At 34.4% G+C, this 144,179-nt stretch overlaps 3 protein-coding genes, 1 long non-coding RNA gene and 4 pseudogenes across 4 annotated transcripts; 2 read left to right on the top strand and 6 right to left on the bottom strand.

Moving 5' to 3' along the window:
- Positions 1–11,877: 11,877 nt before the first annotated feature.
- LOC120130815 (probable pectin methylesterase CGR2) lies at positions 11,878–14,665 on the bottom strand. The gene is made up of 7 exons (XM_039147971.1): positions 14,574–14,665; positions 14,240–14,407; positions 14,097–14,136; positions 13,957–13,992; positions 13,073–13,447; positions 12,476–12,531; positions 11,878–12,207 (listed from the first exon to the last, which is right to left on the bottom strand). Exons 2-7 carry the CDS (start codon positions 14,360–14,362, stop codon positions 12,055–12,057), a joined length of 783 nt encoding a protein of 260 aa, XP_039003902.1. The 5' UTR covers positions 14,363–14,407; positions 14,574–14,665; the 3' UTR covers positions 11,878–12,054.
- A 12,231-nt stretch (positions 14,666–26,896) lies between these two features.
- LOC120130761 lies at positions 26,897–29,167 on the bottom strand. Its single transcript, XR_005516860.1, has 4 exons — positions 29,156–29,167; positions 28,925–29,045; positions 27,034–27,096; positions 26,897–26,948 (listed from the first exon to the last, which is right to left on the bottom strand). It is a non-coding gene; the product is annotated as an uncharacterized LOC120130761 (long non-coding RNA).
- Positions 29,168–32,749: 3,582 nt separating this feature from the next.
- Positions 32,750–35,360, top strand: LOC120131015 (annotated as a pseudogene).
- Positions 35,361–35,590: 230 nt separating this feature from the next.
- Positions 35,591–37,716, bottom strand: LOC120131013 (pentatricopeptide repeat-containing protein At3g49710-like). The gene is made up of 3 exons (XM_039148130.1): positions 36,657–37,716; positions 35,911–35,961; positions 35,591–35,652 (listed from the first exon to the last, which is right to left on the bottom strand). The coding sequence occupies exons 1-3, from the start codon at positions 37,714–37,716 to the stop codon at positions 35,591–35,593; spliced, it is 1,173 nt and encodes a 390-aa protein (XP_039004061.1).
- Positions 37,717–56,714: 18,998 nt separating this feature from the next.
- On the bottom strand, positions 56,715–58,108 carry LOC120130720 (annotated as a pseudogene).
- Positions 58,109–80,397: 22,289 nt separating this feature from the next.
- Positions 80,398–85,564, bottom strand: LOC120130578 (branched-chain amino acid aminotransferase 2, chloroplastic-like). Its single transcript, XM_039147791.1, has 10 exons — positions 85,354–85,564; positions 85,176–85,264; positions 84,411–84,585; positions 83,908–84,081; positions 83,688–83,819; positions 82,971–83,069; positions 82,722–82,838; positions 81,935–82,030; positions 81,210–81,322; positions 80,398–80,703 (listed from the first exon to the last, which is right to left on the bottom strand). Exons 1-10 carry the CDS (start codon positions 85,507–85,509, stop codon positions 80,586–80,588), a joined length of 1,269 nt encoding a protein of 422 aa, XP_039003722.1. The 5' UTR covers positions 85,510–85,564; the 3' UTR covers positions 80,398–80,585.
- Positions 85,565–96,057: 10,493 nt separating this feature from the next.
- LOC120131012 lies at positions 96,058–113,664 on the bottom strand (annotated as a pseudogene).
- A 21,924-nt stretch (positions 113,665–135,588) lies between these two features.
- On the top strand, positions 135,589–136,742 carry LOC120130740 (annotated as a pseudogene).
- Positions 136,743–144,179: the final 7,437 nt, after the last annotated feature.

The following is a 144,179-nucleotide window of genomic DNA, read 5'->3' as shown; positions in this document are numbered from 1 at the left end:
TCGACAATTGTCCCATGATTCAATCTGTGCACTACCCTAAACCAACTCGGTATTTCGTTATAAGATCCATCCCGCTCGCTGTGAAGTTTTTTGATGACATTCTTCTTTACCTTCCATGCTTTTCTGTATGAGACAATGTACCCATATTACGAATGTATAGCTGAAATGAACACCACAATAACTATATGAGAGCTTGCTTTGACCATTGGCATGATGTCTTGGCAGATAATGTTGGAGTCCAAGTTGGGATGATTCTGGTTGATCCCTCCAGCACAGTATGTGTGAGGACCGTTGTATACTGTTATTTCCCATATATTGTTTTTCCTCTTCCTCTTCGATACACAAACCATATAGTTGCATCCGTTATCACGTTGGAAACAGTGACATATATACTTTTCGGTAGTGGAGCGGTCGACTCTGGACTGAACAGAATTATGAATGTTGTAATTCTTAATTTCCATCATCGTTTCTTCTTTGGATGGAAACTCTATTCCTTTATATGACTCACAATCATTAATTGATGAGTTAAATATGTAGTCACCAACATTAGGTATATTCGTAAATTTTGGCTCTTACATTGCACCATAGTCAGCTTCATACATGTGTGTTGGAGGTTCAATGTGTATCGTATTTTATAGGAACTTCATCTACATCCTCATCATCACAGTCCATGTTGAACTGCGATGATTCTGGCTGAACGAATAGTATAGTCTCAGCACTATCCGCACTTAGCTCACAAACAGGTTCTTCTGGTGGTGATGAGGGTTTCTCCACGATGCTGACATTTAGGTTGAACAAGTTGGTAGTTGAATGTCTTCCCCTTGAACTTGAAGGAATCTCGACATTGAGATCGATGAAGCTCGCAGTTGAATGTCTCCCCTTTGAACTTAAAGGCATCGTGTCAAATGGGTATTGAACAAATTGTTGCGTTGAGGACATCTTGATAGGGAAGCGGTGGCAGATTGATGAACGTTGCTATTGTTGAAGAATCAAACCTAGAAAGCTCTAGACTCGATGAAGAACAAAGGGGATGAATAGGGGAAGGTGGCGGCAGTCGCTAGGATTGTTTAGGGTTTCTTTTATGTGCTGGAATCAAGGCAATAAGATTAGAATAAAATAAACAAAAGATAAATAAACGAAAGATGAAATAAGATAATAAGAAATCAAAGATCTCCCTTATGAAGGTGAACGGTAAAGATGATTGATGGTGCGAATGGATTTGTGGATAATAGATGGATAAGTGTCCTATCGAGCCCTCCTAGTCGCAATGAAAAGGCAAACACGATAAATGGCTCTAACCAACCCTCCTAGTCGTAATGAAAAGGCAAATTGGAGTGTGAAGATTAATCTCCCTCACAAGAACTTGAAAGAACTCAAGGAGAAGAAGCTTCGAAGGCACAAGGCAATCAGCACTTGCAAAAACAAACTCTTGTTGTATTATTGATCAAAGAAATCTTGAATTACAAAGTTGAATGAAGCCTCCTTTATATAGGGGCTGAGTTCTAAAGGCCTTAGATAACTAATGAATAAAATAATAATAAACTAAACATGTCTTAACTCTAATTCCTAATAAAATAATAATAACTAAAGATAATATTTTAACCCAACCTTAATTCCTAATAAAATAATAAATCTAATCCTAAAAGATAATTAATCATCCTATATTAAATTATATTACAAATAATCAATATAAATATTGAAAATTCGTAATATTTACAAAATAACGTATTAATCCCGTATAGGATTTCCTGCATGCACCGTCTTCAGTAAAATGACCATATCTTGAGTTCCCGATATCGGATTGATGCGATTCAAGAACCGTTGGAAAGATAAGAGACAGATGGTTGTATCTCCAGAAGACATGTCGACCGGATAACAACTGGATCCCCTTCAAAAAGTTGTTTCAAATCTGATGCTATTAGACCCTTCCGGATGAATGCTTGAACTGCGATTTGAAGCTTGTCTTTAAGAAGTTTGGTCCGGCCTCGTGTGATAGGGCCAAGTGGTATAGTAAATTCATCATCCTTAGCTTTAGGGCATGTGGTGCATGTATCATCTCCCCCTTCCTTAAAAGGATTCGTCCTCGAATCTGAAATATCAAAAGGAGATAAGTCAGAAACATTAAAGGATGCACTCACGTTATACTCACCGGGAAGATCAATGCGGTAGGCGTTGTCATTGATTTGTTCAAGAACTTGGAATGGGCCATCACCTCGTGGGTCTAGCTTGGATTTCCTTTGTGTCGGGAACCTTTCTTTTCTCATGTGAACCCATACCCAATCTCCTGGTTTAAAGGTGACATGTCGTCGGCCCTTGTTAACTCGGTTTGCGATTGCCTCGTAGGTTTTCTCCATCTTGAGTGGCTTTGGCGTGAATGTCTTTGACAAGGGCAGCCTTCTTTTCACCCCTAAACTGGCAACCTGATATAAAGGTAAGGGAATAAGATCCAAAGTAGTTAGTGAGTTAAAACCATAAACTATTTCGAATGGAGAATAACCTATTGTGGAGTGAATGGATCGATTATAAGCAAACTCAACAAAAGGTAAACATTCTTCCCAATTACAGGTATTCTTACCTACCACAGTTCTTAGCAAAGATCCTAGAATCCGATTTATTACTTCGGTTTGTCCATCGGTTTGAGGATGACAAGAAGTGGAATAGAGAAGTTCTGTGCCAATCTTACCCCATAATACCTTCCAAAAGTGGCTTATGAACTTAGTGTTACGATCGGACACAATGGTGCGAGGAATGCCATGAAGGTAGACTATTTCTCGAATAAATTTAGCAATATGTGGCATCGTCCGTTTTATGGCAAGGAATGAAGTGTGCCATCTTTGAGAATCTGTCCACAACCACAAAAATACTATCTCGTCCTTTCTTAGTGCGGGGTAAGCCAAGTATAAAATCCATCGATAAATCGATCCAAGGAGAAGAAGAAATTGGTAAAGGCGTATACAAACCATTAGGATTTACCTTTGACTTTGCTTGTTTGCACGTGATGCATGATGCACAAATCTTTTCCACTGTTTTACGCATGCGGCCAAAAGAAGTGTTCCATGACCATATCAAGTGTTTTGTGAATACCGAAGTGTCCCATAAGTCCTCCGGCATGTGACTCGTGAACCAAGAATTCTCGCAAAGAGCTTTGTGGTATACACAACCTGTTCATGCGAAAAAGAAAGCAATCTACAAGATAAAACTTGTTAAAAACACCTTTTACACATTGTTTATAAATCTCAGAAAAATCTGGATCGTTAGGATAAAGTTCTTTGATATGTGCAAAACCCAGAACAGTAGCATGCATTCGAGTGATAAGTGTGTATCGTCGGGATAATGCATCAGCTACGATGTTATCTTTCCCTTGTTTGTATTTGATGATATAAGGAAAAGATTCAATGAACTCAACCCATCGAGCATGTCGTTTGTTTAACTTACCTTGTCCATTTAACCATTTGAGTGATTCATGGTCCGTGTGAATGACAAACTCTTTAGGGAGAAGATAGTGTTGCCACACTTCGAGTGCTCGGACGAGTGCAAGAAGTTCCTTGTCGTAGGTAGAGTAGTTCAATTGTGCACCTTTTAACTTCTCACTAAAGTAAGCGATAGGTTGTCTTTCTTGCATGAGGAAGGAATCAATGCCTATGCTTGAAGCATCACATTCTAGCTCAAAGGTGTTAGAAAAATTGGGAAGACGAAGAATAGGGGCAGAACATAACTTATCTTTAAGAAGTTCAAAAGCTTTTTGTTGTAGTGGTCCCCATTGAATTCAACTGACTTTTTGATGATCTCGGTTAATGGTGCAGCAATGGTTGAGAAATCTTTGACAAAGCGACGGTAGAAACTTGCCAAACCATGAAAAGATCTTACCTCGGTGATGGAAGTAGGCGTGGGCCATTCTTGAATTGCCTTGACCTTCTCTTTATCTACATGAATACCCTGTACACTAACTATAAAGCCTAAAAACATAAGCTTATCACTGCAAAACACACACTTATCCATGTTAGCATATAAATGTTCTCGTCGAAGAACTTCGAGAACCATTCGAACGTGAATGACATGAGAATCAAAAGAATGAGTATATAAGAATGTCATCAAAGTAAACGACAACAAATTTACCTATAAACTCCTTAAGAACGTGATTCATTAATCTCATGAAGGTGCTTGGAGCATTTGTGAGTCCAAAGGGCATAACAAGCCATTCATACAAGCCGAACTTTGTCTTGAATGTTGTTTTCCATTCGTCACCTTCTTTCATTCGAATTTGATGGTAACCACTCTTCAAGTCAATTTGGTGAAGATACTTGCCATGTAGTTCATCCAACATATCATCTAGGCGTGGAATAGGATGCCTATACTTGATTGTTATCCGATTGATAGGTCAACAATCTACACACATTCGGAATGTGCCATCTTTCTTTGGAACTAGAATGACGGGAACTGCACAAGGACTAAGACTCTCACGGATGTGTCCTTTTTGTAATAATGAATCTATTTGTCGTTCCAATTCCTTCGTTTCCTCAGGATTGCATCGGTAAGCGGGGCGGTTTGGTATGGTTGATCAGGGATGAATTCGATTTGATGTTCGATTCCTCTTGTAGGTGGTAAACCATCCGGTGGGTTGCTTAAGACATCTTGAAACTCCTGTAATAGAGAAGACACACTAGGCATCTGTGATGTTAGTGATAGTTGATAAAATGGAGTCCTTGAAACGGACTAGAATGCACGGCCTATTTTGAAAAAGGGTATCTCTCATGTCTTTTGCACTCGTATAAATGTTTTGAGACACTCTTTATTTTCACATTGAGGTTCACTCACCACCCGTGGGTCATTTGTTGGCTTTTATCGGTTGTGACCTCTTTTGCCTTTTGTTTTCAAATTCCCTGTTTCCTTGAGAATTCGTTGTTGATCTATGAGAATCTCTTTGGGGGTAGGGGGTTAAGTCGGAACAGTTTACCTTTTATTGGAATTGTGTAAATGTTCTTTCGACCATAATATGTGACGTCATTGTCGTATTGCCAAGGTCGTCCTAAGAGAATGTGGGATGCTTGCATCGGAATTACATCACACCATACGTCGTCATAATACTTTCCCATCTTGATATTAACGAGGCATTGCTTAACCACCTTCATCTCGGCACTCTCATTAAGCCATTGTAAGCAATAAGGTTTCGGATGTCGTTGGCAAGGAAGTTTGAGTGATTCAACAATTGGAGCTAATGACGTTGACACAACTACCATTATCAATGATGATGGAGAATGGTTGTTCCTTGATTAGGCAGCGTGTGTGGAAGATGTTGGAACGTTGTTGTCAGACTCGTCGAATGCTTGGATGTTCAATGTATGACGGATCACCAAGATTGTGCCATTGTACTCATCGCTTCCATAGTCATCACTGTCTTCTTTGGCTTCGGCATGTGCTGGAATGTCGGCGAGGTCGTCATCAGAGTCAGAATTGTAAGATCCATCACTAGTATGGTTAAGGTCGTGTTTGGACAATTACGGCTAATATGGCCTCTTCCTAAGCATTTAAAACACTTGATGTCTCTTGCTCGGGTGTCGTCTTTAGGGGCTGGAAGTGTCTCATTCTTCGCTGGTCGTTGTTTTTCTTTGTCGAGTTTGTCATCTCTCGACTTTTTTTGAGAAGATGGAGTAGAAGATGAGGAAGGATTTGAAGTATTACCTTGGTAAGAGAATGAAGTACCTTGGTAATGTTCTCTGAATCAGAATCTCCTTTGTATTTGTGCTTCGATTGTCATTGCTTTCTTTAGTGTATCTTCGAGGTTTTCGTACCCATGGAGATCAAGAAGATCAGTGATGTTTGAGTTTAAGCCAACGACGAATCTTGACATGGTGTCCTCTTCTTCTTCAGTTATGTTAGCCCTATTGAGTAAGGACTGCATCTCCTTGTAGTAATCTTCAACTGAACTTCTACCTTGTCGAAGTCGGTGTAGTCGTTGTTTAACTTCTCGTGTATAATGTGTCGGTAGAAATCGGTTCCTCATGGCATGTTTGAGTTCGTTCCAAGACGTGATTGGTTGAATTTGGTAGTTGTCGATCTTTTTCCTTGTTTGCATCCACCAAGTGTGAGCATATCCTTCGAATTCCAAGGTGATGAGGGAACTTGTTCAGCTTGGGGGCAGTCATGGTATGCGAACAAGAGATCAACTTTTCCTTCCCAATCGATGTACTTGTCTGGGTCGTAGTCTCCTTTAAAAGACGGGATCATGAACTTTGGTTTTGCAAAGAGTTCGGGTGTTTGAAAACGTGGTTGTGCTCGCCTGGGGGCCAAAAGTTCAGCATTGTTTGGCCTTGGATTCTGGTTTGGTTGATCAGTTGTAGTTCTTGACGTTCTCTCAAGGCATGTTAAGTTGATCAATTGAGTTGTGAGTCGTTCAAGTGCGGCTAAGATAGCCGTAAGTGTCTCATTGTTATTGTCGCCCATCCTGCAATTATAACACTCAAAAGAAGATTTTAAAGTAGAATAAAAAATAAATTCAACAAAGCAAGAAACCTCACAAGTCACTCCAAGAAAGTAACACAACGAGAGGCAAGTAAGCCGATCTTGTACTCTTTAAAACTCACTTTACCAAGTAGTCTTTCACAGTTCGTATCGGAGTTTGATTACTAGCAAAGGCGATAAGAAAAACCTAAAAGCTCTAAGAGGCCAAACAAAGGTTAGACTCCAAGAGAACGAGAATGCAAAGAAGGAAGAAGAATGCAAACTCTTTAGTCCTACTACAAAGAAGATAATGTGTTAGATAATGCAAATAACAATAACAAGGAAAAACAAAAGAACCTAAACTAAAGAGTCAAAGAAAAAGGGACCAAACCAGAAACCTAGAAAACGCTGGATCAACTTGAGCAACGTTTTTGAGGGGGTTACCGGTGTCCAAAAATTCTGAAAAATTTCTTGAATGTCTTTCGATGCGTCAAGAAACCACCTGTAAAATTTCAGAACCAAATACCTTCAGTAGTATCCAGTAGACTCTGTTGAACGGTGAGTCCTCAAACAATCTGTTTTTCTTTATCACTTTTTTCGAAGTTGTTCTTGATCTCCAAAAATTCTGATATTTGTGTGAATGATCTCCAATATGAAGTTTCAATCTGGAAATTTTCACCACGAAATTCCTCCTGTAAAATTTTTAAGAAATTCGACAAGATTCTAAACCGAATCTGCCGATGAAACTTGAATGATGTATTTGAAGGCTCCAATGAACTCCGATTGGGGTGAAATTTGGACTGGGGATTACTCTTAGAATGAATATAATATATGGATAAAATCAGCCCTAAATACCTTCGTTTGCAATTTTTTGAAATTTTGGCTTTTTTAGCTTTTTTTTTTGTTTTTTTGCCTTTTTTTTGTTTTTTTGAAAAAAAATAGCAAACTAACAAGAAGGATTTAAATCTAAATTAAAATTAAATAAAAAGAACCTGAAACGCTGAATCGTTTGTGAACTAGCTCCGTTGGAGTACCTTGACGGTTTTGTATGCAAGAACAAGCAAGATTGCTTGTTTCTCTCCAAGAATCAGCCCAAATCTGATACCAATTGATAGGGAAGTGGTGGCGGATTGATGAACGTTGCTCTTGTTGAGGAATCAAACCTAGAAAGCTCTAGACTCGATGAAGAACAAAGGGGATGAATAGGGGAAGGTGGCGACAGTCGCTAGGATTGTTTAGGGTTTCTTTTATGTTCTGGAATCAAGGCAATAAGATTAGAATAAAATAAACAAAAGATAAATAAATGAAAGATGAAATAAGATAATAAAGAAATCAGAAGATCTCCCTTATGAAGGTGAACGGTAAAGATGATTGATGGTGCGAATGGATTTGTGGATAATAGATGGATAAGTGTCCTATCGAGCCCTCCTAGTCGCAATGAAAAGGCAAACACGATAAATGGCTCTAACCAACCCTCCTAGTCGTGATGAAAAGGCAAATTGGAGTGTGAAGATTAATCTCCCTCACAAGAACTTGAAAGAACTCAAGGAGAAGAAGCTTCGAAGGCACAAGACAATCAGCACTTGCAAAAACAAACTCTTGTTGTATTATTGATCAAAGAAATCTTGAATTACAAAGTTGAATGAAGCCTCCTTTATATAGGGGCTGAGTTCTAAAGGCCTTAGATAACTAATGAATAAAATAATAATAAACTAAACATGTCTTAACTCTAATTCCTAATAAAATAATAATAACTAAAGATAATATTTTAACCCAACCTTAATTTCTAATAAAATAATAAATCTAATCCTAAAAGATAATTAATCATCCTATATTAAATTATATTACAAATAATCAATATAAATATTGAAAATTCGTAATATTTACAAAATAACGTATTAATCCCGTATAGGATTTCCTGCATGCACCGTCTTCAGTAAAATGACCATATCTTGAGTTCCCGATATCGGATTGATGCGATTCAAGAACCGTTGGAAAGATAAGAGACAGACGGTTGTATCTCCAGAAGACATGTCGACCGGATAACAACTGGATCCCCTTCAAAAAGTTGTTGCAAATCTGCTGCTATTAGACCCTTCCGGATGAATGCTTGAACTGCGATTTGAAGCTTGTCTTTAAGAAGTTTGGTCCGGCCTCGTGTGATAGGGCCAAGTGGTATAGTAAATTCATCATCCTTAGCTTTAGGGCATGTGGTGCATGTATCACATCTTCATATTTAGGTAAAAGAAATTAGCAGATGAATGTATTCCCCTTGAACTGGAGCGATGTTGCCATACGAATTGTTTGTGATGCCACTTCGGTACAAATCGTAAGAAATTATTGATGAATGTCTCCCCATTAAACTTGATGGAATGACACCATGATGTGGATTTCCCATTAACGAGTTAAAATTATTACATACCATGAACTGCAAACACTTCAACAAATGTCGCATACATATGTGTATCAACGTTTGAATATTGATTCTGAGAATCAACCATCATAGCAACATCGTCATCGTTAGAGAGTTCAAATGTTGTATAAGTTAACGAAAATATTACGGTTGGAAATCTGTACTGAAGTGAGGATAGTCTTCTAGTACTTCCAACATGAATCTTCCTTGAAATTTTAGTAATCAGCTCCTCAAGAGTGATGTTTCTTTTGAAGGATATTCTGACAGAATGATTTGATGAGAAGATGACACCGATTTCATCTTCCCGAATTTCTCCATCATAGTAAACAATAGCTGAAATACATGTCATTTTGAGACTTTGAAAGATCGAGAATCTTATATATGAAATACGCCTAATTAAATAAATAGTATATGAATTAAAATATAAACTAATCCAAAAAAAATCACAATAATTTAAATAACACAATTTCATATTGTTACCGTATCGATAAAATGTCTCGTAGTATGATCCCGCTTTTAAATTTTACAACCTCAAAAAATAATATAAAATAATTAGTACAATAAAATTTGTTCAAATAATTAAATAAAAATAAATATAATATAATCAAAAATAATTTTACCTTAAAATAACAATAACAAAATCTACTTAGTTTGATAAAAGAAATTTATAAAAGTGAGAATAAATAAGTAATTTTGATGCGGTGATGTTTGTATTCAGAGGGGATGTTATTTATAGGGGAGGGGAACATTTAAAAGTCGAGTTTTCAGGCTCGGAAAATAATGGAGTACCAATAATTCCGTACCTTTCGTACTTGTCAGAACCATGCGAAGGTGAGGATGACGATCCGCGCCTAAATCACAAATGATAATCTATGTTTTATTGTCACTGTATCAGAAATGAGGTTAGATTAATAATATTTTTAGAAAATATATATAAAAAAAATTATCACAAGGTTGATATTTCGGTAAAAACGCCCAAATTAGGGTCCTTATATTGCGCCATAAACAGAATACAAAACCAGCGCAAATGAATCAGAAAAGACAAATCATTCTTTTTTTTATGGAACGAAAATTGAATGGACGGCTGTGATGGAAAGTGACGCCGAAAGTAAGAGATGGTCAAAGTAGCATTGCATTGTTCCACTGTGGAAATGACATGCATATCATCATTGATGGACCCACCCCATATAGTTCCATTGATGGAAATGGCATGCATATCATCATGCTGGACCCCACATGTTCCACTGATGGAAATGGAATGCATGCATTTTTTTTCTGTTGTTGCCTTAACCCACAAACAATTCAATAAATAAAGGTTTAAAATTGTATTTATATAAATGTATTAATCCATCTCATTTTAGTCCCACCCGGTCACAAGGTTTGGGATTCTGGTTTCAATGCCAGCTCAACAGCTTTCTTTAATATTTATTTATTACAAATTTGGTTGGTCCACGAAGCCAAAATTCTTCTAATTTCTTGCACCACAATTCATTCATTCAGGCAAATGGACTTTTAACAATTTGAATAGGCATTGTGTGGATTCTATTTTTTTTTACATAATTTTGTAAAGTGAGGATTTGTTGACATTATTTTAAATCTTGAATTTTGCTAGCTGTATTAAATAAACTTATCAATTTTTTCATTTAATATAATATTCATGTACTTTTGGTCCAACACCGATCCAATCCATTTTAGTGATTTTTGCGGCAAAAATGACTTGTCTGCTGGATTACATAACCCGAATCCTATCCGTGAATCACTAGATATCTGTCAGCTGCTAGATATTTGCTTTCAGGCAGATCTTAAAACGGGTTATGACCTTTTATGGAACCGAATCTCATGCACTTCTAATGGTATTCATGTTAGACGTATAGTTGAATGTTGTTGCTTCTGTCTCTCGTTTGACAAAAATCTCTCCCTTTACTATTTTCCACATCTTTTTACAAGGGCAACCGTGGTACTTAAGTTTGTCGATGTGGTGGCTAATTTGTCGACGTGACATTTTATGTGCACACGGGAACAATAAAAAAGTTTATTTGATATACTTTTAAAAAATGAGGGTTAATTTAATATTCAATAAGAATCGTTTTTAGTAAATTATATTTGAAAACTTTTAAAATTTTGAGGGTTTATATTATTTTAAAATTTTTGATACAAGGTTGAAGTGCTTGTTTGTAGGGTTTTAGTTTCATGCCATGTTGATTAAGACCGGCTTTCATCAATATGCTCATGTTGCGAGTGGTTTGTATTCGGAATGATAGATTGGGAGAGAGTTTACGGTTTCGGATCGGATTTGGTTCTCTCAATCTAATGTTGGGGGTAGCCTACTATCTTACCTCCCCCTTACCCCATTACATATGAGAACAATGGACAAAAAAAAACCACTATAATTCCCAGATTTTCATTGAATTACGAACTTTCAAGGGAGGCTCTCGCCCAGATGATTATAGATTTAATTGGTGGATGCTCTAATCTGTCACCCGTTAAATAAATTTTTAGGATAGACACAAAATTTTATGTTAAGAGTAAATTTTAAAATTTTAAGAAAGACAAATTAATAAAATTATATATGATGAAAACAAATTATCAATAAAAAATATAAAGATTATATGAAATATGTAATAATTTTAAATTTTCAGAAGATGATTGTCTCCTCCCGCTCTCTCTCGGTCCATCCCGGGACAAATTCATGCTATGGTAATCATATTTGAAGTTCAAAATGAAATTTCAGGTCGTTAATACCTTTATTGTGTTACTTGAAATGCCTTGATTGCTTGTTATGCACAACATGGGGTTTGGAACAGAGCTGTTAATTATTTTCTAGCGCATGCTGGGACGAAATATTTCCCCAAGTATAACCTTCAACTCTGTTCTCCAGCATTTTCTCATAATCAGAAGTGTTTTTTTAAAACTAAAATGAAAATAATAATAAAAATAAATTGATCATTCTAAACAATAATAAATGCAACAAAAACCACTAAAATAATCGTAAATTTCCCCTCAATAAAATTAATAAAATAATATAAAGTTTGCAATGTTAAGTGCACAACACGAGAGACAGATGCATCTCTTTTACCAAATTTAGTTTTACCCACACAGGTAGGCTATATTTTCATACGAGAGCTGAAGCTAATTTTTTTTACCAGGACACATAATTGAAAACTTGTACCTTAATGAATTGAGGTGATTTTTTTCCTTTTATATCAATGGTATGTATTTAAGTGAAATACTTGACATGCCGGCTGGTATGACTTCTTTGATGCAGCCTGCTCAAACTTCTTAATGGCAGCTTCATTTTCTTCCAAACTAGTCTGGACAAAATACCGAATCCACCAAGTTGAACTCCGCATTTTAGCCTTCAAGAATGAAATAAGTTATGTCAATGATAAGTCAAACTTGACACATTAATTTCAGTGATAAGTTATAATTCAGAAAAACTATTTGTTCCCTGACCAAAAGTCTGTCTGAATAATCAACAAGATATATGAAAATATCCATATCCCAAAAGATTCTCAGAAAAAAAATCATGCGATGGTTTTGATCAAATAGAAGTTAAACTAAAAGAAATACTATAGCGATTTCAACTCCAAATCCCATTGTTAAAAGGAGTAAAAGTAAACTGACCGGCCTCCCAAATTTGGATAACTCTGCCACTTTAGCCCTCTGGTGGCCAGGGTAACCTGAATAACAAAACGAAAGTAGTTAAATTTCAAATTAAACAAAAGCAAAGCTCGAATCTGTGGAGGGGAGAAATGTTGTGATTAATCTTGCAGCTTGCAAAAGAAAATCAAGAGTATACATTACATCCATCTAATAATCACCCATTGCTTCACCTATGGCATCTAGGAAAATGTTCTTAATGGTAATACTGCTCCAGACTGGTAATTAGGATCTAGTGTAGGGAAGAATTGCCTAGCAACTACCTTATACTAATTCATATGCCTTTTGGGCTTGCAGGAGTGAGATGTGTTACTGGTCTGCCAGCAGGTATGACATAAAAAGGAACCAGAGAAAGACTAAAAATACTAACGACTTAACTTTCATCACAAGCACATGGAGGTTGTGGATGCATTTTAGACAGACATGACATAGTTGCGTAGTTAAGTCAGATAACTTTTTGTTTAGGAAGCAATCATCTTCGCCAACAATTATATAAGCACTTTCTCTGCAAGTCTGATTTTAATTTTATAATTTGTGTGCAACTTAAATAGTAGGAATTACCAGCAAAAATAACTAGACCATCAGAGGCCACCCTTGCCAACTCAGGAAGAGTCTTGTTCAGGTATTTTGGAGACAAATAATCAAGGGCATCTGACACGATAACAAGAGAAAATGACTTTGCTCTATAGGGTAGAGGGAACTTGATATCTGCCACACGTACAACCCCTTTGCTTACAAGATTCTTGCAATTTGATTCAGCATCCTCAATGTCATATGGTTCTACACCCCATGCCTCAGTCTCCTCTTCTTTCAAAAGTTTAGAGACAACTGAACAGGTATCAGGGCCTACATGCAAAACCTTGTGCATGCTGTCACCGTATGCCTTCTTTAGAAAAGGTATTGCCCTCTGAACTTCTAATGTGCATGAATAGTCACCTGCAAAACAACAAGGTAAACAATTTTTGGAATTTTACACCAAATAAAAACATACCATTTTGCAAAGTATTGCAGTTCCATTATTACCACAAACTTTCAGTGCCTCACTTGTCACAGGACATTCAAACCATGTCTACCTAATCAAACCTCTATTGATATACATTTTCATTCCTCCAGCCTCTAGGACCAAATTGCTTCCAAAATATTGTTAAGTCTCAATTGAATCTAAAATTCACCGTCTTCATACGCTCTCAAAAACATAGGCATATTGAAAATTAACTACTTCTTTCATAATGTGTGCATCCATACTCGCAATTTAAATGAAAATCCAAATCCAACCTAGCAAACATAGCATTAGGAATCGCTACGCAATTAAGAAGTTCCAGAGAGACAACAAAGCCACATATTAATAGGGATCAAATGAAAACAGTAACTTCACAAGCTAATTTAATTATGAACATCAAATCAACTAAGGACTAAAGTAAAAATTTAGTAAAACAGAGTTTTACCTTCTATCCTACTAACTGCTGCACCTCGAAATCTACCTGTATTCCAAAAAAAACCAAGAGTGTGACCAGTTAAGATTAGCATATTAAACAACAAGGCAATTAAACTTAAATAAGAAATTACAATGAAATGAAGAAAATACCTGAACCACTATAAGCATAACCAATAAGAAGAATAACTCCCTGAAAGTTATTTAAAAAAATGTTACCACCTCAATTAATTTCTTCTTAAAAGGTAAAAAATTAAATGAAAATTCTTCCATTGAAAAAAAAACAGAAGATATACCACAACAACAAGACCGATGGATAAAATGGGAGGAGATCGAGATTTGGAATGTAAGGCAGCGGCAAATGGGATGTTTCCGCTGTCGACTAAACGGCGCGTGGAAGTACCTTGCCTCCTTGACATGGTTGGCTGCAAACCGCTTCTCAAACTTTGTTTTTATTATTAACACTGCGAAACAAAGAAACAACAAGTTTACACCCAAAAAAAATAGCCACTTAATGGAAAGAACAGAAGACATTAAACTTCATTGACGAATGAAAAGTAGATCCAAATCATAAGAAAGCTTTGGATTTGAGATGACAATGGAGATAATGAATGTAAGAAGAGAGAGCACCTTAGATGAAGAAATAGTATATGAGCGTTTGGATTTTGGATCTTAGATCTCTGTGTGCGTGTTTGGCCTTTTGTTTTCGCTTTATTATTTCTCATGATCCACCGTTAAATAATAAAACTAAAATTACTAGTAATAATAGTCAACTGTGGTCTCAAGTCTGAACGCAGCAGTATTTTCACTGTTTATTTGATTTGCCATTAGAGCGTCGGTGATTCGTACGACGTCGTTAATCCTCAACATTTTCTTTAATAGATATCTTGAAGATTTTTTAGTTTTTACCAGCATAATAATCCAACTTGCCCTCAATGCCGGTCACTATTTAAATCGTGTCCCTAAATATTTTTTTTACCATTTAATGTTTTGCTTTTATGAACAAATTCTTTTGAATGTACCCTAATGGATGAGATTGTCATGTTCGATGAATATCGATTAATATCATTAATTTAATTTATAAAAATTTAAAATTTTAAAAGATTTAATATATAGTAATAAATTAGTTAAAAATTTAAAGGTAAAATATTTAAATAAAGGGTAAACCATATTAGTGGCCACCTAATTATTCCCCTTTCATTTTGACCATCATTTTTGAAGTTTTATCAATCATATCATTCAACTATGTAAATGCATTCAATTAAGATATTTTCCATTAATATTTAACGGAGAAGCTAATGTGATAGTGAAAATATTTGGCATAATTACACCTTTGGTCATTTTTACTTATATATTCCATCAATTTGGTTATAATTTTCATAAAAATTTAACCCTTAAATCAAATATTGGCATGTGTCACCCGATTGGACGATTAAATTTATTTTAATTTATTTTTAATTTAATATATTTTTCTCACCAATCAGCCCCTCTAAAGGAAAGAAAATTTTAAATAATGCTTAAATGATACCCAAGGGAATCAAACATGGGGTTCATGGATTAAAGAAACAAGGCTCAACCATTGAGCCAAAGTAGCTAATTGGTTCAAATTTGACTACATATGTTATTTATGTTATATATTAGTGTAAACTTAAATTCTTAATGTTTTGTAGAACTTAACTTAAATTCACATATTAAATTAATTTTACATCTTAACATTAAAAATATATTTTATTCTTATTTTAACTTAAAAATATATTTTAGTCTTTATCTTAACTTAAAAATATATTTTATTCTTTTTTTTAAAAGTAAACATCATGCATTACCTTAAAAAAGAGAATAAAATATATGTAACGCCCCGAATTTTGGCTTAGAAGTTTGAGTTATTTCCGTTTTGGGCTTCGAATATAAAACCATTATTGTAGGAAGCCTTGACCTAAGAATAAGTGAAATTGGGCTTTGATTAAACCCAATAGTGAATAAAAAGGGTATTTTAGTTTGCACTTAAACCTAGAAGGACCAAGGGAGCAATTATACCATTGTTCAAAATTAAAGTTGAAAACCAATTAAGTTTGGGTGATCTCACGTATGTTTTCCCCTCCTTTTCACCACTCCAAAATTTGTCTTCTTCATTTCTTCTCCATTCACCTTCTTCTTCTCCAAATCATATCAAAGGTTAAAGCTTTGAAGATTTCAAGGCTAGTTCAGAATTTCCAAGGTGAGTTTCAGAATCTACTCACCCTAAGCTTCAATCCAAGCTTTCAAACTCAAGATTTGGCCTTAGTTCTCAAAATGTGGGTTTTGTGGGGGGTTTATAAGACTTAAGAGTATTGGTATGTTTTCAGTGATTTCTAACTTTAGGAAGTGTTTTTAAACCTTCCATGATCTCTAGATTCAATTAGTAATATATATGTTTGATTCTTGTTTAGAGAGAGAAATTAGAGAAAGCTCCAAGAACAAGGGAAATGAGAAACTTGCCTTGGGTTGAAACTTGGGCACTTCTAGTAGCTTAGGGATCAAGGTAACTCACTTCAGATTCATCTATACCATATGTAGGTCAATTAATATGTTTAGTAGGTTGCGTGAGCTAAGTGGCATTTTCATGGTAGATTTCAGAATTCAGTGTTTCCAACATGTTTATAACCTCTTTATGATCCATATAATCATACATAAGACATTAATAATAGTTGAGACCCTCAGTAGGATGTTTAAGGTCGAAAGATAGCATTTTCGTGATTGGAACAGGGCAATTCTGAGCACGAGTATCGGTGCCTGAGCTCCAAGATACATAATCCCTTAGCCACACCATGATGTCTGCCACAATATAATAGATCAGTATCCTTATGTTTTTACCTATGACGTCTACTAACGTATTTATTGAATGCATATAGTATAGTACAATTTTTAGTGTGGCAATGAGCTCGTAAGCTCATCATTTGAAATATGTTTCCGTGCACAGGTTAGGAGACCATTCGTGGGGAGTTATCATCATCGGGCTTCCAGTGCAGCATACCAGTGCAACGAAGTATATCAGAGTATGTCTTGAGTCACTTTTAGAGGGCATGTACTATTATGAACCCCTATATTTCTCAGTCATAACATTTAAACTCAGAGATTTGTTATTATATTGATGATTTTGGGATCTCCCCCGTATTTATAAAACTTAAATACTACCCCTTCACTTATTCAATTGAATGAACTTTTGTCAATGGTTATAATCAGACATTCTTTTTAGAGGAAACTTTTTGGGTTAGACCGGATTTTGGTGGTCCCATGTAGCACCATGATCTGGTGATCTTCTGGTCGGACCGGATTAGGGTGTTACAATATATTACATAAATTATATTCTTAACTTAAATTATTAAATATATTCTATTATTACCTTAAATTATTAAATATAATTAATTCTTATTTTAAGTTAAAACATATCTTTTATTCTTATCTTAACTTAGAAATATTTTTTTATTTTAACAACAAAATTATATTTTATTTTTATCTTAACTACACAAAATGTATTATATTTTTATCTTAAATTTAAAATATTATCATAATAAAATATAAATATTTAAGTTAGGATAAGAATAAATTTTATTTTTTAAATTTAATATAAGATTAAAATATATTTAATAAGTTAAGACAAAAAATATTTTTAAATGTTAATTTAATATGTGAATTTAAGTTAAGATATATAAAATAGTAAGAATTTAAGCTTACACTAATATACAACATCTATAATATACGTAGTCAAGTTTAAATCAAATAACTACTTTGGCTCAATGGTTGAGCCTTGTTGTTTTAACCTAAGAACCCCAAGTTCAATTCCTCTTGACATCATTTAAGCGCCCAAAATGTTTTTTCCTCTAAAGGGTGTGTCACCATCTAATTGGTGAGAAAAATAAATTAAAATAAATTTAATTATCAAATCGGATGGTGACACATGACACCATTTAATTTGAGGGTTAAGTTTATTTTAATTTTATTAAAATTGAGACCAAATTGATAGAATATATAAGTAACAATGACTAAATGTGTAATTATACTAAATATTTTAACTGTGACATCAACTTTTCCGTTAAATATTAAGAGCAAGTGGTTTAATTAAATTCATTTAAATAGGTGAGTGACCTGATTGACAAAATTTTAAAAATGGCGGTCAAAAAGAAAAGGGACAATAGTTAGATAGTCACTGATATAGTTTATCCTTTATTTTAAATAATTTACCTTTAAATTTTTAACTAATTTATAATTATACATTGAGCCCTTTTGTAACACCCCCACCCCGTACCCGACCCGGTTACGAGTCTGAGGTGTCACATTGACTTTTCAAACTTTGACTCTTGACCAAAATTCAAAGAAAATTTAAAACTTTCATTAAAATAAAATCGATTTATCTACAAAAATTGACCAAAATAGCCAAAATCGATCAGAGCATATTCAACTCAATCACTTAGTACATGCCAACTATATTCAAATTAACCAAACACATTTAAATCATCTATTTTATGATCTGAAATTTTGTAAGGGAGATATTGACCTGTTTTGCTCTTCTTTGTTTCTCTTCTCGCTTCTGTAACCTACGTGTGAAACAATCACATGCTAAGTCTATGACTTAGTGAGGCAAATAAACATGTAATGTAAACTATAACTTGTAATCATGCATGAACTATTACTGCTATTACTCATACCCTTATTCATGTAACAAATCCCTATAACTCATATGCAATATATAATTACATGTAAGAACATATATACACATATACTCATCATTTCCATCATTAGCCTCATTTCATTATCAATATCATTATTATTTATCTTACTTCGTACATATCCTCTTATACCTAACATTTTAACCAACATTTTACTCATTTAATCATACAATCCACATATCATCATATAAATCATATAATACAATTCATAGCATAAAAGCATACAAGTCACATGTAATATGTTTGTTGTTATTTCTTTATTAGCCCATGTACACATGTGAGAACTATAGATATGTGAGTCTATAGAAGTTGTGCACAAATGCTATCACTACAGCTCGTATAAATGCACCGAAGTGCCACGTAGAATTGCACCGAAGTACCGCGTAGAATTGCACTGAAGTGCCGCGTAGAATTGCACCGAAGTGCCATATAAAATGTCCCTAAGAACCACATAGAAAATTCCTTAAGAATCATATACATATACAAAGGATCAAGTATGTGTCTCAAAAGACATCACACATGTTCCAAGGAATACATATATGTCCTGAAGAACCGCGTAGACCCTCGACTCTTGGCATGCCAACTATACCCCTAGCTCTCATGACACATAACATGGGCATTATTATTTATGTCATTTCATATTCATACATTCATAACACTTATCTCATATCGCATGTCTGATCTCTTTTAATCATGTAATCACATAGCTCGCATCATTTCTTGTGAAATCATACATATCATGTAAGATATATCAGATATATTCACACAAATCACTTCCATATAATTCAGATGATTTATTATCTCGTAGATCATATCACATTTTCATACAATTTCACAAATCCTTTTCATATATGGATATCACATTTGTACTTAATCACATAGATAATGTTATATAGCACTAAAATCCCACAGTTCCTATTTCGTAGCTTATATATTGTTCTTATATCTTTTTATAGACATATAAACACCTAGATCATAATTCCCTAATTTATTGTACATAATCATATCATCATTTATATTCATAGCACCTAGCTCATATTTTGTTCTCTTATGCTTACATAGATCCTATAACATATATTGTAGCATACTAACATATATCACTTATATGAATTCATTTATATATAAATTTCTTATATTCTCTTAATTCAAGTTCACATTACTCTTATAACCTTTTCCTATGACTTCATAGATCTTTACCATGTAATTTCTATATCATAGCTCATCTAAGCACATTAATCTTTCTCATACAGGTTATCTCTCATATGATTATCATTATTTATGTACAGATCTCCTAATTGATATTCTATTTTCATATTGTCCTATAAATTAATGCTAGTTAGTTTGTCTCACTTTTCATTTAATACTATAAGTAAATTATAATAGTTCCCATAAACTTAACTCATGTAATTTATGTTTTGCTATTATATCTTCATCTAAACATATATTTACATATTCATGATCACTTAACTTATTTTCTTTCTATGGTTATCACATACAACATTTACTATTATACATTATTCGTGACCTTATAACTTATTTCACATATAGTTACATATTCCGTTTCTATATAACCCATATCATATAAATTCACACCTCATAACATATAATATGAACAAAGCATATACACATAATACAAACTTAATCATGCTTCTATTCATGCAAAAATAAAATATTGGAAACAAACTTATCACAAGTCTAATTTCCATATATAATATGCACAATCTAATAATATGCACTCACCTTGGCCTCAATAAGTTCCAATCCACTTTTATGATTTCCTCTATTTCGATCGAATCTTAACTTGATAATCGTTCTGGAACTTGTTCATGTTCAATATCTACATAATCATACATTGATACACATCAATATTAATTGATATACTCTAATATATCCTTTTTTATACCAAAAGAAATGTCTATTTCAATTTCCCCTTGAAGTGCATCTATGCATTCAACAGTGTACCGATGCATCCCTTAACATGTGCATCGATGCACTCCTTATTCATCGATTCATTAATTACATTCGATGTTTCCATTTTAAGGGGTGCATCGATGCACTTCCTGTGCATCGATACACACTGAACAATTTCTGGAAATTTACCCTTGATGCATCGGTGCACATTGAATGTGCATTGATGCACAAAGGCCAGAATTCATTTTTAAGCCCGAAAATTCACTCAAATGTTTCATCTTTCATCCCCTTTCTTATTCTTAGCTTACATATTCATATTCAAACTCATTTTTATTCATTAATCACCTCTTTAAAATCCAAATCTTATTCTCCGTATGTAATTCAAGAATTACACTAAAATTTCAACATGTTCCAAATTCTATTCTATTGCTTCTAACTTCTTAATTGGACCCTTGACAAGTCAAATTTGGTCTGGAAATACCATAAATGACTTCCTACTAAGATCTCATTTATTCACTTCCTTTCTTTAACCCTTCATAACTCCTTTATCTTTTGATTTTAAGATAACTTAAGCTTTCCTCAAGCTTAGTTATCATCTAATAATCAAAACTCAATCTTAAATTTAACCAAAAACTCAATAATCAGAAAACTCACCTTTGGCTCTTGGTTTTTACGCGTGAAGGAAGAATAAAAATGAAGAGAATTCTGGAAACCACTTTGTTTCCTCTTCCCTTCCACATGTTAATTATATAATCATATTTAAATATTTTCCTTGCAAATGACCCTTTTGCCCTTTAATTCCCTTAATAATTACTAGCAAATTTCAGGAAATATTTATAGGTAAATCATTGAACTATTTAATTCTTCTACTTTAGTCATCAAGTTTTAAAACTTTATAATTTGGTCCCTAACCTGACATTGAGGATGTTACACCTTTAGAATTTTAAATTTTTATAAATTAGATTAATGGTGTTCATCGTTAGTGATACTCATTAGTATTCATATAGTGTTGTAGAATTTTTTACCCTAACTGTCAATATTTTTGATGATGTAACATAAATAATATTTAAGACAAAATTTAAAAAAACAAATAAATATTAAGAAATTTTTTATTTATAATATTATTATATGGTAATGTACATAGTTGGTCACTAATGTTTGAGGTAGTTTTTGTTTTCCCCACTGATGTTTCATAAGTTACAAATCGGTCACTAACGTTATAGATTGGTAACAAAAATGGTCACTCATTGTTAACAGACGTTAAGAGACATGACGGAAAACATACCTGTCGCATTAAGTGTTGACATGGATTGTAGATCGCCACATTGGAGAACCATTTATCTTTAACGGTCGTCTTCTCTTCTCCTTTAGTATTTAACCCAATCCCAAATTTAAAAATTAGGGGTTTTCATTATAATTTTTCTCCTATTCTCATTTCTTTTAAAATTTATGTCTGAAAATTGTAAGAGAAAACCTGTGAAGACGGAAGACTTCATGGATGTTCCGTTTTGCAACTGTGGATACCCAATTAAAGTGGCCACTTCTTGGACGAATGAAAATTGTGGGAGGAGATTCTTTGGTTGTCAAAACTATGGGAAGAATATGAGCACAAAATGTCATTTTTTGTTTGGATAAATCCTCCCATGGTGACTCAGGCAAGACTTGTGTGCTTAGGGTTGTTGGAAAATTGAGAAAAATGGAAAGGAAAAAAAGAAATGAGATATTTTTTTTTTTGGATTTTTATCTTGTTTTTATGTCTTTTTAAGCTTTGTCTTAGCAATTAAAGAATGATTGGGGTTTTTTATTTATGTTAGTGGAAAGAATGTTTAGCAAATGGATAAATGAAACCTTTTGTAATGACGTTTTGTATGGGTTTTTGTTGAACTTTTAGTTGAATGAGGTTATTTTGTAATGGTGGATGTTATTTTGTAATGGTGGAATTATAAAATGAAAATTTCTTCTGTATTTTACTATAAGAAGGAAAATGTGAAATAGGCTATAGTTTAATATCACAAGGTGATTTGTAACTTGTCAAAATATGATGCAATTCAATAACAGTAAGTTGATACAAGTCAAAATAATAGTTTATTAAACCTGCTCTAGTTCCTAGATAAACTACACAAAATGTAAAGAAAAGAATGGTTATACATCAAAGCCACCATAATCAAAATAATGGTTATCCAACAATGAGCCAAGTAATAGGTATATGGCAAAATAAGTACAATTCCTAGATAAACTACACAAAAAGTTTCATCTTCAATTAGACGTACTTCAATCTTCTGCTGTAGTTTGAAATTCTTGATTTGGATTATTAGAAACACAAGATTCTTGACTGGAAGACATCATCCAACGGACTGTAGTAGGTGAATTACGTGGCCTCCTTAGAGGTAATTTGTGCCTCACTAATTGCCTTGGAGTTGGTTGTTGGGATGGCCGATTAGATGCAAGTTGTTGGATGGTTTGAGCTTGTTGTTGGTGAGTTGGATGTGGTCCATGTTGGTTTAGTCTTTTGTTACCATCAACTTCTCCTCTACAAGTCCTCTTATTGTGGCCAGATGTAACATCTTTAACCCGTATACGTACCCGAATACGAGTTAAAGATGTCACATAGCTTTACATACATTCTAAGGTTGAAAATCTAGTATAATTTTGAACTTTTAAAATTTGTCCAATTTAATCCTTTCAATAAATAATATAATCATGTAAAATTATATTATAGTATTTAAGCCTCTAAATCAATATCATTTTTAGGCAAAAACTAGATAGTTCTATACTGTTCCATATCATACGATAAACTGCCTAATTACTGTCTAATTTATAATATTTCTTTACTCTTTCAAAATATAATTTTCATTTAAAAAACAAAACTTAAATTCATATTTATATCCATAATAACACATCTTAGATTTTTCTTATTCGTATACATGTCATCTAGAAAATTTAAAATAGTAGGATATCATTACTGATACCTAAAACTTTTTCTTTATTGATTGATGCCCACTCATCTCCTTACTTCACTCGCTCTTCTTTACCTACGCGTGAAAATCATCACACGCTATGTATATACTTAGTTAGGCATTATAAACAAACTAAAGTGATATGAATATCAAACAATTTAGCAAAATCTAAACAACGTATTCACTTATATAAAACTTAATATAAAACTTAATAATATCATAACAATTTAAAACATTAACTTAAATTCCAATAAAATCACTAAATATCCAAACAGATTTATTCAAGCCATTTTTCCTCATCAAGGACCTGAAAATCATCATCTCGTGATTTTATCAAAACCATGATAAACAATATCATACATAATAGTCATATTAAAGCCATGATAAACAATATCATACATAATAGTCATATCATATTCTTTTTCATTCATATACAATACAAAACTTTCATATATCATTTTCATCTTTCACTTTCACTTTCACATTTTAATTTTCATAATTCATACTTCCACATTTTAGAACTCATTGTCATATTCAGAACTTGTTTCCGGACTCATAACTTATTTCAAATTCATAGATTATTTTTAAGTTCATAGCTGAATGCATATTTATTAGAATGCAATGTACATGAGTCAGACGAGTGTGTGTAATAAACACTTCAGTGCTATCATCAAAATCAAACTATGCACTCCAAGTGCAATCATATCACTTGCACCAACGGTGCTATACATAATGTACACAAATGTACCAGATCATAATCATAATCACTCCACCTCATGGCATGCCAATTGTACCTATGACTCTCAATGCAACATACAATGAGGTTTTACATTAATTATTATATGTTATAGAATTATCAAAGATATCAATATCTCAACATATCCAACTTTTCATATCATAACATGATGGGTAGCTCATACCCTAAATCATTCATAAAAATTTATAGAAATATCATGGAAATAATCCATAATGAAAATAAAAACATACTTTAAAATAATATGAAGTTAACTTATCACAAGTTGTCCGTGATCAAAATAATTGAATAAAAAACTGCACTTACTTATTATTACTTTCTCTTTTAAACATATAAATACCATATTTCCTTGTATAATAAATATCATAATTTATCATGTCAATGTAATAAAATTGACTCATTTCAAACATGCTAAGATAACATATATCATGAGATTATCATAACATACATAGTTTGCACTACCTTCAAAGAAGTATTATTGTGTATTAATATACACACTTAAAAATTATTATATTTTATACCACTGGAAACTAAACTCGAATACGAATCTAATCATATAAGACACTTCTTCTAGTTCATCTTGTACAATTTATAGTGAATTTTCAAAGTTGACTTACAGAAGCTGATTTGAGCAGAATCTGCTGTCATGTTTTCTAACCTATCATCGATTAAAAATTCATATATTTTTGTATACTTCTTGAAATCAATATTCGTTTGTCTCAACAAAACTAGACTTCTATACAAATTCAACGACATAAAAATCATCCCCTATTCATTTATATAGAATTTATGGTGATTTTCTAAACGTATTATTCATAACACAAATCATAAAATCATAAAACCCTAACATGAACATAAATCCTAAAATTTGGGAACTCAACATCCAAGCAAGATTAGCATCAATAATGGTACCAAATGATAGAGCTCTTTGAATAGAACAATTTTCTATTTCAATGTTCGATCCAAAATCCAAAGGAAATTGCTAAAAAATAAAAAGTAAAATTTCTCTTACCTAGGTTATGAGAAGAACGAAATGGAGGTTGAAGAAAGCCTTATTTTCATGAAATTTATAGTTAATTTCATGCTAATTTATCATTATTAAGCTTAAATGAATTTAAAATTCATTTAATTGAGAAATAACAATTTCACCCTTAATTGAACTTGATAATTACATTCATACCTTAACACATGTTACTTATCATCTTCCAAAGTCAAATATGGACAAATTATTTTACCCTTTACAACTTTTTCCATGCACTGTTCCAAAATTCCAATCTTGCCATTTTTCATCCAATGTTCCAAATTGAACATGAAAATAAATTCTCAAATTCAATGCTCTATATTATTTTCAATCATTTTAAAATGTGAAAATAATATTTATAAGATTAATTTAATATCCTTCAAATTTTCTCAAAATTTTTATTCTATCCGATTTACCAAATTTTTACCGAACTAATACACTTTATAGCTTTTAACATAAATTCCGGATCAAAAATTTGATTTCCACCAGAACATTATTCTTGGGAACTATTTATTTATGGGATTAAAACACCTAAATTTTTAAAATTACACTTTTGGTCCTTAAACTTTTGAAAATTGTCTTTTTGGTCCTTATTTTTTTTCAAACTTTATACTTTGGCCACTAAACTTTCAAAATTTATATTTTGGTTACTAACTAAAATTTGGGGTATTACACTAGGTTTTCCACATTTGGAACAATTACTCACCCCACATTTCTTTCTTAGTTTAAGTCTATTGTTGTTTCCTTTATCAATTTCCTTCATCTCTTTTTTAGTTGGCCTTCAAATTGGTCTTCTCAATTTTGGAGGTAGAATGTGCTCCATGCCAGTGACAGGAGTCTATTGGTTAACACCTAATAATAAAGAAAAAATTAGTTAACAAATTAACATAACATAAAACATTCAAATAAGATAGGAAGGCTTTGTGACAGTAGTTCACCTAATAAAATTGACTTTGATTTTCTAGGGGAATATGATTTGGATTCAAGAAAGGTTTGGTCAAAACAATTATGAAAAAAAGGTTGAATCACTACTAGAAAAAACCCCCCCTTTAATGACGCGCATTGCGCGTCATCTATGGGTGCAGATGACACACAAATGCCTGTCGTTGAAGCCACCGACATAAATATCAAATGACGTGCAATTGTGAGTCATAAATCTATAACGCACATTTATGACACTCATTGCGCGTCATTGAAGCCCCCGTCATAAATGAAGATGACACACATTTGTGTGTCATAAATTTATGACACGCATGTATGACTTACATTACGTGTCATTGAAGGACATGTCATTAAAAAAGATGACACGCATTCTTGTGTCGTGATTGTATTTCGTAAATTATATACATATATATATATATTGAGATTGACAAATAATCAAACTAAATCACATTTAATGCCTCATAATACTAAATATATATATCATATTATATATAAGCAATCCATTTGCATACAATATATTCACATTAAGTTATCAAAAATATTGTAATGGTTCTTAACTTTGGTTGATCAAAGTCAACATTTGAAACCCCCACACGTAAAAAGCCATAAAATGATGATCAACACAACTACAGCTCCTCCTACCATCAGTTTCATTTACAGATTCTTCAGCCACATCTTTCGTCGTTGTTGCCGCCCTTGCCTCTGGAAGCTATCAGCCTACGATATTATTACAAAACCATATATATATTATGATGCTTACCCAGACCCTAAACTAAACCACAAAAGAGAAGATATCACCAACCTGGAATTACAAGTTTTCTGTTTTGTCCACTAGAAGTTCAATCTTCTCCCCACGATCCAAAACCTGATCAGAAACGGAATTAGTGAACCGAGCACTAGCTGTTATGCCATGGGAAAACATTCATTTCAGACATGGTCCCAAAATTTGAAATATTAACTTTTGGAATGAAAATTTTTAGGTCTTGTTAAAGTAAATCCATTAAACTATATCTATGCATAGGCATGTGCACAAATGGCGGCCTCCAGAGCATCTGAAGGCACAAGTAGATATTTGGTTTGGTACTATAATTAGTTTGGACTGTGACCATACTGTACGTTACTAAACTAATACACGGGAAAACTCATTCATATATGTCTGTTGCAGAAGTCAATGCTAGAGCAAGATGGATTTTGCATCTCATATGGCAATAACTATAAAATCACAATGTAAATTTCTTCAGAAACTAGTGATGAAATTTGATGGTAGCCATTTTTCTTCTCTTTTTCAGTAAATAAACAAAATAGAAGATTCAACCTTCAACAATCCACACCATTAGCATTAAAAATAAAGAAAATCTTTAGCTGATGGAAAATTCAACAAAATTTGTCTCTTATTATATTCACTAATAATTTACCTCTTATATAGAAGGCTTACAAATTAAGAAATAAAACTTTATTTTCATAAATTAATAAGGAAAGCAAAATATCAGACAAGTATCCTAATTCATAAGTAAAGTTTATTTAAACCAATAAGGAAATTATAGGAAATAAAAATCAGAATCAAATCCCCTAAAATTGAAGCACCTAGAGCTAAGGAGAAACATTGCATAACCAAAAAGGCATTAATGCACCAAAACAATCTAGAAATATTCTTTATTACATACATAGTCATCACTCAACACAGATGGGTGAAATTTGATGGCTAAGAACATCACCAAGAAAATCTGATCATCAACCAAACACTATTATATTCAAAGACTCGTCACAATTTAGTCAGCTATTCGTAAAAGTTGACCAAGACGTACCACCAGATTTACCATATAAACCAAACTTTATACCTCCAAGTTACTACCTTAACCAGAGACCTACTTCTGCTCCTTTATTGTCACATTGGCAACTACTTTTTTATGGGCTTTTATTTCAGTTAGACGTTAAAAATCTCATGGAGACTTTGAGGATGAATGTCATTAGAAACCAATTAAATCCATTACTCAGGGGGAGTTAGAGCTAGTGTGTTATTTGAAGAAGACTTTACATATGTTAAAACAATCTCCTGGGGCATCGTTTTAGAGGTGCCATGAAGTTATCTATTGGCAAACAAAAGGAGACAGTTTTATTAATTTACACATGGATGATATGGTCATTATTACTGATGATAGAGGAGAGATACAAGTATTGAAATAGCATCTTCAAACTAAATTTCAGACCAAAGTTTTAGGGGATTAAAGATCTAAAATAGGGTTTAAGCAACAAAAGCCGATGACTATTTCCTGATAATCAAGAAGCTCATTATAAAGCCTCAAATCCAGAAATGTTAATGTTACCCTGCAACATAAGACATTTTCTTCCTTTTTTTTCTTATATTGGGGGTTTGTTGTTGATGGGAAGAGGGCTTTCTTCTTCCGATTGTCACCTATAGTTACCACACCTGAAATTTTGAAATTCTCATGATCCGCATGAAATATGGAACCTAATGGTAATTTGAATAGTAATAACAACATTACATGAATGTTGAGAAAACAAACGACATAACAAGTTAAATATTTATAGGCAAGTTCAATGGTAGTAACCAAAGAAATCTGTATACCAGCCACTATAAATTTTTTTTTACAAAATACTTAAATCTCTACATTCAAAAGAACACATCCACTTTTTCCACACTTGTACCACTTCTCAAGAAAATAAATACATACCTTTTCAATGTTATCCATCATAATCCCCTTCACCTCAGTTACTTGAGCTTTTAATTTTGAGAGCTTACTAATTTCTTCTAGATGGTTCATGTAATATTGCATGTGCTCCTTAAGCCTTGGACTGTTGTACATAGAAAGGCGCTACAGGTTAGGATTATACTATCATGTGTATGAACAACACAGGATAACTGGACAAATGTAACAATTTAACCTTGCCAAGCATTTACTTACCCAAATTCTCAGTCAAGATTATATGCAATACTAAATCGATCCTCAAATAAGTCATCATCATCGTCATCATCAGCTAAAGGATGGGGACTCTCATTTCTTACACTCGCACCATATCACTGTAACAAATCCATGAAGATGTTGGAGTCAACAACAAAGATAAAAACATCATGAAAAATTAAGCAGGCAACAACACATAAAAATATGCCCTTTGATGTTAGCAGAAATGATTCTAAAGATGAAAAACTTTAAAGAACTTAAGTGATTGGTGAACGATTCAAAAGGGCCTAATTATACAATTCAAAACTGGATCAAACTTGTAGAAGTTCCAATAGAAAATATAGTTCATGCTCAGGTCCAATCACAGGAGAAGTCTAAACAAGTAAATTATAGTTGGAGAGGCTAGAATCAGTACTAAAATTTACTTCATTCTTCTGTGCGATCTTGAGAATATCTTAACATTTCTCGGTAAATTTCCAGGAGTAGAATTTAGTATTAAAAGGTGAAAAAATTCAATCCAAAAGCATAAGCTATGGTTCATCCTATTAACTTCAAAGAAAATGAAATAAATTCATAGCACTTCTTTGTCCCCATACACCAGAAGAAAAGAATATAAAAAACAGAAACATTGATTAATTAATTATCATCATAACCATTGATCCCAGGAAAAGAGTGTTTCACTAAACATCAAAAATACATATGCATTGGTAAATAAGAGATCCAAATTAAAAGGATACAACTCCAGCATTAAAAGGGAATTAGCCAAAAGATCGAGCCCAGTGAGTCAAATACAAATAACTCAGCACAGTTAAGTCCTCTAAACATTGTTTCAAGTTCTAGTTTATATTGCTAAAGTTATTTCAGCACTCAACAATAACTCTTCTAATCTATACAAGTTAGAAATGGCCAGAAGAATCATATCAGAAGTTTGTTATTCGATAAATTATGTATAACAAAACAACAATCGCATCTTTTTCAGCTTTTCCTACTATTCAATCTAAAATCTCTAGAAGCAAGCATTCAACATTCCATGTTCCCTACCAAAATAATTAACGATCCAAATCTAATCAAATTAACAACACCAATCGATCGCTTAAAATGTTGAATTTCAATTTTTAAGGAATTTTAAATTGACAACGATGAAAGAACTAGATCCAATCGAGCAGTGGAAAGATAAGGCTGAGATCTTGTCCCAAAGAACAAAAGAGAGAGAAAATATGAATTCAGCCTAACAGCTTCGCAAGCTTAAAAGTAAATAAATAAATCAGATTCCATGGCAAGTACTGCAGGATCCAAACAAAAGGCAAACAAATAATTAGAATTTGGATAGAAAAATGAGAAGAAAACCTTATTTTATATGCAATTTAATTTCAGGTTTATGCTTACTCCTGCCGTTGAGCCCTGTAAAACAATTGAATAAATAAATTAAAAGAGGCAGCTGCTTTTAATTTCCTACGAAATCTTCTTCTCTGTATTCTTTTTCCATTTTCCAAATCCAGAGTTGCCCAGCCTTGAATCCTCCTAAACCCTTCGTCTGCGTTATGGTGAATGGCCAAACCAGTGGGAGGTTACAAAGAGAAAAATGGGAAAAGAGAAAAATGGGGGAAGCAAGCGTAAACTTTGTTATCGAGGGGGAAGAAGCGGGAATGAAAATAATGGGGGGGGGAAATTAAAATACGACTTTTACAGATGACACACAATTAAAATTGTACTCCGTGTTTTTGTAAATTTTTTGGATTATGACTATTAAATATGACACACATTATTGTAAGTCATAAATCGTTCAGATTTTAAAAAACGTGACATTTTTTTATGACACACATTTTTTGCAAGTCATAAATTAGCGTGTGTCATTGTTCGTGTGTCATTAAAGGTATATTTTCTTGTAGTGAATGATGGTGGTTCCTCGCCTCTTACTTTGGCCCATATTTTATTCGCCAGTTTAAAGTGTGGAAATGTTTGCAGAATGAAGAAAAAAAGGTGTGGTGAAAAATATGAAGCCATAGCATTCGGGGCCTCTCGACGACAAATGGAGGTAAGTCTCGGCGAGTGGCTAGTAGGGTTTTGATTGAAATAGGGTAACACTCCTATTGATATTGACGGTGACAATCACGACTGATGACATAAATTGAAGATAGGTGTTTGAAGGGTCTTATCGCGATTTGAGATGAACAGTGAACGATGAGTATGAATTGATGGTCGGGGTGTGGTCGGGAGGCGACGCCGGTAACGATGGTGATGGAAGTGTGAGTCACCACTGACCGGAGGAAGTTACTTTTATGTGTGTATGAGAGAGGAAGAAGATGAAGAAAAGGGTTAATGTGAGTTAAGTGTCACGTCAATAAAAATTAGTGAGAGGTAACGATTGCGACTTTACTGAAAATGAATTAAAAGTTCGATAATTGTATTGCATGTTTCAAATGTTAGATGACCAAAATGCAAACGTCCTAAAAGTTTAGGGACTATTTATATACTTTACCTTAAATTTAATTTCATATTAATGTGAGTGGATTCTTCTTATTTTGAATATTTCTATTAATAACATTAATTAAAAAAATTATATTGATAGCATACAAAATTGAAAACACAGCCGCATGTGGCTGGGTATCTGGATCATAAAGATATTGTAGGTGGTAGTCTGGGGAGCTTACCCTGGGAAAAGGTTTTTGCCTTCATTTGTGGGGTTCATGGATGTGTCCTTCAATTCACTCTAGTTCATAACTGTAAAACCCTGCCTCTGAATTATATGTAGTGGCAATGGTAAAACAACTATTTTACATTTAATGTTTATTCTTCGAATGTTCCCCCCACAGGACACAGTTTAATACCAATAATTCAGTGAAGCTCTGCTTACCTCAAGGGTACTACTAAATGTACCAAATTTACTAAATCTACCATTAAACAATCATTTCCTCCGCTATCCATTACCATTAAACAATCATTTCTTCCACTACTCATTAAATAAATTCCTTACTAAAAATCTCACTATATATTAATAATCATCCATTACATGATAAGTGAAAGCAAAAAACGTGAGGTGGGAAGTAGGGGTGTATTTGCAGTTCGGTTAGGTTTTTTACCAAAATTTAATCGAACCGAAATAAACGGGTTTTCAAAATTTAAACCGAAATCAAATGGTTAAAATACCAAAAAATCAAAACCATTTTTTTCGGTTCGGTTTTTTTTGAATGTTCAGTTCGATTTATCGTTTTTCAATAAAAAACACTTGAAACTATAATTTTTTTTAAAAAAAATTACATATTCGGTTCAATATGAAACAAATGGGTTACATATAGAAAACCCGAACCAAACCGAATCAAAAGAATTGAGACTTTAAAATAATTTAATTTTAGTAGGATCTGATTTGTTTAAATTATTTCAATTTCGATTTAATTTTATTTTTTGTTACATATTAATTTTATTTTTATTTGAATTTTTAGATATCACAAATTTTTTTAATCAAACAAATTTATAATAGATCTGAGACTTTTGATCGATTAACTCCCAATCCGGCGCAATTTAATTTAGACTCACCCTAAAGAAACCAAAGGGTATGAGTGTGTAGTGATTTTTCTTTTCTTTTTTTAATGAGAGCAAATGGCTTTGATTTCAAAGATTGCACTTTTTTTTGGTGGGCAATGCCAATGATTATAATTATAATTTCCCAAAGTCACTTGTAATAAAAAAAATAAAAAGGTGGTAAGTTTAGTAATTTTCTTGGTACATTTAGACACACCCCATTGCGAAAGCATGAGAAAGGTTGACAATTCTAATCCGAAAAATAAGAGAAAGGATGACAATTGAGTAATGACGAGTGTTTCTAGCTATTTCTCGAAGGGGCTAACTATCTATCATATCTGAAACTTGTCTAAGCCAACTACGGTTGAAGCTGATCAAACTCAACTCTCGCCTGGCAACTCTTAGTCGCTCAACTCGCTACCAAGATGCCCTCCATCTATTCGACGAAATTCACTGTCTACACCACGATGTTGGACCCGACCATTACACTCTCTCCACCACCCTCAAGGCATGTGCCAATCTCCCCAACCTCCCATTCGGAACGAAACTCCACACCTACTCCATCAAATCCGGCTTCAAAGCCTACTTTCATGTCTCAAACACTCTCCTTTTCCTCTATTCCAACACGCATCATTTAGCTTCCGTTCAGAGGGTTTTTAATGAAATTAAATACCCGGATGTTTATTCTTGGACTACCATGTCGTCTTCATGTACAAAATTGGGAGGAATTTCTTATGCTCTCCATGTGTTTGATAAGATGCCTAAGAAAGAAGTGGCGGTATGGAATGTGATGGTTACTGGGTGTATGGAAAATGGGTATGAAGACCTTGGGTTTGGCTTTTTTAAGCAAATGCACTTTTTGGGTTTTAAGCTTGATAATCATAGCTTTGCTAGTGTGTTGAGCGAGTGTTATAGTGAAAATTTGGGATTTGGGAGGCAAGTTAAAGCTTTGGTAGTTAAAACTGGGTTTTTGTTCCGAGCTTCTGTGGTTAATGCAGCGATTACTACGTATTTTAATTGTGAAGATGTTGTAAATGCATGCCGGGTTTTTGAAGTAGAGAGCTTCGTGTATGATCCCATTACTTTTAATGTAATGATAGATGGTTTAATGAACGTAGGAAGAGTCAAACAGGCATTGTTAATGTTTGGGGAGATGTTACAGGCTTGCTTGAGCCCCTCTGAACTGACTTTTGTGAGTCTACTTAGCTCTTGTTCATGTGGAAGAGTTGGGGATCAAGTATACGCACAAGCTGTAAAGTTGGGTTTTGAACAGTCTACCTCTGTGGGAAATGCAGCGATAACGATGTATTATAGTTGTGGGGATTTAAATACTGTTCGGTGAGTTTTGAGAGATTAGAGCAAAAGGATATTGTGTCATGGAATACTCTGGTATCAACTTATGCTCAAAGAAGCTCTAGTAGCTCGACTTTTCTTATCTACGTGGAAATGCAAAGGTCAGGGATTGAACCGGATGAGTTCACTTTTGGAAGCTTATTGTCATGCTCAGAACTCATAGAAATGGGTGAGATGATTCACGCCCTTGTGTTTAAAAATGGACTTATTTCGAGAGACCAGGTCTCCAACGCATTGGTTTCTTCATACTCTAAGCATGAGAAGATGAATCAAGCCTATCAATTATTTCAAACGTCTACCAAGAACTTGATTTCCTGGAATACTTTTATATCAGAGTTCTTTCTAAATGGGTTCCCAACTCAGGGCCTAGAGCAATTAGCCAAACTGTTCATGTCAAACCTCAGGCCAAATGCATATACACTTAGCATCGCTATTAGTATTTGTGCCAGCATCTCATCCTTACGTAATGGGAAACAGCTTCACGGTTATATCCTCAGGCATGATTTTTCTCCAGAAACATCTTTAGGCAATGCTCTAATCTCAATGTACGCAAAATGTGGAACTTTAAATTGGTCTTTGAGAGTTTTTGATGAGATGATTGAAAAGGACACAATCACTCTCATTTCTTCTTTTGCGCAGCATGGTGAAGGTAAAGAAGCTGTCCTTTGTTTCAAGGCAATGAAAAGTGCAGGTGGGGTTAAACCTGATCAAGCAACATTTACTACTCTTATTTCTGCCTGCAGCCATGCTGGTTTAGTTGATGATGCCACTTGGATATTAAATTCCATGGTAAATGAGTATGGCTTTGTGCCCAGAGAAGATCATCTTTCATGCATGGTTGACCTTCTTGGTCGGGCTGGGTATCTTGATGAAGCTGAAAGGGTAATAAACAGTGAGCATATTGAACCCCAATCTAATATCTGGTGGACCATTTTCAGTGCTTGTGCTGCTCACAGTAATCTATGGCTTGCAAGAATTATTGCTAAGCTTCTCCTTGAAATAGAGCAAAATATTCCATAAGCTTATGTGCTTTTATCAAATACATATGCAGCTGCTGGACAATGGGAAGATGCAGCTAGTATGAGGGAATCGATGAAAAATGTTGGGGTAACGAAGCAACCTGGCTCAAGTTGGATCAGTATATAGATCCCTTCTGATGCACTCTTCTCTCTCCCCTCCAGGGCAAAGTCATTTTCTGTTCTTGTTGTGTCAGATGGCCTTTATTATTTGTCTCCAAAAAACTGAACAGAACTCATCCTGAGTTGGCAAGGGTGTCCTCTGAAGGTCTAATTATTATCACAGGTTATTCCTTACTCTTTTAAGTTGCATGTAAATTATAAAATTTGAGTTACTCTGGCGGAGAAAGTGCTTCTATATTTGCTTATGAATATAGATACCTTGAGATAATCTTCTAGGAAGAAAGCAGACGTCAATTAACAAAAGAAGATGCAAATGCATTATAACCAAAATGGTTTGATCCTTGAAGGCTAAAATCCAGAGCTCAACTTGGTGGATTGGGGATTTGGTTTCTCGTCCAGACAAGTTTAGAAGAAAATGAAGCTGCCACTAAGAAGTTTGATCAGGCTGCATCAAATATGTCATTCCAGCCAGCACGTTAAGTGTTTCACCTAAAACAATACCACTGATATAAGATAAAAATTCAGCTCAATTCGTTAAGGTACAAGTTTTCAATTGATTCTGTTGTGTCATGGTAAAAGATTAATCTTTAGCTCTAAATGAAAATATACCTGTTCGGGTAACTAAGTAGAAGTGATGTGTCAGTCACCAGTCTTGTGCCCTTAACATTGCAAATTTTATATTATTTATTAATTTAATTGATGGGAAATTTGCGCTTATTTTATTTGTTGTCAAACATGTATTCCTACCTTTGTTTTGCTCATCTGGAACTCGTGTAGCTTTTTCTTTACTGATTTTGCCTGCAATTCAATAATATTAAGGGTAAAGTACACAAACATTCTCTCAACTATAGAATATTGCTTTATTGAGTCTATTAACTATTAAAAGTTACAAATGATTCATCGACTATAGGGTTGCTTTGTCGAGTCTCTACTATTAAAAGTTACAAAATGATCACTCAACTATTCATTATGTTCTAAACTCGTCTTTTTCAATTAAAAAATTAACGGTCATCTGAGTTGAATGTTAGCATATTAACTGAGATATGATAGTCGTTTGAGATTATGAGATTGGATTTTATCATATCTCAGTTAACATTTTAACGTTCAACTCAGACTATAGTTAAATTTTCAATGGAAAATGATGAGTTTGAAACATAATAAATAATCGGGAAACCATTTTGTAACTTTTAATAGTTAAGGGACTCAACAAAACAACTTCATATAGCAGGAGGATCATTTTGTAAATTTTAACAGTCGAGAGACTTAATAAATTAATATCCTGTAGTTAGGGGACCATTTATGTATTTTACCCTAATATTAATTGATTACCGCTACATTTGAAGTTGTTGCCAGCATTTTGCATAATTTCGATTGTATACAAATCTCTGAATTGGTTCAACTTTATCCCTGACCATTTATGTAACAGAGTTTGTCAAATTTATAGGTTGGGATATTTGATTTTAAGGTCATCAACAATGAGCCTAAATCAATACCAATAATCTCCACAACAGCATTTGAAGGTTCCAGTTGAAGGAGCTCGTGTGCTGCCTTTGAAGCTAGTTCCATGTTCCCATGTATTTTACAAGCACCAAGCAATGCAGCCCAGCCGATTGAACCAGGGTTGACTGGCATACTCTTTATGAGCTTCTCAGCTTCATGTAGCTTGCCTGCTCGACCCAATAGATCAATCATGCACGAATAGTGCTCCACTTCTGGTTCAATTCCGAACTTATCTTTCATGACGTTGAAATACTTCTGGCCCGCCTCAACTTTTCCAGTATGAGCACAAGCTGAGAGAACGGAGATGAAGGTTATACTTGTAGGGGAAATATTTCGCTCCAGCATGTGCTCAAAAAGAATTAATGCCTCCGTTCCAACCCCATGTTGTGCATAACCAGCAATCATTGAATTCAAAGAGACAGTATTATGTTCTGGCATCCAATCGAAAAACTGTCTTCCGTCCTGGAGATTTCCGCATTTCGAGTACATAGCAATCAAGGCATTATTGACTTGAATTTGATTAGGGACGTTAGATTTGGTTATCAGTGTATGGATCTGTCTTCCCAGAGAAGGTGATGACGAATTGGAGCACGCACTAACTACATTTACAAAGCTACAATCATCAGGGTGATAACCGACACGTTGCATCTCCCGGAAACACTCGAGAGCCTCCTTAGGGAGTTCGTCATTCAAGGAGTACCCCGATATCAAAGTGTTCCAAACAACCAAATCCGGTCTGTAAACCTCTTCAAAAACTTTCCTACAATCGGGCATGTCACCTCCACATTTTGAATACAAATCAATCAAACCACTCGCAGCGTGAGCATTTTGATGGAAGCCAGTCTTGATCAACATAGCATGGAACTGAAATCCTCCAAGCAGATCCTTTAAGCTTGTAAAGGCTGTCAAAACACTGGCCAAAGTAAACATATCAACATCGAGTCCTCTCTTAACTATTTCCTGAAACAATGCCAATGCTTTTGCACCCTCTTTATGTTGCCCGTAGGCCACAATCATGGAATTCCAAGGCACTTCATCTTTCCCCTCCCCCATCTCATTAAACACCCGCTTTGCTTCCTCTAAAAAACCTTCTTTGCTATAATTTGAAAGCAACGCATTGTTGACCGAAGCATAGTGTCGAAACTGTCTTTCGGTTGGACCCGAAATTGGGCTTCGACTTGGATTAAACGAATTGGAGTCGCCACCGATCATTTATTTAAAAATAAATGGGTTGACCGAATACCTTGTAATTTACCTGATCTGCGTCTTACCAAAGATGTGTCGGATTCGGGAGTCGGTTACAATCAAGGAAGGGTTAGCACCCTTGAACTATCCTTTCGGTACTACGTAATTTCCAGTTGTCTTTAGTTAAGAAAAATATAAATTTAAATTAAGAGGTAAAATAGCGATCTCGACTACTTAAAATTGATTGATTTAAAAGTGAACCTTTTAAGAGTCAAAATGTGTATTAGAAAAGGTGATGAAAATAAATTAAAATTGAAAAATAAAGAAAATGAAATGAAGAACAAAATAACAATAAATGATACACCAAAAGTAACATAATCGACATGGAGATATAGAACATGAAGGAAATAAGAATGAAGACAAGTATGACAACATATGATAAGGTAAAAAATGAAAGAATAAAGAAATAAGAAAATAAGACACAATAAAACGAAAAAAGAAAAGAATAAATAAATAAGGAAAGCATAATAAAAGTGAAATAAAGTAATATATGCAAATGTAAAATAATAAGAATTAAATAAAATGTACATATGTATATATAAAAAAATGTAAAATAATAGCGTATAAAGTAAAATAAATAAAATTAATAAAAACATATAATAATATTAATACCATATATATATAATAGCTAAATATGAGAGAGAGGAAAAATATATAATAATAATAGAAAAACTAAATAATGAAAATAAATATAATAATAAAAAAGTAAAGAAATAATAAGATAAAATACAAAATATACATATATATATATATATATATATATATATATATATATATATAATATAGCATATAAGTAAAATAATAATATACTAATAATACATATACGAGAGTGAAATAAAAACTAATAATATATATATAAATATTATAATGTAATATAAAAAGATAATTAAAATTAAAATCCAGAAAAAGGATTAAATTGAAAGAACTACAAGATAGAGGTCGAAAGTCAAAGAAATATTAAGGATTAATTTCAATTTGGGGGTGAAATAACTCTTTAAAAGATACGAGGGACCAAAAGGGTAATTTACCCTATTTTATTTGAAACACGCGGGTCTGATACATATGCTAAAAAAACTAAAAAAACCTTCATTTGATCCATTTCAAAAAACCAGAGCCATCATCTTTTCCCATTTTCTCTGTAGTGTTCTTGAGTTTCCAAGAACAGAGGCCGTGAGTTTCCAGAAACCGGCCATCAGCCGCCGCAAGCTGCCTCGCCGCCGCCGTTGAACGGGCCCGGCCGCCGTTCATCGGCGGCAAAAAATCAAAATTTTTCATTTTTCTTAGAGGTCTTTATACCCTCGTTTAAAAAAAACATACTGCTTTTGTGAAAAGGAGGCCTCGGGAGGGTAGATCTAGAAAAGATCCACTCGAAATACCCCTCCCCGGGTCATCGGCCGTCTGAATGAGGAGACGAAAATAAAGGAAAGGATCTACACTCGTATGCAAAGAAGAACCAAACGAGGTAAAAAAAGATACCTTTATTTCTTTCTCGCTTTCGGATATTACAAGTGCTTTGAGTATTTGCGGTTTGCTGCTGATTTCCCTCGTAATCGTGTACAAAACTTGTGTGTTTGTGTGTATTTCCGTATATATCCCCTGAAAAGCTCTAATTACATGGCTTTATAGTGATAACCTAGGCTATTTTTAGAGTTTTAATCCGAGTAAAACTCGATTTGTTTGTGGTGATAATCCACGACTCTGACTTGGTTGTCTTTGTTGAAACACGTTCGTTGGCGTTTGCTTGATGGCCGAGAGTCTTGCGCTGGAGAACTCGGATTTGTTGGAGATAAGAAACGTGCAGCCATGGGGAGTTGAAGGGGAGAACGGTGCTAGGGTTTCTGGAAACCCTAGCCTACTGGTCACGTGCCTTGGGCTGTTGAGGCGTTGGGTGTAATGTTGGATCTGGGCCACCTGTACTTGGGCCATTTATTATTATTTTATTTGTAAAGGGCCTGTACACAAACATAAAAAATATGTAAGTATGTATATTATGTAATATGGTTAGAAATTATTATACGAAATAACATTATTTAAAACTGATGAAATTTAGTGTCTTCAGCTGCCCCTCTTTGCTCATTGTCGTGTAACGACAATGGAGCAAAGATTAAAAGACACGAATTTCGACCATATTGAATATCCTCTGCAGTTGAGATCTGACGTTGAAACTGGTTTGTCAATCACGAAATGACATCCTCGTCGTGAGGTTGAGTCAAAACTGGAATATTTTGAGCACGAATTCCCTCGTTGTGAGGTTGAAAACGAGCTCAAAGCTTTTGGCAAGTGGTCTCTGAATCCTCTTCTGGCTCAAGGTACTTCGTCGTGAAGGTGAAATTGACTCTGTGTACTTTGGTGTTGTGGTGTCACAGATGACTTTCTCGTCGTGAAGTTGAGTCAATCTGTTTGTGAAGTTGGAATTGTATATGGCTCATTCGTCGTGAATTTGAGCCTGAGAATTGGATATCCTTCGTCGTGAAGTTGAAACCCAATGCAATATGCGTTGTTTCGAGGCCAATATCCTTCGCTGTGAAGTTGAAATTGGCTCTAAAACTGGGAAATTACTTGTTGACAACCAGCGGTCCCTTCGTTGTGAAGTTGAACTTGTGTTGTCTGGAGCCCAATCTCCTTCGTTGTGAAGTTGAAATTGGCTCTAAAATTGGGAAGTTGTTTATTGACAACCAGCGGTCCCTTCGTCGTGAAGTTGAACTTGCGTTGTCTGGAGTCCAATATCCTTCATTGTGAAGTTGAAATTGGGAAATTGTTTATTGACAACCAGCGGTCCCTTCGTCGTGAAGTTGAACTTGCGTTGTCTGGAGTCCAATATCCTTCGTTGTGAAGTTGAAATTGGCTCTGAAATTGTTTATTGACAACCAGCGGTCCCTTCATCGTGAAGTTGAACTTGCGTTGTCTGGAGTCCAATATCCTTCGTTGTGAAGTTGAAATTGGCCCTGAAATTGTTTATTGACAACCAGCGGTCCCTTCGTCGTGAAGTTGAACTTGCGTTGTCTGGAGTCCAATATCCTTCGTTGTGAAGTTGAAATTGGCCCTGAAATTGTTTATTGACAACCAGCGGTCCCTTCGTCGTGAAGTTGAACTTGCGTTGTCTGGAGTCCAATATCCTTCGTTATGAAGTTGAAATTGGCTCTGAAATTGAGAAATGTCTGTTGACAACCAGCGGTCCCTTCGCTGTGAAGTTGAACTTGCGTTGTCTGGAGTCCAATATCATTCGTTGTGAAGTTGAAATTGGCTCTGGGTAAAACCTGCAAAGATATGCATATATGCGATGTTATGGATGTCATGCTCTTAGGTATGCCTAAAATGTATATGCAACATATGTTATTCTGGGCTCTGGAGAGAAATCTCGATCTCCGGTGGCCTGTCGTTGTTGACTCTTGATTTTGAAAGCTTGAAGTTCCGATCTCTTATCTTGAATTCTTCAAATGTTTAAATCTGATGTGCACATTCTGTTTTTTTTTTTGATTTGGGAGATGCTCCTCAACCATCTCAAGCATGTGCATGAGCCTTGATCGGCTTCTGGGTACCTGTACTTTTCAATGAATCTTTGTACAGTAATATGCGATTATCTTTCACAAAAAATAAATAAATCATTAGGTTTAAATCTAATTCAAGATGCTCAGAAGGAATTAGATGAAAGATTGTCTTTATTCATAAGGGAGGAGAAGAACAAATAATACATGGCAAACATTCTAGAAAACGAATACACGATGATGTGTAAATGAATGTCTTAGATCTCAATAATGTGGGCACTTCTGAGCTGAAAAGCCGTTTGGTGACCTTGAATGCAGCCTTTGCCAAAGGATCTTTGAAAATGCGACAACGTTTGGGAGGGTGCAACATTTCTCCGTTTTGTTGAGTTCGTAGAAGATTCATGTGCCAGGATGTTTCCACCGTTAATATCCAAATCGCCCTTTCCGGGTTTTCAACTTGGACCCATCCTTGGTTGCAAGACGCCCTTTGCGGGTTTTCATCTTGAACCCACCTTATTTTCTCTTCTTTTGTTTGTTTTCCTATTTTTTTTTAATTTAGGGCGCCCTTTCGAGTTTTCACCCTAAACGTTTTTTTTTTCAATTTAGGGCGCCCTCTCGGGTTTTCATCCTAAGCGAAATATTTCTTGACTGCGTCTGAGTTGATGGGATGTGACAGTTCAGGTCCGTCCATTTCAGCCAGGACGAGGGCTCCTCCGGAGAAAGCCTTTTTCACGACATAAGGTCCTTCCCAATTTGGCGTCCATTTTCCTCGGAAATCCTTCTGGACTGGCCAAATTCTTTTTAACACTAGATCCCCTTCGCGGAATATTCTCGGGCGCACCTTTTTGTCATGTGCCCGAATCATTCGTTTCTGATAGATTTGACCATGATGAATGGCTTTCATCTTTTTTTCCTCTATCAGATTAAGCTGATCATATCTGGATTGTACCCACTCTGCATCGTCTAGTTTGACTTCTGTCAAGACCCGAAGAGACGGAATCTCGACTTCAATGGGTAGGACTGCTTCCATTCCATAGGCTAGTGAAAACGGAGTTGCCCCAGTCGAAGTTTGTACCGAGGTTCGATAGGCGAACAAAGCAAAAGGCAACTTCTCATGCCAGTCTTTGTAAGTTTCAGTCGTTTTCTCCACTATCTTCTTAATGTTTTTGTTTACTGCTTCTACTGCTCCGTTCATCTTTGGTCTGTAAGCAGTGGAATTGTGATGTTTTATGTTGAACTGTTCGCAAGCAGCACTCATTATCTTGTTGTTCAAGTTTGTTGCGTTATCGGTGATAATCCTTTCAGGTAGACCATACCGACATATAATTTCATTCTTCAGAAACTTGCAAATAGTGGATTGAGTGACACTGGCATATGACGCAGCCTTTACCCATTTCGTGAAATAGTCAATTGCTACGAGAATGAAACGGTGACTATTCGAAGCCTTCGGATGGATTTGCCCGATAACGTCCATGCCCCACACAGAGAAAGGCCATGGTGACGTCATTACATGAAGCGGATGGGGTGGAACATTTATCTTGTCTCCATAAATCTGACATTTATGACATCTCCTAGCATAGTTGATGCAATCGCTTTCCAGCGAGGACCAAAAATATCCGCATCTCATTATTTGTCTTGACATCATATGCCCATTTGCATGTGCTCCACACACTCCATCATGTACTTCTTCCACTATCATTTTTGCCTCTTCAGCATCGACGCACCTTAACAGAACTTGGTTATGGCTTTTCTTGTATAAAACCTCTCCGTCAAGGACGTATCCAGCTGCCAACCTTCTAAGGGTTCTTTTATCGGTTTCGGTGGCTTTTTCTGGATAACTCTGATGCTTGATATACTGCAGAATGTCGTAGTACCAAGGCTTAGTGTATTTCACTTCTTCAATTTGGTAGCAATGAGCTGGGTACTCATACGACTGCATGTTAATTGGCATCATTTCAGACTCCCCACCAGCCCTGAATGCGGCTGCCAATGTAGCTAAAGCATCAGCCATCTGATTTTCTTCTCTAGGCACGTAGTGGAAGGTGACTTCGTCGAACTCTTCGAGTAGATCTAGCACTAGTCTCCGGTATTCTAACAGTTTTATATCCTTAGTTTCCCATTCTCCTCGGAGCTGATAGATTACTAAGGCTAAGTCACCATACACCCGCAAAGTCTTTATATTTTGCCCCAATGCAGCCCGAATTCCCAAGACGCATGCTTCATATTCAGCCATGTTATTGGTGCAATCAAAGTTTAGTCTGCTGGTAAATGGGTAATGACTCCCTTCTGGAGAGATCAGGATTGCCCCGATGCCATGTCCTAATGCATTTGATGCTCAATCGAAATGCATTCTCCAGGAGCTGTCTGTTGAAGTATCTGCTTCTTCTAAAGATATGGCCATCAAGTTTTCATCTGGGAAATCAAAGTCCATCGGCTCATAGCTCTCATCAGTTCTGCTTGCCAAAAAATCGGATATGGCACTGCCTTTTACCGCTTTTTGGCTCACGTATTCGATGTCGAATTCAGACAAAAGCATCTGTCATCGGGCTAACCTTCCGGATAGAGCAGGTACACCCATCATGTATTTTAATGGGTCTAACTTGGAAATCAGCCAAGTGGTGTGATACAACATGTATTGTCGGAGTCTTTTTGTAGCCCAGACCAGAGCACAACAAACCTTCTCCATAGGAGGATATCGGACCTCGCAATCGGTGAACTTCTTGCTTAAGTAATAGATGGCTCTTTCCTTCTTCCCGGACTCGTCATGTTGACCCAGGACACACCCCATGGAGCTCTCGAATATGGAGAGATACAAGAACAGAGGTTTTCCTGGGATAGGGGACATCAAGATAGGAGTGTGGGACATGTACTCTTTTACCTTCTCAAATGCAATCTGACAGTTTTCATCCCATATTCCAGGGCTGTTTTTTCGGAGAAGACGAAAGATTGGATCACACTTGTCAGTTAACTGAGATATAAACCGGGCTATGTAATTCAATCTTCCTAAAAAACCTCGGACCTCCTTTTGTGTTCGTGGAGGAGGTAGACTCTGGATAGCCTTAACCTTATCAGGATCAACCTCAATGCCTTTTCTGCTGACTATAAAGCCTAATAGTTTCCCGGATGTCACCCCGAAGGTACACTTGCTAGGGTTCAGTCGTAACCGGAATTTCCTCAATCTCTGGAAGAGCTTTCTTAGATTCTCGCCATGTTCATTCTCGGTCTGTGCCTTGACAATCATGTCGTCGACATAAACCTCGATCTCTTGGTGCATCATGTCATGGAACAGGGTCACCATAACTCTCTGATATGTTGCCCCAGTATTCTTTAATCCGAAAGGCATCACTTTGTAACAGAAAGTTCCCCACATTGCGACGAAAGTGGTCTTCTCCATGTCTTCGGGATGCATCTTGATCTGATTGTACCCCGAAAATCCATCCATGAATGAAAAGTAGGCGTTCCCGGCCGTATTGTCCACCAGAGTGTCTATGTGTGGCAGAGGAAAGTTGTCCTTGGGACTTGCCTTGTTAAGGTCCCGGTAATCGACACACATGCGTACTTTCTCGTCCTTCTTCGGCACAGGCACTATGTTGGCCACCTACTCCGGGTATTTGGCTACTTGGAGAAAACCGGCATCAAATTGCTTCTTGACTTCTTCCTTGATCTTAAGGAGCATTTCTGGTCGCATTCTTCTCAGTTTTTGCTGCACAGGTTTGAATTCTGGTTTGATTGGCAGTTTGTGAACTACCATATCTGTGTCTAGTCCCGGCATGTCTTGATATGACCAAGCGAACACATCTCCGTACTCCTGAAGTAAGACTATCAGGTTTTTTCTTGCTTCAGTCGAAAGAGTTGTGCCGATTTTAACCTCCTTTCGATCTTCCTCAGTGCTCAAATTTAAGATTTCGATCGCCCCCTCATGTGGCAGTATTTGATTTTCTTCTCTTTCTATCATTCTCAACAATTCGGTAGGCAAGTTGTACTCCTCTTCATTATCGCATTCATCAAATTCCCCAAGACAAATGGTTGATTCAAAATCCACCTCCGGATCAGGATCATCAGTGCCCACATTATCGTTATCTGGGAACCTGAAGGGAGGAAAATGTGGATGTATGAGAGGATAATATCCCACACGGAATGGTCAAGAACTAACTTTGAGAGTAACTGAAAATGAAGTACTAGAATGAAGGAGGTAGATAATGAATTCAAAAATAAAGGAAAAATTTGTTTGCCATGGAAAAGAAAAATGCATCTTTTATTAAACTTAAATAAAATGTTTATTCACCCTTACAAAAGATCACCTATTGCCCCGGGTATAGGAAAATAGGGATAGTTCGAATATTACTCTGAAAGATTCTTGTAAACCACAGGTAGTTCTTTCACCGACCAACTGCTAGGCACGAACCTATGTGGCAGAGGGCATATCCTGGATCTATCTCCGTTGTCAACATCTTCTGTGGTCACGGCATTGATGTTCAGATCTTCCAGAGCTGTTTCTAACTCGGATATGGTGGTCTCAAACACATAACCACCTGACTTGAATGTTCTGAAAAGCGGCGGGAATGTCATAGGCTTCCATTGGAGTTCGTTTCCAGTCAATCTGGCCAATCTTCTCTCCCAGTTCTTTTGGATCTCCTTTCTCTTTTCATGATAACTGGGCTGAAAACCGAGCCCAAATTGGTATAATTTTGAGATAGGAAGGACATGATTGATCATTCCTTGCAAATATTTCCCAAAACCTCTCCCGGTTCTGGCACCTCGGCCCAGGGTTTGCTTGATCTCCATCCTTGTGCATTTGGAGAGTCGAGGTCTTGGGATTCTCTTTCCTTCCGCCATGAATGTGGAATTCACAAACTCCAAGGAGCGGAACGAACATTCTACCGCTTCCTCGTCTACTTCGATGTATGGAGCCTCCGTGGTCACGCTTGCCACGATATCTTCCTCAGCATTGATAATTACTAAGGCCCCGTCAATAACAAATTTAACTTTTTGGTGCAACGTGGAGGGTACTGCACCTGCTTGATGAATCCACGGCCTTCCCAAAAGACAGCTATAGGACGGCATGATATCCATCACAAGGAACTCAACATCATAGGTGACTGGTCCGATGGTCAATGGTACCTCGATCTTTCCGATTACCTCTCTTTTGGTCCCATCAAATGCTCGAACCACATTCTGACAAGCTCTCATATGAGAGGTATCTATTGGTAGCCTCTTCAATGTAATCGAAGGCATCACGTTCAGGGCCGAACCATTATCGATTAAGACACTTGGTAAAGCGTGCCCCTTACAGTAGGTAGTAATGTGTAACGCCTTTGTTCGGCCTCTTCCTCCGGATGGAATCTCATCATCTGAAAACGAGATGAGATTATCAGCTTGAATATTGTTCACCAGTCGATCCATCTTGCTGACTGGTATGTCTTGTGGCACGAACGTTTGATTAAGGACATTCAACAGCGCTTCTCGGTGTACTTCCAAGCTTAAAAATAGTGCTAGCATTGAAGTACGTGTAGGTAAGTTGTGGAGCTGTTCTACAATGTTGTACTCGCTGTGCTTCAAGATCTTGAGGAACTATTTAGCTTCTTCCTCCTTTATAGGTTCATTGATAACTAGCACATCTCCTTTGAACGGCTCAAGTGGTCTTTGCCCCACTTTACTATTACATCCTCCGGAAGTACTCACCTGACATTCGTACTTCCATGGCACTTGCCGATTATCCTTATATTGAAAAGGCCGAGGTGCTGAGATTACCACCTTGGTTGGTGTTGTTACTGTCATGCTTTCCTTAGGGGTAATTATCAAAGGACTACCCCTACCAAATCTTCTGTCCGATGATCCTCCAGTGGCACAAACATCTGCTTCCAAGGACTCTTGAATTTCTTCGTAAAACTCCAGCTCATTCCGATCCATCATGAGCTGGACTAACAATCTGAACTCTGGCAATCTTGCACTTTATGCCCTTCTTTGTTGTGGTAACAAACAATGGTTACCATCTTCATTTTCTGTCGTATCTGGATATGGTGCAAGAAATCCTGCCTTTACTATTTGGCTCCATACCCAAGCCAAAGGAGATTTAATTTTCGAAACACTTGATTTAATTCTCCTGCCCCCTTCAGTAGTAATGGCATTGATTCCTGTCTCCTGATGATTGGGCAAGGGATTCTGGGCGATGTTTGGTGCTCCGGAGTTGAAAGTGATCCAATTCTTGTTCCGCATTCGTTGCACAAGTCTCTTGAATGCGAGACAACTTTCAATCGAATGCCCCTGCACACCGCCATGGTATTCGCAATGAGCGCTCTCGTCATACCATTTCGGGTAAGGGGGACTTATTGGATTCATAGGATAAGGCGATACTGCATGAGTGTCGAAGAGCTGTTGGTATAATTCTTTATATGTCATGGGAATGGGTTCGAACTGCTCCCTTTCCCTTTCCCTTCTTGGTTCTCTATGATTCTGTCTAGAAGTACCGGATGGCACAGCTGCTGTGGAATTTGAGCTTGAGATCGTAACCCCCTTGCTGACGTTGTAGGTGTTTACATTGTTGATCTCTCGCTCTTTGTTTTTCACGGGAGGTTTTTTACTAGAGTCTCCTCCCTCAATCTTTCCTTGTTTAATGGCCAACTCGATCATTTCACCGGCCATGACTAAATCTGAGAAACTTCCCGACGTGATTGCTACCAAGTGCCCGAAGTAAGGTGCTTTCAAGGTCTGTACAAATAACTTTCTAGTTTCCTTTTCATCCAAGGGTGGATGAACTTGCACAGATAAATCCCTCCATCTTTGTGCGTACTGTCAGAAACTCTCATTGTGTTTCTTCTCTAGGCTTTGTAACATGACCCGGTCTGGTCTCATATCGTTGATATGCTTATACTGCTCCAAGAAAGACTTGGCTAAGTCTTTCCACGTCTTGATATGTGTCCGGCTAAGCTGGTTGTACAACCGAGTAGCTGAACCGGATAGGCTCTCCTGAAAGCAATGGATCAGGAGTTGGTCATTTCCCCCGTACCCTGTCATCTTCCGACAGAACATAGTGATATGGGCCGAATGGCAGCTGTTCCCGTCGAACTTCTCAAACTCAGGAACCTTAAATTTTGGTGGAAGCACCAAATCGGGAACCAAGCTTAGTTCCATTGCATCAACACCATAATAATCATGGTCTCCATGGACCATCTTCATTTGGTCTTCTAACATCCTGATCTTTTCTTCCATCTTCCTCGCCTTATCCTCCTCGTCAAAATCCGGGATAGGGCAGTCGTCCAGATGACTGTCAGGCTTTGCCGCAGAAGTCTGTAAATTTGACGCTGATACAGCTTTCCCTCTAGCAGCAGATGAGTCACCTTGCGGTCCGAGTAAGGTCCCGGATGAGGCAACCACTTGTGGGGTCGATGGTATGGTTATCCCCTCAGATGAAGCTTCTCCAGATGCATTTGTCTATTGTTGTAAACCAGATAACTTAGCCACGATCTGGTCTACTAGGGACTCCGTGCTTTTCTTTATGGACTCCATGGTACGTTGATTGTTCTGAGCCATCTTGTCCTCCAATTCCTTTTGAAGTCTTGCCATGTTCTCCTCGAGTTTTTCCATTCTGACATCCATTTGTTTTTTCTTTGCACGAGTGTTGTGAGGGTGATGCGTATCTATTGCTTGCGGTGGTAATCTTGGTGTCTGAGACATGTTCTGTTAGTTAATACGAATGTAAAAACATGGAAAAAAAACTTGAAATATAAAAATGCAAAATATGCAATGTATGATGTATGCAATTTGGAGGCATTAATCCAGAAAAAGTGTTCATTATTATAAACAATCCTTATTCAGACAAAAATGTTTTATCTTTTTAGAGATATAAAAACAAATTAAAGGTACATTCGGACTAAATCCTCTAGACCCCGAACAGCTTCCAGTAGGTTGACAAGTCTTATGTCTTCGTCTGTCACTGGTTGAATGCCTTGTCGAACCACTCCAGCTTCCCTTGCTAGGCCGTGAAGATGACGGGCTGCTTTTTGCACTTGATCCAGGAAATCTCGGATGGTTGCATCTCGGGCCCTCACCCTTCGCTGTGCTTGTTCCCAACGGAAACGCCATTGTAATCCTCCGTCGAAAAGCACCATCTGAAGCTCGTTTTCTTACCTCTTGAACCCATCTACAATAGCTTCTAACTCAACTATCGTCTTGCCATCTTTCTCATGTTGTTTCTCTAAGTCAGCTACCCGAACTCTCAAGCGCTGGTTCTGATATTGACTATCTGCCAAGCGTCTTTGGGCAGTCTTCGTTTGTTCTTTCCAAGCTCTCTCATCAGGCCCCTCGAACTTCCTTTTCAGGCTATGAGCTTCGTCTTTCCAGTATTCAGAGGTTACCTTCAACTTGGAGTTATCCTTGACCTTATCCCGATACCCCTTTCTCAAGTCTTCGAGCTCAAAACGGACTCTTTTTTGCTCTCTTTCCAGTTTATCTGCCCAATCTTTCTGAGAGTCAGCATCAAGCTTCCACTGATAACGTTCAGCTTCAAGTTCCCTTATCCTCTGCTTTAGCTCATTATTCACAGCTTCAAACTCGGTCTTGGCTATCTCGAGTTCAGAAGGGACATGCCTGAGATGTTCCTCCATGGTACGGGTGTCTCATAGTCGGCACCGGAATATTGTCATTTTTCCTTAACCTTCGCCACTCCACATAATCAGGAGTAAGCATGTTTCTGGCAGCTACAACATCCATCCGGAATACTTTCCTCCATGAATCAGCTACTTCTTTGATCATCTTCTTATAGCTGTCACCGTGATACTCAAACTCTGACCTAGCTAGTCCATACGTTGCTGGGACAAACTGACGTGCCCCATACTGTCTAAGTGCTAACAATGGAGCATACCCAACTGCACCCCAAAGTCCAAGTAAGGTCATAGTGTCGGAGTCCCCACATCAGAAAGAACGTCATGAGGAATAACCAGGGGCTCTCCAAAATATCCTGGTCCTGAAGATGCGTAAAAACCTTCATCCATTTTTCCTTTGAGGCGCCTTCATGCCATTTCCTGGTAATGAATTCACCTAGAGGTGAATATGTGGTGCTGAAACGGCGGTAGGCAACCCCGTTAGTCTTCCAGAAGTGGCTGTGAATCCAGACTTGAAGGAGCTGAACCACCCAGTGAACTTCCTCCGCCAGTTTCTACAATGATTGAGAGATCGGAAGGTCTCGGCTAAGATGGTCGGTGCTGGATTGACTCTTCTCGAGAGTTGTTCGAATAGCTCCACTACGGTGGCATCGATATATCCCAAGGTCTTTGGGAATATTATTAGACCATACAGACCTAATGCAAACATGTCTATTGTCTTCCACTCATCGGGATGGTGCTTCATTAGTTGCTTGATATGAAGCCAAGCGATTCCTTCTCACTTTTCATCAACTCCGACAACCTTAGCTAGTGCATTTTTGAAAGGTTGACTTTTAATGTGCTTAAGGTAGGCCCGCTTGAGTTTGATGTTTTCACAATGCAGCAGTGTAGTGTATTCTTCTATGGTGGGCACCATGTCTTCCCGGTTAAAGGTGAAGCAACTGTATCTCGGGTTCCAGAATTGAACCAAGGCTCTGATCAGGGGCTCATCAGTCTTAACATGAAGCAAAAGTGCAACATCACCGTACCGTTGGCTGAACTTCTGTTTCACCTCATTCTTCCAACTGTCCCAGATGTCCCGAAGCTCTTGTACGTCATTCTGCTTTAGGCTGATTAAGGCGTAGCTAACCAGCTCTGACACATAGCTGCCTTGAAGACTGTCTCCCTTTTCCTTCTGAGTCTTCTCGGACCATAGTCATACCTCGGGGTTTTTAATCTCTTGTATTACAACACTTTTATCCATTAATTCAGATTATTTTGTGCGTAAAGTCTTTTTAGGGATCAATGGCCTCTTGTTATGATGCAAATGCTAAAAAACAAACACAAAGGTAAAAAGTTAGTAAAAGTATAAATAAATAAATAAATGAAAAAAGAAGAAAAAAAAAGCAAGGGAAAAAACATAGGGACAAAAACATGGTTAGGTAAACAATGTCCTAGATTTTGGAATGTGGTTTTGGGGTAGGCTCTATTTCTTCAAAAGTCTCCCGGTTTAGGTTCTAAAAACGGTACTCGAGTTCTCCTTGCCGGTGCCCCTTTGGGCTTACCAGACCCTTAGTCCTAAACCTATCACAGGCTTGTGTGGACTAAGTTAAACTCGAGGGGACACATTCCCTTATGTCTATGCGGAGAATAAATTTACACGAAGACATAAGGTATATGAATCTCGAAGGCTACTTGCTAGGCATATGCGGTGAATAAATTCACACGAATGCGTCGCTTTCACCCCCACTTAAAGGGTTCGGAGCTCGGGTATAGAGCCTTTGGATGAAAAAGTTTGGAAAGCTGAAATCATTAGAAAACGGTCAGTCCAACTATTTACTCGAAAAAATATAACCAAAAGTAAGTAATAAGGATTGAAATGTTACCTTAAAGTTCAAACTTACCCTTTTCATTAAAAAGACAACTGGAAATTACCTTAGCCTGACTCACTTACCTGAGTCCCCAGCGGAGTCGCCAAGCTGTCGCAACCGTCTTTCGGTTGGACCCGAAATTGGGCTTCGACTTGGATTAAACGAATTGGAGTCGCCATCGATCATTTATTTAAAAATAAATGGGTTGACCGGATACCTTGTAATTTACCTGATCTGCGTCTTACCAAAGATGTGTCGGATTCGGGAGTCGGTTACAGTCAAGGAAGGGTTAGCACCCTTGAACTATCCTTTCGGTACTACATAATTTCCAGTTGTCTTTAGTTAAGAAAAATGTAAATTTAAATTAAGAGGTAAAATAGCGATCTCGACTACTTAAAATTGATTGATTTGAAAGTGAACCTTTTAAGAGTCAAAATGTGTATTAGAAAAGGTGATGAAAATAAATTAAAATTGAAAAATAAAGAAAATGAAATGAAGAACAAAATAACAATAAATGATACACCAAAAGTAACATAATCGACATGGAGATATAGAACATGAAGGAAATAAGAATGAAGACAAGTATGACAACATATGATAAGGTAAAAAATGAAAGAATAAAGAAATAAGAAAATAAAACACAATAAAACGAAAAAAAGAAAAGAATAAATAAATAAGGAAATCATAATAAAAGTGAAATAAAATAATATATGCAAATGTAAAATAATAAGAATTAAATAAAATGTACATATGTATATATAAAAAAATGTAAAATAATAGCGTATAAAGTAAAATAAATAAAATTAATAAAAACATATAATATTAATACCATATATATATAGCTAAATATGAGAGAGGAAAAAATATAATAATAATAATAGAAAAACTAAATAATGAAAATAAATATAATAATAAAAAAGTAAAGAAATAATAAGATAAAATACAAAATATATACATATATATATATATATATAATATAGCATATAAGTAAAATAATAATACTAATAATACATATATACGAGAGTGAAAAAAAAACTAATAATAATATAAAATATATATAAATATTATAATGTAATATAAAAAGATAATTAAAATTAAAATCCAAAAAAAAGATTAAATTGAAAGAACTACAGGATAGAGGCCGAAAGTCAAAGAAATATTAAGGATTAATTTTAATTTGGGGGGTGAAATAACTCTTTAAAAGATAAGAGGGACCAAAAGGGTAGTTTACCCTATTTTATTTGAAACACGCGGGTCTGATACATATGTTAAAAAAACTAAAAAACCTTCATTTGATCCGTTTCAAAAAACCAGAGCCATCATCTTTTCCCATTTTCTCTGTAGTGTTCTTGAGTTTCCAATAACAGAGGTCGTGAGTTTCCAGAAACCGGCCATCAGCCGCCGCAAGCCGCCTCACCGCCGCCGTTGAACGGGCCCGGCCGCCGTTCATCGGCGGCAAAAAATCAAAATTTTTCATTTTTCCGAGAGGTCTTTGTACCATCGTTTAAAAAAAACATACTGATTTTGTGAAAATGAGGCCTCGGGAGGGTAGATCTAGAAAGCCGCCTCACCGCCGCCGTTGAACGGGCCGGCCGCCGTTCATCGGCGGCAAAAAAAATCAAAATTTTTCATTTTTCCGAGAGGTCTTTGTACCATCGTTTAAAAAAAACATACTGATTTTGTGAAAATGAGGCCTCGGGAGGGTAGATCTAGAAAAGATCCACTCGAAATACCCCTCCCCGGGTCATCGGCCGTCTGAATGAGGAGACGAAAATAAGGAAAAGGATCTACACTCGCATGCAAAGAAGAACCAAAGGAGGGTAAAAAAGGCTCTTTCTCGCTTTCGGATATTACAAGTGCTTTGAGTATTTGCAGTTTGCTGCTGATTTCCCTCGTAATCGTGTACAAAACTTGTGTGTTTGTGTGTATTTCCGTATATATCCCCTGAAAAGCTCTAATTACATGGTTTTATAGTGATAACCTAGGCTTTTTAGAGTTTAATCCGAGTAAAACTCGGTTTGTTTGTGGTGATAATCCACGACTCTGACTTGGTTGTCTTTGTTGAAACACGTTCGTTGGCGTTTGCTTGATGGCCGAAAATCTTGCGTCGGAGAACTCGGATTTGTTGGAGATAAGAAACGTGCAACCATGGGGAGTTGAAGGGGAGAACGGCGCTAGGGTTTCTGGAAACCCTAGCCTACTGGTCACGTGCCTTGGGTTGTTGAGGCGTTGGGTGTAATGTTGGATCTGGGCCACCTGTACTTGGGCCATTTATTATTATTTTATTTGTAAAGGGCCTGTACACAAACATAAAAAATATGTAAGTATATATATTATGTAATGTGGTTAGAAATTATTATACGAAATAACATTATTTAAAACTGATGAAATTTAATGTCTTCACATAGGTATCAAACCCACCCAAAACCACAAAGCAATGTATCTGTCTAATTAAAAACACATCATTTAAACAAGCCGTGATCACCCCGGACAAAGTAGAGCCATCCATTTCAAGACACAGCTGTCTCATTCTTTTAAACAGACCCAATGCGGGTTCAGTCCGACCGCAATCCGCATAAGCGGAGATAAGAGCGTTATAAGAAACAAGGTCCGGGTGAGGAATTTGATCGAACATCTGGTGGGCAACAGAAGGGAGGGATTCCTTGGCGTATGCTGCGATGATGGCGTTGAAAGAGAAGGTGTTGGGGTGTTGGGTATGGTGAAAAGCGTTGTGGGCAGTGGTTAAAAGGCCACATTTGGAGTAGAGAAGGATGAAGTGATTGGAAAGGTAAGTTGAAGAAGGGGCGATAGATTTGATGTAAAGAGTGTGGAGGGATTTGCGGGTTAGGAGGTTTCTGTGGGAAATGCATGTTTTCAAAAGGTGGCGGAAGTTTTGGATGGTCCATGAGATTTGGGTCATTTACAAAATTTGTAAACTGCCCCCTCGGTTTGGCAGTTTATAAGTTGCCACTCGATCAGATTTAAGCAGGCCATTAATCCCAAGTATTGCAGTTTACAAATTGGTCACTGGTTTGGGCCTATTATTAAAATCTCTGTCGCGGTATCACCTTGTTGGTGGAAAAAGAATAAACAGGCAAGTCCATTTTCGCAATAATCTAATTAATAAAAACATGTTTTCAAACTTCGAAGCTTGAATAATTATATTATTTTAGTGTTAGTGAGTTTCCATATCACAAGATATACTATAAAATACGATTGGCTAATTTACTAGAATTTAATCTACAGAAAAAGGGATGTGGGATCGTCGGGAGGCTTTTGTCGTGGCCTGGGTTGGCTGCCTTCAATCAAGGTTTCATTTAGAGAATGGGATTTGACAGAATGTGGCTTCAAAAAACAACCTTGAAATTCTGCTAATTTTGGTTCTACTCTCCCACTTTGTTTCTGTTTTGCTACTTCTTCTCAACGATTATTCCTTTCACTTCACCTGTTTTATTTTGCAATTAGCATGCTATGTAACATCTTGGTTAGGATTTAGTACTCAGTATTTGTCCAGCCCCAAAGATTAATTATAATATTAAAAAAATAAGCTGCAGTCCACTACCTTAGATATAATGATCTACCACTACATTTTGTTTTGTTTTTATGGTTGCAATTCACATGGAAAATGCTTTTCATGCTACCCCTATATCGAGATGGTAAATGATCCGTGTTAAGAGACCTTTGAATCTGTCAGTTTAATTAAGACAAATTTTGACATAAAATTTCTTCCTGAATCTCGCCCTCAAGATTTCACAAAATTAAATACGAGTTTCTGCCAATTATATGCCAACCCATTCTAATTTAAAACAAGATTGGCCTGCAGAACAAAATTCGATAAGTCAAGAATATGCTTCACTAAATAACTTCATCCAATGTGCAACACCTGCGTGTAAAATCCAAGTATCAATTACTCGATTTGGACCTCAAAAGTCAATTTTGACGATGACCTGATTGATTTTAGCGCGTGAACAAAATATTACTAATAAAACCCTTCCTTCATTCTTTACAATGATCTAGATTTAAGATTCTTGTTTTCAGTATCTACAGTGATTTATTTTGTTGTTAGATGGTAGCCTCCATTATGAAAAAATAATGGAAAGTAATACATGATTGACTTACGAAACACTCAAACCTCGAATGCTGCCAAGATTAGAAAAGAAGTAGGTCAATTTAGTTTAGCCTAATGCTACTCTCTTTATCTCTCCTTTTGACTCTAAGATCCATAAACACACATCTATGGTTAATTTCATATGTGCTGCTTTTTCCCTACATTATCCCATATGTTTTAAAATAAATTAAGCTCTTTCGTAATTAAACGCAAACCTTGGTTTATCTTTCTTTGTGCCATCATTTCCCTACCATTATTGGGAAATTCATTTAATGACAAAAGAAATAAGAGAAACAATATCCCATTTTGTCTGGGTTAGTGAACAATGATGCATGTCGATTGAACAAAGTGCATGAAGCTTTAATTAGCCCATCATTAATTCCATTACCAGCCAACAAATGGAAGCAATGGAATTCCTACTGCAACATGAAATTCATTTACTATATTTCTTTTTAAAGCATGATCCGTGTCCTCCATGAATACCGTGGGCAGCATCTCTCACTACGTAATTTGCCATGTTAACTTTATAATCCATTTTTAACTTAGTGGAATCGTCTGTTTTGAAAATAAAATTATCGTTTTAGAACGATATTACTTGAAAGTAATTGACCCTGCTGTACTGTGACTGTGAGTCTCCATTTTTTGTTTTAAATAATGTGCATGATTATTTTTTCAACAAAGCAAACAGCCTGAAAATTGGAAGTTAAAGAAAACCCAGAAGAGAGAAGCTGTTTACACGAATATAAAAGTTAACATCTCTTTCTGCTTTTCTTCTTCTTTTCTGAAATTCTCTGATGATAAACAAACTAATCCCCTAGTTGATACAAATTTACACCACCCATGTGTGCTGTCATTGTGGCCCCAAGTAGCTTGATTCATCACAGGTAGAAATTTGTGGGAATGCTTTGTTGTTGGCAAGCTTCAAATCCAGACACAACTTGAGGATAGGGCAGTGAAATTATGTCTCCCCGGTTTCTACTTTCGACCGAACTAGTCCCAGTACTGCTCCCAGTGACCATGTTGTCTGTTCCATAAAACCCACCAATCCCATCCAATATCTGTTGATTGTTGCTGTAGATCAGTTCACTTAGCTCCGCTTGGAAACTATAAATACCTTGAAACACATCATTAGGACCATCAACATCGTTAACATTAAAATGGGAAATTCTGTCTGTGAGTTGAGAACAAGTACTCTTTAAGGGACTAAGGGAAGAAGTTATGTTCAAGGAATTCTCATATGGCTGGTCTTGAGCAAACGGAACATCGAGAGGGTATCGAAAATTCATGGAATCTTGGGCCGTGCTTGGTAGGGGCATGACTGGTGGTGGCAGCAGCGGCCAGTGTGCGGCCTGGTTCACCGTTCCAGGACCCGTATAATTCTCACTTGCTCTCTTCATTTCTTGGTTAAAGGCAAGGCAGGTAACTCTCCGAGCTTGATGCTCTTTTCTCTGTTTGCCCAGGACCTTCTTTTTAAGCTTTGTGTTCCAGTGGTTCTTAATATCATTGTCGGTTCTCCCAGGCAGTTGTGCTGCAATTATAGACCATCTGCGCATTCAAATAGGAGCATAAGAGGCGTAATTATTAAGAAGAAAAAGACCCCAACTTTAGCGATCATATATATATACCTGCTTCCAATGCTTATGTAAAGGGTACAAAGATGTTATCCTCTTCTTCTGAAAACCCTCCATGCCTGATGTTTGGTCGAAGATAATTCAACCATCTAAGACGACAACTCTTGCCACATCTCTTAAGCCCTGAAATTTGGTATCGTTCAAGAATTAACAACTTATAAGAAAGGAAACTTAGACTACAATGATTTATATAAAGAACAGTAGTATTGCTAACCTATCTTCTGAGGCAATGCAATCCAGTTGCCGCCAGTGCCGTTTTCGTCTATATAAGCCTTGAGCTTGGCGTCTTCCTCCGGCGACCATGGACCTCTCTTCACGTTAGCTTTGTCACAGCAAGGAGCTCTCCCCATGTTTGTTGAGTTGAGAAGGAGAGTTTCAAAGTAATTTTATCTGTTCTATTATGGTCCCTTGCTTGACAACAATGAGAGTGATGATATATATATTTATAATATATATATATTCACACCACGGAAAAAGAAAAGGGGGGGACTATAATGGCTTGAGGAAGACAGGCTTGAAGATTAGAAATGTGTTCGCCAGGATTTCAGAAAAGGAGAATGAGGGGCAAAATTATTAAAAACCAATGAAACTTTATGCATAAAATATTGAAGAAATGAAAAGTGGAAGAACAAGAGTGCAGGATTTTTCTGATTGTCCTGCTACCTCCTGAATCTATGCTAATCTTTATCTAAATAATCATGCAATTATTTTATCATTTAAATTGCTAGTTGCTGCTACACTGATTAGCCATCTCCATAATTTGACCGGATCCCATATCTGTTGATGGAGGTCTGACACATGATCAACGGCTGCTACCGTTGATGATCATCATGCAACTTATGGACCCACCAATGGTTGTGAGAAAGATGAGACGGCATTGGGTAATGTTGAACTTGAATGCTTCTTGTGTTTATACTTATACTACGTGGCTTTCTGGGTAATTCCTACTCCACGAATTTTTAAATTTACTTAAGAGCATAGCTGCTTCCCTAAATTAGCCCCATAATTGTTTTTATAAAAGGAATCCTAATTTCTTATATAATTTTTATGATTTAAATTTTACTTTTGATAAATTCAAAATTTAATCTAAATCCTACCTATACAAGAAAGAAACTAAAGCTAGAGGGAAGAAGTGAAGTGTTCTTAATAAATCTAGAACTCATGACCTATAATTATATGAAAAAATAAAAATAAATAATTTGATCATCATACGTCATAATTGGTTTCCTAACTATCAAGGTCGGTCCTGGGCCGGGGCAGGAGGGGCGCCCGCCCAGGTCTCATAATATTTTCCATAGTAATATCTAAGCTATGCATGTTAATATCACATAAATAGGGGCTCATTTCTTTTATTTTGCCCCGAGCCAAAAAAAAAATACCCGCTGTCCCCTGTTGACTATACAAAAATGAGAAAGATGGTCAAATATAGAGAATAGAAGGGGCGTTACTATTAAGTTAGGTTATTAGGTAACCAATTAAAGAAGAAAAATTTGTCATTGGAAACCTTAGTCCATGCTTTGAAATTACTTCAATTCGACCAATTTAACGAAAGCACCAATAATAGATGGGCATGTTACTATTATTATCATTATACAATGAATTGAATATGCAATACAAGTTTACCAGCGGAAGCTCACTATCGTGTCATTTAAATCGATTGGTAAATGTTGATATAAATTAAATTTAAAAATATTTTATGTGATATTAATTTTACTATATTAAAAATTAATTAGTTGTACCACCACCCACTTGTTTCTCTAAATTGAAAGTTCAAAATTGGAAAATCTTAAATATACTGTTGTCCTCCAATTATTCTGAATAAAAAAGTAATAAATCAAGAGATTACTTTTGGGGCATTAATTTATTAAAGCTATTAATGCAATTACAGAGTGGATTATAATAAGATTTGCTACTTCTTAAAGGGGAGGCCATGCCCAGCATTTTATAAATGCAAAGAAAGAAAAATGTTAGCCCCTCAAAGATGGTTGCCTTGACTAATAATTGAGATCATAGCAAAGAATAAAAGTCAATTGTATGGGATTGCCAATACTATACAGTTTTACTTTTCAAAATTACCCAATTTATTTGTTGACATGGTTTGATTGCTTTAATTAATACCAAACTCATATTAAACGAAATATAATGGATTAGTTGATCATATGAGTAATTATATAAAAAAAGTTTTATTTTTTCTTAAATCTAATCTGATTCGATTTTAAGTTTGTTGGACCAATTTAATTAATTGAATATTTCAATAAAGAATGAAATTTGAATCTTAACAACAATCCACGAAGTGTAGTATTTGAAGATTTATGATGGTTGTTATATAAATAAATGAAAAGCAAAGTGAAAGTATACAAGTTTTAAAAGCGTAAGCCGAAGGGAAATGGTAGGGCACAGCTCAGCTTTGAGATTATTTTCTCCTCATCTGGAAACTGGTTTCTCCATAGCTGCACAGCTTTGAGATTAAAAAAGAACCCTCATTTGACTAGCCAGGTTTCAGTTGTGGGGTTTGAGATTAAAACCCTAATTGACTTTGATGGCATCTTTTCTAATGAAGCTTTTTGTCTATTTTTATTTTATTATATGAATTTCTAGGTAATATAAAAATTTAAAAATGTTTCTTTTGAATACAAAGGTATGTTTCACGTAAAACATTTTCTTAATGTTTTCCTCATTTTTCAATACTTGATTGTAGGAAAATTATTTGGTCAATGTAAAACATTTCCATGGTTAATAAAATTTCATTTGCGTTCTTTCAGAAAATGACTTGCGCTATGATTTTCCGTAACTCATTTTCTGAACTTTTTACTTCAAAAATAAATATTCAAAATAATTTTATTTTATATTAATATAATATTTTAATATCATTTTAATCAAAATATAAATTATCAAAATATTTATAATAATATAATATTATATTTTTTAATATTATAATAAGATACTCAATTATATTATAATAATTTAAGATATTATATTTTTATTTTAATAATATATAATAAATTACTAATAAAATTTATATTATTTTTTAATTTCATAAAAATAATATTATAAAATTATTAATTATAAATAATATTATCTATGTATTTAATATTAATATAATAATCCAATAATATTTAATAAAGATATTTAAAATATATTAATTAATAATTTTTAATATATAATATAATATCCTTACTTTAATAAATAATTAATGTAATTCATAATATTTTCTCAATAGAATATAGTAGTATTAATATTTTATTTAAAAATTATATAAATAATATTTTAACAATAAATAAATAAATTATTTTAATATTTAAAAATTAAAAATTTATGATAAATAATATTATTTATTATATTTAATATTTATAATAAATAGTTGTAAAAATATTCATCAACTAGTTAAAAATGATTTACATGATCTCTATCAAATATAGTAAAATATTTTTAAAATTATAATTTTTAAAATATATATATATAATTTATTTTACAATAAAATATTTTAAATGAAAGAAACCGACTTTAATTATTTAATAAATTTGAAACTTATATCACAACTTCCACGAAAGTTATCGGTAAAAAAGAAAACTATCAAATCAGACAATGCTTCTGAAAATTATGCCTTGCTTCTAGAAACGTGCGACGGACTTCACTATCAAATCTTACAAATATTAAATAAAAAAAGAGAAAATCGCCTCAGTGACCAAAAATACCTTATAATATACGATTTTAATCAACTTTTTTTGGATTTGCCAAAATGACCAATAAAATCGCAACGCGATATCAAAATCGCAACGCGATTTAGAAAATCGCAACGTTAAAAAGAAAATCGCAACGGTCAAAAGAAAATCGCAACGCGAGCTTCCAAGTTCGCAACGCGATTTAGAAGAAAATCGCAATGCGATTGATTGAATCGCAATGCGATTTTTAGAATCGCAATGCGATTGAGAGAGTCGCAACGCGATTTAGAAGAAAATCGCAATGCGACTGAGAGAATCGCAATGCGACTGAGAGAATCGCAATGCGATTGAGAGAATCGCAACGCGATTTAGAAAATCGCAACGTTAAAAAGAAAATCGCAACGGTCAAAAGAATAGTTAAAAAATTTTGTTTCTTAAGAATTTTCTCTAAAAAGATAGTATCCGCGCGGACGTGTCGAAGACACGTATTACCACGACCACGACCACGACCACGGCCACGGCCACGGCCACGGCCACGGCCACGACCCGACCCGAGGCGGCGGCGGCGGCGCGCGAGAGTCCCCTTGTCCTCTTTCACTCAACAAGGAAGTGCAAAATACAAGCCTTAAATATAATTCCCAATAGTGTTTCCAATACTATGTGGGATTGAGCATTACCAACACTTGTTCCCAATATCATTATTCTTCATAAGTTATCATCCATTACAATATGAATTATCGATAAATTAATTCATTTTAACAAGTATTTAAAATTATAACTTGATAAATACATGAAATAATTCTATTATTAAATAAAAATATATTTTTTATATTAAAATTATTGAGATAGATATTTACTATAAAGTAAAAGATTTTTTTTTCACGTACAACCTCTATGTGAATTAGTTTCACAATAAGGTATCGGTTATGCATTGGATTCTTTCGTATTAGATGGTCTTTAATAAGATCATCATCATCATTCTTTTGTTCAACAATACCATATTAATGAGGTATATTGGTTCATTAACACGACTAATTCATATTGTAATGGATGATAACTTATGAAGAATAATGATATTTGGAACAAGTGTTGGTAATGCTCAATCCCACATAGTATTGGAAATACTATTGGGAATGGTATTTAAGGCTTGTATTTTGCACTTCCTTGTTGAGTGAAAGAGGACAAGGGGGACTCTCGAGCGCCGCCGCCGCCGTCTCGTCTCGGGTCGTGGTCGTGGTCGTGGTCGTGGTCGTGGTCGTGGTCGTGGTCGTGGTAATACGTGTCTTCGACACGTCCGCGCGGATACTATCTTTTTAGAGAAAATTCTTAAGAAACAAATTTTTTTTAACTATTCTTTTGACCGTTGCGATTTTCTTTTTAACGTTGCGATTTTCTAAATCGCGTTGCGATTCTCTCAATCGCTTTGCGATTCTCTCAGTCGCATTGCGATTCTCTCAGTCGCATTGCGAATCTCTCAGTCGCATTGCGATTCTCTTCTAAATCGCGTTGCGACTCTCTCAATCGCATTGCGATTGATTGAATCGCATTGCGATTTTCTTCTAAATCGCGTTGCGAACTTGGAAGCTCGCGTTGCGATTTTCTTTTGACCGTTGCGATTTTCTTTTTAACGTTGCGATTTTCTAAATCGCGTTGCGATTTTATTGGTCATTTTGGCAAATTCAAAAAAAATTGGTTAAAATCGTATATTATAAGGTATTTTTGGTCACTGAGGCGATTTTCTCATAAAAAAACTTTTACCGCGTCAAAGGATTTTCTTAGAAATTTCTTTAATTACGAAAATATTATTATAAAATAATATATGTTTTAAGTATTTTCAATCATTTGTTAATGAATATTCAATCATTTTGTTACCGTCACTGGTGCTCGAACCCATGACCTCTAAGAACAACGATTCCTTTAACCACTAAAGTAAGTTGATACTTATATAAAATAAGACGTTAAAACACAAATTTTGATCCATTTTAATACATACACTTTCAATTTTTTCAAAATTATACCTAAAGTTTAATTTTCATTCTAATTTAGTACATCACCATTAAAAATGTAACGCGTTTAGTGCCTAAACTATCAATTTTGGTTCGTTTTAGTATCTAAACTTTTAATTTTTTTTTCAAAACTTTACGTTAAATTTTGAATGAGCGTACTAAAATGAAATAAAAAAACTAAATTTTTTAACGATAATGGTACTAAAATGAAACAAAAATTAAACTTTAGGTATGTTTTTGAAAAAATTGAAAGTTGAAGTTATGAAACGAACTAAAATTGTTAGTTTAGATACTAAACGCATAGTTTATCTTAAAAATATAATAAAAATTATTTTTAAACTGAAATCTTTGTTATAGTAATTTATGAAAGTCGTCAGGATAATACAATAATTTTTAAAAATTATTAGGACTACACAACGATTTTGTAACAAAAGTGAGGCAAAGAAACATAATTTTAAGTAAAAATTATCGTGTAATCATGACCACTTCTAAAATTTGTTGTATACTCGTGACGATTTTCATCGACTATTGTAGTAATGACATTAGTTCATAAAATAAATTCCACTTCATATTTGCAACTTATATGAATCATTTTTTACACCATCATTCAAGTAAAATTATCAGATTTCCTTTATTTATAAAAATTATTATAATTACACATAATTTTTAATATATAATATGATAAAGAAATTTTAATTTTATATTATAGACACCCGTTTTTGTCCGGGTCTTCTTTATTATTATTTTTATCGTTATTATTATTATTATTATTTATTATTATTATTATTATTAATTTACAAATATTACACTTTTGCAGGCTTAGAAGCCCAATTCAGATTACAAAGGCCCAATCCCGGAGCCCAACAATCAACCCATCATATTAGGGTTTCAAACCCTAAATCAGATTAGGGTTTCAAACCCTAAAACAGATTAGGGTTTCAAACCCTAAATGTTCCAGCCGCCTCATTTCTGGCCGTTGGATCTGGACTCATCCAACGGTCCAGATCACGCAGAGCTTAGGGTTTGAAACCCTAAAATATTCAGCTCAGCCGTTTGGCCTTCCAGCTCCAGCCGCCGCTTGACGTTCCAGCCTCTCAGCCGAGTGAGTGCCGCCGACGATCCCAAGCCACCGCCGTTGTCATCCAGCTTCCAAATAGTAACTGAACGTCATCCCCAGTGCCCAAATCAGTCAAAAAAATATATCAAATCTAAAACCCATTAAAATATCATTCTAAATCCCGATTTTTTCGGGATTCAATCGTACCAAATCAGAGAAACAATCCCCATACCCCGTAGGCTTCATGATTTCATTCAAAACCCCTAATAAATCAAGCATGCAACCAGACAAGAGGGGATTCAAGGGTGATAACAAAAAAAAAGAGGAGGCATTCGGTAAAAAAAAAAAAACAGAGGAAAGAAAAGAAAGAAACCAAGAGAAAAATCATCCATCCCATTCAAACAAAAACACGAAAAAACAGAGAGAGGGGAACCCATACCTTGATCGGAGGAACCATCGGAAGTCCAAAGGGGTCGTTGGAGTCTCGGTTTTCCGTGAGGTAGATCCTAAATCTAGGGTTTTCTGTTTGGATTTTGGGGTAGGGGACTTTAGATTTGGGTTGAGAGCTAAGAGAGGAGTTTTGGAGGCTTCTCTCTCTCCGGCCGCCGTGAGTTCCGCCGTGGACTCCGTCGGTGGCGGCCAGAGCCCTCGTCTCCGGCGAGAAGTTGAGAGTTCTCAACTATATCTCTTCTTTGTTTGTTTCTGAAAGAGGAAAATGAGGGAGATGAGAGGTTTAGCCCGTGTATGGGGCTTTTAATTCCCCATCTGAAACGCAGTCGTTTTGCCCCCAATATCATCTGATTTTTTGAGTTACGGGATAACTACTCTTTTGGTCCCTGTTACTTTGTAACCGCACGATTTGGCCATGGAATGAAGTTTATATTATTTCAATTTGAGCCTTTATCTTTTCATTTTTATATTTTAGTCACTAATTTCGTGTGTTGTGTATTTTTGTGGATGTTCGAATTTGGCCATGATATTTATGTTTCTTATATTTTAGCCACTGTTTGGTATTTGGTATAATTACTGTTTGAATCTTTAAGTTTCTGTTTATTCTAAAATTGACCACTGATTTTGTTCTGTTTTATTGTAGCCATTGATTAATCTAGTTTCTTTATTTTATGTTTCTGATATTGTAGTTTCAATTTACACAGTTTAGTCACTTGTCTATAAAGCTTAGTTATTTTATTTTATTTGCGTTATGGTTTGCCATGTTTGCATGTTTACATTTTAACCCATGTTATATTATTGCACTCATATTTTACTTTGGCCACAATGTTTGTATTAGTTTCATTTTAGTCATTGATTTTTGTATGTTGTATATTTTGGCTGATGTTCAAATTTGACTCTAAGATTTGTAAATCTGTTTATTTTAGTCACTAGTTTGCATTCAGTTTAATTACTATTTTAGTCCCTACGTTTCTGTTTTGCTATTTTAGTCTTTTAATTTTCTATTTTTCTGTTTTAGCCCTTTAATTTATTATTACCATGTTAGTCATTGTAATTATTAAATACTTACTTTTTGGCCATTATATTTTGGGTTGTAACATTCTTTTAATCCCCTATGTATGTACATTTTTCATGTTATGTATTTATTTGTACCATATGTAATTAAATATGTTTGATTTTATTTGTTGTAAATATTTATTTCACATATTCTATTTCTATTTATTTCCATTTTTCTTTATTTAAATATTGTCCAAATACTTGTAAGTACACGTATGCGTAGAATGAGCGTGGAAAGTATCACTTGGTCGAAGTGGTGCGATCCGATACGGCATTTTAACGACATAGGAACTTGCAACAAGTCGATTATATTTCACTAATTAATTTGTGCAAATGATGCAATGTGTGTTATATTAAATAGTAATTTATTTTATTTTATGTAAATGTCAATTTCAAATTTTGCATTTGTATTCAATTCACATTTAGTTAATCAATTTATTTTGTTGTATGCAAACATCATTTTATTTATATTCGATTCACATTTTATCAAGAGGGAAATATTCTTTATGGATGAGAAATAGTCGAGTTAGCTTTCCCGATGGAGGATTGCTAATTTCGAGATTTCTTTTCGAGTTAAAGAATTTTCTCTAATTATTTAATTCGAAGCAAATTAATCAACGTTCGATAAATAGATCATATTTTAACTTTATATTTGATTTATAATTTCCACCATTTACAACGATGTGTAAGCGACACAGTACCAATTTTGGGCGTTGTGGGGGGTGTTTACCCTTCCCCGCACGTAACCGACTCCCGAACCCATCAAATCGATTTTCTGGTAAACGTAGACCCCTTTTGTCTTTAAAAATGATTTTTCTTAAAATTATTCTTGAAAGACGTTTTTAGGTATTCGACCTGCTTAATCTAAAGGTCGATGGCGACTCTTTTCAATTTTATTCAAATCAATTCAAAATCACCCATTTTTTCAAAATAAAGTTGTAATCGTTTTTAAAATAATATTTAATTGTTTTACCTAAAAAAAAATGGTTATGACAGCTTGGCGACTCTGCTGGGGAACTTTTTTTTAGAGAGTCAGGCTGTATGTCGTTTACATATTGTCATCTTGGTGGAAATTATGATTTCTAGTTTTAGTTAATTTATGATCCGTTTATTGAAATTTTTAATTGCTTCGTTTTTTTGTCGTACTAACATTTTATTTTTGGCTTTCAGCTTTGTCAGGATTTTATCATTTTTTTCTTGTTTTGTTGTCCTTTTGAGTCGAAGGTAAGTATGTTCCTCCTCACACACATCACTTTCATTGGCATAACATGAGCTCTAGACATGAGCTTCGATCCAAATTAGTTAGGGTGATTGCTTTACTCTCGTAAGAATTTATTCTTCGTATGAGTTTTAGCAAATAACCCATGGGATACATACCTTATACCTTCGTAGGAATTTATTCCTCGTATGGGTATAAGGCAGTGAATCCCCTCGAATTGAACTCGTTCCGTTTGAAACCTGTAATGGGTGAGGATCGAGGGTTTGGCAGCCCAAGGGGGCACCGACATCAAGGACAATTCGAGTCCCTTCTTTCCGTTAGAGCCGAAACCAAGCATATAGTGAACCGTCGAACGATCACCCTAGGTATAGTCATACCGAACCTTTGTCCGTCAGTAGGTACCTAAAATAGGTGTACACAAAGGAGGAACGATTCTAAACCATAACCTTTTAAATTTGTAGAATATATTTTTTTTCCCGAATAAAGCATGCGAACTAGATACCATGCGGTTAGGACCAATTTCTTGAAAATAGATCATTTTGGGTAGATAGCATGTCCGGGTAGGATTGTTATGTTTGGGTAGATATCATGACGAGGTAGGTGTTATATCCATCTCTGAATTACATTTTTATTTGTATCAATTATTTTACATGTACTAACTTATTTTTCTCTTTTGTTTGTGTATACTAACTTATTTTTCTCTTTTGTTTGTGTATACTAACTTATTTCTTCTCTTTTGTTTGTGTCATTTTGTCATTTGCATTGCATTGCATCATCATAATGCAAAAGTGTTGATCCGTAAGGGGATATTCGAGAGAAAATTTTCACAAGAAGAGATAAAAGTTTTCAATCAAGCGATCGCATACACAGACATGCATTGAGGGCTAAAAAGAAGTCCAGAGTACAAGAATGAGACTTGCTCAAAGATCGTGCATCATTCGAGATTGATATGATGATCCATTGAGCCAAAGAGTAATCCAACAGTAGATTCTCATCTACAATTATTTCATCGCTATCCATCAAGGAGCGACGCACTGACTTCAGCACCGCCGGGGCATTAATGGTCAGATTACAGATCATTGAGGGGCATTATTTTCAAGGACGAAGATCTGAGACGAAGCAGCGATCTATTTCAGACTTAGCATCTAAGCGAATGCATGTCTGTAAAGTGGATTGTCTTGTGAGGCGAAGGCTTTTATCTCTGGTGAAAATTGTTCTAAAATATTCATCGTTGGGATCAACATTTCTGCATTTGCATTTGCATCATTGCATTTTGCACAATATCCATTTAAGCATGTTTACATGCATTAATCATACCTTGCTGGAAACTTTGAGGAAGCACTTCTAACGGTGCAACTGCATTCACCAGTACTGAGAATGGATGCAAAATTTGAGGTATTGAAGAAAGAGTTGAACGAGAGTTTGCAAAAGATACAAGCTGAGTGGGAGGTTAAAATGGAGCAGATGCAAAAGACTACCGTGGATTGTATCTTGCAAAATCAAAGTGACCTGGTGGATCAAATGGTAACAAGATTGACTGAGCTTAACCAAGGAAAAGGCAAAGAGAAGATTTCCTTGACCCGTGAAACGGTTAAATGTGTGAAAGCACATGCTAGTTCGCAACCAATTATCTCGTCCAACGGGACTCCTAGTCACCTAGCGACGAGAAGAGCCAAGAACGAGATCCCAGATAATTTGAAACAGTGGTGCAGAGAGACATTCCATGGAATGAGAGGACAAACCTCTCACAACGGGATGGATGCAACAGAACTAGTACTAGTTCTCGACTTGGTGCTCCCGCCCAAATTCAAGATGCCCGAGTTTGAAAAGTACAGGGGAACCAGTTGCCCCAAGGCCCACCTCACGATGTTTATTCGAAGAATGACTGGATACGTTAACAATGATCAGATGTTGATCCACTGCTTTCAAGACAGTTTGATTGGACCCGCTTCAAGGTGGTACCACCAACTGAGTCGTTCTCAAGTCCGCTCCTGGAGGGATTTGGCTAGTGCTTTTCTGGGCCAATACAAGCACATGATTGATATGGCCCCCGATCGAACAATGCTTCAGAATATGAAGATGAAGAATTATGAGAGTTTCCGACAATATGCTCAATGATGGAGGGATGTCGCATCTCAAGTGCATCCACCAATGACTGAAAGAGAGTTCATCACTCTATTCATCGATACATTGAAGTCTCCATATATCGACTACATGATAGGGGTTGCCACTAAGAGTTTTCCTGACATTGTCATGTGTGGAGAAATGATCGAAAGAGCAGTCAATAATGGCCAGATAGGAGGCACTAGTCATTCCGACAATGAGGAAAGAGATGATACTAACATTGAAGGATCTTATCTATCTAATCTGGGGACCAAACTTCATAAGGCATTCTGTCATCAATCCACTCCCAATGACATATGAAGAATTGCTCCCAATGCTAGTTGAGAGGAACCTTGTGACTCCAGTTCAATCCAAACCAAGAGAGACCCCATATCCTGAAGGCCATGATATTAACGGCATATGCAGCTATCATGTTGGGAGCTCGGGGCATACCACTGACAACTGCAAGACACTAAAGCACAAAATCCATAATATGATTTATTCAGGGGTATCCTAATACTAAGCCAGAGAAGTCATTGCATCAACCACTTGCATCCATAGAGATTGTTTTGTTTGAACTCGTTTTTGTTCTTTCTTCAATATTTGCTTAAATATTTTTAATCTTTGATGACTGAAATGATGCTACCTTCTAAGGTTAAATAATTGAACAAATTTTAATCTTTAGTTCTTTGAATATCGAATGAATTACATATTCTTTTAATTCTTCAAGAATTATAGATTTTTGACATATGGCAAGATTAGACCTTTTTTTTATTCTGTCTAAACCCAAAACAAAATCTCGATTTTTTTACTCGAAATAATTCCTGGTCACTACCAAATAACCAATTTTTGACATTCCCTCTCTTTGAGACCTTGAAACATTCTTTCCACCTTGAAACACTGTATTTATTTTTTGAGACACAAAAGTCATACCCGTTATTCTGTCTAAACCCAAAACAAAATCGATTTTTTTACTCGAAATAATTCCTGGTCACTACCAAATAACCAATTTTTGACATTCCCTCTCTTTGAGACCTTGAAACATTCTTTCCACCTTGAAACACTGTATTTATTTTTTGAGACACAAAAGTCATACCCGTACCTTTCTTTGAGCCAATAAAGTCATCATCGTCTTCTTAGACTAAAACAACATTTTTACCAATAAACCTACAGACATTGAGTACAAGATGTTCAATTGAACATAAACCTTCCTACAAAGAAGACACAGTGTGAGGCATCTTGCATCAATTTTCTGAAGACGAGCATGAGCAATTGAGACATGTTGAGAGCAAGAAGCGAAGAAAAAAATAGAATTCATTCAAAATAATTCTATCATGCATTAATTACTATTTTCATTTAAATAAAATTAAATCCTGAAAATCTATCCCCCTAGGGATACCTCTTCTGCAAGGACTTCTGGGTATGAGATGATGAACGGCTTTCTTTCTTTATCCCTTCACAAAAGGAGAAAATATATCCCTTGTGTCCCCTTTGAGCCTGAATGATATTTTCTTTCGATTCAACCCTAACCAAGGATCACCCTCCACACTGGGGGGCAATGTGAGGGAAATCTGAGTGAAGAAAATTGATCCAAATGAGATACCGAAAGGTGAACCAGACGCAGAGTGCAAAGATCAAACCAAAAAAAAAACACAGAGCAAAGAGAAAAATCAAAGCAAAAATCAAAGAAAAGCAAAGAGAAAGAAACAAAGTGAAAAGAAAAAGAAGAGAAAGTGGACAAAGAGCACATACAAAGAGTCTCTCGACTCAAATGGCACATCAAGTTTCAAACTATGAGATTGATCCAGAATTAGTTCACCAGAAGATCATAGAACATCAAGAGAAGACAAAGGACTCATACGAGCATATTCAAATGGAGCAAGACAAGATTGAAGGCATCAGGGTTAATTGATCCTTGGTTCAAATACCCTTAAACACATGTTTGGCCTTTTATCCCTTTCTTTCATAACCCTGAACCATGACTTACATTACGTGCCTTACAGGTCCCTTCTAATCATACATGGATTTCTAAGCGGAAGAGACTATCCTCATATTTTATCCCGCCTATCAGGATTAATATTTTACTTCTAAAGATTTTCTAAAATCTTTAATGCGTGATAGAGAAAAATAACAAAGGGGGGTTAAAGACGTAAAATTCTGAGTAACGTCTTGAAACCAAAGGAGGATTCGAGTTGAAAACCTGAAAGGGCGGCTCGAATATGAAGATTATTACATAGGAGACGATTGCTCAAATCCCTTGATGAGGCATCACACAACATGAATGAGAACATGAGAGTTGGGAGTCAGAGAACACTTCCAATAACTGAGTACAGAAGCTACTCCATCAGATCAGTGAACATCAAATAAAGGAGAATATCATACTTTGACCAAAATTAACCACTTGAGACTTTTATCCTTCCTTACTTAACCATCTCTCAAAGATAACATTGATCTTGACACTTGTCAAATAGCTATAATTTATTGAAGGATTACAATTGTAATTAATTCTTTGATATCCAATGAACTCTTGTTCTATGATTTGTCAATTGTGAAACCTTAAAAAGGGGCAATATTTTCATATCTTTTGATTAAACATTTTTCAAAATTATTTTAATTGATATTTTCATACTTTTGAAAATAAAGAAGAAGAAAAACATTTTCAAACAAGATATCTCTGGAGGCATATCTTAGAATTCAACAAATATCTCACCGAAGCTCAGAATCGAAGCTGGGGCAAGAGAAAGTTAATTTTTGGACAAAATTTGATGGGACAAACAAATGGTCTCAGGTCAAGGTTTGCAAGAGTACACCATGGTGGAAATACGGACAAGTTGAATCAATGATAGACTGCTCTCGCGATCATTCTCCTTCTAGATCGAGAAAAGTATATACATACAACACATACATACATACATACATACATACATCCATGATACATAAAATTTGCATCAAACATTTATCATCATGTGTATTAAAGACATTTTTCTCCTCACTTGAGGACAAATTCAATAAAAGAAGATCAAATAAATTTCATCTTGACATCTATCATAACTTCCAAAATAGTTAGTCAAAATTGCATCATTCTGATCTTTTCAGGAAATTAGAGCTCGGAAATAACCAGGTGTTTTCAACCGGAAAGAACAATGCAATCCACATTTGGCTTCCTGAAGTCAACAATCAGATCTTCTGAAGATGTTTCCTCAACATGCAGAATCAATAGATAAACTTTGAGCTATTGAGATTATTTTCTTTTAAAAAATAAAGTGTCGTCTCACTTGAGATAGTTTCTTAAAAACAATTTTATTTTGTCTCGCTTGAGACAACTTTCTCTTTAAACAAATTTCGTCTCGCTTGAGACACTTTTCCCCAAATTTTGAGAATTTTAAAACAAATTGTGTTTCGCTTGAGACATTTTCCTTTGAGATACAATTTTGAATTTGATTCACTAAAAACAAAATTAATCTCACCTTAGATTGTTTCTTTCAAAACAAATTTTGTCTCGCTTGAGACCTTTTCCCTTTGAGATCCAAATTTCGGATTTGTTTCACATTAAACAAAGTTGATCTCACTTGAGATCGTTTCTCAAAAACAAACTTTGTCTCGCTTGAGACAATTTCTCTAAAAACAAATTTTGTCTCATTTGAGACTATATCTAAAAGCAAATTTCGTCTCGCTTGAGACATCATTTTCTCTCATAATACAAATTTCAAGGTTGTTGTACTTAAAACAAAATTAATATCACTTGAGATTTTCAAAGCTGATTTGTCTCGCACGAGACAGTTTCCCTTTTAACAAATCCTGAAATTGTTTTATTGAAACAAAACAACACTTTTGAAAACACCCTTGAGATTATTTCCATATAAACAAAATTGATAATATTTGAATCTTTTTTTTTGTCTTTCTTGAGACAGTTTCTCTTGAAAAATATCTTTGAGTTTGTTCATTTTGAATAAAATTCTTGGAGTTTGTTCCTTTTGAATAAATATCTTTGAGTTGTTTCTTTTGAAAAATCTTTGAGTCTATTTATTTTGAAACAAAGTTTTGTCTCTCTTGAGACAATTTCGTGAAAAAGCTTTGAGTCTGAAACAAAGTTTTGTCTCTCTTGAGACAATTTTGTGAAAAAAATCTTTGAGATTGTTTCTTTTGAAAAAACTTTAAGTCTATTTATTTTGAAACAAAGTTTTGTCTCTCTTGAGACAATTTCGTGAAAAATATTTGAGTCTGAAACAAAGTTTTGTATCTCTTGAGACAATTTTGCGAAAAAAATCTTGAGTTTGTTTCTTTGGAAACAAAATTCTTTCTCTTAAGATAGTTTCTTTTGAAACAAAAATCTTTGAGTTTGTTTCTTTTGAAACAAATTTGTCTCTCTTAAGATAATTTCTTTTGAAACAAAAATCTTTGAATCTGTTTCTCTTAAATTGAATTTTGTATCTCTTGAGACCGTTTCTCTTGAAGTAAATCTTTGAATATGTTCATTTTGAAAATCTTTGAGTTTGTTCTCTTAACAAATCATCTTTGAGTCTATTTCTTTAAAAACAAATGTTGTCTCTTGAGACAGTTTCTAATTAAAAACTAACTTTTGAGATTGTTTCATTTGAAACAAATTTGGTCTTACTAAGATGTAATCCATCTTTGAGTCTATTTCTTTTGAACAAAATTTTATCTCTTAAAGACAATTTCTTTTGAGAAGAAAATCTTTGAGTTTGTTTCCTTTGAAAAAATTTCTCGAGACAACTTCTTTTGAAAATACCAACCTTTGAGATCGTTTAGACCATTATTTTAAAACTACCCATCTTTGAGATTTTTTATTAAAACAAATGTTGACTCCCTTGAGGCAGTTTCTCTAGAATACAAAATCTTTGAGTTTGTTTCAATTGAATAAAACCATTTTTGAGTCGTTTCACTTGAAACATTTTCTCTTGAAACATTTTCTCTTAAAACAAGATCATCTTTGAGTTTGTTTCTCTGGAAACAATGTTTTATCCCTTAAAACAATTTCTTTTGAAAAATCATTGAATCTCTTTCTTTGGAAACAAAATTTACTATCTTTGAATCTGTTTCCCTTGAAACAAAATAAACATCTTCGAGAACGTTTCCCTTAAAAACAAATTTTGTCTCATTTGAGACAATTCCCTTTAAATGCCATCTTTGGGTTGTTTCCTTTGAAACGAATTTTGTCTCTTTCGAGACAGTTGCTTTTGAAAAACTTATCTTTGAGTTATTTCACTTGAAACAAAGCAAATATCTTTGAGATCTCTTGAAACGAATTTTGTCTCCCTTGAGATAATTTTTATCAAAATTCAATTTTTGAGTTTGTTTCTACTGAAACACATCTTTGAGTTGGTCTCCCTTGAAACCATTATTCCTAAGATGGCCAGTAGTCCTCATCACATAGGAACCGTGTCATCCCCAGACCAGATCTCCTCATCACGTAGGAGCAGTGTCAACCATAGATAACCAGCCGTCCTCATCACGTAGGAACCGTGTTATCACCTTTAGATGGCCAGAACTCTTCATCACGTATGAGCCGTGTCATTCCCCAGACCAGATCTCTTCATCACGTATGAGCCGTGTCAACCATAGATAACCAGTCGTCCCCATCACGTAGGAACCGAGTTATCACCCTTCCTAAAGATGGCCAAGAACTCTTCATCATGTATGAGTAGTGTCATCCTTCGACCAGATGTCTTCATCACGTAGGAACCGAGTCACCCTTAGATGACCCGAACTCTTCATCACGTATGAGCAGTGGCGTCCTCAGCAACCAACATTATCCAATTTATAGGAAAATGGAAGAGAACCAGACAAAAACGTGTTGTATTGTCGTCTTTGCCCTATTCTTGTTAACACAAGAATGTGCAAAGAGGGGCAGCTGTAGACACCCGTTTTTGTCCGGGTCTTCTTTATTATTATTTTTATCGTTATTATTATTATTATTATTTATTATTATTATTATTATTAATTTACAAATATTACACTTTTGCAGGCTTAGAAGCCCAATTCAGATTACAAAGGCCCAATCCCGGAGCCCAACAATCAACCCATCATATTAGGGTTTCAAACCCTAAATCAGATTAGGGTTTCAAACCCTAAAACAGATTAGGGTTTCAAACCCTAAATGTTCCAGCTGCCTCATTTCTGGCCGTTGGATCTGGACTCATCCAACGGTCCAGATCACGCAGAGCTTAGGGTTTGAAACCCTAAAATATTCAGCTCAGCCGTTTGGCCTTCCAGCTCCAGCCGCCGCTTGACGTTCCAGCCTCTCAGCCGAGTGAGTGCCGCCGACGATCCCAAGCCACCGCCGTTGTCATCCAGCTTCCAAATAGTAACTGAACGTCATCCCCAGTGCCCAAATCAGTCAAAAAAATATATCAAATCTAAAACCCATTAAAATATCATTCTAAATCCCGATTTTTTCGGGATTCAATCGTACCAAATCAGAGAAACAATCCCCATACCCCGTAGGCTTCATGATTTCATTCAAAACCCCTAATAAATCAAGCATGCAACCAGACAAGAGGGGATTCAAGGGTGATAACAAAAAAAAGAGGAGGCATTCGGTAAAAAAAAAAAAACAGAGGAAAGAAAAGAAAGAAACCAAGAGAAAAATCATCCATCCCATTCAAACAAAAACACGAAAAAACAGAGAGAGGGGAACCCATACCTTGATCGGAGGAACCATCGGAAGTCCAAAGGGGTCGTTGGAGTCTCGGTTTTCCGTGAGGTAGATCCTAAATCTAGGGTTTTCTGTTTGGATTTTGGGGTAGGGGACTTTAGATTTGGGTTGAGAGCTAAGAGAGGAGTCTTTTGGAGGCTTCTCTCTCTCCGGCCGCCGTGAGTTCCGCCGTGGACTCCGTCGGTGGCGGCCAGAGCCCTCGTCTCCGGCGAGAGAAGTTGAGAGAGTTCTCAACTATATCTCTTCTTTGTTTGTTTCTGAAAGAGGAAAATGAGGGAGATGAGAGGTTTAGCCCGTGTATGGGGCTTTTAATTCCCCATCTGAAACGCAGTCGTTTTGCCCCCAATATCATCTGATTTTTTGAGTTACGGGATAACTACTCTTTTGGTCCCTGTTACTTTGTAACCGCACGATTTGGCCATGGAATGAAGTTTATATTATTTCAATTTGAGCCTTTATCTTTTCATTTTTATATTTTAGTCACTAATTTCGTGTGTTGTGTATTTTTGTGGATGTTCGAATTTGGCCATGATATTTATGTTTCTTATATTTTAGCCACTGTTTGGTATTTGGTATAATTACTGTTTGAATCTTTAAGTTTCTGTTTATTCTAAAATTGACCACTGATTTTGTTCTGTTTTATTGTAGCCATTGATTAATCTAGTTTCTTTATTTTATGTTTCTGATATTGTAGTTTCAATTTACACAGTTTAGTCACTTGTCTATAAAGCTTAGTTATTTTATTTTATTTGCGTTATGGTTTGCCATGTTTGCATGTTTACATTTTAACCCATGTTATATTATTGCACTCATATTTTACTTTGGCCACAATGTTTGTATTAGTTTCATTTTAGTCATTGATTTTTGTATGTTGTATATTTTTGGCTGATGTTCAAATTTGACTCTAAGATTTGTAAATCTGTTTATTTTAGTCACTAGTTTGCATTCAGTTTAATTACTATTTTAGTCCCTACGTTTCTGTTTTGCTATTTTAGTCTTTTAATTTTCTATTTTTCTGTTTTAGCCCTTTAATTTATTATTACCATGTTAGTCATTGTAATTATTAAATACTTACTTTTTGGCCATTATATTTTGGGTTGTAACATTCTTTTAATCCCCTATGTATGTACATTTTTCATGTTATGTATTTATTTGTACCATATGTAATTAAATATGTTTGATTTTATTTGTTGTAAATATTTATTTCACATATTTCTATTTCTATTTATTTCCATTTTTCTTTATTTAAATATTGTCCAAATACTTGTAAGTACACGTATGCGTAGAATGAGCGTGGAAAGTATCACTTGGTCGAAGTGGTGCGATCCGATACGGCATTTTAACGACATAGGAACTTGCAACAAGTCGATTATATTTCACTAATTAATTTGTGCAAATGATGCAATGTGTGTTATATTAAATAGTAATTTATTTTATGTAAATGTCAATTTCAAATTTTGCATTTGTATTCAATTCACATTTTAGTTAATCAATTTATTTTGTTGTATGCAAACATCAATTTTATTTATATTCGATTCACATTTTATCAAGAGGGAAATATTCTTTATGGATGAGAAATAGTCGAGTTAGCTTTCCCGATGGAGGATTGCTAATTTCGAGATTTCTTTTCGAGTTAAAGAATTTTCTCTAATTATTTAATTCGAAGCAAATTAATCAACGTTCGATAAATAGATCATATTTTAACTTTATATTTGATTTATAATTTCCACCATTTACAACGATGTGTAAGCGACACAGTACCAATTTTGGGCGTTGTGGGGGGTGTTTACCCTTCCCCGCACGTAACCGACTCCCGAACCCATCAAATCGATTTTCTGGTAAACGTAGACCCCTTTTTGTCTTTAAAAATGATTTTTCTTAAAATTATTCTTGAAAGACGTTTTTAGGTATTCGACCTGCTTAATCTAAAGGTCGATGGCGACTCTTTTCAATTTTATTCAAATCAATTCAAAATCACCCATTTTTTCAAAATAAAGTTGTAATCGTTTTTAAAATAATATTTAATTGTTTTACCTAAAAAAAAATGGTTATGACATATATGATATAAGTGAAATTATTATTTTATATAACTATATATATGAAATTTTAATTTAATTTTCCTAAATTTATTATTAGGGTAACGTTATTTTAAGTTTAAATATTACGTATATAAATAATTGTCTTTATTCGATCTTATTTTATATTCTAAAAAGTCGATTTGAATCCTTTTTTTTTAAATTCGTTGTTCGTTGAGTTTGAGTCTTATGCCTAACCTTAAGAAAACCGCAACTACTTTAAGTAATATTTCTTGATTTATCTAAATGAGTTTGAGTTGTTCTAGAGCTATGTTGTTCAGCATTGTCCAATATAAAACAATCGTCTTAAAAACTAGATCAGTACGGGATCCGAAAAGGTGTTCTTAATCCGTAATAGTTTATGACAATCGACCCGGTGATTGTAGTTTCGCAATAGATTGATCGACTTTAATTCTAAATTACTGTCCCGTTGAGCACCAACAAGGCGTCCTTAACAGTTCATCTTAATTTAAGGTAAATTAAGCCAATGGTCGCTAATGTATGTGTTAGTGTTCGTTTTATGTTGGAAAGTCACAAATCGGACACTAACATCATCGTTTATTACAAAATGATCACTCGACGTTAAAAACCGTTAACTATCATTACTACAGTAACAGAATATTGACGTGACACATTAAATCATCTGACTCAACATGTTTGACCGACCGTTTGATTTTTGTTGCTGTTGTGAGAAGAATCACCTTTCTTCAACTCTCTGTCTACAACTTAATCAACAATTATGGGTTTTACGGAGGCTGTTAAAATTTCTTTGCTTTTGCAGCTTTCACCCTTCTTATTTTTAATGGTAAACCGTTTTAAATTTTTAAGTTTTTAACAATCAATTTGGTCCTAAACGAAGATTGCTAGAGATTGTAGAAGAAACTGAGACGCTGTCCATGAAAAATCAAACCAAAGTTAATAAATTAACCTTGTCCACGAGCACTTTCAAGAACAAAACAAATATCACAGAACCACCGATAGACAAAAAACTCGGTCACCATGAACATTCTTAATTAAAGGAACCCTACAGCATTGCAAAATCCAAAAAACAATGGAAGAAACACCCTAGATGGCTTGATCAAGAAGATGAATCCGATTAAATGGAGGAGGTTCGAGGTTTTTCGAGCAAGTTTCAATAAATCCTTGTCACAAATCATTCGTCAGTAATAAGCATGTCCCTACAATAAGTGCATCAACAAAATGACTTAATTTATCGATGCAAAAACAATTCCTTTTTCTGGTTTTTCATTTTTGAACACTTAATCTTATGCTTTGATACAGCTCTTGCATGAAGACAAGCGGGAATGATGATGATAATTTGAAAGAGCTGAGTTCGATGGATGTTGAGATTGCCCTTTTCTTATTTTTTCCCAGTGTTTTGTTTGAAGGTGCAGGGAGCATGTTGCCTTTGAGTTTGAGCAATGTTTTTCCCAGAGGAGCAGGGAGGATGTTGACTAGTTAAAGGAATTAGCTGTCAGTTGAGGTCGTTGAAGTTGTTTCACTATTGGTTAAGCCGTTGGTAACCGATTGCTTAGAATTTTTGTGCCAAGTCAATCAAGGTTGCTAGGCAATATATATTGCATTTAACGTGCAGGGCCAGCACACAAGTTGATAAATGGTTTAAATTTCCTCAAATTTCTCTCTTTTCTTATTTCTTATCATTTGCTTGGCTTGACTCTACACCTTGCAAGTCTAAGTTGATTCTACACCGTCTTATGGGTGCATTTTCTTGACGTACTTCAACCAAGAAGAAGAACAAAAAAAAGAGTAGTCAAATGGTCAGTCAAACATACTGAGTCCGCTGGTTTAATGTGTCATGTCAACGTTCCGTTACTAGCTATTAACATCGAGTGACCATTTTGTAATAAACTATAACATTAGTGACCGATTTGTAACTTTTCAAACACCAATGGTGAAAACGAACACTAACCCAAACATTAGTGACCATTGCCATAGTTTACCCTAGTTTTAAATAATAATTTTAAAATTACTAACAAAATTTTATTTTATCATTGTTGTCACAATACTTTAAAAGTCATATAATCATACGTCTCTAACAATGTAATAACCTCTAATTTAAAGATGTAAAATCGAGTAAATTGAGGCATCATACTAAACCCAGCCTCATTGAAGTTGGATCCGTCAAACCTAACGAATGACCAGGTTTTTGAAAAGACGAAATGACGCGTACGTGTTTGGAAGTGAGAATCAATGCCAATTCAAAAGAGTGATTTAAACCGAATCCTAGATGAAGTCATTGGACAGACCATACGAAGGAAAGAAGCGATCAGATGTTGATCAGCTCTGACTTGGCCTTACCTGACTTGACCCAAAGAGTCTCTCTTTTATGGTTAACAAACGAGTTGGGGGAGGAGATGAAGGGCCCACCATTTGTTGCAAAAGAAAGAAACTGCAACAAAAAAATCGTTTCCAAAACCATTCCAATCACATTTAGTAAATTCCAAGTTTTTCTTTTCAAGCCCAATAAACAACAGCTTGGTTGCAATATTTTTGGTTTCCTGCTTCGAAAACTAATAATAGTACATCATTCAGTACAAAACAGTGACACTTCTGACCAACATTTGCCCAAAAGAAGAAAAACTATGTCTGCAGGCTACGGGAGGAATAAAAATACATTTTACCTTAGGCGGTGATGTCTTTAGAGAAGGCAAACCAGATGTTCATACATTATGCCTAACTCAACTCAACTCAACAGTCCAGTTCATCTTGTCATCTATAAGACCCATCTGGAGTTGGGTAAGCACCGAGTAAAGTTGTTGTGAAACAGCTCCGAAACTATCTAATCCATACGATACCCTGCACATTAAAAGTATTTTACAAGAAATTTAACTTATCCCAGCCTTTTATTTATTTATTTTTGTAAAATTAACAAGTTAAAGCTCAACTACAGCCACATTACTTTCTATCAAAAAAAAAAAAAAACCTACAGCCACTTTACTTTGATTCCAGTTCATTGGAAATGGATCTGTCTGACATGGGCATGTTCAACAACTTTTAAGTTTTTCCATGCATTTGAAGGATTTTTGGAGGATCATATTCCCATCCTCGTGTTAGACAGAGTGTTTGACACCGATAATTCACAAAGTGAAGGGCCTAATTTTTCATGCAAGTATTAAAACTTTATTTACTAAAATAATGGCTCCATGCAGAAGTAGCTAATAAGCGCCGCATGCCTAACATTTCCATTTGCCACAATAAGTTATACACACTTAAAAAAATGGAAGACGTGAACTGAAAATGAAGCAGACGCAAAATTATTAATTTATGGAAACGGAGTTTGCTCAAATTGCACAGGCAATTACCTTTTACCCTTATAAGTGACACTGCCAACAGGTGACACTACCACTGCTGTCCCAGTACAAAAAACTTCGTCAGCATCAAGCAACTCATCCACTTCCACAAGCCGTTCCTCAACCTGTGTCATCAGCAGATAAACATTAAGGAGTAACACAAGGACCACCCTTACATACTGAAACAAATAAGCTACGGTTATGATGTTGTACAATTAAGAAATTTGGGGGGGGGGGAATGTATCAACTCAATCCAGTGGACGTCATCCATGTATTATTTTCTTAAAAAACTACATCTTAGAGTTCCACAGAATACCTAACAATATATTCAGAGGTTATACACAAGTGAAGAAATTTTATTAACAAGGAAAATAGCTCGTTTTCACCAACAAGTTCAGAAATCTGGAAGCCTCTATCACTAAAATGTAACTCGAGGTGACAGGTGACCACTCAGTGACATTCTTTCTATCAATAAAATGTAGTCTGAAGTGAATTAATCACTGAGAAATTATTTCTATCACTAAAATGTAGTAATTTGAAATGACAAGTAACAATTCTTTAAGCAAAAAATAATAGAGAAACACCATAGAACCACCATAGCATCCACAAGTTGCAGAAACCGAATACTAAACTGCAACATAACTAGATTCGTCAGATCCAGTCACATACATTTCCAGATACACAACTTTATTTCGACAGAATGAATTCATCAAGAATCTTCAAAACTGAACAATTACCTGGAACCCTTGACTTCGAGCAACATCAATTATACTCTTTCTCGTGATACCAGGTAAGATTGTTCCCTTTATTGAAGGAGTGGAGATGATATTACCCTACAATACAAAAAAATATGTTAAAACGGGGATATATTGGTGTCGTTGGACTACATCAATATTTTTAGCTTGTCAACCAGGATAACAGAAAGATCTAAAACACGCCTTATTTAACTCGAAAATCTAAACTGTTTGATAATATTCTATTTTTTGAAACACAATAGCTTCTAGATGATTCATGGAAATCATTTAACCAAATCTTTTTTAGCATATAGAAAAAATAAAATATCCTTACAGATTAACTGAACTAAGCATTTAGTGACTAAGATGGTTTTTTAGCAGCTACATCATAGTAAAAATTAAAAGGTTCTAACAAGCAGCTGTAGTGCCACAGCCATACCTAGGAGTCATTCAGTCAAAGTCAGTTTAGTAATGATAGTAGCCACAGTTTGTTGTTGGGTTCACTGAAAGGCTACAATGGTGAGATGTTTTTTGTTTTTAATTCTAGTGCATCACACAAAGATTCAGGGTGAAGTTAAAGCAAGGAGATCATGATTACGGAGCTTGGTCGAGTGAGAAAGAATGGTTATGGAGTTCTAATAATAAGACAACAATAGCCGTTGACCACAATGAACAAGATTGATTTTAACACTTCGCTCTATGATAACATGAGCAATGCAGCAAAGCTTTGGGGGGTGGGGGGTGGGGGGGGGGGGAAATTAACCACCAACAGATAAGCTGACCGTAATACCTTCACCACGAATATGTTGCAAGAGGAAACTTCCTCCAGATACTTTTTGTGAACACAATCAAGATAGAGGACATCAGAATATCCTTTGGCTTTTGCAGCAGATTGTGCCTTTAGAACCTACATATGACAAAGAGACAGCATTAGTCTGTGAAACTTTAATGATTCATTTTTCCACCATCAAAATCAATTCAACAGTCACAGGAAGATAAATGGTAAAGGGATTTGACAATAACCAGAAAGCTAGCTTACCGCAGCATAATTCCCAATAGTTTTAACACCCCCCGTGCCTCCAGGAGTGGCACGATGCAGTTCGTGTTCAATAATTAAATTTATTGGAGCAACACCTTCCTGGAATCATATAAAAAATTTGGTGAATGAGTAGTCATCATATGAAAGTTGGCTAAAATTCTCAAAACAAGGGGACTGAATGGATAACAAAGAGTAAACCGAATGCAAATGTTAGACCACAAAAAAAGTACTGTATGGAACCTTCAGTTGAGCAAGAACATGAAAGAAAGGAGAAGGATTTTAGAGTAAACTGAGCACAACCACAGTAGATTGGTAACCTCACACAGAAGAAAACAACATACCAACTTCATTTACTAGTAATCTACGGTAGCTTAAACAAAAAGCCAACAGAAATTTCTAAAATAATGGCGTGTAAAATCATGGAACTTTATGGTGAAACCAGTCTCTCGTACAACAAAGATATCTACATGTAGAACAATATTCCAGATAAAGTAGCATCTCATTTTTCAATTTGAATGCATTGAAGTACTTTCAGGATAAAATTACTTTGCATACAAAGTCATGCTAATATATTTTTTCCAGGGTTGCACATGGAGATAGAACTGTAAACCTTCCAAGTTACAGTATATATGTGTGTAGATGGGTATGTAAGAAGAACCTTAAAGCAAATTATACAGCTTATGCATGGCCAAAAATCAAGCAACGAAGGTAATAAACCTTAAAATAGTTTCCCACAGGTGAGACATAAATAAGAAAGGTGTATTCAGGAGCAGGTGCAAGACCAAGGACAGCTCCACTCCCCATGAGCAATGGCCTGATGTACAAAGAACCTTTTCCTGGTGGGGGAACCTGAAAGGAGAAATCAAAAATTTACTTAAAAAATAGGTAAAGCCAATTGTATACCAAACTCATGCTCCAAATCAAAACTATTAGTTACCCAACGTTTGTTTGCTAAGACAGTTTCCTTTACGGCTTCCACAAACTGCTCCACAGTGGGTGATGGCATGCACATTCTTTCCGCTCCCTGCCTCATTCGGAGAGCATTCTCCTCAGGACGAAATAGAAGAACAGTGTTATCTTTCCTGTAGGCTTTCAGACCTTCAAATAACCCCTAGAGGAACAAACCAGAAAAAGATGATGGGAGAAACAGAAAAGAGAACTGCTATATCACGATGCATGAAGATAAATTAAAAAAATTGTGTTAAAATTTAAATGGGCCTCAAAAGCAAATTATCTTAGAGCGGATATCATGCATGATGGGCTTTCTTTTTCATTTTTAGAGGGATGGTGATGAAAGAAGTCATATCAAATATATAGGCATATAACTAGCTTCACTTGTAAGCATTTGCAAATAAGAACAGATGCACGACAACTGAACAGAAACATCAAATACAAGCAAAAGATAAAGATAAACTGGGGCATAAAGTTAAGAAATGTGACCTGTCCATAATTTAAGATTCCAGCTGAAGGGCTTAATTCAATATTCCCAAACCTTTGTAATTCACCTTTAGAGAAGCTTCCACCTTGAGTACATTTCATTATATACATGTAATCAGTAGGAATAAACCCAAATCCAAGATTGTCCCACTCTATATCAGCTAATTCAGTTGCTTCACTGCACAGAAGAACAAAGAAAAATTTAACAATATCATAATATGATACTTATAAGCAGAAAACTCTTTAAGAAAATAAGTATAAAAAACTTTTTCCGTGTTGAACTATTTACCAAATATGCCTATAAGCATGCAACTGCTCAAATGTGCCTCCTAATGCGTTTTTGTTGTTTATCACTTTGCCAAAAATTCCAAGTGCAGACCCTAACAATTTGTTCTCCATTACAGAATTTTGTACTCAAAAATATTTTTAATTAATGAAAACTGTGCATTCTTTTGCATCCAATGCAATTCTTAATACTCTTTTTTTCATAAGAATAAAAAGTTGAAAACAGAAATAAACACCAACCAAAGGAATCACAACTGCTAATACTAAACTTTCTTTCACTTTTCAGAAAAATTAGAACTTTGAAAAAAGAAAGAAAGAAAGAAAAAGTTATTTGATTAATAAATCAAAGAAAAATGAGCAACTGAAAAGGATCATAAGCGTAAGATAAATACACAAAAAAGCAATAAACTAGAACAAATGAAATGCAGCTCAATCGTATGATTTCAGATTTACAATCATCAAATAGAAAAAAAAGGCACGCACCTATAAGAATCGGATAACACAACAGCCCTCTTAAAAGGATTGTTAGCTTCATTAACGTTACGCCCCGAAGAAGAAGCTAAAACTTGCTTCTGTGAAGGTAAAATAAACGCATAATCAACATAAGCAAACTCAAACACGCTGAGAAGTAGAGGAAAAACGTATGGAGAAGCGATGTTACCTTGTGAAGTAGCGGCGGAAAGAAACGAGTTTGCTGGGAGGAGGAAAGATTAAGAGCTGTTCGGGTGGCGACGGCGGTGGATGAGACAGAAGAGCGAGAAGAAGGGGAGAGGAGGTAAGTATGCTGGAAATTAGAGAGGACGGCGTTGATCTCCATTTCCTCAACACTCTTTGTTTGTGTTTGGTCTACAAGAAGCCTTTTTAGGCTGTGTTTGCAGGCGTCAGAGAGGGTTGGCTGGAACTGACGTGTATACTCTCCTTATCTATTATCATATTTATTTTTTAACCTAAACCCCTTCCCTTTCTTTTCTACCCTATATTCAACTAAATTTATCTCCTTTCAAACACTGTTTTCTAAAAATTACTTTTTCTATTAACCTAAAATAATTATAATATATTATATATTTTTAATATTTTTAATTATTTAATAATAAATATTTAATTTCTCTATCACAATTATTAATACTCAAATCCAAAATTTTTAAAAATAATAATAATTTTTTCAACTACTCAAATTCATATTTTTTAAAAATTTATTTCAACGGTCGTCGATGTCTAAGTCCTGTATCCATCGAAATACGGGGAGTATATTATGCTCAAAAGAACTATGGCAAGTATTAACATATACAGCAGCAGTATTTCAACACCCAATATCCAGGTTCCCATTAAGACATTAATTTTACATTAGATGTGAAGATACTTTGTAAAACACTATTTTTTTCATTTTATTTTTAAAAATTATTATTATTATTATTAAATATTAGTATTATTATTAATAAAATTATTATTATTATTATATATTATTATTATCATTATTAACTAAATAAATAATTACAAATTACAATGGACCCAGAGGCCCGTTTACATGCCCAGGCCCAATCAGAACTGGCCCAATAGTAACCTTAAACTCCTAGGGTTTCCATCATCTCATCCCAGCCGCCAGCCAATATCAGCCGTTGGATCTGGAGTGATTCAACGGCCCAGACGAGCCCAACATGAAGCCCTAGGGTTTCATAACCCTAGGTTATCATCCAGTCGCCGCTGCTTCCAGAACATCCACGCGACCACCGCTGCCATGATGCCACGCCTCGCCGAAGACTCCAGAATCACCAGCTGCCCTTCCACGTTGAAGCCCTATGGTGAGTTACCACCATAGCTATGGTGACTCACCGAACTTCCACCCTTGTGACCGGTTCGAGAGCCACAACGACGAGGCTTATAAAAATCATCGGCAACCTACAATGAAAAAAAAGTAGACAGAAAACGGGAACGACGGACAGCAACCAACAGCCAAAGACAGAACAAGAACTACATCAATGATCCCAGACAAATACAAACTTAAAGAAAAGAAAAGAAGCTGAGAGACTTACCCTCAGAGAGCCCAAACATCGCCGGGAACTGTCGGTAACCGAAGGTAATCTTCGATTTATTATAGATCTGGAGCTAGTAAGGGATTTCTAGGTGTAAATAAGGGTGGATTTGGGTTGAGGGTTGAATAAGCTTTGATTTGAGGTAATTTTATAATTTTCGGCCACCGTGAACGGTGGCTGGCGGTGGCGATCGGCGTCGGAACTTGACTGTCGGCTGGTGACTGGCCAACCTCCGGTGGGAGGTTTTTAGAGAGAGGCTAGAGAGAATGAAAAAAATGAAAAATTTGGTCCAAGAGGACCGGTTAAAGGGTATTTATACCCCTCCCCGAACTACGTCGTTTTTGGGAGGGGTATCTGTGTAATTTTCTAATGGGAAAACCCTTTCCGAAGCCCCTCTAAGTTTTTATCTTTGCAATTTAGTCACTGAAATCAATTTCTGAGGATATTAATTTTGTTTTCAAGTTTTACTTTATTATATTTTAGTCAGTACATGTATATACTTATATATTTAGGGTAAATATCACATTTAGTTCCTAAAATTTTTATAAAATTTATTTTAACCCGAATAATTAATATTAAAGCTAAATTACACTATTAGTACATATCTTTTTAATAATTCAAATTAGGATATTTAGGTTTTATATTTTATATTTTTGTTACTGATTTTTTTAATAATTTTTATTTTTGTCTATTAATTTATGTATTCTGTATTTTAATACTATAGTTTTAATTTTTTTATTTTAATCATTGTTTAATTATATTTAATTTTATTCTTTAAAGTTCAATATGTTTAATTCAATATTTTTATGATTTTATTATTATTTTATTTTAGTCATATTAATATATATTATTTGATTAATTTTGTAAATCAATAATATTTATTTATTTTTAAATATTAAGAAAGGGCAGTCTTAAAATAACTAGATGTCCTATTATGATATTTTAAAAATAATAAATATCATGCTTATAAAAAAATATATATTTACCTTAATGTTATAATTTTATTAAAAATTATCATATTATTAATATCTATTTATTTTTCAATATTAAGAAAGTGAATGTCTTAAAGCAACTAGAAGTCCTTTTCTGATATTTTTAAATAAATAAATATCATACTTTTATAAATTATATAGATTAATTTATTTTATTTTTTTAAATTATTTTTAGAGAAATGTCTTATTAATATTTATTTATTTATTAATATTAAAGAAATGGGATGTCTTAAAGCAACTAGAAACCCTATTTCGATATTTGTAAATAAATAAATACATTATTTATAATTTATAAAAATTATTTTAATATTTTTCTTCCTTATTATCCAATTGAATAAAAACAGGATCGTAAATTAAATTCATATGCAAATTCTTAAACTTCTATTGTTAAAGACAATTTATAATCGACAAGGACCAATTTTGGGCTTTGTGGGGTGCTAATCCTTCCCCAAACGTAATCGACCACGAATCCCTTTTTATTATTAAAAAGAATAAATTTTTGGTTAAATGCACACCAGTTTTATCTTTTAACTGATGTTTTCTTAAAAACTCTTTTTAAAGATGATTTTTAGGTATTCGACCTACCTAACCCAAAAGGTCGATGATGACTCTCAAAACATTTCAATAAAAACCATTTATCCACATTATTTTTCCCGCCAAGTAAAATTTCGTGCCCGAACGAAAACCAGTTACAACAGCTTGGCGACTCTGCTGGGGACCCTGGTCAAACCTAATTCGATTATATATTATCTATATAATTAGAAATTGAGAATCCAATTTTATTTAATTTATGATTTTTTTTATTTATTTCAATTTATTTTATACCCTTGTATATTTATGTTTACATTTAATTACTTTTTAGATATTAATTTTTGTGTGAAAGTTTATCCTCACACACAACAATTGCATTGCATAACATAAGCTTTAAAATCAAGCTTGTCCCTTTTAAGTGAGAGTGAAAGTGACGTCTTCGTGAGAATTTATTCTCCGTGTCAAACCTAGCAAGTAACTTTCGGGGTTCATATATCCTATGTCTTCGTGAGAATTTATTCTCCGTGTCAGGCATAGGGAAATGTGTCCCCTCAAATTAAACTCGGTCCGCTTAAGTCTGTGATGAATAGGATTGAGGGGGTTTGGCAGCCCAATGGGGTACCAACAAGGACATGTCGAGTACCTTTACTCCTAGAATTGAAACTCTGCATATAATAAATAAACCCTAAAAATTCACCCAATCTAAGACAATGCCGAAACTTTTTCCGTAGGTGTACACAAAGGAGAAATAAGTTCTAACTTTTTGTCTTTTTAATTTATTTGATTTTTTTCCTTTTTCTGGATAAATTTATGTGAACTAGTAACCATGCGGTTAGGTTAATTTTTCCAAATAAAGCATGGAACTAGAAAGCATGATGTTAGGATTTATATCTTGATAGATAGAATTTTTTTTCTTTCCATTAGTTGGTACTAACCATTTTATTTTTTTCTTATTTTTTCCCATGCATGTTATTTTGCTCTAACTTGTTTATATTGATTTCTTTTGTTTGCATTGCATGATCATGGCATAACCAAAAGGTGTTGATTTGAAAGACTGTTCATCAAATTGGAAAGAATTCATAAATGGACAAAAAGTTTTATGATCAAGCAAACTATGACGCAGCTAAGGAAAGACATCCGAAGATAGAGGAGAGCTATACACCCAAAGATCGTATGCCCATTGAAGAGCAAAAGGAGATACGAGAAATGAGAGAGCAGATGTCCAAGATGATGGGTAGAATATCTGTTTTGGCCAAAGGAAAAGAGATTCCTGCACAAAAAAGAGAGAGAGCTCAATGAATATAACCCTGTAATCTTAGATATACAAGGAACTTCGGATCTTAACCAATTTGAGAATTTACAGATATTCATCATTCGTATTCACAAGTTATCTGGAGATACCAAGGAAATGGTGACAATTGCAAAAGCTCCTAAAGATAAGATGAAATCATGTAATCTGAAATCATCAAAGTTTAATTTGCTCCCGACGTCTAAAACTCAGGTTCAATCTAAGACAAAAGGCGGTTCTCATTTTGATGCTATCCCTATATCATATAAAGAGTTATATGAAAAGCTACTTGAAGCGTGAGAAGTGGTTCTATACTACATAAAACTGTTCAAACCTCTGTATCTGAATTGGTATGATACCAACGTTTATTGTGAATATCATGCCGGAGTTCAAGGACATACCATTGAGAATTGTCTTTCCTTCAAACGTCGAGTCCAAAGTTTTTTGGATTATGGAACCTTACAATTTATGATAAATGATCGACCTAGTTTGGTAACTGAAGGTCCTGCTAGATTAATACCAAAAGTGGTCAAAGGTAAGAATATCAGTAGGGGCACCCAGAAAGAAGAAGATTTGCTGAGGTCTGAGGCTCAAGTACATCATTTAAAGATTGAAAACGATAAATTGAGCACCAAAATGGAAACCATGCATGAAGATTTCCAGAAGGTCAATCAAGCCTTTCAAACTGATGGCATAGGAAACATCCCAGAAGAGTGGATAACAGGGGTCACCAAACTGAAAAAGAACTGTGACATACATGAAAGTCGAGCCAAGAAGTTTTCTCACGATTTAAGAGTTGCAGAAGTAAGACGCAATACAACTGTCATTGAATTAGGAAAATGTCAAGTCAAAAATCAAAGGTTGAATAGTGCTATGACCAACATGGAAGTATCATATCAGATTCATCAGCTTGAGATCGATACTGAATTAAAAGCCATTATGGCCAAGAACAAGACATTGAAGAAATGTTTAGATGATTATGGAGATCTTGTATTAGAACTTCTTGAACATAAAGATTTTCTCACAAGAAAAAATGAACAACATTATTTACAACTCCGAGATTTGACACAGAATATGAAGGAAAAAGACAATATCATGAAGAAAGGTGTTACTCAAACAAGTAATGTGGCTCATAAACTGGTTGATTTAGCCGGTTTCACGAGAGAATTAAAGCAGATTGATAATTCCACACCTGAGCATGAGTGGAAGTTAATTTGGCTTTTAAGGGAAATAGAGAAGTTAGGAGTGAAAGCTATCCCCTACATGTAAAAGTTTTGTTTGATGCACCGAAACTTTTGTGTTCAATGAAATATGTTCTAAGATGATCACTCTTGAGTAACACATTTTCATACATGCATTTGCATTTTGCATTTTGCATCTTTGCATTTTCATTTTTCATTCATATTTTTATGTTTGCATTTGCATTTTTATATTTTTTAATTTACATTTACATTTTATATTTGTTTTTGCATTGCACAGTTTGCATTCTTATTTTTGCATTTATGCATTTTCGCATTTACATTATATTTTTTTTATATATTTAAGTATTGTTATATACATTAATTATAAAAACATGCAAATAATTCATAAAAGGTTTCTGTAACACTAAAACCAAGATCAATCATTCATATTACTGTATCATCATCATGAAAACAATATAGCAATCTTATGAAAGACTACAAAATCAATGACCAGAACAATTGACAGGGTTACCTCAGGATACAAAGAAAGAAAAATCACAAGATGAATCAAATCAAATTATTCAAGGGATGACATCTGATAAAGAAGAGATAACTGCTAAAGAGCAACAATGCTATCAGATTGAAGAGTCGAGAATGATAACATACCCTGGGGAATCCCAATCAAACCCAAAGAATAACATCATTAATTATTCACAATATAAGAAGAGATTCAAAAGGGCAGATGAAGCAATCAGAAATATAAAAGGTATTAGTGTCCACCACAAAGAATTAGAAGCAAAAGAGCTCATCTTGGTTCAAGACTTGGTTATTCCCCATGAATTCAAAATGCCTGATTTTAAGAAATATGATGACACCAGTTGTCCCTTAATCCACCTGAGAATGTTTTGCAGAAAAATGAAAGGATATTTAAGTTCTGATGATCTGTTAATTCACTATTTCCATGATAGCCTCGTTGGACCAATAGTAGTCTGGTACAATCAGTTGACCTAAGAACAGATCAAGAGATGGGTTGATCTAGCTGATGCATTTTTGGGACAATATCGATATGTTAAAGACTTAGCTCCAACACATATGGATATTTAAGGAGTAAAAATGAAAACCAATGAAGGGTTTCAGAAGTATGCCTTAAGATGGAGAAGAGTGGCAGCACAAGTTCAACCTCCCATGTTAGAAGAAGATATATCACATAGGTTTCGGGATTCCCTTCCCACTTTTTTCTTTGAGTTAATGTTGGCAAATCCCACGAAGGAATTCGGGAATCTTATGACAAATGGAGAATTAATTGAAAATGTGATCAACAAAGGAAACTTAAAAGTCACATCAAGAAACCCAAAGGATCAGAAAGTGAAAGCTGATGATGTGAATGAATGTAGCATCCAGAGTCCCTGCAACTGCAAAAGAAAAAGAGCAAGTAGTTGTTCAGATCAACCAAAGAAAGTCATGTGATCAAGACATATGTTCGCGTGTTGTGAGTACTATAAAATATATGCAAATAATGTGCAAGTGTACATAATCACTCAAGTAATAAAGTGATGAGTGAGTATCGTCTCCACAGGGATTGGAAGGATATTGAGTAAAGTTTATGCACTATTCTATCTAAGTATAGTTAGTCTTGATATATACAAATGTCACGACAATGGATATGTGTATGCTGGTGAATGTGGATTGACGGTGTGATGGTGTAGCAAATGGAAATGTAGTGGCAAGAATAGATGTTTAGTGTTGAAAATGATGAAATGTCAAGACAATGAAAAATGGTAAAAATAGTAAATAAAAGATAAATAAAATGAAAAGAAGATAATCCTCACGTGACAAGCTTTCAATGGAATGAATGGTAGGGATTGATCTAAGAATGCTAAACTTATCTCTCAGGCAGATTTAAGCTATCTGGTCTTTACTTACTCGACAGGGCTTTCCTAAAATGTTCTCACATGAACCTAACAGAATAGCATGCCAAGGCATCTGCTCTCACTCAACAATGTTGGACAGCCTACCCTATTGATAAAGACACCCTTTTTAGTCGTTGAAATCCTATCCTAGTCTCTTCCGAGATCTAAGGAATTAGGTTATAATATTCCTAGGCCGGTTCAAAGCCCTTTGAAAATACTATAACCCATTGCTTATGAGGATCTTGCCTTACGTTTCTTCTGAATACTTACAAGTATTTTTAGCTTAGGATTCTTCCGAACACCTAACCTTCATCTAAGAAATGGACATTTCCATGCCTCTTACAAGCCTAGATGGTGAAGCATTCATAAACAAAGCAAATAAAGAACCAAAATAAACTTAAATATACCATTAAAATAAAGTTAAAACATCCATTAAACCAACACCACCAAATAAGTTAGTTCATGGTGGGGTTCGAAATATCTATAGAAAAATCCACAAAATATTCGTTCCAACAACCCACAAATAAAATAAATAAAATAACAGTAAAGGGAAGTGAGAAAGAGCCTTCGACGCGTGCCACCGGAGGTCTCCTCGGCCACCACGAACCGCCTTAGCTCGCTAGCTCCTCTCGGCGCCTAGCTCGCCACTCCTTGAAGCTTTATCAATGGAGGAAAACCCAAGGAAGAAGAAAGGAAAAGGGAAAATAAAAATATGATTTTTCTGCTACAATATGCGTCTCCTTTCTTCCCACCCACTCTCTTTCTTGTGAGGTGTAATATATAAAAAATATCTAGGGGTAATAATGAGGTTGTTGGGATATTGTTGGGTGCAAAATACCCCTCATACCCCTAGAATCACATGTTGTGCATTAACCTTATCCTCCAGGTGTCAGTGGTCCCCTAGCAGGCTGTTACAACCATCATTTCACATGCAGAGCCAGCTGTCCACATACAGCTGTATATTTTTGTCGTTTTCTGCGCCAGAAATGCCAAGGCATTTCAATCTGCTTCAGCAACGTGTGATGCCGCGGCATTACTTCCCAGCTCGCCTATTTTGCTTGTTATTTCATGCACATACTAAAAACCACACCTTCCTCTTCATATAGCACCTTAATAAAATAAAATAACATAACCACCAAAAATGCAATTATATGCAGCTACATACATCTAAAATGACCTATATGTACCCTTAAACAAACAATAACTTAAGTTGAAAAGGCCTTAAAAATAGTCTTTTTACGGAGTTATCACACCCCCAAACTTAAACTATTATTTGTCCTCAAGCAATGGATAACAATTAACACAATCAAAATGTCATGGCAATTTCAACAGTAGGACAACAAGACAAAAATTGAATTTCAACCCTCAGAAAAATCGGCTTCTATATGCTAGACATATCAAGAATTCAAGTACTTTTCCCTAGGTCAAGATTCTTTATGGTGTTGTGTGTGTGATTTATTGTATCTAATCTATACTTAATGAATTTATGCAATTTCTAATTGAGTTCCCTAGTTTTGCCACGTCATTAACTCATTCATTAAGAACATTTATACTCCCTTTTCACTTACTACACATTTTTTTTCTTATTTTTTTCACTTTTTTTTACATTGCTATGAAGGGAGTCAGCTCATCACACCTACCATCCCACACTCTAGGTGAAAGGGAGCATACCTTCCACCCCCAAGCTAGTCAGACAGAGTCATCCCGTGACTACTTTCATTAACTCGTATGCGCGTGGCTGCCATTTATTAAAGAGAGTTCCAGGCAATGCCACGGCAAAGAGGAGTGTCCCTCTACAGCTATGTCGAAGCATTTATTCACGATTAAACAAAATTCAGAGATAAGGGAGTTTTTTTTAATTGATTTATCATTTAAGCATAATACCATATTTTAATGCCAAGGCTAACCAGAGTTCTTTCATAAAAATTTCGTAAGTTCATTAAGTATAGAGAACATACAAATCATGTAATAATAATTCACAAAGCATCAAGCCCTAGAATCAGTTATATCATTCTAAATAGTCATTTACATTCAATTTCTAGCCTAAAAAGTTCATCTTCATCAGGTATCATCAAAACATTTCCATCTAACTGTCCTACCATTTACTGATGCCATGGCATAACATTATGCTAATATTATCATGCACATGTTCTACAAAGAACACTACCTCCCCCAAACTTGAGAGAAGCATTGTCCTCAATGCTGAATAAAAGCTAAGTTAAACTAGACTACATGCTATGTGATGCGATGCAATTCCATGCAAGGTACCTTGTCTTCCTAAGATGGTGGTGGAGTCGTGCTGGCAGTGCTAGTAGTATTGCGTCTGGTGCACTTCCTCAGTGATGTGGGGCTTTTGTCAGGATCAAAACTGGGTTCAGCAACTGGTGTGCTAGGGCCTTCAGTGTTCTTAGATGTTGAGGTCTCCATACGCCCAACAGATGACTTCAGACGTCATCTAGTCCATGCTGATTGGGTTAGCATCCTTTGGCTTGGGTGTATTGTCTAGCAGAGTGACATTTACAAATGTCGTGGCATCCTCAAATGATGGCAAGATCTCATCCAGAATGACTAGAAGATTATAAGCCCAATGTGGGAGCATCTCCTTGTGAACAGGTGCCACGACTGCGTCTTGTTAGAGCCTCAATTGCATCTAGCTTTGTCGTGGCATATTGGTTTGCAGCAGCCTGTGAAGTTCCCTCGTGAGATTTCATCATATTCATCCTTCAAAACACCCTTTGTCCTAAAAAAATAATATTAAAATTAAAACAAAAAAATAAAACAAATAAAAATAAACAAACAAACACTCACGATAAAATAAAACTTCTAAAACATAAATTAAAAAGGTTTCAAGGGATGCAAACTCCAAAATATCATGAATTGTTATGGCATTTTTGTCGCGTTCGATTGGAGCACCAGTATAGACCAAAATGCTCCACATATATAACAACGCCACCTTTAGTGTAAGTCGATAGAACCTGATTTGTAGGACCTTTGCAGTAGTCCTCTCTTTTCTCTCCCCGTTGCAGTGGCATCTTTTAATTGCTTGGGTAGTAAAGTCGTTCAAGAAGTAGGGGTCATCATCTTGCATCAATATGTTCTTGCCCTGGCTATTCAAGTACGGAAGCAAAACACCACTAACGAGAAAATTGACAATGTCAGCGTACCACGACAATGTCGTGGTAAATAATAATTTCTCATCAGGGAATTGTTTCTCCATTTTATTCCTTAGTGCTTTAACATGGGCAACTAATTGGGGTTGAGTAAATTCAATGAAATCCACAGGTTCGGATTTCGTACCTGGTCTAGCTATGAGTAAGCTAGATTGACCCGCCTCTTTTGAAATATCCTTAAGCTCATCTTTGTCTTTTTCATCGAGCTTCAAGTACTCACAAGTGCCTACAAAATATTCGTGGCATAATTCTGCAGCTTCCCTTTAGTCATCAACTTCTGCTAGTGGGGGTTTTTCTTTTTCCGTGGCATTATTTTGCTTGTCATCATCGGGTTTACTCATTGAACATCCAGCTTTGTTCTCCAGCGAATGTAAGTCCTCTTGTAATTGAGACTCTTCATGCACAATCTCATAGCTAGGTTCTTCTAGTGTTTCCCCCCCAAACTTAGCATCTTTGTAGATATAGGTGCCACTCCCTGAGGTGAATGTACTAAATTGCTCACTGTCTTTAGCCTTAGTGATTTCAGTATCACTAGGCAATCTGTCTGGTTGGTATTCTTGTAATGCCGTGGCAATTTGATCCACTTGCATTTCCAAAGCTCTCAAAGAAAAACTATGACTTTGCAACCATGCCCCTTGACTTTGTAATAATTCTTCTTGACTCTTAATAGATGCATCGTGATCTTGTAATAAAGCCTTTGTAGTTGCCATAGTGGCCTCTAGAGAACTTGTATTAAGTGAAGATGTTGTCCCTTGATTATGCCATGGCATATTCGTTTGAAAGGCTGGGGGCTCATCTATATACTGCTGCTGAGCGAGATGACTGACATTACAAGCTCCTTGATTTTCCCATGAGAAATTGGGATGCTGACTCCATCCATTGAAGCTTCCCACATAGTTGATGGACTTTTGATTGCTCGGGCATTCACATTCATGGTGATTGCCTTGGCATAACAGACATGCCAAGCTATCAACCTTCACTTCTTTCACCTCCTTAGAATTTTGCAAATTCTTTAACATATTGGTGATGGTAGAGAGTTGGGCCGACACTGAATCTTCAGCTTCCAACTTGAATGTCTCAGACGCCTTCCTTATAGTTTCAAACCTTGAAGAGGGAAATTGGTAATCATGGTTAGCAATTCGATCAAGAATGCCAAAAGCCTCTTCAGGTGATTTGTCAAGCAAAGTGCCATTTGTCCAGGCATCTAGCATCATCCTCGTGGGTGCATTGGCTCCATTGTAGAACATCACGACTTGAGTCCAGTCGTGGAATCCATGGTTGGTACATTTGCGAAGCAATTCTTTGTAGCGATCCCAACACTCATACATTGACTCGTCATCAGCTTGGTGAATAGATGATATGTCATTCCTAAGATGGTTGTTCATATTCGGTGGATTATGCCGTAGCAAAATTTTTTTGCACAATTCAGTCCAAGACCTTATAGAGCCGGAAGGTAATCCATTGAACCATGCCCTGGCATCATCTTTCAAAGAATATGGAAATAACTTCAATTTCAGCACATCTTCATGCACTCCTTCTTGCCGAAAGGAGTCACAAACCTCCAAAAATTCTCGAACATGTTGCCTTGCATCCTCATGAGGAGCACCACCAAACTTTCCAATCAAGTCCAACATGTCGAACATAACTGGTTTGAGCTCGAATTGGGTTGCCTGAATCTTGGGAGGTATAATAGCAGGTTGTAGGTCATCTAAGGTGGGAGCTAAATAATCTCTAATAGTTTGTGGTCGAGCAGCATTCCTAGCATTTGGAATTGTCGTGGCATTTAGAACTGCAGGATCCTTCACTTGATTTTGAACAACATGAGCCTCAGGTTCTATATGAAATAATGGTTCTTTGGGTCTTTTACGTGTCATGCGACAACGTAACACCTGAAAAAGGTAAACACAAAAACAAGTAACTATGTACAAAGAAAATAAATAAAACGGTGCAACAACTAAACTTAACATCATCAATTGACAATCCCCGACAACGGCACCAAAAACTTGTTCGCGTGTTGTGAGTACTATAAAATATACGCAAATAATGTGCAAGTATACACAATCGCTCAAGTAATAAAGTGATGAGTGAGTATCGTCTCCACAGGGATTGGAAGGATATTGAGTAAAGTTTATGCACTATTCTATCTAAGTATAGTTAGTCTTGATATGTACAAATGTCACGACAATGGATATGTGTATGCTGGTGAATGTGGATTGATGGTGTGATGGTGTAGTAAATGGAAATGCAGTGGCAAGAATAGATGTTTAGTGTTGAAAATGATGAAATGTCAAGACAATGAAAAATGGTAAAAACAGTAAATAAAAGATAAATAAAATAAAAAGAAGATAATCCTCACGTGACAAGCTTTCAATGGAATGAATGGTAGGGATTGATCTAAGAATGCTAAACTTATCTCTCAGGCAGATTTAAGCTATCTGGTCTTTACTTACTCGACAGGGCTTTCCTAAAATGTTCTCACATAAACCTAACAGAATAGCATGCCAAGGCATCTGCTCTCACTCAACGATGTTGGACAGCCTACCCTATTGATAAAGACACCCTTTTTAGTCGTTGAAATCCTATCCTAGTCTCTTCCGAGATCTAAGGGATTAGGTTATAATATTCCTAGGCCGGTTCAAAGCCCTTTGAAAATACTATAACCCATTGCTTATGAGGATCTTGCCTTACGTTTCTTCCGAACACTTACAAGTATTTTTAGCTTAAGATTCTTCCGAACACCTAACCTTCATCTAAGAAATGGACATTTCCATGCCTCTTACAAGCCTAGATGGTGAAGCATTCATAAACAAAGCAAATAAAGAACCAAAATAAACTTAAATATACCATTAAAATAAAGTTAAAACATCCATTAAACCAACACCACCAAATAAGTTAGTTCATGGTGGGGTTCGAAATATCTATAGAAAAATCCACAAAATATTCATTCCAACAACCCACAAATAAAATAAATAAAATAACAATAAAGGGAAGTGAGAAAGAGCCTTCGACGCGCGCCACCGGAGGTCTCCTCGGCCACCACGAACCGCCTTAGCTCGCTAGCTCCTCTCGGCGCCTAGCTCGCCACTCCTTGAAGCTTTATCAATGGAGGAAAACCCAAGGAAGAAGAAAGGAAAAGGGAAAATAAAAATATGATTTTTCTGCTACAATATGCGTCTCCTTTCTTCCCACCCACTCTCTTTCTTGTGAGGTGTAATATATAAAAAAATATATAGGGGTAATGATGAGGTTGTTGGGATATTGTTGGGTGCAAAATACCCCTCATACCCCTAGAATCACATATTGTGCATGAACCTTATCCTCCAGGTGTCAGTGGTCCCCTTGTAGGCTGTTACATCTATCATTTCATGTGCAGAGCCAGCTGTCCACATACAGCTGTATATTTTTGTCGTTTTCTGCGCCAGAAATGCCAAGGCATTTCAATCTGCTTCAGCAACGTGTGATGCCGCGACATTACTTCCCAGCTTGCCTATTTTGCTTGTTATTTCCTGCACATACTAAAAACCACACCTTCCTCTTCATATAGCACCTTAATAAAATAAAATAACATAACCACAAAAAATGCAATTATATGCAGCTACATACATCTAAAATGACCTATATGTACCCGTAAACAAACACTAACTTAAGTTGAAAAGGCCTTAAAAATTGTCTTTTTACGGAGTTATCAACATACTTTGAAGGTGTTTCAAACTTCTATTTCAGAATTGTACCCTTATTTGTTTAAAGGGTGATACATCATACCAAGATCAACGAAAGTGCCACCAAACCCTTCTGCTTATAGTTATGATCAAATAACTTCTGCAATTTTCACTTGGGGGTATCGGGGCATTCAACAGGGAATTATTGGCCACTATTAAAAGAAATAGAGACGCTTGTTGACAATGGAGTCTTAACACAAGAAATGATCAAAAGATAAGGGGTAAATAAGGATGAAAAGCCTGGGCCAAGTACACACTCAACATTCAAGGAATGATAGAGCAAGATAAAATAAACAAGTGGAAGTTGTATCTACCACTATAGTACCTTTCTACTTTCAGCATCTTGTTTGAACATATTTTTATTCCTTTCTCTATCTTGTTGTTATAAATAAATTTTTGTTGCTTTTATGGTTATGAGCAAGGAATTAAATTTTAATCTTGAAATTTTTTAGTATCAAGTAGATTAAATATTCTTTTTCAAGAATTATAGATCTTTGGCAAGTGGTAAAATTATACATTCAATATCCTATCCAATGCCAATTACTTGATCCTTACTAAAACCAAATCTTGACCATACATTTATATGATACTCTGAAGTCATGTCTCTATCTGTTTTTGAGACACCAAATACAAATGTTTAACTTCTCGGATAGAGTTGATTGGTTTATAACATTCCACCGTATACACGACTTCAAAAGTCACACATTTGTCCTTCCAAATACAAAACCATCATAAACCAAAAAACCTCAAAAGAACCAAACTTTCAATTTTTTCGTGAATCTTCCTGCAAGAAGAGACGAGATGAGGCATCATGGATCAACTTATCGAAGATAATTTTGAGTGATTGGGGCATACTCAAAGAAGAAGAAAAAAAGATTGATTTAGATAAATATATCATGCATTAATTACATTATTTTCATGTAAATAAAGATTAATCTTGAATATTCATCCCCCTGGGATACATTTTTTTACAAAAACTTCTATGCATGAGATGATGAATGACATTGTTTCATTTATCCTTTCAAATATATGTATATATATATCCCTTGTTGTCCCCTTTTGAGCCTGGATGATTTTTTTCTGATTCAACCTTAATCAACGGCCACCCTCCACATTGGGGGGCAAAAAGAATGATATTTGTTCACAAGAATAAAGATTGTCAATTACGAAGGCAAATCTTCATGAAATGAAGAGAGTTTTGAACTACAAGTTAGATCAAATACAAAGTGCTTGAAGATCAAATTAATACAAGAATAACGAAAGAATTTTCAAAATGCAAGAGGAAAAAGAGGTGCTCAAAACAATTGAAGTCATATACTCATTCATCAGAAAAAAGAAAAAAAAGAAAAAAAGAAAAAAAAGAAAGAAAATAAATTGAATCAATATGGGTGACTCTTTGAGCCTCAAACTACAAGGTTGATCAAGTACAATTAGTTCAAAGATTCATATTCAACAAGAAGCACAAGAAATGCTGGAGATGAATGAATTTTATGGAAAAATCCCCAGCAAAGCAGATCCAAGTAAAGCAAGGCCAGATTGAAGGCATCAGAATGAATTGATCCTTGGTTCAATTACCCTTAAACACTTGTTTGAGCTTTTTATCCCTTTCTTTCGTAACCATGAACATTGGCCTACGTTACATACCTAAAAAGTCCATTCTAATCATACATGGATTTCTATGTGAAAGAGACTATCTTCAAATTTTATTCCGCTTCTCAGGATTGATTTTTATTTGCAAAAATTGGTTTTTTAAATCTTTAATGCATGATATGAAAAATGATAAAAAGAGGGTTCAAGATGTAAATTTTGAATAATATCTTGAAACCAAAAGAGGATTAGAGTTGAAAACCTGAAAGGGCGGCTTGAATATCGAATGGTGCAACAACGACATAAGAGATGATCTTAAGCTCTTGATGAAGCACCACACATCCCAAAGACGTTCCTGAGATTCTGGAATCAAGAAGTATCTCTAAGAGATGAGCAAAATAACCATTTTTTTCAAGTTAGTGGAAGCTCAAAAAGATATATATGTTGGACCAACCTGAAAAAAAAAAACCTGACTTTACCATAATCAACCTACACCTTAAATCAATCAATAATTTTGACACTTGCCATAGGACTATGATTTTTTGATTTAAAAGTGTAGTTGATTTATTTGATATTCATTAAACTCATATTTTATGATTTGATTCCATTGTGAGCCTAAATTAAGGGGCAATACTTTACAAAATTCTTTCATTCTTTGACAAAAAAAGGAGAAAAACAGTTTCAAACAGTACAATCTCAAATGAGAAATGTTCTTGAAGCAAATTGTTGCCTATTCTACCTTATTGTAGAAAAAGAATAAACGAGGCCAGAATGATGAAGCATTTCACATTCTTGAAAGCAAGTGGTCCAAGAAGCCTGAAAGCAAGTGGTCTAAGAAGCCAGAAAGCCTAGAGAATTGAACTGGTAACGCTCTCTTGTGACATTATCAGCAACTCATCAAGAATGATTACCTTGTTCTAAAGGGACATGCTGAAAGCCCATTTCAACCAAACATTTCCATGGTTCGGGAAGAGTGTGATATATCTTGGAAAAACAGAAAAGAAAGTCGTTGTAGCAACCATTGTAAGAAAATGCACCAACAAAAATCTTCTAGTTCATCCCGATGATGTTTATTTCTTCCAGTAAGGTTGTTATATGGGATTTCATCGACAACAAGGTCGAATCCGCAAAATCTACTCATCAATTGCTCCAACCGATCATCATTCAGTTCTTGTACATTTGTTTTCAAAGGTATGCCAAGACGGTAGAAGGGCAATCTCTGCACCACCGATCCCAGAGAAAAGAGACAGAACATTAATACCCTTGGGGAACATGTTTCTTAAAACCAAAAGATGATAAGTTATTGTGTCAGCCTGGAATGGATTACCAAGTGATTTATACCGCTCTGTCCGACTAGATCCCTCCAGATCCAAAAAATGGGCACTCATTCAAAAGAGGCACATATCTCAGACATTTCCGTCAGAATGATTAATTACTTCTTAAGTTTGTGACAACATGAAGAGAGTGCTTTAAGCTACTGAATAACACTGATATTTAGTGACACCAGAATGAGAGTATTCAAGATAAACATATTTGGGACACGAATAAAGCCACAAGTATCCACAACAGTGCATTGTCAAAATTGGACCTCGTGGGGATCATGATATTCAAGTCAAACAGACGTTGAGAGTGAACCAGAAATAGAATATTGGGGTATCTTGAAAGCCCATTTCAGACAGAAATGATCCATGTGGGGCATTTTGAACGCCCACGTCAGTATGAATATTTGGGTATTTTTGAAAGCTCACATCAACAAAAAAAACAAATGTTGGGGCATGCTGAAACCCCATTTCAATCATAATCAGGAATATTGAAACATTTTGAATGTTTTTATCAACAAATGACGGGGCATGCTGAAAGCCCATTTCAATCAGAAATTGGAATATTAACTCATTTTGAATGTTTGTATTAGTAAATGTTGGGGCATGCTGAAGACCCATATCATCTTATGGAAAAATCATTGCTTTGAGCAAATATTTCCAATGAGAAAAAAAAGTATGAAGAATGAAAATGGTGAAGCAGTGACAGTCAAGTTGATTATACATAATTGCTTCGTTCATCAGGCAGTTGCATTAGGGTCCTAGTCTTGAACAAATATTTACTCAGCAAGTATGGTTTCAAATACCCAATCTTCTTAACCATGTGTCACATGACAGCGTGTTTTTTGTTAAGCTACATCATGGTTGCATGGATAAAGATGGTCCCCAGGCAGACCATTCGATCCAGGGTTCAGTTCCTCAAGATCTCGGCTTTGAATTTGATATTTTGTGTGTCAGTGATGATTAGAAATATTTCTTTGAGATTTCTAGCAGTTAGTTTTAATCATACTGTAAGGTTACGAAGCCATTTTCCACAACAATTTTTGTCTACTTGATGACATTGAAGAGGAAGGCTCGAGATTATGTATATTACCCATATTCCCATTGTTACTGGGGTTATCATTGCCATGCTGGGTTAACTAAGTTTTCATCTATTTGGTTTATCATGTGCGTTTCATCTACAGTAGCACGAATCCCAGGGACCTCTTTCCGTACATGGCTCCTATAAAGGATGTGTTTCTACTTTCTACAACGCTCATTATGGATATCACATTTTACCCTTGCCCAAGATGATATCAAGATCAGTTAGCGTCTGTTATTCAATTCGACACTAGCATATTTTGTGCATTTGACCAACTTTTTGGTCATAAACCACACCAACATCTCATTTGTATTCCCATTGAGTTTTGGTCTCAAGTGGTCTTGTGACATCATACAAAAGTTTTGAACACTATGAAAGAGCTTCCTTGACCAGAACATCTGTGCAGAAACCACAAGAAAGGATGAATGTGTTGTCAAATGTTTTACGAACCTCTGGACAGAAACCACAGGAAATGATGAATGTGTTGTCAAATGTTTTATGAACCTCTGGACAGAAGTCATAGGAAAGGATGAATGTGTTGTCAAATGTTTTATGAACCTTTGGACAGAAGCCACAGGAAAAGATGAACGTGTTGTCAAATATTTTCCGAACCAGTGATTATAATACTGAACCAATGTTGAGATCATATGGTGTTTCCATTTATTGATTCAAGATGAAGTTTGACTTCTTCAACCTCAAGGTTAAAACTGAGATATGATGAAGATTTCTTTCCACAGAAGGGAAACTGAAAATTTTAACAACAAGAAACTAGTAGATCCAACTAAGATTGAACAATAAGTTGTTGTTAAACATCTCGACATGATATGGTCCAAGTTGCCTTATTCGAGATTTGATTAGATGTGGAAACATGAAAGGAATTAGGATAAATCCTCCTTATGATGTGTTTCAAGAGTCAAATCAGAACATACTCTGATCTCCTAATTAATTTGTTGAGTCAGACATATCTACATATACACTCTTCAAAGATGATAGATTTTCTCTTCAAAGATGATAGATTCTCTCTTCAAAGATGATAAATTCTCTTTTCAAAGATGAAAACTTTATTGGATTTCTACACAAGTATAAACGAAGAAAGTTGATGTTATCAAAGACAAGAATGAGGCATCAATGTCATAATTCTGATTACGGCAAGAGTTCCATAAATGAAACATTTCCTATGAGACTTTAATGAAACAAAGAAGACATAAAGATACAAGTTGATCAGATGGTTCTTCAGAAATGCAAGCTTGATAGCATAAGTTGCTACACTGATATCCAAAAGTAACCCTGGAAATAAATGATCAAGTGAAGGAAGACCAAGTTCACCAGTTTGAAGTCAAATGAAGATTGCATCAACATTCATGAATTAATAAGAACATCATTTACATAATAGACAATGCATTACATTGATACATCTGATTGCATTCAAATATGAAGTTTTACAGATCTTCGTATGAAAAAAGAAGATTCATGATGGAAAATACCTTACAAAGGGAAGGTAGAATTCAAATCACATCAGGAGAGGCAAATATCTGAAGAATAGATGGACACAATCCACAAATGAAGCATTATTTTAAAATGGGGCATGTTACCCAATCAACAAGTTATTTCGGAAAAAAATGAGAAATCGATTTCCAAAGTTTCTTATTTAATCTTTTCTGAAAATAAAATTGTTGAAAAGTAAGAAAACGATTTCCAAAATTTCTTACTTAGTAAACTATTTCCCACATCTGTAAGACCTACAGTGCTTGATGTTTTCAAAACCTTCGGGTCATCCATAAGACCTACAGTGCAGGATGTTTTCAAAATGCCTTCGGGAGCTTTTTGATATTTAAATTCTCCGAGTCATCTGTAAGACCTACAGTGCTTGATGTTTTCAAAACCTTCGAGTAATCCATAAGACCTACAGTGCATGATGTTTTTAAAAAGCCTTCAGGAGCTTTTTGATATTATAAACCTCAGGGTCATCTATAAGACCTACAGTGCATGATATTTTTAAAGCCTCCGGGTCATCTGTAAGCCCTTCAGTGCATGATGTTTTCAAAGCGTCCGGGTCATCTGTAAGCCCTACAGTGCATGATGTTTTCAAAGCCTCCGGGTCATCTGTAAGCCCTTCAGTGCATGATGTTTTCAAAGCCTTCGGGTCATCTGTAAGCCCTTCAGTGCATGATGTTTGCAAAATCTTTGGGTCATCTGTAAGCCCTTCAGTGCATGATGTTTTCAAAGCCTTCGGGTCATCTGTAAGCCCTTCAGTGCATGATGTTTTCAAAGCCTTCAAGCCATCTATAAGCCCTTCAGTGCATGATGTTTTCAAAACCTTCGGGTCATCTGTAAGACTTACAGTGCAAGATGATAAGACCTCAGGGCCATTCATAAGACCTCTGGGCATAATGTTTTCAACATTGTCATCCTATTCAAAAGAAGCCAAATGAAAAAAATTGTTGTCTTTTTTGTCTTTGCTCTATTCTTGTTATCACAAGAATGAGCAAAGAGGGGCAGCTGTAAAACACTAATTTTTTTCATTTTATTTTTAAAAAATATTATTATCATTATTATTAAATATTAGTATTATTATTATTATTAAATATTAGTATTATTATTATTATTAAAATTATTATTATTATTAAAATTATATATTATTATTATCATTATTAAAAAAATAAATAATTACAAATTACAATGGACCCGGAGTCCCGTTTACATGCCCAGGCCCAATCAGAACTGGCCTAATAGTAACCCTAAACTCCCAGGGTTTCCATCATCTCATCCCAACTGCCAACCAATATCAGATATTAGATCTGGAGTGATCCAATGGCCCAGATGAGTCCAGCATGAAGCCCTAGGGTTTTATAACCCTAGGTTATCATCCAGCCACCGCTGCTTCCAGAACATCCACGCGGCCACCGGCCGCCGCTGCCATGATACCACGCCTCGCCGAAGACTCAAGAATCACCAACTGCCCTTCCACGTTGAAGCCCTATGGTGAGTCACCACCATAGCTATGGTGACTCACCGAACTTCCACCCTTGTGACCGGTCCGAGAGCCACAACGACGAGGCTTATAAAAATCATTAGCAACCTGCAATGAAAAAAAAAGAGACAGAAAACGGGAACGACGGACAGCAACCAACAGCCAAAGACAGAGCAAGAACTACATCAATGATCCACGACAAATACAAACCGAAAGAAAAGAAAAGAAGCCGAGAGACTTACCCTCAGAGAGCCCAAACGTCGCCGGGAATTGTCGGTAACCGAAGGTAATCTTCGGTTTATTATAGATCTATAGCTAGTAAGGGATTTCTAAGGGTAAATAAGGGTGGATTCGGGTTGAGGGTTGAATAAGCTTTGATTTAAGGTAATTTTATAATTTTCAGCCACCGTGAACGGTGGCTGGCGTTAGCGATTGGCACCGGAACTGACCGTCGGTTGGGGGTCGGCCAACTTTTGGTGGTAGATTTCTAGAGAGAGGCGAGAGAGAATGAAAAAAATGAAAAATTTGGTCCAAGAGGACCGGTTAAAGGGTATTTATACCCCTCCCTGAATTACGTTGTTTTAGGGAGGGGTATCTGTGTAATTTTCTAATGGGAAAACCCTTTCCGAATCCCCTCTAAGTTTTTATCTTTGCAATTTAGCCACTGAAATCAATTTTTGAGCATATTAATTTTGTTTTCAAGTTTTACTTTATTATATTTTAGTCACTACATGTATATACTTATATATTTAGGGTAAATATCACATTTAGTCCCTAAAATTTTGATAAAATTTATTTTAACCCGAATAATTAATATTAAAGCTAAATTACACTGTTAGTACATATCTTTTTAATAATTCAAATTAGGATCTTTAGGTTTTATATTTTATATTGTTAGGATTTTCGGAAGCTCGAATCGACAACCGGAACAGTTTGTAAAGAGGGGTCGGAACGGTTTTGTGTTTAGGGAGTAATGAGATTGAAAGATAGAGAATTGCACAGCGATTTATAGTGGTTCGACTTTCTCAATCAAAGTCTACGTCCACTAACTTAGCTCCTCACCAAGGATTTTCCAACAAATTCACTAATTTGTTCTTTCTTTTGAGGATAAAGAGTAACCTTACAAACTCCCTAGTTTTTCCGGGCTAAACTAGAACTTTTCCCTAGCTTTTACACGGGATTAGCTAGAACATTTCCCCTTTATAAAAGGATAAGAAATGTAAACAAGAAAACCTCTCTAAGGTAGGTGTTTACAAGATTGAGCTCACAAGAACAAAATATATACAGGAGAAAGATGAAATAAGAATGAAAAACTCTTCTCTTGTGTTTGATTGCTTGGATAGTTGTTCTCTTACTTCTTCAAGTGTCCTTAACTTGTATTTATAGCTTGGAATGTATTTGAAGTCATATATAGCCGTTGGGGATGTTTTGGAGCCGTTTGGGAATGATTTTTCTGCAAAAATAGGCTGCCCAGAATGGGGGAATCGGAACCCCATCATAGGGAATCGGTACCCCTTCATAATATTCAAATATTATGACTGTTGGGCTGATGAACACTGAGGGAATCGGTACCCTCAAAGGGGGAATCGGTTCCCTCCGAGTAATATGTTATTTCTTGGAGCCAAACCATACAGGGGGGAATCTGTACCCGGGGAATCGATACCCCTGGGGGAATCTGTTCCCGGGGAATCGATACCCCCTGGGGGAGAATCTGTTCCCTCTGGGCAATCTGGTTTTTCTTGCTCAAATCCGATTTTAATGAACTTGAATTATTTTTGAAACCTTTTGAAAACTTTGAATAAATTCAATTCAAGTCCAAAAACATGTAGCCTTTAAATTTGTTATATCGAAACATATTTCAACAATCTCCCCCTTTTTGATATAACAAAACATTTGAAAAATTGTTTTTGGCAAAACTCCCCTTTAATAAAATGTTTAATGAAAAAGATACCAATTGTTACCAATTGTTGAAAAATATATGAAAATGTTAAGCTCCCCCTCTTTCATTAAGAAATTGAATTTTTAAAACAACCAAACTTCTCCCCCTTTTTGTTATATAAAAAATAATTCAATCTTTTAAAGTTCTAAAATAACATTGGAGAGTAAGTGGTAAATTTGACATTTAAAAATTTATTTGAAAAATCAAAAACTCCCCCTCAATAAATGCATTCCAAATAAAATTTAGCTTTAAGAACTTGACACTTAAACAAAATTGAATTTCAACAAAGAATAACAAACATGTTAGTAGCACATGAAATTCAATATATCCAAGTCTAAAATACTTTATGCAATACCAATTGTTGAAATTTGATATTAATACCAATTGTTTAAAATTAAGTGCATTTGCATAAAGTTCCCAAAAATGTTATGCATTATGAAAATTTTGATATCAATTGTTAGAGAAATATCATTTTGATTTAAACCATATGCATAATCATTTAAATTTAGGTCAAAAATTTAAAAATTGTAAATTCAAAACATTTGAAAAGTTAATATCAATTGTTAGAGAGATATCATTTGCATTTAAAACCAATTTTGACCAAAATTCATTGTGATGAACTAAAAATTCTGAAAAATTATTAAGACATTAAAATGTTCATCATAATTTCCTTTTAACATACATGAGATTAAAAATAATACATAATTATTTAAAATCAAAACTCATGCATGCTTAAAATTAAATGAGCAACCAAATAACCAAAATTAAAAGCATTAAGCTTAGAGGTTACCCATTCCTTTTTCATGTGTGGCTAGAGCATCTTGAATATCATCATCTTCATCACCATTGCTCCCACACACCTACAAGAGACATTCATTTCGATTTTGGTATCCAAATTGCTTTGGATCCTTGGACGTTAGTTTCAAAGCCCCTTGTTCCCTTAGGAACCCATACTTGTCTAATTTTAAAATGTTTTCCTTTCTTTAAAGGACAAGTATGTTCCAAATGACCATGATAATGACAATGTGAGCATATTGTCATTATTGAACTAAATGAATTATTTAAAATGATTTCTTTTTCTTTTGTTAAGCATTCAAGCTTAACTTTTAAATCAAAATTTTGTTTTTCAAAACTATCAATTTTTATTTTTGAAAGCTCTAAATCCTTTTTCAAAATTTCATTTTGGCTTTCAAAATCTATTTTTTTTTTCAAAAGAAAATCGTTTTCAATTTTAAATTTTGAAATCATTTTCTTATATTTGGAGTTCATGGTCTCAAACTCTGAATATAACCTATTAAAAGCATCTTGTAACACATCAAACGTATATGAATTAAATTTATTTGAGTTAGAAGATACCTCAGGCTCTTAATAAGCCATTAGAGACACCACCTTTGTTGGTTCTTCTTTCTTGTTTCCATGGATTTCCTCGAGCTTATTCTAAAGCTCCTTGGCACTTGAAAATGAAGAAACCCCTTCATAGATTTCAGGACCAAATGCACAAAACAACATATACATGGCCTTGGCATTAAGTTGAGCTTTCTTCCGTTCTTTGTCACTCCGCTTCTTCTCCTTCTTCTTTGGAGAAGAGTAGCCATTCTCGATTATCTCCCATACATCAATATCATTAGATTGGATGAATACCTTCATTAATTTCTTCCAATGATGATAGTTGACTCCATTGAAGTATGGAGGTTTATCGGTTGGTAGGGAGTCTTCCATGTGGAACGAGCCGGAGGTGGAAGCCATCTTCTCGGTTGTGTAGGGAATTGGTAGAGCTTCTTCTAGGATCGTCTCAAGGTGGTTAAATCTTCTTAACGAGTTAGGCTCTGATGCCAATTGTTAGGATTTTCGAAAGCTCGAATCGACAATCGGAACGGTTTGCAAAGAGGGGTCGGAACGGTTTTGTGTTTAGGGAGTAAGGAGATTGAAATATAGAGAATTGCACAGCGATTTATAGTGGTTCGGCTTTCTCAATCAAAGTCTACGTCCACTACCTTAGCTCCTTACCAAGGATTTTCCAACAAATTCACTAATTTGTTCTTTTTTTTGAGGATAAAGAGTAACCTTACAAACTCCCTAGTTTTTCCGGGCTAAACTAGAACCTTTCCCTAGCTTTTACACGGGATTAGCTAGAACCTTTCCCCTTTACAAAAGGATAAGAAATGTAAACAAGAAAACCTCTCTAAGGTAGGTGTTTACAAGATTGAGCTCACAAGAACAAAATATATACAAGAGAAAGATGAAATAAGAATGAAAACCTCTTCTCTTGTGTTTGATTGCTTGGATAGTTGTTCTCTTAATTCTTCAAGTATCCTTAGCTTGTATTTATAGCTTGGAATGTGTTTGAAGTCATATCTAGCCGTTGGGAATGTTTTGGAGCCGTTTGGGAATGATTTTTCTGCAAAAATAGGCTGCCCATAATGGGGGGAATCGGTACCCCATCATAGGGAATCGATACCCCTTCATAATATTCAAATATTATGACCGTTAGGCTGATGAACAGTGAGGGAATCGGTACCCTCAAGGGGGGAATCGGTTCCCTCCGAGTAATCTGTTATTTCTCGGAGCCAAACCATGCAGGGGGAATCTGTACCCGGGGAATCGGTACCCCTGGGGGAATCTGTTCCCGGGGAATCGATACCCCCTGTGGGAGAATCTGTTCCCTCTGGGCAATCTGGTTTTTCTTGCTCAAATCTGATTTTAATGAACTTGAATTATTTTTGAAACCTTTTGAAAACTTTGAATAAATTCAATTCAAGTCCAAAAACATTTTGCCTTTAAATTTGTTATATCGAAACATATTTCAACATATATTTTTGTTACTGATTTTTTAATAATTTTCATTTTTGTCTCTTAATTTATATATTCTGTATTTTAATACTATAGTTTTAATTTTATTTATTTTAGTCACTGTTTAATTATATTTAATTTTATTCTTTAAAGTTCAATATGTTTAATTCAATATTTTTATTATTTTATTATTATTTTATTTCAGTCATATTAATATATATTATTTGATTAATTTTGTAAATCAATAATATTTATTTATTTTTAAATATTAAGAAAGGGCAGTCTTAAAATAACTAGATGTCATATTCTGATATTTTAAAAATAATAAATATCATGCTTATAAAAAATATATATTTACGTTAACGTTATAATTTTATTAAAAATGATCATATTATTAATATTTATTTATTTTTCAATATTAGGAAAGGGGATATCTTAAAGCAACTAGAAGTCATTTTCTGATATTTTTAAATAAATAAATATCATACTTTTATAAATTATATATATTAATTTATTTTATTTTTTTAATTATTTTTAGAGAAATGTCTTATTAATATTTATTTATTTATTAATATTAAAGAAATGAGATGTTTAAAGCAACTAGAAGCCTTATTCCGATATTTATAAATAAATAAATACCTTATTTATAATTTATAAAAATTATTTTAATATTTTTCTTCCTTATTATCCAATTGAATAAAAACATGATCGTAAATTAAATTCATATTCAAATTCTTAAACTTCTATTGTTAAAGACAATTTATAATCGACAACGACCAATTTTGGGCGTTGTGGGGTGCTAATCCTTCCCCAAACGTAATCGACCACGAATCCCTTTTTATTATTAAAAAGAATGAATTTTTGGTTAAACGCAGACCAATTTATCTTTTAACTGATGTTTTCTTAAAAACTCTTTTAAAAGATGATTTTTAGGTATTCGACCTACCTGACCCAAAAGATCGATGGCGACTCCCAAAATATTTCAATAAAAACCATTTATCCACATTATTTTTCCCGCCAAGTAAAATTTCGTGCCCGGACGAAAATCGGTTACGACATACTGAACCAAGGTTTTTTACTGAAATATATGTTCTTTTAATTTAATAATTGATAAATTTCTATATGCTCGCATTACTTTGATGTATCTATATGTCATACGATTATTATACTCTGCACTAGAGTTTCAAATCACGACCGTGGTCGTATTTTCGGTCATTTCATTTTTACAACGATTGTAGCCATAGTGAGTGCTATTGCGGTCGTAACAGGCGCTATTGCGGTAGCTAGGCGATATTTGAAACCCTTCTCTGCACCTACTAAGCAGTTTAAACGTCCATGTGAGGAACTAGGGGTGTAAACGAGCCGAGTTGAGCTCGAGTATTGCTGAGCTCGACTTGAACTCGAAAACTATAAATCTAAGCTCGACTCAACTCGACTCAAAAACTCGCTAGCCTAAAATTTTCAAGCTCAACTCGAACTCCAAAGAAAATATTGAAACTCGACTCGAGCTCGAAAAGGCTCGAATTCAAAAAAAAAAAATTCAAAAGCTCGACTGAAGCTCAAAACTCGAGCTCGATTGAAGCTCGATTTTGAGCTCGATTCAAGCTCGACGGGTTAATTTTTATTTGTTGAAAACCCATCCCCTTTTATACATTCACTTTACCCCTTATTCCCTCAAGAACCACCTATGTGGGATATCAAGTTACGTGACCAACTCACTTGCCAAGCTTCTTTTCACTCTCATCTTTGATCTCTGTTTCAAAAACAAAGCTTCCTCCCCTAGCTATGTTACTATATTTTTAAATGATACTTTCACTAGCTTGCACCCACAACAAAAGTACGAGAATTAAATTCCTCCAAAAAATAACAGTCCAAAATCCCGCACTAGAAGAAGAACCAAAACATGATAGTCGGACCGGAATCTGGTTTCCGAAACAAAATGGAAAACTGGTTCAATAACACCTAAACACTTGAGACTAGTAAACAACAGTTGTTCTTAGCCCTCACTTCTTCTTCTTCATCCCCTTCCCCTCTCTTCTTCTTCGATGCTTCACTGTTCTTCCTTTCCTTCATTTGCTTCCTTGATTTCTCCACCTTGGTATCGAGTCCATTCCTGATTAGCATGTATTTAGGCTCGTATTTCTTCGCATGCTCGACAGAATCATATATCAAACCAAATCCAGTAGATTTACCACCTCCAAAATGAGTCTGGAACTTGAACACAAAGATCGAATTTGGATCCTTCACCTCATACATTCTACTAAGCTTCTCCTTCAGCTCAGCCTTGGAAACATTGGGCCTCCCAGGATGCAAAACATCAATCATAAATGGTTTCCTGGAAAGTTGCTTAATTAAATGAACTTCCTTGTCCTAATAGTCACTGCCTTGTCCGCCATGGCTAAGCAAAAATCTTCCTTCTTGGTTGCGACGCGGTGGAATCACCAAAGGGATACAAAATGCGGCAGCGGCTTTTAGAGATGTTATTATATTTTTAATTTTGGGTTAATTATTGTTTAGCCACTGTAACCTTAGGAGTAAATTAGCTTTATGCTCTCTATATTTATGCGCTTTGTACAAAAAAATCCCTAAATTATTTAAATTTTAGCTTAAATTAGTCTTCACATTTAGGTTTTTCTTAATTTAGTCACTGTTTAGGATTGTTTTCTTTAATTAGTTGTGTATATTTATTTTGCATGTTGATATTTTTATGTATAAGTATGTGAATGATTTATTTATGAGTCACATAACATCATTTTGCATAATTTGTATGTTACCTTCATGTGCATAACTTAAACCCTAAACCCTAACCTTTAATACATAAACTCTAAACTCTAAACCCTAAATCCTACCATATAAACTCTAAATCCTAAATCCTAAATCCTAAACCTTACCACATAATTAGTTATGAGGTAAGTACAATATATTATCTTGATATTAAATGCTCAAACCCTTGATATTTATGATATTTGAACCCAAAACCTCAAAATATAACAACAATTTAAAAAATTAGTTATTACAAATATTATAATTGAAATATATTAAATAATTGTCATTAGATAAATATTTTTTTATTAATTTAAAATAAATTTAAGAATATTTATTCAAAAATAATTTTTAACCATTTTCAATTCAAGAATTTTTATTCATCAATAATGTATTTTTAATATATTTTTAATAATTTATTTTTAAAAAAATCTAAAATTATAATATAACATTTTTTCGAGCTGCTCACGAGCTTTTCGAGTCGAATATCGAGTAGCTCGTTTCGGCTCATTAAGAACTAGAGTCGAGTTCGAGCTCGAGTCGAGTCCATTCGATCCGAGTATTTATCGAGCCAAGATCAAGTCGATCTCGAGTAGCTCACGATCTGTCTCATCTCATTTACAGTCCTATGAGGAACTTAAAGAATCCTTTCAACATGATTAAAATCATGTATTGTTAGGACATCGTAATATATTGGGAATAATACTTTTTTATTCCAAAAATTGGACTTTGGGACGGATGAGTTGATGTAGTCAAAAATATAGGCAATGAATAAAACAAGATGGACTACCCAAATGAATATGGGCTAATTATAGTTATATATAAAAATATTTTAATTGATTGTTTTTATTGAATTGGGCATGATGTTCACTTATTAAATTCCTATGAAACGGATAGTATTGAATCTTGAATAGGAAATGTCCAAAATAATTATAGAGCATGAAAGCATCTTCTGTTGGAAGTATAACAATCCGAGACGATAAAACAAAAGGAAAATCTTATTTAAATAATTGATTTACACAAGTTGTGATAACATTTAATTCCACGACAGGATATCGTCATAAAATTCGTGTACACAAAACAAGAATAAAATAAAAAGATTAATAACATGGAAAATTTATTCTATTAAATAATCGAAATGAATATAAAATAGAATAAATACACGATTAGAGACGGAACAACCAATTGGAAACAAGTTGAGGCCTGCAACTACGCAGCTTCCTTAAGATAGATTTTCGGCCACTCCTTGGTGCTCGAGATATATGGTCGTCTATCTCCCATGATACAACAACGAGATGATCAGCACACAGCAGCACAATTGTCGAGATCACAAACTATTCATTGCGTTCGTCTATCACTGAAAAATTAAAGGAGATAAAACTTTTGAATAGTTTTTGAGTTGTTTTGAATTGTGTTTAACCTAGTGGGTTTACATGATATTTATATGGATTTCACATTGTGAACAACTGGAAATTTTTAACCTAATAAAACATTAATGACAATCAAGTAACCAAGCAATTTCCAAAATTATTGTTTTAATTGAAGGAAACTTTTAATATGTATCCTTTTAATTCCAAAACAAATTTTAAAAATATATGCTCTATTTGAGGAAAATATTTCACATTTGGGTTAAAACATCCACAAGCCCACAAATAGCCTGACTGGTTCGGACATTAACATTACCTACATCATGCACGTCTGCACATGTACAAACCAATAATTGGTTCCACATTTTCCCTCAACAACGTTTGGATCAATTTCTCATTCAAAGCTCCAAAACTATCAAATTTTTCCAACAATCCCCCACATGAATGAAATTGATCATTTTATCAAAACCATTTTGACTTAATGTGGTGATAGACTCAACGACCGATAATTGCATATAGCATATTTACTTTACTAGCTGAACAATAGACGTGATGTCCTTGAACTGTTCTGTCGTTTTTGTAAACGATAATATACTTCACACAACTACCCATATGACAAGAATTTTAGTTCTCATGGGTATGTCCTTAAAGCTATGGACATTTTCTGGTTCTACAAGAGTCTAAAAGAACTATGCCCAATAGTCTCCTTGAACCAGCCCCACTTCACTCTCACAAAGGTGAAAAATGTTGCTCGACTCGTCGAAGCACACAATGGTCATTAAAAGCTTTACTTATCCTATACCAGTTTGATCGTTGTTTACATCATAGGAATGGACTTGGGTTAATAAACCCCCATAGTGACCGTACACGATTTATGCAATTAGGTTGTCCCTTTGAACCTAAATCTTGGGATCTCCAGTCAATTAGGTAGGGTTTTCCTTCATATAACACCTTTAATTTTCCATGGGCTTTGGTCTTATTCCTTTAGATGTTTTCTCAACTTGATCTCGATTTTAACCCTTAGGTTAGTATATCTACAACGTTATCCTTTGATCTTATAAAATCAATAGAGATAACTCCCTTTGAGATCAGTTCTCTAATGGTATCGTGTCGATGATGCATATATCTCGACTTACCATTATATATAAAGTTTTGTGCTCTGCCAATATATGAATATTGTGGTAACAAACTTAGATTCTATTGTGAATCTAGTTATATCCATTTTCTTGAGTATTTCTATGACACGACTCATCTTCCCAATGTGAAACATATTCACTTATGCCTTTGATATCGTGAACATCAGATATTCAACTGGCATCAGAGCATCCTTATAAGGTAGCCTGATCTTAGGATAATACAATCCATACTCTTAAGCATATGAGATATCATAGTTCTCTCATAATTACTTTTCAGAGGTTTGTCATAATGACAATATCTTTGTTTCAACCTTTTGTTGAACATATAGACATGTCTTTATTAATAGTCGTCGATCATCTTCCTTATTTTTATAAGGGAATATATTTTCAAAGAATGAGATATTCTTTGATTTCGTTATCGTGTTCTTGTGAATCTCGGGATTCTTTGATCCATACACAAGATGTTGATATGTCTTGTGATACTCTGCATAGTCAATATAATCCACCGATTTGGGATTTTGTTCCCTTCGTTAATGAGATCGTTATCTCTACGAGACACCCTCAAATTTTTAAGTAATTGTAGAAAGATTTTATACATTTACATAACTCATATGGTGTCTTGTCATTTTTTTGATAACCTTATTTAAAAGATAATTAGCTGAAAAACCAGCTTCTCCCACATATTCTACGATATCCCAGAACTTCTTAACATTACGTTCATCATTTCATTTTTAAGAATTAATTCTTTTGTTTTGCCACTTCATTTAATTCAGGAGAGTATGATGGTATCACTTCATGAATAATTTATTCACCACCATAATAACCTTTTACCATTTTAATATTTTTATTAAGTTGGTTTTCAACTTCTAGTTTATAGAGAATAAATTCCTCTATAGCTTTGTTTTTTTATCTTTAGTAAATATATACCAATGTTTTTGCTATCGTCAATAAAGGTAATAAAATATTTATTTATTCTTCTTTATAAAAGTAGATCAAATAAACACATTAAACAATAGGAATTAAATTCCCAAAATTTAATTCATTTTCAAGACTTCACTTTACAAACTTATCGAAATTTCTAAGAAATTAATTTAACGATTTCTTTCTTTCTTTCAAAATAGAATCATAATTGATTCTCAAGAAAATAATTTATTTTCTTTTTTAAAGTAAAATCATACTTAATGTCCAAGAAAATAAATTCAACGATTTATTTTATTTTACAAACTAGAAAAATAAATCCAATGATTTATTTTCTTTTACAAAATAGGAAAAAAAAATCTAACGATTTATTTTTCCTTTTACAACTCATAATCATAAAAGATTATCAAGGAAATAAATTCAACAAGTTATTTCCTTTTTCAAAACAAAAAATAAATCTAACAATTTATTTCCTTTTAAAAAATAGAAAAATAAACCCAATGATTTATTTCATTTTACAAACCAAAATCATTTAAGATTAGGAAAATAAATTCAACAATTTATTTCCTTTCACAAAACAGGAAAATAAATCCAACTATTTGTTTCGATTTATTTCTTTTTACAAAATAGGAAACTAAATCCAACGATTTATTTTCTTTTACAAAATAAAAAAGTAAATCCAACGATTTATTTTCTTTTACAAAATAGGAAAATAAATTCTCCGATTTATTTCTTTCTACAAAATAGAAAAGTAAATCAACGATTTATTTTCTTTTACAAAACAAGAAAATAAATTCTTCGATTTATTTCCTTTTACAACCAGAATCATATAAGATTCACAGGAAAATAAATTTAACAATTTATTTCCTTTTGCATAATAGGATCCTTCAAGATTCTTAAGAAAATAAATTAATCAATTTATTTATTTTTACAAAATAAAATCATTTAATATTCTCAAGGAAATAAATTCAACAATTTATTTTCCGTACCGAGTTAGAATCATTCAAGATTCTTAAGAAATTAAATTTAACAATTTATTTTCCATACAAAGTTAGAATCATTCAAGATTCTCAAGGAAATAAATTCAACAATTTATTATCCTTACAAAGTCAAAGATTCTCAAGGAAATAAATTCAAATATTTATTTTCCTTACGAAGTTAGAATCAACGCAAGATTCTAACGATGAAATAAATCCAGTGATTTATTCCCTTTATATTCTGTTAACCGACAAGATTAGTAACACTAAAACCCGAAACATATATATCACAACAAATTGATTCTGTTTAACAAACAGAAATCAAAAGGAATTAATCATTTAATTTCACCAACCCAATAATCATAAGGAACTAATCTTTTGATTTTAATTTTCGTAATCTAATAATCAAAAGGAACTAATCCTTTGGTTTTAATTTTTGCAACCCAATAATATAAAGGAACTAATCCTTTGATTTTGTTTTTGCAAAACAATAGTCAAAATGATCTAATCCTTTGATTTTACTTTTGGCAACCCAATAATTAAAAGCCTTGGATTAAACTCTGAATCCATTTGCATCTACAAAATTTCTCAAAATAAATTATTAGTACGATAATAAAATTTATAGTGTTTTCAAAACACAATCAATCAATATCAAAGATTTTTTTATTCATGTTAAATGCACTTTTATGTGCCAAATCTTACCATAATGATATTACCAATTAATATCATAATATATAAAGAATCATATTGATTATGTAATTATTCTACATTTATAGGCAAAAAGGGAAAATTGCCATGCGTTAGTCACCATGCACTAATCACCATGCATCTGTGTATTTACACAAGTTGGTTCTTACATGAGCTTGTAAAACAATTTGTAAAAAGCTCATGTACCATTGCGTAGATTCAAATCAATCTCGTTTATTTTCAATTTTTATTATTGAACAAAAACAATGTTTCAAACTTAGTTGTAACACCCTTAGTCTATATATGTCTCGTAATACGAACTAAAGATGTTACATCAACTCAACTGATATTTGTTGAATTTAAATGCTTAAAATTTTTGTTTCATTTAAGAATTTCATTTTTAACTTTAAAATTTTTCTTCAATCATATAAATTTATAAAATAGTGTTTGATCATTGAAACTAACCTTATTTCAATCAGTAATTAGGCAGTTCAGTGTTGTTTCATATCCAAATACAACTGTCTAATACCGTTTGATTTTAAACCATTTAAAATATAACATTTATATTTTTCACTCATAAATACGATTAATACTAAAATTAAACAAAACTAAAGAAAATAATCTCTAATTACTATTACAAACCCTTTTAAAATAAATCTAATAAAGCAACCCAACAAATATAATGTACATGCCACTAAAAAGTCAAAGTTAGTATGTCTTACTGATATTGTCGGTAGGTTTGATTTCTAGAAGATGCTCGCAAGCTCATCTCTTCACGGCTTCTACTCTATTCGAACCTACGCACGAAAATCACCACGCGCTAAATAAAACTTAGTGAGGTAGAAGTATAGCTTAAACATAAAATCCATAAAATATAAATAATAAACTAAAAATTTAAATAAAAAATAATTAAAACTTCAAACCGGGCTAGTCATGTCGTTTTCCTTCTAAAAAACCTGAAGTCATCATCTCATGATTTTATCAAAAATCATGTAAGTCGTCATTAAATATTATAAATAACTTTTGTTCTTTTCATTCAAACATATTTCATAACTTTCTTTTCAATTCTATGTTCTTTTATTTTATATATTGTCATAACTTTCATACTTACTGTTATAGGTCAATGTATATGTAAGAAAATATAAGGTACGAGAAATTAAGGTGCGCACTAAGACAACACGGTGTCGAATCATAATTGAAATTGCGATATGATGCACTTCAGTGCAACCATAATATGAGCACCAATGGTGCTAAACATTGGTATACAAATGCACCAAAGCTGAACTGATAACTGAAAAGTACTCACTAAATGGCATATCAAATGTACCTATAACTCTCATACAACATACAATGTGCTTTTATGTATCATCATAGAATTATTTATCAATATGTGTCTGATAATTGTAAAACATATGATATCTGTAAATATCTGATAACTGAAAATCATCTGATAAATATAAATATCTGATAACTGAAAATCATCTGATAATTGTAAATATTTGATAATGGTGAAATGTCTGATAACTATAAACATTTAGAATTCGTCATCATAAATATCATACTTGGGCAATTCATACCCAAAATCATTCATAAAACTTGATGAAAAATATTATAGAAATATTCCTTACTGAAAATTTATAAATCAAACTGAAAAATAAAATGAGGTTGACTTATCATAAGTCGTCCTCGATCACAGTAATTAAATAAATAAACTAGACTCATTTGAACAATTTACTTATAAATCAAATATAAGTCTCACTAAGCTTTAAAAATTATTTCCACTACACAATTTATTGAAATTTCATATTTTGGCAGTTTGCACTACCTTCAAAGAAATATTATTATGTATTATATATATATATATATATATATATATATATATATTGAAAAATTATTTCGTTTGCACTATTGAAAACTAGACTCAAATACGAATCTAACCATATAAGGAACTCCATCTAGTTCCAATTGTACAATTTATAACAATTTTTCAAAGGTAACTGACAGAAACTGTTTTGGACAGAATCTGCTGTCCTATTTTCTGACTTATCACTGATTAAAAAATCATATCTTTTTGTATACTCCTCAAACTCAATTTCCTTTTATTCTAAACGAAACTAGACTGATAGAAGAATCCAATTATATAAGATTCATCATCTAATCATTTTTGTAGAATTTCTGAAAATTTTCTGAACTTATCGTTCAAAACATAATTTATAGGCATATTTTACCAACTAGTGTCCTTGACTTATTCACTAGTTCTATTTGCTTACTAAATAAACATATAACCTTGAATCACACTTCACATAACACTAAGAGTCACTTCTTAACGTAATTCCGACTCTTGCTCATCGCATCTTCTCCACGATAATGTTCTAATTTCGCATCTTTTCCTTCTCTTTTGAGTTACTCCGATCACTAAATTTATCGTAGTCTGACAACGTCATATAACATCATAAAATATTCAAGCTTTATATTAGCATCAAACTATCATAATTTAAACTTAAATATAAAATTTCGATAAAAATAAAATAGACACTTAAATTGATATAAAACTAAATTGTACTTCCATCGTAATTTCAAACTTCTCAAAATATTCCTTAAATTTCATGAATATTTTATTTCAGTATCAACTCTTCAACTTTTACTAATTTCATAATCCAACCACTAATTATGATTTTTTTTTAGAATTCATATCAACTTTCCTGTTTAATTCATAATGACCCTTCACCATTATGATCATTTCACATTAATCACATAAAATTTCCAGTACCTCAATAAAATATTCAAATCATCACTTAAACATTCAAAAGCTTGCAATTTCATCCTAAACTTTCTTAGACTTTCCAAATCCAACCACACAACTTGATAAACTTGAAATTAAATCTCAACTTAAGAATTAAACCCAAAACTCAGCATATTAAATAAATTTCCATCATTACAATAATTTATTCAAATGATACTTCCACATTTAATAAACTTAAAATCAAGTCCCCATAATATTGATACTTTTCGAATTCCACCCTCAAATTTTATCAAATTTGAAATTTGGTTCCAAACAACTTTCCAACTTAAATTTCCAGCATTTTCAACTATGAAAAATCAGCATTAACCCTTCAAATATTATCTTGCAATAATATCCCACAATTCTCAAAACTTGTATAATAATCCTTTTATTAACTCAAGGCTCCAAATTGATCATCAAGTCACATATAACATTTCTAATATCAATTCTAGACCATAGGAATTTTTCCATGATTTTCCTCTAATTTCTTCATATGGTCGAACACCCCAAGAACAAATAAACTTGATTTCCATTCAATTTCAAGCATGAATTCAACTTCCTAGCATCAAATTCATGTTATTCTAATCACATTAACATCAAATTATATCAAAATCCAATCACTCTCTAAAACCCCAACATGGTCGAATATCATATAAGATAAGCATGTACAATTAATTGTAATCATCATACATGCCTTAGGATTAATCACTAACATCAAATACATAAAAATCTTTCATTAAATCTTCAAAATCCATAAACCCTTTATAAACCCTAATCACCAAATCTCAACATCCAAACATGTTTAGCATGAGTTTCTTACACCAAATGATAGAGAATTTGATGTAGAACATTTTTCTATTTCACAACTTTTTCCAAAATCTTACTAAAATAGCTCAAAAATGAAAAGAATTTTTTTTACCTTGAATGGGGTTCACAACAGCAACTGGTGGAGGAAGAAGAACTCTAAAATTTTCTAATACACATGGCAATTTAACAAATTTAATTGAATTTAAAATTCAATTCTTGAGAAATTCCATTTTTGCCATTAATGAATCATAAAATTTACCAAATATTATTGCCATATTCTCCATTAAAATATTCTTTGGTCAAAGATGAATCAACTTGGCTTTAACCTTCCACTTTGGCTATGAAATTTTTGAAAATTGTATTTTAGTCACTAAAATTCCACTGTTCGACCAAATCTGAAAAATTACAATGTTCTGAGCCAAATTTCTTTGATCTAAATTATGGAAATAATATTTCCAACCATTTTCTAACCTCCTTCAAATTTTCATAAAATTCTGGTTTAATCCGATTATCCGATTCAATACTGAACATTTTTTTGCTTTATAGCTTTTAACACAAATCTCGTACCGAAAATCTGATTCCTACAAAAATCATTGTTTTAGGCCAAACTGTTTATTTACGGCTAAAATCTATAACTTTTTAAAATTATATTTTTAGTACCTAAACTTTTACAAACTGTATACTTTAGCCATCAAACTTTCAAAACTTACATTTTAGTAACTAGTCAAAATTTGGGGTATTACATTAGTAACCAACGTTACTCTAACGACAATTTCTATTAAATAGATTTGTCCACTTTGAAATTAAGCAAACATGTTAAACGACATGATAAATCCTAAAAACGAATTTGTTTGCTTATCTCAATTTTTCCAAGATTTATGAATCATCTTGGATTAATTTTTTAGAAAGGTAGAAGATAGATTATGTGTTAAGATTGTTAGAAGTATATCAATCCGAGACGATAAAAAAAAGGAAAATCTTATTTAAATAATTGATTTACACAAGTTGTAATAACATTTAATTCCACGGTATGATCTTGTCGCAAAATTCGTGTACATGAAACAAGAATAAAATAAAAAGATTAATAACATGGGAAATTTTCTATAAATAATCGAAAGGAATATAGAATAAAACTAAATACACTATTAGAGATGGAATAACCGATTGGAAACAAGTTGAGGCCTGCAACTACGCAATTTCCTTAAGATAGATTTTTGGCCACTCCTTGGTGCTCGAGATCTATGGTTGTTTGTCTCCTAGGATACAACAACGAGATGATCAATGCACAGTAGCACAACTGTCGAGATCACGAACTATTCATTACCTTCGTCTATCACCAAAAATTAGAGGAGATAACTTTTGAATAGTTTTTTGAGTTGTTTTGAATTATGTTTAACCTAGTAGGTTTACACGATATTTATAGGGATTTTATATTGTGAACAATTGGAAATTTTTGACCTAATGAAAACTAATGAGAATCAAGTAACTAAGCAATTTCCAAAATTATTGTTTTTATTAAAGAAACCTTTTAACATGTATCCTTTTAATTCCAAAAACAAAATTAGAAAATATATGCTCTATTTGAGGAAAATATTTCACATTTGGGTTAAAATTCGCAAGCCCACAAAGAGCCTAACCAGTTTGGACATTAACGTTACCTACATCGTACACGTCTGTACATGTACGAACCAACAATTGGTTCCACATTTTTCCTCAACAACGTTTGGATCAATTTCTCATTCAAAGCTCCAAAATTATCAATTTTTTCAACATAATATTGAATCTTGCTGTTAAAGAGACAAGGCATCCCATCTTCATTTTAATCAATTTCTGACTTCAATGATAAAATATTGTGATATGTAGGTGAATTTGATAATAATGCCCTCCATCAATTTTAAGCTTGCCTTTAATGGCAAAAAGACTAGGATAGTCCGACGCTAAAATGTTTTGTCTATAGGTAGCAGTCCTTTGCGTGCTGCTCTCTACTTTCTTTCTTTTTTCCAGTTCATCAGCAAAAAGCTTAACGGATATCACCAATTAATATATGTTAGTCGATGGAATAGTAAATTCAATTTGTATTAATGTTGCTGATCAACTCCTATAAGTTGAGAATTCGAAACCTAGCCAGAATATCAAGGAAGAAACTTTACACATCTCAGTTACATTATTGGAAATAACTCTAGTGTATAGAGCTAAAAACATTTCAATTCACGATCCCCTTAAATAACTCACCATAACACTTGAAAATAAGAATCTTACTAAACTTTCAACTTTGATATAATTTCTTCCTAACATCATAAATCTCTTATTTCTACTGACTACAAGTTAAATATAACTTTAACTTCACTTACTAACTCTTTCTCAAAATTTCAATCAAAACCCCCTTTTCTTTAATCACTCATAATTTATAATTCTTGTAGTTTTTATAACCCTTTAAGCTTATGCATCACCCCAGAAACCAAAACTAAACTTAGAATTTAATAAACAATCAATTTAAAATAAACTTACCTTAGGTATAAGCTCACAGTGGAGAGGACAAAGGGAGGATGAAGAAAGAGAGAATTCTAGACTTTTTAATTAACTCCCTCCTCCCACTCCACGTGACTAGATGAATTTTTAATTCATCTTCTTGCTAAATGATCAATATGCTCTTCCAAATTCCTTTCTTTGCTATTCACTCCTACACAACAATTTTCAAATAAATCCCTAAAATTTTCACTTTATCTAATTTGACCATAAAATTTTGTAATTTAGTCACAAACCCGATGTTTAGGATGTTACAACAAGTCACCTTTGTTGAGGGGTGACATAGACATTGGTCTTGAATTCATATTCCATTACTTTTAAACGCAAGCAATGATGATATGTCTGTGAACAAAGATTTACAAGTCTTGTTTGGGAGAGAAAGTTGTAGTGGGCCAAAGCCAATGTTTTTCCCACAGTGCAAGTCAGTGTTTCTTTTGATAGTATTAAATTTGAATTTCCATTTTTCTACTTTAGTGTTTTCTGTAACATTTACATTGTTTGTAAAAAAAATTGAAATCGATATTTCACTAAATTCTTAGGCCTCGGAAGGGACGTTTGAGGAATGTTATTATTGACCACTTCACTATCCAATACACTCTAAACATAACTATTATCAGGTTTTATTGTAGTTGTAAGCGTAACACCCTAATATGATTTGACTTGAAGTCTAGATGAGTAGAGTGTCACACGGAACCACCTAAGCAGCTAACCATTTTTTTGAAACCATTGACCAATTTAGCATTCAAACATGATGTGAAATGCCTCAAGTATTATACATTTACAAAATATGAATATTCAGAAATACAAGGGATCTCCCAAAATTAATCTCCAAAATATATTAGTACAAAATAGAATTTACGACTCAAATAATAACAAGGTTCTATGATAATACATGTCTTCTACAATACTCGAGACGTACTCTGATTAGATGATCGAGTCTAGAAATCTAAGATTTGGTGATGTGCTCCTCGATTGGCACCTAAGAACATGCACATAGAAACACATGCCATACGCTGAGCTTCACAAGCTCAATGCTACACAAATAATCAAATTATACTACATGTATTCAATAAGCAAGCATGTTATAGGTATGGTTATGAACATTTACATACACTAATACACAACAAGATTAAGCATCATGGTGTAGCTCGGGGTCACTTAGTATCACGTAACTCATAACCCTCTTTGCTTACTAAAGAACCATAGATGAAACTTGGGTCACACAACATCAGCATCTCCTTAAACCTCGAGCTAAGTCTAGGTTACATAGCATCGGAAGCTCACTCGACCAGTATACTCCTCTAGAGTACTCAGGATATGGTCGGGTCACTTATCATCGACACTTTATCCAACTAGCATTTTAAAGTTCACAACACTGGTTTGGATATATTTGGATAATCCTCATTCTAACATATAATGTCACTCAAGTAATTGAAGTGTCCTCATCGTTTCTCAAGAATCAAACAAGGGCATAAGTCTTATGGAATCTTACCTCATTTAGACTTTATGTTATCACACAATTATTAAGGTTTACAATTGTATTCTTATTGTAAATTTTCCCTTCTTGATAAAACCCAAACTCCATTCCACTATCTTAAGCTAGTTTTCTAACCCAAACACTCACGATGGTACCGATACTCCCCATTGGGTATCAGTATTTTTCCTTCCCTGTGGCATCGATACCAAATTTACCTTCGATGTTTGAAAATTAGAATCAGTATCGATACTCCTCGACAAGTATCGATAATTGTCATCCTCAATATTGATACTCCAATAAATACCGATACCAAAATTGCTTTCAATGTTTTGAAAAATGCCTTGGTATCGGTACCCCTATGGGGAGTATCAATACTCTACCATTGGTGTCGATAATCAAAGGAGTATCGATACCAAAATTAGCTTCGATGTTTTTGATCAAGGCCTTGAGTATCAATATTAGGCCCCGAGTATCGATATCACTTGACTAGTATCGATACTCTTTGATGGGGTATCGATATTGTACTCACAATTCCTTGATAGGGTATCGATATCCATAAACTCTATTTTCTCTCATCTAAAATCCTCCAATTTATTCCTAAAGTGTCCCAAAGGCCCCAAAATGATGCTTAAAGCTTATTTTATATTGTCGCAACTGGCCCTTCGGGGGGAAAGTCGACTAGTTACAACAATGGAGTTTTTGAAATAATTTTATGAAATGTTGGAGTCTCCACCAATCATTTTAAGGTGCGATTGAGACACCATAAAAAATCGGGTAATTTAATAAAACATTTTTTTTTATCAAAATACAAGTTTATGGTATACAAAAACCAGAAAATAGGCTTAGGAGTCAGTTACGCGTGGGGAAAGGTTAACACCCCACAACGCCCAAAAATTGATACCTAATTGATTACCCTATATTTAAGAATTTGGAAATTTTGAGTTCGAGAGTTTATTTAATTTAGAAATCAATATGGATACAAAGTTGAAGAGGATATACATTTATTAAAGCCAATAATATTCACCTCCTACCATGAATGCGAAAGATCAATTATTGTCCCCATAAACAAGCATTGTCTTGGGAATTGAGAAATTATCATGCAGTTTTGAAAATAATGTTGACCTACTTCGGGAATCACCAGTAGTCACCCCCTGAGCATGATTGCGGGAGACATACTATTGACTCCCTAATAAGTGAACATTGTCTTACATTTAAAATTGGATGCAATCAATCAACTAGTTAAAGACCTAGTTATACTAGGTGGGTTAATTAGAGGTTTTTTCCAACTTAAAGTGTCAAATTGTGAAGATTAAAGAACCTAGAGGATTAAACCTTAAAAAATAGGGCCTCTAATATTAATCCAAGTTTATTTTAGACAATTATTTGAATAAGATAATCAAATTGAACAATCAAGCATTTAATGCGAAAGCCCAAGTCGAATTATTCATTAAGTTAAAGGACTAAAGTGAAATTAAACCTAAAGTGAAGGCTCTAATTAATAGCCTAATTGATTATTTCAATTGGATAATCTAATTAAAACTTTAGGGACTAAATCATGAGGTAAATAAAGTTAAGGCTCTATTATTACCTTAAGTAATTATTTAACTGGTTATTGAATCAAATGATTGAAATGATCCTTCGGCCATGTTAAATGTGGATGCCAATTCAAATCAACCCCTAAATTAATGGACTAAGTGTAAGGATTCTAAAACTAAGGATTCATCCTAAAAAATTAAAAAAAAGAATATTTAAAATAACTAAAATAATAAACATGCAATCAAGCATAAAGTAAAGAAAATGATATGCAATAATATAAAAATTAATTAATAAGTTACAAATTAAAAATTGATTATTAAACTGAATTAAAATTAGAATTAATTAATAAAACAATTAATCTAAGGATTAAATTGAAATTTACAAAATTATTCAGAGACTAAATCTAAATTAATTGTATAATTTCAAATTAGTGACTAAATTGAAATAAAGAAAAATTGAACATGCAATTAAAGGATTAAAATAGGGAATTAAACGTAAAAACGCGGGCAAAGTTGGAGGACCTCAAAGAAGATAAACTAGAAAGTTAATACTAGAAAGTAGCAAAATGAGGACATTAATTTTAAAATGGATGAAATAAACATAATTCGGAACTAAATCGCAATCGGTGAAGCTTGCAATGATTGCGGAGGAGATTAGACCGTTCGGATCCAAAACACACAGGTTCACGAACAAAATGGCGCAGGTTTTGCTGTCGTTGTCGATGGCCGTTCGGGTCCAAACTTCACCAGGTGGTTCGTCTTGATGTTGTGGTTTCATATCGGGCTTTGGTTTCGTCTGAATTAGCCCCTATCTTAATAAAAACAGTCGAGAACGTTTTTGCTTTCAATGCTCCGATCTCTCCCGCCACCGTTGGATGGTGTTGGCTTCGAGATATATTGTTCCAGTGGACACGACGAGCCTTCTCACCGTTCGGATTAGCCAACGGAGACCACACGCCGGCGAGAAGTTCCGACCAAGAGGTAAGCTTCTTTCCTTCTTTATTTCATGTTTTCTTTGTGTTGATGGCTTCAAAATAAAAAAAAAATAAAAAAGAAGATCCATTTCTTGCTTGGTTTGAATGATCAGAAAAAAAAAGTCTTTGTATTTCTTTCTTTTGTTTCGAATATGAAAAAATGGACAGGGCTTTTGTATTGCTTACGAATGGGGGAAAATCTCCTTTGTTACAATTTGATTGGATTTTATAACCCAATTTTTATAGTTTTCATCGCCTCAAAAAATATAAATTACACTCCCCTTTGTTTTACTAAGCTAACCGAATTGATTCCTCATTGTGCATGTGTTGTTGGAGCTCGAGGACACCTAGAATTGTACAGCTGGAATGGACGGTTGAAGGTGCTGACTGGAGCATTTGGAGGCTTCTGGAAGGAAGCTGGCATTGCATGGAAGCGGCTGCTGTTGATTGTGGGAACTCTAGGGTTGTCTCATAAAAGTTATGTGGCTGTTGGGTTTGATGTAATAATTTTGGCTTTGGGTCACATGTAAGGGATAATTGGGTAATGGGTTAAGGTTTAATGGTTTTGGGGTAATGTGATTAAAGAAATTGGGACGGAATACTACGGTGGTTTGGGCACGTCTTTAGACGACAATCGTCGGATGCGGTCAGAAGGGTAGAGTCGATTACAGTCGACGGTGTCAGAAGGAGAGGACGACCAAGGAGGAAGTGGATAGACTGCGTGAGATCTGATTTGAAGGATTTAGCCCTTAGTGAGGACATGACCTCTGATAGGAAAGTATAGAGACTTAAGATCAGGGTAGCCGAGTAGTGTGGATCACAGCCACAGGGTGTAGTATCTCTGGCTTCTTTTTATGCCTTTGTTGTATTTTCCATGAATTCTACTGTTTATACGTTTCTGTCTTTGAAATTTATAAAGACGTAGAACTAGGGTAGCGGAGTAGGGTTGTCTTAGTTTGGGTTTTAACCCATTTGACTTTATTCCTTCTAGTAGTTTGTTTTCGTTGACTTCTGTGTATTCTTCTCTTCATATTTCCTCTATTTAAATTTAACCGGGGCTTACGTTTCTGTCTATAAGTAGAGATTTTTACGCAGGAATTAATTGGAAGGGAAACTGCTCTCAATTATGTATTTATTGACTTATCTATACATACATTGTATTTTATCTTTATTTTTACTTTTCTTACTGACGGAGGTCTCCTACGGAAGCTGTTCTCAACCAGAAGTTGGGGGCAGTCTACTACTTCACCTCCCCCTAACCCCATTGCATATGGGAATAGGATTTTGTTGTTGTTGTTATTGGTTTTAATCGGTTATTATAATTGGGTTTGGAAGATATGTTATGGGCTAATGTTGTAGGGAATGGGTCGTTGGGTGAATTGTAAGGGAAAGGCATAAATGTGTTTGAGTGGAAATGAGTTGATTTGGTCCACTGTTTGAGTTTAGGATGAAAACAGATTGGTTTGTAGTAAGGGAATTGTTTTAGGTTTGCAAGGTAATAGGTACAATTGGGCTGAATGGGTTTAATAGATGGACATGTAAATGGTCTTTGGATTTGGGTATTAATTTGGTACCCAAAATTAAATTTTAATTTGGCTTCCAATAAATGCTCACGTGAACATAAACAAACATTTGAACCCATGGTCATGACTTTAAATTGATGTTCAAATGATCCGATTTGAATTGAGTTATTTGGACAAAATTAGGGTACAACACAAACATAAGGAGTATGAAAGGTCATTACTTTACATATGAATAACAACAAATCTTGTTTTCATGCATTTAAACCCCTCAAGTGCACACAAAGGCTTATACACCCAAAACAAGCAACAAACAACATATGTCGACTTACAAGAAGTAGAGGGAGGTTAGAAGTATGTTACCTTACATCTAGAAGTTGAAAAATCAATACTCAATTGTTGTTAACAATTAACAGAATATGTGACATGATAATTGATATAATCACACATTTATTCTCTGTTATTTACATATTTTCTAAATTTATTCATACTTTTAAATAAATTTTAGCATAAAATATATATTTTTAAATAAAAATAAAATACTTTCATATAAAGTATTCTACCAAATTGTTTTCTTTTGTTTTCTTTCAACTAGAGAGTTACACATGTCACTCTTTGATTGGTAAAAGTAAATATATTAAATTAAAATAAAGTTAGTGTTCCAACTGAATGGTGACATGTGGCATTAGACGTGAGCAAAACTCGGCTCGAAAAAATTTTAAGTTCAAACCGAGTTGTAAAATACAACTTGAATAACTTGAATTTTTTAGTAATTAGTGGATTGATTTTCAAGTTTGAGTTGAGTCACTCTCTGTATCATAAATGTATATAACATATGAAAAAAAATGAAGAAATACATATGTATTGTATGTGGTTATAAAAATCATTTAAATTGGAATCAAATAATATCATAATAAACAAAATATTTATAATTAAATTTAAACATAAACTCAAAAATTTGATTCGACTCGAATTTTATAAACTCGATTAAAAAAAATTCAAGTCAACTATGAGTTGTAAAATAGGACTGGTCAACTCGAAATCCTTTTACTCGAATCGACCGATCGAACGCTCATCCCTACGTGGCATGAAATGTAGTATCATTTTATTGAAATATTAAATTTATTTTAATTTATTAAAAATATAACTGAATTGAGAGAATATGTAAATAACATAGATCAAATGTGTGATTATATCAATATATTTAACTGTTATTAACGACAATTAACTCAAGATGATCACATCTTAATTTAATAAAAATAAAAATAATTATATAACATATTTTTTTAAAATCAATGAAAAAGTAAATAAAATATAAATATATATAATCGTTAACCTAATATCTAAATTGTCGGAGCCCACTATCTTGAAGCAGAGGGCAAGCAGTCATTCAATTGGCGAGGCTGACCCCACTTTTTCAAATATGAACAGTCACCGTACGCACGCACGCACGCATTTCAGCCTAATCCCAATTGAAAAGCACAACCAAATGACTCATCAAACAACATTACTCTTTTCCGGTTCCCATTGATTAGTAAAAAGAAAGAAAATCATTCTAAAGATATTAACTTTTTGGTCATCAATTTTTGTTTCAAAAAAGTAATATCAAGCCCTAGTTTTTTTAATATATTTTGGGGGGATTTGTTTTATGCAAGTAACATCTTCCGGGTGTTGGTTAGTTGTATTATCTTGAAGTGATTATCATGTTTTATAGGTGGCCTAACTTTTGACAAGTATAGCCGAAAAAAAAGTAGTTATGCTGTACGGCAATTAAATATAAGGTTAAAAAATAGTTATTATAGATGTTAATATTTTGTTAATATTTTTAGTATAGCGTTATTTAAAATATTATTTTTTTTATTAAAAATATTAATTTTTCTATGTAAAATGAATATTTTTTATATTAATATTTTCGGTAGAAAAAAATATTTTAGATAGTTCCCAATATTAATATTTCCGATAAAAATAACATTTTAAGTAGTAATATACCAAAAATATTAAAAAATTAATTTTATATTAGAATGTCATTCCTTGTACATCCCATAAAAAGCATTATTGGGAAGTGCTTACACAATCCACTCCAACTTTCTCTGCTTAAGCAAACATCCCCATTCTCGCTCCATTATTATTTTCATTTTTTAATGAAATAATAAAAATAACATTATAACTCGAATAGATTTTTTTATACCAACCGTTAAAACTACAATATATAGTTTTTTTCCCCCAATGTCCATGTTCAAAATTATAAGAAAGGGGAAACTAGAGCTTCTTGAAATGAAAAAGCCAAAAATAAATGGAAATGAAGAAGGGTGACGTGGTACCCATCTCTAACCAGTTAAACCAGGCATGAAGTGGGAGACAGTTCATGTGGTTCGTTGTAAAGTTAACTTTTTAGTATCCAATATGTCCCATGACTGCAGAAGGATATATATATATATATATATATAATATTTTTCCGATAATCAGTTGTTTGGTATATTTATCTATATAGAGATGCCAAAATCGTAGAGTTCAAACTGAATGAATCGACAACTCAAAAATCTGCCTGATGACGCAACCACATACAATGAATTTGGTTGCGATATTTATCGGACATCAAAATTCTTCCTATGAGCGTAATATGCAAGTTCGGGCAAATATTTTAGCCTGTTCCTCGAAAGAGTCATCGCTCAACTGTCGAAAATTTGTAGTTAACCATGATAATGGTATTCGACCACCGTTGAAATTAGACGAGATACCTCCAAGATAATCCTCGCACAAGGAATGTCAATCATCATCCATCACACCAGAAATGACATCTCCATCTATCGAAAGCCTCAAATATAAAGAAACATCCTCAAGCGTAATAATATACTCCCCACACGATAGATGAAATGTGTGTTCTGGTCTCTGCCTCTCAACTAGTGCAGAAATAAGGTTGGATTCAAGGTTACAATGTCTTTCATATATTGCTATGTAACTGAATCAAACCTCGGCTTAATATGACCAGACATAATTCAGTGTCTTTAACTTAGCGTTACGAATAAATGGATCTAATAGACGGTCATTACCCTAATTAAATAAGTAGTATATAAATTAAAATATAAATTAATACTAAAAAAATAAAACATTCACAATAATGAACATAACACAATTTAAAATTATGACCGTATCGACAAAATGACTCTATATATAATTTTTATCTAAACGCAATAACCTACTTTTCATTTTATAATTACAAAACATAAAATAAAAAAAACTACAATAAAATATAATAAAATAATAAACTATTTAATGATTATAATATAATAAAAATAATTTTACCTTCTAAAAACAATAAACTCGCTTTAAGGTTGTTAGAATGAATGATAAAAGTAAGAATGATATATATATTTTTTGTACAATTTGAGAGTTGTATGAGGTGATTTTTATAGGGAAAGAATATGTGGTAATTAAGGGGGAGCGACAGATGGTTGGAGGTATTTATGGAAGGCATTCGCGCTTTTCACCATGTGTCAGTTTTATCACGTATGCGCGGATGGTGATCTATGTTTTCCCCACGTGATGCCAACTTAGACAAAAACCCAAGATACGTATTTGGTGATCCGCGTCTTCAGTCTATATTAATAAATGAGTGTTATATCGATAAAATTTGATCGATATATATCATACATGTAATTATTATTTGGGTAAAGTATAGTAATGGTCATTGAACATTTCTGAAACTTTCATTTAGGTCCCCCAACTTTTAAAACTTGCAATACAATCCCCTAACATTTATTCCGTTTGCAAAATGGTCCCCAACTTAAACCACTGTTAGAAAATTAGGGTAAATTATATAATCGGTCATTAAACTTTTCAGACACTTGAATTTAGGTCTCCCAACTTTTAAAACTTATAAAACAGTCCTTAATTTAATTATAAACCCCAATTTCCAAAGTAATTCAATTTCATTCTAAACCATTGATTCTACTAAATCATAAATGATCACTGTATGAGCAAATTCAGGTGAATCATAAATGATCGCACTGTAAAGCACTGAAGGGTTAGGTACTCAAATTTGATAAAAAAATAGCATGCAAGAACATAGTGGTACTTAAATCATAATGCTCCAAATGTGTGTTCCGAATTTCATATAGTCAAAAGTTGAAGAAATGAGCAGAGTTTATGGGAAGTTGAAATACCGAATAGAGTGCTTCCATTTTGCTATTCGGGATGTTTAATCAATGCATCTTGTTATTCAAAATTGATATAAATAGTTAAACAAACCTCAAATTTATATTGAAATAAATATTGTCAAATAGTAAATTCATGTTCAAAATTTCAAAACACCTTAATTTCATTCTAAACCCTAAATTTCAAAATAATTTAATTACATTCTAAACCTTAAATTGAAGTATTTTAGAATTTGGGGTTTAAAATTTAATTGAATTATTTTGGAATTTAGGGTTTAGAATGAAATTGAATTACTTTGGAAATTGGGGTTTAGAATGAAATTGAGGACTATTTTACAAGTTTTAAAAGTTGGGAGACCTAAATTCAAGTGCCTGAAAAGTTCAATGACTGTTACCCTAATTTTCTAACAGTGGTTTAAGTCGAGGGACCATATTACAAACGGAATAAATGTTAGGGGACTGTATTGCAAGTTTTAAAAGTTGGGGGACTTAAATGCAAGCTTCAGAAATTTTCAGTGACCATTACTATAATTTACCCTTATTATTTCTTTGGGTAAAAACGGCCAACCTTTGTACGGAGGAAAGGAAAAGAGGAAAAAGAGAAATTTTTATTATTAGTTTTTTATCTAATAATTCTTTCCTTTGATTAAAATCGGTCACCCACCCTCCCAAACTCCCTTCTTAAGAACCCTTTGCGCCCTCATATCCTTTCATAACAAAGAAAACAAAGCCTCTCCAATTCCATCGGTAAAACAAAATATATTTTCAATTTTCAGCTCGATGGGTGTTGATGATGATGATCCATGTAATACCGGCCTTTTTCTAGGGTTAGGCTTCTCCTCGACCCTGGAAACCCCGACCAAGAAGCCATCATGTCTCAAGTTTGAACAACCGCAACCACCCTCGCCGGCGGCAGCGCCACTACCACCGAGTTTTGAACCGTCGTTGACCTTGGGTCTTTGTGGTGCTCAATTTTACCAAGTGAACAAAAAGGTTGACGTCAATAAAGGTGATTATCTTCGTCACCATGATCAGGAACTCATGGCCGGTGATTTGTATTGTCGTCAAGCTTCTCCCCGTAGCACTGTTTCTTCGTTTTCTAGTGGTAGAATCAAGAGAGAAAGAGAATTTGGCAACGAGGAAGTAGAGGTAGAGAAGAATTCGTGTAGATTTAGTGATGAAGATGAAGACGGTGTTCATATAAGAAAGAAACTTAGGCTCACCAAAGAACAATCTGCTGTTCTCGAGGAAAGCTTCAAACAGCATAGCACTTTCAATCCTGTTAGTACTCTCACCTTTTTTCCCAAGCCCTTCATTTCTTTCTCTATATCTTGGTTTAATCTTTTTCTTATATTTTATGCAAAAACAGAAGCAAAAGCAAGCTTTAGCCAAGCAATTAAGCCTGACGCCTAGACAAGTTGAAGTTTGGTTCCAGAACAGGAGAGCAAGGTAAATTGATCATCTATAAACTTGTTCCCTTTTACCTTTTTCATTCATCAAGCAAAATCATAAAAAGAAACATGTTTTTTTTATGTGCAGGACAAAGCTTAAGCAAACTGAGGTAGACTGTGAGTTCTTGAAGAAGTGTTGTGAGACACTGACAGATGAGAACAGGAGACTGCAAAAGGAACTACAAGAACTCAAGGCGCTGAAAATGGCGGCTCAGCCTTTTTAAATGCAGATGCCGGCGGCTACTCTCACCATGTGCCCGTCTTGTGAAAGAATCGGCGGCGTTGCCGATGGCAATTCCAAGAGCCCATTTTCAATGGCTTCGAAGCCTCATTTCAACAAGCCCTTCTCCAACCCTTCTGCAGCATGTTGATTAAGTTCTTTAGAACTTAGTATAGGAAGAAGAAAGGAAAGGAAAGACTCCTCCCCCACAACCCATTTTTGGTTTAAGGGCTTGTAGTGAATTAAAATTAAGGTAATTTGTAGAAAAAGGATGGTATAATTACTGATCAATCTTTTCCTCTCTTTTTTAAAATGTATATGTTTGTAAATTATATTCAGAAGAAGAAAAATAGTATATCTATGAAGGAATTAGTCTTGATATTTATTATTGATTCATTTGTTCATAGCTAATGATAATATTTTTGTTTTTTTTTTATCAATTCCTCCTTTAGTTTGTTTATTCTTAAGATTTGATTATATGGATATGGATAGAACAACATTTGATATAAAAATAATAATGAAATAGATTGTGCTTTTGACCGTTCAGAAAATCTTCTCCCATGAAATTTTGCACCAAAGGTAAAAATACAAAAATACAAGTAAATAATGGTGTTCACATTGACTTTTTTTCAAAATGAAAAAAAAAGTTAGAATAAAAATCACTGTTTTGAAAATCGGATCGGATCGGACCGGCCGGTTCAATCGGGAACCATATGCTAGTCCGATTCAATCTAAATCGGTTGAACTGTTACTAGTGAACCGGCCAGAACCGCTGAATCGTTCGAACTGGACCGGCTGAAAACCGAAAAAAACTAAAATTTTTGTTTTTTTTTTTAAAATTAAACCAAACAACGTCGTTTGTTAAACGAGCCAAGTTGAACTCAAGTATTGCTGAGCTCGACTCGAACTTGAAAACTTTAAAAGTAAGCTTAACTCGACTCAAACTCACAAGCTAAAAATTATCAAGTTCAACTCAAACTCGAAATATAATATTGAAACTAGAACTCAAAAAGGCTTGAACTAAAAAAATTTAGAAGCTCGATTGAAGCCTAAAATTCAAGCTTAATTGAAGTGAAAGAATAGTTCACTCAATGCTCACCAAAAGGCTCCATGATTTTAAATGTCAAATTACCTCTATTATTTATAGAAGTTAATTGTGATGCTCTTCTATGTTTCTTAGCAATGTGAGATTGTTTTGTTCTCATATTTTTACTCTTTAGACTTTTGGGATGCTCTTCTATGTTTCTTAGCCATGTGAGATTATTTAAAAAAAAAAAATTAAACCAAACAATATCATTTTGTTATGATTTTTTTAACCCCAAATTTATTTTTTAATTATAGTTGTATAATTATATTTATTATTTAATATGTTTTACCTAAAATATTATGTTGTAGTTAATTTGAATCATTTTGTTTCACTTTATTTTATGGTTTTTAACTTATATATGTTATGACTTGCTTTGAATATAACTTGTGATATAAAAAATTATTTTTTATTAAATATTTTTGGTATTTTTATTTAATTTTTTAAATAATTATGATGTCGTCCGGTTCTTCCAACCGATCGAACCGATTCGATCGGTTGAATCAATGAACCGATAGCATGACCGGTTCGCTAACCAGTCCGGTTATAAAAATCATAAAAATCTTGTTGAATCAACCCTGCACTCGTCCGGGAAACTTCTTACACACTTGTCAAGAAATAGGTTCTTAACTAGTCTTTTCTTTCTCATTCAATTGCAATTTCAGTCCATCAATTCATATAATTATTTTTAAAATAATATAAAATAATAAAGGATGGAATAAAAATCTAATGTTGGTTGGATTATAATAAGAATGTAATCTTGGGGAATAGTGTCAATGTCTCAAATGAAGAAGAAAATGAGATATGATATGATAGAACCAGTTGAGGCTTATGATTTAGTGACAGATGAAAAGTGTGGGGGAGGAGGTTAGCTCACGTGTTTGTCTTTCTCACATGAGAGATAAAAATAAAACAAAATAAAAGGGGTGGTGGTGAGACTAAGAAAGGAATGGATGGTTCACTTGTAAAAGTAGTGTTTAGCCCAGTCATGGTCTTGTTTGATGCTCTCTCTTTAAGGGAACCGGTGGGTCATATCCCACGGGTTGTGCCAATGGCTTCCCCTCCTCTCTATCTCTATATTATCTCTACAATTTTACTTATATATATTATTTGTTTTTACTAACATTACGTGTATGTGGATTCAATTGTTTAGTATTATCACAACAAGACTATATTGTACTTTTGAGTATAACACAAGTATTCTCTAAGTAGATTTTAACCTTTCATTTCTCTCCGAGGATCCTATTATGGAGATTTTGCACATGGGTGGACACGACCCTTGTATTTTATGGACCCCCAAGAGGCAAAAAGGACCCTTTTTCCCTTTTGATTAGAATTCCATATCTCATCCCAAAAGCGATATATTCCACTTTGGGAATGTCTCGGCGGGTTAATATACGGTTAATATACAGCATTACCGGATACATTAAAATGTATTTAATAAATTCAGTTTAGCGATACTTATTATGTTGACAACTAATAATGTTTTAGGTAGAAAATATGAAAAACTATTAAAAAATTTGGTAACCGGTAAACTTTGGTTATCGGTAAGTATCTATCCTTTTTATAAAAGTGTCCATACTTTTAACATATCAAGTAAATTTTACCGGTTTTGTCATAATGAATCTGGTTTTGTCATATTTTTACCTGTTATATTGTAAATTATCTATCATTTTTATAAAATTGTCCATACTTATTTCACTGTGAAAATATATTTATTATTATCTTTAGTTAATATTGTTAAATTTAAAATCTAAATAATATTTTATAAAATATCAAAACAATCAAATAATTTTTTGTGTAAATGAAATTATTAAATTAATATTGTAGGTGGAAAACATGAAACACTATTAAAAAAATTGAAACATAAATTACATAACTTTCAAAAAAGTATATATCATTTTTATAAAAGTGTCCATACTTATTTCACTGTTGAAAACATATTTATTATTATATTTGGTTAATATTGTTAAATTTAAATTCTAAATAATATTTTATAAAATATCAAAACAATCAAATAATATTTTGTGTAAATTAAATTATTAAATTAATATTGTAGGTGGAAAACATGAAACACTATTAAATAAATTGAAACATAAATTACATAACTTTAAAATATACTTTTTACCTGTTTAAAAAATGTATATATCATTTTTATAAAAGTGTCCATACTTATAAAAGTAGGTCTAAGTCATGAAGAAATATTAAAAAATTGTGCTACCGGTTCGTGTCGATCCAAATTAAAAATGTGTCGATCCAAAACGATATAACAGGTAAAACTATGACAAAACCGGTATAGAAATGATAAAATCGGTCAAGCGCTACCGGATACATTTAAAGTGTCGGTACTTTAATATAAGGATCGACACTTCGTGAATTTAAAAGAGAAGCAGTTTTAAATCCTATAAAGTGTCGATACTTTTAAAAAATGTATCGATCCAAAACGATATACCAGGTAAAAATATGATAAAACCGGTAAAAAAATGATAAAACCGGTAAAACGTTACCGGATATATTAAAAGTGTCGATACTTTATATAAGGATCGACACTTTGTGAATTTAAAAGAGAAGCAGTTATAGCGCCTATAATGTGTCGATACTTTAAAAAAATATATCGATCCACAACGATATAACAGGTAAAAATATGATAAAACCGGTATCAAAAGGATAAAACCGGTAAAATGATACCGGATATATTGAAAGTGTCGATACTTTCGTAAGTACGTGTAATAAATTATCGACACTTTCAAAGAAATAGGTAATTATCCTTTCGAAAGTATCGACACCTGACATAAAAGTATCGACACTTTTGTATTTGTATCGATTAAATATAAATAACATATCCGATGAAAATATAAAGGCCATAGCTAAATATCCTCTGAAAAAGATAGAACGGACGAGTTTTTGAAATCGAAGCGTAATTGTTGCTGCATTTCAGAAGGCGTTTCTAAAGCGAAGTTTGTTTGTTTGTTGCTGCAGTCGAATCGAAAAGTATGTTGTCGAAACCCTAATTTTTTATTATTACAGTAATCGCGATAGGGTTTTTTATGTGTTGTTTGGGGTTTTGGAGTAAGGAAGCATTTGGGACCGATTGCAGGTAGAAATAGATATTCAAGGAAAAATATAAATGTCGATACTTTTATTAAATATTATAGGTAGAAAATGATATTATAGGTTGTATAAATGTGCCGACACATTTTGGTGTGGCCATTCAAATTCTTTTGAAGAAAACCGTTTTACCACAAGAGTAGTTATCTATATTTGTATATTGAATAAAGTGTATGTAACAAAATAATTTGATTTGCGTAAACTGATATATGAAGGAAAAATGGAGTCAATGGGTTGGAAAATTGTTGGTGGAGCAGATGACTTTGAAATTGAGGCCGAGACTCGAAAGCAACCAAAGGGTGGATATATGTACTTCTAGTAAGTATCAATGTCCTTTTGTTATTATTGTTGAAATGGTAATTGGATTAAAGTATCGATAAACTTTAAATTGATTACAAATTTTAAATGTTAACAGTATGGTCGAATGCAAAAGGATGAAGGGAGATGGCACAGAGAGCGGTTCGGTATGTAAAATGAAATTGACATTGAGTAGTATTAGTATTTAGTGTTAATGTATTGATTAAGAAACGTTTATGTTTAATATTAGGTGAAAAAAGATGTGAGGTCCAAATGGAATTCAATGAGTGATGCTGAAAAGGAACCTTACATCACACAGTCAAGGAATGATAGTAAAGAATACAAAGAACGGAGGAAAGCACATGAAAATAAGGTATTCATTAAACTTGTAAATACGTTGATACAAAATATATAAGAACTATAACATTATATATTGTTAAAAAATGTAGGAAGTGTCGACAAGATGCAGCATTAAAAGGGTGAATTTATTAATTAAACACCTTAAGGAGAAGGGTCAGTTGAATGTGCTGGGAGAAATAGGTTTTGGATCGTTGATCGGAGTAAGGGATCGACCTATTCAGAGGGAATTGTGTCGATCCTTGATGGCACAATTTGACGTCAGTCAATGTATGGCTAAGTATGGTGATTATTCATTCCCTCTGGGGGTATCGACTGCTGCAGCCGTCTTGGGGGTACAAAACAAAGGCAAAAGTGTTATAGAAGTCTGTAGGAGTAAGAACTGGAAAGCACTTGCCTCCAAATATGGTTTGAATCATAAGGTGACATATGCTGAAGTTGAAGAGGATATCAAAAGTGGATCTTACTGGGGGGATGAGCTGAAGGCCCGAGTTCTATTGTACCTTGTCGGGATATTTCTTTGTCCAACGGGTGATACGTCAACGAACAAGGAATATATGAAGCTCATTTGCGATGAAGGCTTGAAGGGTGAATTCAATTGGGCTGAATATATCCATTCGAGATTGATTGAATCAATAATCACCTTTAAAAAGGGCAGCCAGAGATACCTCAAAGGGTGCATAGCAATCTTAGAGGTAAATGAGTTGAATCACTTTTTTGTGTTTTTATATAAAAATATAAATTTTATTATAAATGCAGGTTGCACTGTTCGATTTTTGGTCGGGCTGTGAGGCAGTGCCGGCTTATGAAAGAACCGGAGTGGCACGCATCCGTGCATGGGGGAAGGAAGAGGTGGTTAGAGTGATGGTGAAGTTGAAGTTGGATAGAGGGAAGAAGCAAGAAATGGTAATAAATGTAATTAAATAATATTAAGAATATAATCAATGTCTTAATATTGTAATTTAATTTTGAAGGTTATTGGCAAGGATGTAGAGGAGGCAGTGGAGGCAGAGGAGAAGAAAGGAGGGATGGTTGTATTGGGGGATGACGGTGAGTGGGACGACGGTGAGGGAAAACATAGTAACTTCGACATTTTGATGTATGAATTGGCTGATATCAAAAAAACCAATTTGAAATCATGCAAAGACAATCAAGAGTCGAAGAGAAACTTGATCGAGTCGTAGAGAAACTCGAGAGAGTCGAAGATACACTTGAGAGGCATAAGGGGTAGTGGAAGGAAAAATAGATGGAGTGGTGAAAGAAGTAGAGGTGTTGAGGGGTGAAGTGGTGAAAGAAGTTGGGGTGTTAAGGGGTGATATTAAGATGGTGACGGGAGAAAAAATTGAGGGAGTGGTGAAGGAGGTTGTGGATTTGAGGAGTGAACTTACGGGGGTGAAGGGGGTGGTTGATAAATACTAGGATGAAGGAGCTCAATTGAAGGGTGAAATAAAAGAGATGAAGAGCTATGTAGAAAAAAAGTACGATGAACTGAAAAAATATGAAGAAGAAAAGAGGGAGGAGGAAGAAGAAGAGATGGAAGAAATGAGGCGGAAGGAAGTCGATGTCATTTATACACCGGAGAGTGTTATAGCAGCAGTTTTGGATTCGGAATGTCCTGCACCCCAGAAGAAGAAGCAGAAGGTAAGTTTAATAAAAGAATACTTAATTTGATTTTTATTATGTTGTTGTGACAAAAATTTGTATGCAAAATTGTAGGTTGAAAAAGCGGATATTCCAAGCGGAATTGATGACATCGAAGCTGCAATTTGTGATTATTTATGGAATAGCGAGTTAGAATCGGGGTAAGTGAAATATATTGTTTTGTGAGTGATATTTAAATATTTCATGACAACATATTAATCCTAATGATTCATACAGATATTCTGTAATCTCAATGGGAAATCAATTCGCTACTGTATACGACGTTGCAACGTTGAAGCCTACGGAATGGGTTGGCGGTGTGGTAAGTAGAAAGTAGAAAATGTTAAAACTTATTGAATATGTTCTGATTGTGTAATTAATTTTGTTAGGTTATCGATTTGCTCGCCTGGACCATATGCTACGATTCTCAAAAGTCACTCCGGAGGATTGGCTACCTTCCATACCTCTTAGTGGTGAGTTAAATTAATAAATATTGAAAAGTAGTGTTATAGACGGTAAATTAATAATGTTTGTTGCGTAATTACAGCAACAGGCGTTGGATGCCAACAACAAAGAAAGTGTTGAGAGTATTTCTACCTTCTGGGGTGTCATATTGGATAACTATGTGAAATTCACCGACTGTGAGAAGGTAAGACACCATACCAATTGCAAATGATGTTTTCGGATATAGAATGTTGAATTTTGTCAAATTGGGTGTGAAATTTATTGCAGATCATGATCACAATAAACTACCATAATTCACATTGGTATCTGTTGGTGTTGGATATGGTAGATCGTGTTGTAACAATATATGATAGTATGTTTACAACTGAAGCAGCTAAACAGAGAGTGAAGGATGCTAAGAGATTGGTATGTATGTATGTATGAAAGGACATTATGTAAATTATAATGCATAATTTTTTTGGTGCATAACTTCTTCTATTTTAATGCAGATTAAAATATTAGATTCTTATAATAAGAAACGCATTTGGGTTGAGTCCTGTGGATCTCTAGGAAAGTATCCCTTGAAAAATTTCAAATTTGTGGAGCATAAGAAGAATAAGCAATTGAATGGGTATGAGATGTTATCACAAATAGAAAGCTTAATTTATGCAGTATTCATCATAAATTGACATGTGTGGTTTTCAAATTTTGTAACAGATATGATTGCGGCATGTATGTGATGATGTGGATGGAA

This window comes from Hibiscus syriacus, unplaced genomic scaffold (assembly GCF_006381635.1).
Source record: "Hibiscus syriacus cultivar Baekdansim isolate YM2019G1 unplaced genomic scaffold, ASM638163v2 tig00110548_pilon, whole genome shotgun sequence".
Lineage (NCBI taxonomy): Eukaryota > Viridiplantae > Streptophyta > Magnoliopsida > Malvales > Malvaceae > Hibiscus > Hibiscus syriacus.
This window is presented reverse-complemented; position numbering and strand designations above follow the sequence as displayed.

Coding starts and splice junctions, on each gene's coding strand:
- LOC120130815 (XM_039147971.1), bottom strand. CDS start 14,362: ATGTCAAGGAGGCAAGGTACTTCCACGCGCCGTTTAGTCGACAGCGGA. Junction 13,993..14,096: donor TTATGCTTATAGTGGTTCAG/GTATTTTCTTCA, acceptor TTTGGAATACAG/GTAGATTTCGAGGTGCAGCA. Junction 12,532..13,072: donor TGGTCTAGTTATTTTTGCTG/GTAATTCCTACT, acceptor TTTGTTATTCAG/GTTACCCTGGCCACCAGAGG.
- LOC120131013 (XM_039148130.1), bottom strand. CDS start 37,716: ATGGGGGAGGGGAAAGATGAAGTGCCTTGGAATTCCATGATTGTGGCC. Junction 35,962..36,656: donor TGCTGTTGTGGAGATTATTG/GTATTGATTTAG, acceptor ATTGAATTGCAG/GCAAAATCAGTAAAGAAAAA. Junction 35,653..35,910: donor TCCAGATGAGCAAAACAAAG/GTAGGAATACAT, acceptor GTATTGTTTTAG/GTGAAACACTTAACGTGCTG.
- LOC120130578 (XM_039147791.1), bottom strand. CDS start 85,509: ATGGAGATCAACGCCGTCCTCTCTAATTTCCAGCATACTTACCTCCTC. Junction 84,586..85,175: donor GTGTTATCCGATTCTTATAG/GTGCGTGCCTTT, acceptor TCTTCTGTGCAG/TGAAGCAACTGAATTAGCTG. Junction 83,820..83,907: donor TCTTAGCAAACAAACGTTGG/GTAACTAATAGT, acceptor TTCTCCTTTCAG/GTTCCCCCACCAGGAAAAGG.